Consider the following 144,179-nt stretch of genomic DNA (forward strand, 5'->3'; position numbering starts at 1 on the left):
CTCACCCCTGAATAGCAGAGGAATGATCAACCCACTAGAATTGTTCTTTCAACTTCAAAACCCATGGTTTTTCATGCCTTAGAACCAGTTTCTCATATTCAGTTCAACCATTCTACTTCTTTGCTATTGTTAGTTACCTCCATTAGGAGCAGGTGCATCATCTCAATTATTTGGATGATGTGCTGCTTTGAATCACAAATGAGGAAGAGGTTTCTAAAGGGTACATCAGAGATTATACTGAGATATAAGCCTTTTTACAATAGGATAAGCATGAGTTGTTTGATAACTGGACAAATACCTTCAACCTTAAATATCATTAGCTGGCACATAAATTCAGGTGTCTCAGTTCCCTCTTAATGTATTTATCTAATGGATTTCAAGGTCACCCAACTCCAAAAAGATTCTGGGCAACTCACTATTTTAAAAGCATACTTAATAAAGAAAAAGAAAAACACGAATTCCCACATGAATAAAAACTAAAAAATCACCAGGGCTTCATAAACACACTAGCTCTTCAGAGACTTATAGAACATTCAAAGGACAGGAACCATGTGCTTCCCCAGAGGGATGCTGTCCCAGAGGGCAAGTGTAATGATAGATTGTCTACTGCAATAGGAAAAGCAAACACAAACACAGAGAAAGAGATGAAGGAAAAGATAAGGGAGGAACATTTTAGGTTTTTTTGAGATGAGATTAATCTGAACAGCCTACCTCAGGTATTTAATGGATCCTATTGGGCTTCATATGGAGGTTGGAATTGTTCCCGGGGCTCTGTTATATGGTTCAACCAAAGCCTTACTCTCTCACTGCTTTGAATATGAGAACAATGACCTTAGACTGAATATGCAGAGTCCCTGTGTGTATGTGTGTATGTCCTAGATCAGGGGTCTCAAACTCACATCATCACATGATGTAGCGGGACTCCCCCACTTTGCTAAACCAGGGATGGATGTGGCCAGCGCATGACACATCTGGCCCATGGGTCGTGAGTTTGACACCCCTGTCCTAGAGGGTCCCCTACCTTTCAGAGGAATTCTGGATGCTGAAGCAGCATGACAGGTGCCTAGAGTAAAGGAAGGAGTGAATTCAGCTGAGTAGGAGTAACAGCCTTAAGGATTGTCTCATAACAATAAAGGTGGAAAAATGTTATTTTTTCATCTGTGTTATACCTGGGGACAGTTGGCTAGTGGCTTTAATTATAGTAATTTAGTCTTTCATATATAAAAGACACCAGGGAAGCACTTAGATGCCTATTTTAGGCATAAAGTTGTTTGAACTCACTGATTCAGATTGCCCAAGATATGACCTTACCTGGGAATCTGGGAGAAATTGGCCTTCTTAGCCTTGGTAGGGATTTAGGCCAAAGTCTCTGCTCCATGGGGGATGCTCCTGGGCTCTACCTTCTTCCCTGATCCTATTCACCATTTGTTAAGACACTGGGTGAGATAATCCATAGACATGGGTCATATCAATATGCTGATAATATCAGCTGCACATTTTTGCACTGGATTGACTAGGTGATGCTGTTGATGTTTTTTCCCAGTATCCAAAGCTTGTAGGGCATGATGATGACAAATTGCATTTTTTATACATGTAACCCAAGAAGATAAAGATACGTAATACTGCTGCCTTCTATCTTCTTCACAACAACAGCCCTGTGAAGTGGGTTGGATTGAAAAAAAATGACTGGTCCAAAGTCGCCCAGGTACTTTTCATGCTTAAGGATGCTCTAGGTCTCACAATCTTTGGGTTCCTAGGTCAGCACCTTATCACCCTGGTTCTAAATTTGTAGTTGGGGGAGAAGAGGTTCTTGTGCAATCACATTTTGCACTATGATGTCACATGGATTGGTTTTCATTTATTTGCCTATCCCATATGCCCAGATATCCAAGAAACTGTATGATGAACAGAATAAAACATAAACCATGACATTCCATTTAAAAAAAGAAACCAAATCATATCAATAATAATAATAATAATTATTATTATTATCATCATCATCACTGGCTGATTATTTAAATGAAAGTAAAGAACATCTATTAATAGAAGTAAAGAACAAAAAACTACTGAAGGCCCAACAGACGAAACAAGAATACAGAAAACATGTGATAAAATCAAGAATGGAGAGTTGGCAGAAGAAAGCACTGCATGACCAATTTCTGGAAAAAATAAAAGATAAAGTGGACAGTGAACAAACTTGGTTATGGTTAACAACAGGTACATTAAAGAAAGAAACAGAGTCACTAATCCTGGCTGCGCAAGAACAAGCTATCCGCACAAATGCCATTAAGGCCAAAATCGAAAAATCCTCTGATGATGCCAAATGCAGACTTTGCAAAGAAGCTGATGAAACTGTTGATCACATATTCAGCTGCTGTAAAAAAAATCATGCAGACTGATTATAAATTGCGGCACAATTCAGTAGCACAAATGATCCATTGGAATTTGTGCAAAAATTATAATATTAAAACAGCAACAAACTGGTGGGAACATCAGCCTGAAAAAGTCACCGAAAATCAGATGGTCAAGATCTTGTGGGATTTCCGTATACAAACGGACGAAATGCTGGCGCATAATACACGAGACATCACACTGGTTGAGAAAAATAAGGTCACAATCATAGACATCGCAATACCAGGTGATAGCAGGGTCGCCGAGAAGGAACATGAAAAAATCGCAAAATACCAGGACTTAAAAATCGAAATTCAGTGACTATGGCACAAACCAGCAGTGGTAATTCCAGTGGAAATTGGCACAGTAGGTGCTATTCCAAAGGCACTGGCATTACATTTAAAACAGTTAAAAATTGACAAAATCACCATCAGTCAAATGCAAAAAGCCGTGTTGCTTGGATCTGCACGCATATTATGAAAATACGTTATGACGTCCTAGGCCCCTGGGTGGGGCCCGACTAGTAACCAATGCCAAATCCGGCAAAACAACTGGCCGCTGTGATACAATTGTATAATAATAATAATAATGCAGCCATTTTCCACTTGCCCTATGTGCATATGCCTGTTTATTTTCCCCTTTTCTCTGTCAATAAACATAAGGGGCAATAGAAAAGTAGATAAAATAGAATAGAATAGCAGAGTTGGAAGGGACCTTGGGTGGTCTTCTAGTCCAAACCCCTGCTCAGGCAGGAAACCCTATACCATTTTAGACAAATGATTGTCTAATCTCCTCTTAAAAATTTCTAGTGTTGGAGCATTCACAATTTATGGAGGAAAGTTTTCACACTGATTAATTGTTCTAACTGTCAGGAAATGTCTTCTTAGTTCTAGGTTTTTCTCTCCTTGATTAGTTTCCATCCATTGCTTCTTGTCCTAACTTCGGATATTCCTCATCCTGTGATCCTGATAATATATCCCAAACTGTTGGAAACTCTCACCCAGCAGCTTCATGTAGATGTTAAACAGGAGCAGAGAAAGCACAGAGTCATGAGGCACCTCACAGTTTAGAGGTTGTGGGCTGGACTTCTTTCCTCTGAATACTGACTTAAATCACCCCCAGAAGGAAGAGGAAAATGGATACAATATAGTATTGCCCAACTCCAACTCAAACTGGTCTAGAAGAATAACAGGATCAATTCCGAGTAGAATTTGCACTATTTTGAATGATTCCAGAGAAGTTAAAGCAACATAAGAGTCCTCCTCTTGTAGTTCCCTGCCTTACTTCATTTGGCAGGTGCATCTAGAAAACAAAAAGTTCTGGGAACTCCATAAAGAAAGATGAATTCTTTGAGATACTCTTTTCTCATGTTTTTCAGGACTTCAGTTCAATAATGTAATATACTATAAAGCCACTGAGACTTGAAAAAGAGCCAGGATAGATACATAACCAATAACCCAACCTTAGGATTCATCATTCATTTTGATTGAAATACTTTTTGGGGAAAGCTTGCAACCTTTGCCTTATTAAGATGATTTATCCAAATTTGACATACATGTCTCCAAGACAGAATTTCAACCTTTGTTAAGTATTTAAAAACATTTGTAGAATTGTTCTTTATTTTTATTTGGAGCATAAATAGAGGTCTTCTGTTTTGTCTTTATTGGTCAGTGTTTATTGATTTAGCTATTTGTGAAAGAGATAATTTAATATACTGTAAGATTTGTGGACGCTGAATCTTCTCTATGCTGTATTTGTAATTTCTCATAATAGATTTCTTACCCTATAGTTAGATCACTTGCTATAAGCTACATGACCAAAACAAATAAAAGTGTAGGTTAAATCACAAGTGTTAACAGAAAAAAAAACCATTACAATGTCATTTAAATAAATAGCAGTTGTAGTAATAAATGGTAGCCAAGAAGACAATTTACCAAGTGTCTCTTTTTAATATTGTTGTGTAATTTCTGCTTTGCTTTAATTTGTGGGCTCTAGCATTAAGCAACTTTAGGAATAAAAGGGATAATTTATTTTAAATATCACACTTGCTTGGGAACAGTTCTCTCAATGAAGACTTTTAAAGTGTATCAGGTCTAACCAATATATTATATAATTCTAATGTGTTGTATGGATACGTAGCAGATATGGAAGGATAGGTGGCCAATTGTGTTGCACAACTGTTACTTATCCTAATTATGTCCACATCAGCTCATGAACCTTGTCTGTATGAAATACAGCTATTCTAGATACGGGTGGGGCTGATTCTGAGCATCAGCCACTCCGATAGATATAGTTCAAGGAGAATTAAATGTAAGTGATGTAGAAAGAGAGTTGCTTTTTGAAAAATTAAATAGCAATAACACTTGGACTTATATACCCTTTCACAGTACTTTACTGTCCTCTCTAAGCACTTTACAGAATCAACATATTGTCCCCAACAATTTGGGTCCTCATTTTACTCACCTCAGAAGGATAGAAGGATGAATCAACCTTGAGCCTGGTGAGATTTGAACTGCCAAATTGCAGGCAGACAGCAGACATAGTCTGCAGTACTGCATTCTAACCACTGTGCCATCGTGACTCATGCCATAGAACTATAACCATAAATGCCATATAACTCAGTAACTCAGACAGCAAAACTCTTTGCAATAAAAAGGCCAATGGAGCCAAAGAGTCTCCATTCTCACTGAGTAGAATTCGCACTATATTCAGAGATTCCAGAGAAGCTGGGGCTCCTCTTGTAGTTCCCTGCCTTACTTCATTTGGGAGGAGCATCCAGAAAACAGAAGGATCTGGGAACGCCATAAAGGAAGTGGAATTCTTTCAGATACTCTTTTCTCATGTTTTTCAGGGCTTCAGTACAATAATATAATTGTCTGCTTTCAAATCAGTCTTGACTTCTGGCAACAGTCCGGACAAGTCCTGCAGTTTCCTTCGAAGAATTTTTAAAATTGGTTTTCCCATTGCCTTTTTCTGAGGACTGAAGAGATGGTGAATGGCTCAAGGTCTCCCTCCAGGTGGCTTTGGGTCTAAGGAGGGATTAGAACTGAAGGGGCACTTCACTAATGCCTTCAGTGAAATGAAGCATCCTTTAGAAGATCTGGTGGCATCCATTTCTGGTATCTTGATTCTTAGCTGTTTGCTTTGTTTTCTGACCACATTAAGGAAACACTGAAAAAGGATACAGAAAATTTAATTATCAAGGAATATTAGTGCTGCTTTTGGAGCCCTTCCCCCATTAGCTTTCCTTCAAAGAGATACTATTAATTCAAAAGTAGTAATGAGCTTTTTCTGCTGCACAATTAATCCATTACAAAATCAGTCATTAATTTACATTTCTCTGGAAAGGAGACAAGCAAGTTGAAAAGGAAATCACATCACTACATTTTTTTCCTGAAACCTTCCAATGATTAAAAAAACACATTGTAAATGCAAATAAATATATAATGTACATTTGGCATTATCTTTATGCATTAATTGTTTTTAATTAAAATGATAAATAGCTATTTCATAAAATGGATTCTATCCAACAGAAAGTTCCTGAAAGTAATGAAAGCAGCATGCAGTTTAGGCTTCTGTGGGAAGTTATCACCCAGTCCTCTCCCAGAAAAATGAAATATCCTAGGAAATATTGAAAAGGCAGAATATTTCTCTGGATGTGAAAAGAAAGAAACATGTTTTAAGAGACAGAATAGTTGCCTGTAGCTTCCTGCCCATCCCCACTTTGTCAATAGGCCATTGAGAAGGCCAGGTTAGTCCCTTTTACATAATAAAGACTTCTCCACTTGCAGCCCCAGGGGGGATGGGAGCAAAGGCATGATAATGTTGGAATTTTACTCAACTGACCACATGGAATCTGAGAACTCATCCATACCTGGATTCAAAACATAGCCTAGAGAGTAGCCCCTGGATAGCCCCATGGGAGTCTGACAACCAATCAGAATACATTTCTTACACAGGAACAGGAAACAGAGAGGTGGGACTAAACAGGTTATAAAAAGCCTAGCAAGCCCCTCCTTCAGCCCTTTTCTTCTTCTCCACCAACATTGAAGCATGTGATCACCTTTTCTGTTCAGGGCTCAAGTCATATGGCCCTGTCCAACAATAACCCATCTTTCCAAGCAGCCTCCATGTCTCCAGTGTCTTTTCCCCCACTTGGAGCTGAACCCAGAGGACATTTCTTTCATCACTTCTGAATGATAAAATCTCCTTTGAATGGAGCCGAGTTCCTGCATGATTTTGGGGACAGGTTTTACTGAGATATAGATTCAGATGTAATATAGGAGATCTGTGTTTGGATTTCTCAGTGTTTTTTGCTTTCCTTCAAAGTAGGACAGGTGGCTGTTGATTTGACTATAGATATTCCATTATTATTGAGTGTGAAAATTTAGAGATGGAAGAAGAACCAAGCTCATATGTATAGGTTTAGGAATTCAAGGAGAGTCAGAGAATGCCAACAAGGAGAACAGCCAGTTAGGGAGGTCATAGAACTAGAATGTCCTTACTGGCCTCAACATCCTCCTTAGACTAACCAAAATTATCAAAGAAGAAAGTAAAAAACATTTGCAGAATATCAAAATGAAGTCTGGAGTGTTTGTCTCACAGTACAACAGATATTTTGAAACTTGCTTGTGAGAAGAAATAAGTTTGGAGCTTAAATCAAGAAAACAAGGTGGGATAGCAATCTTGTCTAGCTCGGAGCTTAGCTACAACTGGGAGAAGGAGCAATGGTGGGATTCAAAAAAAAATTACCAGTTCTGTGAGCGCTTTGTGGGCATGGCAGAGCAAGGATACTGTAGAATTCCCATTTCCACCCCACCCCAGGGCAAGGATACTGTAAAATCTCCATTCCCTCCCTACCCCACTAACCTGCTTTCCAGCTCTCAGGGCAACAGAAGAAAATCCAGCCAATCAGCTGAGACTCAGGAGGCAGCAAATAGATGGCGGGGGAGCAAGCCAGAGGTAGTATTTGCTGGTTCTCCAAACTACTCAAAATTTCCACTACCAGTTCGCCAGACCCGGTCAGAACTGGCTGAATACCACCTCTGGGAAGGAGGTTTCTATGTGACATAATGGAGAACTGCCAATTTACCAAAAGCTTTTCTTCATACACCAAATGGGTCAGTCAATTCCCCAACGGAACCGTTTCTAATATGGAAAAAAAACCCAACCCAGGCATTATACAGCATTCATTTTCTCCAATGGCCTTGTGAAACCTTGAGTGCAATTTATATTTAGGAAATTTCACTTAATTAACAAAGCAAATCTAGAAAGTGACTCCTCAGAGTCCAGCAAGACTAATATTATGCATGCAGAGGGTTGAAATAATAAGTTAGGACATGGTATGGTTCCAAACTAGGCATAGAATATGAAATAATTACACCTCAATTAATTGTTCTCATACTTTATCCATACCTTATGGGTAAGGAAGAGACACAAAGACATCATACTCCATCTGAAAATCTATGTCTAACCCACAATGTTTTTCCCCCCTTACTTTATTTGGAGAGAAATGGAAAAAATAGCACAATATATATGTGTATATGACCTTCGTTTTTTTTTTTTAATGATTCACATTTTATATGCACAGTGACTTTTATTAAAAATGAACTTCTTACATGCCCATAAATAAGAATATGTAGTTCAGGGTTGAAATGAAGGTTCCTTGCTGCTCCCTGAGGTTGGTTGTTATCCTGCAGATGTTTCATTACCCAATTATTATCATTATTAACTTTGAATGCATACAATTTTATAAATCTATTTTTAACTGATCTTTTATGAGTGCAAAATTATTTTGGCTAATATTAATATTAAAATTAATAGCATTTCCTTTATTACAAGGATCGCCTTCTTCTAATTAATTTGTAGTTATTTTTAGTAATTTGCTCCAGTCTATTTTACAGTAATTTGTTCTTTTTATGTTGTTTTTTGCGAGGCAACAAGAGCTGGTTGCTATCAGTGGTATTAAAATGAAATGAATTATTTTCTTTAAAAATAATAAATTATAAATCAATTAATTGAAAAACAAGTGTAAAAGGTGTTTTTCTGCCTGTGTATACATTTCTAATCCAAAACAAATATTAAATGGGGCAAACACAGACACAGACACAGACACAGACACACACACACACACACACACACACACACACACACACACACACCCTCTCCAGTAGTTGTGAATGCCCCAACACTGGAAGTCTTTAAGAAGATGTTGGATAGCCATTTGTATGAAACAGTATAGGGTTTCCTGCCTAGGCAGGGGGTTGGACTAGATGAACTCCAAGGTCCCTTCCAACTCTGCTATTGTATTATATATATGTAAACAAAGAACAAAGTGAGTCCATATGTTGCAATTCTAGTTATAGCAAATCAACCATATTTTATTGGTGCTAGGAACAATTTGCTTGGAAACACATTTAGTTGTACTGAATTTTTTGGTGTGGGGTCTCCTGCTTGAGCAGGGGGTTGGTCTAGATGACCTACAAGGTCCCTTCCAACTATTCTATTCTGTTCCATTCTGTTCCATTCCGATAACCATATGAGTCACATTTTTGGAGTAGCCAGCCATTCGCATTACAAAGGAAGCTATGATTCCTTTGTCATGGGGACTATCTTGATGTATCTTGTTCCTCTCATCAGCACTTCTGATCCCCATCCAATAGAAATGAGACCACAAGGAGGGTTAGCTACAAAGAAGATTCACCCCTGGGAACTATGACTATGACACTCCTTGGGATTTTATTGGGTGGCTAGTTTTCATTTGGAAAAAGCTGTCTCATATGTCAGATTCTGAGCCATATAGGTTTTACAGGCAACAATTAACATCTTGATTTATATCTGGAAGTCTACTGGCAATCAGCCATGCTGGGTGGACCAGTTGCTCTTTGGGCATCTGTATTTGGCATCATTTACTGCTTCTAAAATGAAAGGAGTTATGGAATCCAATCACAAAAGTAATGGCTTTTGTTATAGCGAAGCACATACAGTTTTAATAGAGCTGTGGTGGCGCAGTGCTTAGAATGCAGAATTATTGGAGTCCAGTTCTGCTCAGGGCCAGTAATCAACAGTTCAGCAGTTTGAATCTCACCGGCTCTAGATTGCTTATCCTTCTAAGGTGGGTAAAATGAGGACTCAGATTGTTGGGGGCAATATGCTGACTCTGTAAACCATTGAGAGAGTGTTGTAAAGCACTGTGAAGTGGTATCTAAGTGTAAGTGCTATTGCTATTGTTAATAATGGGAATTATAATTTCCTTTTATTGTATATTTTATGAGGTCATATATGTAATCCTTGAATTTTGCAAAAATTGAATTGTTATACAGAATGGCGAAAGAACCACTTCAGTATGATAAGCACCAGGCTAGAAACTGGGAGATCAGAACATAGTGTGCGGCCCTCAGTAGTGTTATGCTGGAACCAGCTCATATGGACTATCAATACATGGATTATGTTTTTTGCATTTTTCTTTTAGTTTATAGACCTTTCCATGTACATTTTATTACATCAATCTCCCTATTTAGATAATCATCAGATCTATTTAGCTCTGGCATAATCTTATTATGATAATGATTTTGTATTTAATAATATGATATTTTCCTGAAACCAGTTTCTGTAATTAGTTTCCTTTTTTGTTTTTTAAATTAAATATAGCCCGTTTTAATTAAATATAGCTCATTTCACAGTCTACCCAAATGAGTGTTTGCTATAAATCATTGATTTGTAATGTAGATTGCGCTCCTAGTTTATCTGGGATGGTACCCTCTAATCTAATCAGTAATTCCAGGTCTCCAAGTATGGACCAATGAGACTGCTCTTAGAAAGAATGACCCAGGGTCAGCTACTTCTTTCCAGGTGTTGTGAAAAAGAAACATTATTAAAGTTACTAAAAAGATTTTTTTAACTCTAATGTCAGCATTCCTACATTGGAAGTGGGGGGTGAAATGCATTAACTGTACTCACATTAACTCAATTATTAAAAACTAGTTTTCAGGGTTCCTACAAAGCACTGAATTATGCATGAACCAAACAGATTGGTTAGCAAAAAACAAAAAGAAAATGATAAAAAAATTCTAACCAAAGTTAAAACAAAATATGCTTAACATGTTGTACCAATGAAGTCACTAGCTCTTTCTCTGACCTGGTTAATCATCATTGTGATATCAAGCCTACTAAAGTGATGCCTCAAGAAAACCTATGGATTTATACAACAACATACTTCCTATTGACATATTCAAACCACCAACAAATCTACATCAACCTAGAGCTGATATGGATTCATTTTCTACCAGTGGGTGCAGTTAAAAAGGAAAGATCCGAACTGAGGAATAAATGAGTTAAAGAAAAACTGCTTCTAACCTACTTGTTTGGCCAAAAGGGCTTGAGATAATATTTATTTACCTTAGATTTCCATTTTCACCCATCACTCTTCTTCTTCTTCAGTATCTGTTCTGGTAGAATATAATGTGAGCATGATTTCCAACAATTTAAATGCAAGCATACATACCAGGGGTGGTTCCTGCCGGTTCTAACCGGTTCGGTAGAAGAGGTTCCACAAATCTACCATGCCGTTTAGAACCGGTTGGAACGCTTGGCTCATTCCCCCCGCCTGACGCAATCTCCTTTCATTCGCTGTCTGCCTCATTCACTCGTTCGGGCACTAGAGAACAAAGGAGATCGCATAGCCAAGGCAAAGGAGCCTGCAGCCTCCTTCATTCAAACATTCGGGCAGTGGGGGGGACGGGGACCTTTCTCGCACACCTTCTTTCTTTCTCCAAAGGCGTGCGAAAAAGTCCCGCCCCATTGCTCAAACGTGTCCTGGAACTGCACCGTGAGGTAAGGGAAGCAGGTCTTGGGAGAGACCTTCTGTCCCCCTCCATAAAGCCCATGCCAAAAGAGAGGAAGCGGGCTGGTTTGAATGCGGGCGAGCTGGCAGTTTAGCGGCCCACCTTCTTTCCTACTTCGGGCGGGTGGAGAAAGGAAGCATGCAATAGTCTAGGGCGAAGGGGCTCTCCTTCACCCTTGGTGGCAGGGGTGCTTTATCACAAGCCTCCTTTCTTTCTCTGCCTGCCCAAATTAGTGAAGGAGGTGCTGGCGCCAAACCACCCACTCGTCCGCATTCAAACCAGCCTGCCCCCTTTTGTATCCTGGCATGGGCTCTCTGGAGGGGGAGGTTCTTTCCAAAGACTGGCTTCTTTCTGGCATGACGGCGATGGCAAGAAGCGGCTGCCAGCGAAGGCAAGAGTCCTGCTGCCATGCCGGATTCAGCAAACCAGGTGGCTGTCAGAGAGAAGAGGACAGCACGTGCCCTTGGGCTTGTGCAGCAGCTGAATCCTCACCTCCTGTTTTTCGGCTACTGCACAAGCCCATGCGGTGTGCGCTGCCCTCTTCTCTCTTGACAGCCACCTGGTTAAAAAGAAGGACGAGGCTCCACTGGTCTGGAGCCCATACGCCAGGCAGGGGTCCCTCTCACATTCCTTGTCTTCTAGGATGGGTTCAGGAGTTACCGCCAGCCATGCAGCGCCTCGCTGTGGCTCCACGCCATAGAAAACATAGGCACGTGCACACACCCCGTAAATTACAGCCTCGGAGACTTCGTAATGGTGGGAAACAGTTGGGAGAGGGGTTTTGGTCCTGCTCCAGGCTATAATTGTGTTGGCCGTGCGCGCATCTATGTTTTCCATGGCGTGGAGCTGCAGCTGGAAAATGAGAAATGGGAAGGCGACCAGCGGGGACTCGCCTTCTGAAGAGGACCTGTCCCCGAAGAGAAAAATGCCACTGCCAGGTACTGGTAGGTACCTGTGATTGAAACACAAGGTGACCACAGTATGTCTGTCTGTCTGTGTGAGTGTGAGAGAGAAACAGACAGACAGAGAAAGACGGAGGGAGGGAGGGAGGGCGGGAGAGAGAGACAGACAGACAGACACACACTGAGTGAGACACACACAGAGTGAGTGATTGTGAGTGAGTGAGTGAGTGAGTGAGTGAGTGAGTGAGAGACAGACACACACATATACATAGAGTGACAGAGAGAGGAATGGAGGGGAGAGAGACAGAGACACAGAGAGAGATAGAGAGAGAGGGAGGATGGGAGACAGAGACAGAAAGACAGAAAGGCAGAGAGCGACACACACAACAGAGAGTGAGTGAGAGACAGACAGACACACACACACACACACAGAGTGACAGATGGGGGAGGAAGGAGAGAGAGACACAGACAGACAGACAGACAGATACACAGAGAGAATGACAGAAAGACACACAGAGAGAGAAACAGAGAGAGAAAGAGAAAGAGAGAGAAAGAGAAAGGAAGGAAGAAAGAAAGAACTTATGACTACAATTGAGCCCAAAAGTTTTGTTGCTAAGCAAGAGCGTTGTTAAGTGAGTTTCACCACATTTTCCAAGTTGGCCACCTGGTCACATGAGAACCAAGCCACTCCCACAAAACAGGCCACACCTACAGAATAGGTTCTAAAAAAATTTGAAACCCACCACTGATACATACTAAAAAAAAAATCAAATGTTATTAACCATTTCAAGCTGAGCTTCCTACAATTAGTGTGATTTAAGTGTGCTTAAAACTGCAATCTTAAATCAACTGCAATGAGTTGTGATTGTGTTTAATTTCTCTTTAAATCACTTGATTCATATAAAGAAGGGTATAGAAAGGTTTTTCTGAGTGGCACCACAATTAATTACAATTAATTGCATTAGTGAACATTTCATGTGCAATTGGACTTATGAAAACACAGCTGGTAGACTAGGAATCCTACAATAAGCCTTGCAGACAGGTAAAGGAGATTATACCTTGACAGTATTAACAGTTACAATAAATGCTCTGCAAATGCTGAAACTTGCCACTTGCTAGAGAAGAAAGAATAGGACAGCACAAATTTGATAAAATTGATGCACTGATTATGTACTACTCAGTTTCAAATGTTTAGTAATCACATAGACAGACTTTTTTGGAGATCATCTGGCCCTAGTCTGTCCCTTTAAGTTTTCCAATAATGTATTCAATGCCACTGTAATCAAGTCATCTACATTAATGCTAGTTATCTTTTTTCCCTTTCTTCCACTTTTCCCATTATTGACTTTTCAAGAGACCTATGTTTTTATAATATGCCCAAAATATAATTGGTGTTACCAATTACACGAAAGTCCAATCTTTACCTCAGATTTATCTGTGATTTAAGAAAATTCCCTGTGGAAGAAGTTATCTCTCCATTTGGTGTAACATAGAGTACTCTTGTTTTTATTAAAAATATATTTATTTAAATATAATGAAAACAGAAAAAAATTCTATATTTCTAACAAAATATTAACATTAGGTTTTTTCTCTTCACATTCTCATATGCTTTCAAATGGTCCTAGGTACGGTTTTAAGATGGATGTTGCTAGCACGTTATATTCACCTAAGATCACACTGCCATGGCTGAAGTGATATAAAGTCTGTCTGCACTATTGCCATTTTGGCACCACAATTGTCGGATAACTTTAGAAGACACTATAAATTGTTAGTGTAGGAATGGCCTAATTTTATGATAGTAATGTGCAGGGAATACAGCATTGGATTCAGAGTGCTTTGGAAAATATGCTGGTGCAATTTGAATAAATCATTTCAGTTTAGAGCAGGATTGATGGTCTTCATAGCTTGTTGCGGAAAAAAACATTTTTTTGCAGCTAAATGAGTTTAAGTTTGAGGAATAGTAGAAATTTCTAGGACTAATGTTATAGAATGAAAACTACCAGTTCCAGAGAAAATATTTTTTTTTTATTTTAGACAAAAATTCCTTCAGCTTTTCTTTTTGTTTCTTTCTTGGGGGCTAGAATTAAAGGATATTTGCTAAGAAGCATTACTTAGGCAAATAGTTAAGCAAAAAAATAATAATTTTAAAATGGCAAATGTTTCTTTTTGGGAAGTAAAGTGAAATCCCCAAACTCTTCCAATGATCTGCTTTGGCCATTTGAATGACCATTGGGAGAGTCTAAATATTATTTATATATTTGAGATCAAATCAGACACATCTGCATTATAAAATGTTAGAAGGAGAGGTATGTTATTTCGATGCTACCTGTAACCCTTTCCTTTATGTGTATGATAATACAATTCTGCTTTCATAATTTTGGGCCTTCCCTTGTCCATAGATGTCTTTGAATCATTTTTTTCATTATTTCCCTGAAACATGAATTATATAGGACTAAAAACTAGGAAATGTCTCAGAAGATGACATGGATCAGATGAAGAATGGGACATTTGAAAGGCCCTAAGTCATCTTTGTTCCCAAATAGTTAGAAGTTGAGACTTAAAATATCAAGTGGGCTTCATAATTTTTTGATATTTTCAAGGTTATGCACTGTTGTTGTGTCATAAGTAGCAAAGCATTTGTGTGAGAAACTAGATATCTGGAACTTGAGTCATGGCAACTAGCCTTCTTTTCTTTTGGGTTTGAAACATTTTGCTGCTTATTCAAGAATCGTCTTCAGTCCGAGCAAGTTGGTTAGGGGACTTCACATATGTCCTCCAGGGTGGTTTCATTTCTTACCTAATCTGAATAGGCTCTTTAGATGAGTAGGCAGAGAGTCATTAAGAGTCAGTATTCCTCAATCTTTTCTCCTACATGGGTAGTTAAGTGTTCTCCTAGGTGAAGCTGTGATTGATTTTCTTGGGGACTAATACAAGAGCAGCATGAAAAAATTGGGGACAAATTGTGTCTGAAGCCTCCATCTCGATTGAGGAAAGGATTTTCCACTTTGGCATAAATGGATTCCTTCACTAGAAACATACTTTGCAGTTTCAGTCTTTGTTGACTTGTCTATCTTTTTATGTGGTATGCTTTCTCAAGGTTTCAAAATGCCTGCCCAATAAAGTTTTGAACTAATCCAGCACCCAGACTTCAGAAGTAAACTGTAAATTGGAATGCAAAATGATTATACACTCTTGTAGTACTGGTATCAAAAATATGAGATGGTCATATTAATCATAATAATTGTTTACATATATATTGGATTGATGATATGAGAATTTGTGTAAATTATAAACGAGGACTATTGTGAGGAAGCACAAAACTTTGTAACCAATCGACATACTGTATGTAACTGGAGGATCATTTTTATGTATTGTGTTTGTCTATGTCTGTTTGTTTTATGTTTGTTTAAAAGTAAAAAATATAATAAAAAATATGAGATGGTCTGAAAGAGATTGTAAAACAATGAAATGTTCTCAAAGAAAATTTGGCATACCAATAAAATGAATTGTTATTGTTAGATCTCAACAACTTGTTGCTCTTTTAGAGATTAAAGATATCTGCTTCTTAACCATGTCACTGTCTAATGCAAGAGAAAGAAGTAAGAGTACCCAGTGTTGTGATAAGCAAAAGTCTTGGAAACACAACAGAAATAACTTTTTTTTACATGTAAAACGTTTTGTCATCAGAAAACTGTTTTGCTGGTATTAGAAATCAGTTGTGCTGAGGTCCTCCAAACATTTTATTATACATGACTTTGTACTTGCTAACCCAATTTCAGAGAATCAGGAGACTTTTATCAAGTGCTAATTCCTCTTCATTGCAAAAATCCAAATTAAAGTATCTGCAACTAAGATCTATCCAATCTGTTTAACACATATCCAGTCCACCACCTCTTTGCGTAGTTGATTCCACTCTTAAACTATATTATCAAGATTTTTTTTCTTGACATTTATCCAGAATCCAACTTCCCAAAGCTTAATATATTATCTTCCGCATTTTGGTAAATTAAAAACATGTAGCCAGACCTAATTACCTATCACTAAATTAATTTCTATCCTATTAGTTGCTATTTGAATATGAACGAAGATTTTTTTTTGTTCCACTGTTCTTATAAAGTATCTGTGTACAAATGCTATGAATAAGAAGTAAAAAAGACAATTTTGAGGTACTGGATGAAACTCCTATTACATATTTCATAAGAATATAGAGTGCATGTATTTAATATAATGTCTTACATGAAGTGTAATGGAAGCAAGAAAACAAAGACAACTTTGAGTTGAAAATCAATTTTGGTAATTCAGTGGCTACAGCCATGCAGTTTGCTTGGCAATAATAAAAATGGCCTGATGTTGTCTTTTTCTAGATTCCCCCCTTACCAATTTTCCAGTCAAAGACTGTAGTCCTGGGATTTCCTGGTAGTTCTCAGTCAAGTGCTACTATGAAGCTACTCCCAAACCCAGATAAGATAGGCCACCGGCTGCCACCTTCTGATACCTTCAAAGGGAAAATAAATGCAAAGAAAATAGTAGAATTGAAAGGATATGAAAACATTGTTTAACTATTTTTGCAACGCTTTTATTCTGCATCCCTGAAACCTTAGGAACAGATAAGTATGTGTAAGTAAGGACGAAGAAGAGATACAGTAGGCAAACTTAAAGATGTCTAGGCAAAATTCCAATGCATCCTGATTCAAAACTCTGACTCCTGCATGTTTTCCTTGCTGGTTGGTGGCCTACTAAACGGGAGCAACAGCAAACCCAGAGTTTATCTAGTTAATCACAAATCAGGTCAGTGTCAGGGTTCCAGTCAGCACAACTTGGCAGTGACTTGGGACAAATGTTGCAGAGGAAGGATAAGGTTGGCAATGGGTTACGCATAATTTTATTTTGCGCTAACACAACAAAGAGAGGATAGCACTTTAATTCAATAGTGAGGAATACTCTTTGAGACAAATTCTTAAACCTATGTTTTATGTATGTTTTATTGAGTTCATGTGATGGCTCACATTATTCTTCTTTCTGAAAATTCTACCTCCATGCCTATGTAAATTTATTGTGTAAACTTTCATAAATCTGAGATTGTTAGTTACTATGCCTTTCAGCTAACTTGATCAATCAATCAATCAATCAATCAATCAATCAATCAGAAGGGACCTCAGAAGTCCTCCAATCCACCTCTCTGTTTAAGCAGGAGATCCCACACCCAGAGAAGTGATTGTATTCCAGTCTCAAGCAATCTAGAATTAAGGAGAAACTCCTAAATTAAGGAACTTTTTTTCCACATAAAAGTAGAAGGAATTGTACATCAAGTAACTTTCTGTCCTTTGGGAGGAACAAATAGTGTTCCTGTTTATAGAGGACCATCGCTATCAAACAATTCAGGAAAAAAGAAGAATGGTATTTTATGCATGAAATTTTCCGGGCTCTGACGGAAAAGACTTAGGTCAAGTAAATATGTTGCTATGCCTTTTTTTAATCTAAAAGCTTTGTTTCAAAGTTTGTTTCAAGCTTTGCAGATGCTTTTAACCATCAGGAGAATTTCAGCCAAAGTGTACAGACAAAGTATGGCTGCTCTCCTAAAACAACTTTAGATTATTGGCACAAATGAAAATATTCTAAGGTCTAATGTCAAGAAAAGCATAGATATATTTATTTCATTTATGCATACTTTTCCATGAAGTGGACTCATGATGCTAAATCCATTGATTTCAGTTGCTCTGAGGACTGAAATTCAGTAAAAACTTCACTAACAACTGAGGACAGTTGTTACAACATAATTATTGTCAAATTATTAGAAGCTGGTTGAATGTGTTAAATGCTGACACCAGGACTTGTGTTTCTGATAAACCTAGATTATAGGAATATCTTTTGGCACATGTTCATCTAGTAACTTTATTTCATAGTATTAGTTTAGGACTTCAACATATTACTTCAAAGAATGATGGCTGCCTTAACAATCTAATTACTCGTTTAACCCATTAAGGTAATTAGTTAATAATGGCAAATACATAGTATAATATACTCATATAGCATTCTTAAGGTAGAAATAACTTGCCATTTCCTTTTTCTGGGATTTTTTATAATTTCCTGGTGGTTTCTTATCCACATACCGGTAATTAGTCTGACTTTGCTTAGGGATTTGGAAGAAATGGGGGAGAGTATCAGCCATGGTCAACTAGGTGCTGCCATTTGATACTAGATTTAGGCTGATTTTTTAAAAATAGCATTATCTGAGCTTTGGGATGTTCTCACACAGAAGAATTTTAAATATGTGAATATTTAGTTGTAATGTACTTTTTGAAGCATTTTTACATTGTTTGCTAAATTTCACTAGCATCATTAATATATGTCAATGTATGTTATCATATACAAATAAATCAGAAATAAATAGCATAAAGCATCATCCTCTACTACAGTGATGGTCAACCTTTTTGGTGCCGAGTGTGCAAAGCATGCACATGAATGCAATGTGAGTGCCCCCTGTGTATGCACCCCACCCCCACATGTGCATTCCCTGCGCACGCGTGCCCTCTTCCATACCTGCGCCCCAGCCCCCGTTTTGGCTTCCAGGTTGGTGCAGGAGGCTTTTCAAGCCCAAAATGGGGCATGGGGGGAGGGGCTCACAATCTCTGCAGTTTCTCTCCAGCGCTCCCAGGCTTCCTCTTCCATTCTTGCCACAGAGAGGCACCTGTGGAGGGTGGAACTTGTGGAGATTGGGGAAGACATGGGTGGCAGGAATGAAAGAGAAAGCCAGGCTGCACTGGGGGGAGGGGGAGAAAGTTGGGCATGCTGGGAGGAAACTGCAGAGATTGGGGAAGCCCCCCTCCTGCGCATGCACAGCAGAGACCCAAAGGCCAGCTGGCCAGCAGGGGGCATGCATGTGGAGCTGGGCTGGGGTGACAGCTGGTGTGCCTGCAGAGAGAGGGGGGGGGCATAGATTCGCCATCATGGCCCTACTATTATACTTTATAGACCTAACATTGTATAATCACTTGAACCATTTAAAACAACCTTTCTTTGGCAGCATGACTTAAATTAGGAGAAATATTATGTCTGCAGTGCAAGATAATGGGGGGGGGGATGGGGAAGGCAAACTACTGTGTAAGGAAAGCAGGTCTAAACTTAGCATCTTTCCTGATGTGCTACTTTTATATGTATATGCAAGTGTGACATTTACTTCAAATAAGAAACCATTTATATTTTAAGCAAAAGGTTATACATTCTAATGCAGTCTAAATCTACCACAGATGCATTGGATAATTTTATTCATTATATTGCTTAGTTCTTAACCATGTGGAAAAATAATACAATAGTTGAAACTAGACAATATCATATGCTCCCAAATTTACTTGGTACTGAAATAAAGAGATAACTAGGGTCAACCCCTAGTTACAGAAGACCACACATTTTCATTCATCTGTTAAGATAAATTAGCCAAATATTTTCTGTTTTGTACTTGCTGCCTTGATATCAGCTCTCCTTGGTAAAGCAGACAGGAAACACAACTGGATGAGCTAATTCTACTTTATTGTAAAGCTATATCTTGCAAGCCCAAAGGCAGAAACTTTCCACCATCACTTTCCATCACCCGAACAATCTTTATCTGATTGTTTCCTAGGCAGCATTTCCCCCCCTCCTCCCCACATCCCTCAAACACATTCTATTACCCTCCCAGGTTCAAAGGAACTAATCCAAATGTCACTTGTGGAAATGTTCCAGGTTCTTTCTCCAATTTTCAACTCATCGGTCTTTATTCATATTGTTGTAATTTTGTCTCACATTGGCATATATCTGATTCAAGCATTCAGCCTAGACAAGAGATTGTTTCAGGGTCAAGGTAATAAAAGGTGAAAAATGGCAATGCTAGTGTGTATATTTTCTTCCCTTTTCTACTTCCCTCTGGCTTTATCTTCATGTCCATAGTCAGTCATGATGATATCATCATGCAAATGACAATTACATATTTGCATGTGTTGCAAATAGCTAGGTCACTTCATTTTTGTGATGAAGTCAACGTATCTGTGTCCCTTTTGTCCTCCTCCACCGATATTCATGTCCCTCATCTGTTGGATGAACATGCTCCAGTCATCATTTTGTATATCTTGTCCTTATTGTATATCCTTTGCCTTTTAACTGTATCTCTAAAGTCATATTGAGTTACTCCAGTTCCAGTTTTCTCTCTTCTCGTAAGCACATTTGTCATGCATTTTTTGATGTTGCAGTAGATGAAGGTCCTATTGGCCAGTTTTAGGGCTTGGCAGGATGTCATCCCTCACCATGGTGACTAGAAATGTGACTGTAACTTCTTGGCTTGGGATGTAGGGAACACTGGAACCTGGAATTGTCCTCATCATTTGGCACATGTCATGTCTGATCAGTGCTTCCCAAAGAGTCCGATGGGACTCAAACAGATTCTTCTTTTGACAATGTGAAACCTATTTTTAAATGGTTTTATCTAGACAGGTGGTTGATTTAAACTGGGAACCAGTGCAAGTTTTGACAACTACGCTGCTGCTTCTGTCACCTTTGGATGTATAATTGGTTTATGTTGCTTCAGGCAACAGGGCCATTCTTGTGGCCACATTTTTTTAAACTCCAACATTATTGACGACTCTGCTTTCTTCCCATTGCACGCAAGCTGTAGCCTGTCAGTCGGCTTTTTACGGAGCAGATATAATGTTCTTTCTGTCAGTCAGGCAACTGACAGGTGCCATTCCAAGATCCATCCCCCCCCTCCATTTATTAAGAAGAGCAATCGCTTTTAGCGTAAAACAAAGGTGGGGGAAATCCATCCACGGCTCTCCATCAGTTGTCCCTCTTTAAAGCAGTAGCTGGCCGCATTCCTCATTCATTCTGTGGCAGAAGAGGGCTCGACCATCCGCGCAGCCATTGCTACGTAAGTACCCTTGTCTGCGAAGTCAAGATCGGGCGGATCACTTCATCGCGGGCCATTTGTCTGCGCCCTTTGCCTTTCCCCTCCCACAATTTGGAGTCTGCCGTCCTTTTCAGGCTCCAGGCGCTCCTCTGACTTCGCGGGTGAGTTCACGGGCTACTCAATCTTTAGCCACGTGGAAGCCGCCGACGCCGCCGTGGATAGTATTCGGGGATATGGGAGAAAGGCAGGCAGAGTTCAAGCGGGAATTGGATACAGGCGGCTCTCGAGCTTTTCGAAGAAGCCATTCCGCGTGGAAGGAAGGTCTGCAGACGGAGGTTGGCGGAACCTGCTCCGGCGCCCCCTATTATTCAGAAGGGGCAAACCGTGTCACGCACCGGCGAAGGGGGGGGGATGAAGAGGCACGACCAGCAGCCTCACGGTCACCTGCTCCAAGGAGCCGAGGGAGGCGGAGCCTGAGGGAGAAGCCCCCTTCCGTTTTACAAACCAAAACGCCGTGCCCGCCGGAGAGATCCCGCGCGCCTCGGAGAGAGAGAGCGAGAGCCACAGCGTGCCGACGGCCGAGCTCCGTCTCTCAGAGCGCGAGTCACCCACGGGGAGGGGAGAGGGAGGGGGGAAGAGAGAGAGAGAGACGCTTAAGAAAGCTCAGGGAGTGTCCGGGAGGAACCGAGGCGGAAGAAGAGCAGCGGTGCTGAGGGAGTTCCACACATACACACCTTGAGTGGTGCCCAGACACCGCACGAGACGCACGCACGAGACGACACACACACACACACGCACAAGCAGACACGCAGGCACACGCACGACTAGGCGAGCGCGGCGGCTCACACACCCCAGCGAGAGGGCGCGCGTGGAATCCGAGCTCTCAGCATCCAAGCTTTCCCTGCTTTGCCTCTCCCTCTCTCTCCCTCTCTCTCTCTCTGTGGTTCCCCTCCAGTCCCACGCGCTTTCTGGTCCTCTTGTCTCCCCTCCCCTTTCCTCCCCAGCCCTCCCACCCCCACCTCTTTGCTCTCAAACTCTGCCTCCCCGAGACCTGAAAAAATGCCTGCCCGTGAAGCGAGGAGAGGGCACCGGGTCTGTAAATAAGAAGTGAGTACTCGTACAATGGCGCGTCTCGCTGGCTCGGAAAAGGAAAAAAAATCCGGCTGCCTGGAAAAAAAAATGCTGCATGCTCCTTTGCTTTTGCCGATGCATCTTCGCTCTAGGGCAAAGGAAGCCCCCCCACCCCGGTCCTACCTTCCTCATTGCAGGCGAACCCGTTTTGCCCCTGCACCCCCCCTGCCTTTCTCTCCCTCCCCCACACCTCCCGCCTCGCCATCCCTATGGCACGGGCTCTTCCTGCTGCATGCAACACCTTGGCTCCAAAGCTCTGGGTTACACTTCATCTTTGTTCGAGGGGTGCTTAGCTTTGAGTGACGTGGCGGAAATGGGGGGGCAAGGAAGGGATGCTTCTATTTTGAAGGCTGAAGCAAAAAAAAATGATATTGTTATTAAAATAAGAAGAAGAAGAATAAAAAAGATGGGGCTTTTCCCAACTCGTTGCCTGCTATTCTTGTGCAGGTTGAAGAAAGATGTGCACTGGCGCTGTTGATTGATTTCACGAGCATCTCTTTTGGGGGGGGGGACCGGTTGCTTCTTGTTAAAAAAATAAATGAAGAAGGAAGAATGGGGATCTAATTTTCTTCCAGACATCCACAGGATTGGGAAGGCTTATTGTTGTGTGTGTGTGCTGCTTGTGTGTGAAATGGAACCTTGAATCTTGGGTGGGTGGGAAAGCTTCCTATGAGCTAAAGGAAACAGGGAAGAGTGTGTAGTAGCACCAATTAGAACAGTGCAAGAGGAAGACACTTTATGCTGCCATCCCATTCCCATTGTTAGCTTAGCTGCATGCAGCTTCCTTAAAGGGGAGTGGATGAAGGCAACTTGGGAACTGCACTTACCCGGGATGTCAAGGTTTCTTTGGGACTCTGGACGCACATTGCCTCTGAAACAAGAGGGGGGCGCTATTGTTATCGCTATGATAAATCACTGTTAAAAAAAGAACAGCAGGTGCAGGTGAATAGAGGAAGGTTTGTTGCACTAAACCTGGATTGCCTCCATTTTGGGGTGGGAAGATGGATGGAACAGGGTGACAACACACTCAGGGACAGGAGATCAAAATGGTAGTTGTTGTGTCAAATGATCATAAAATAACAGGATAGTTTTGAGTTTCTGCCCTTTGCTTGTTTTTCCTCCCATCACACAATTCTCAAGCTAAGCCACCATCCACTTAACATCTTTTTTATCCTTGCATTCCCAGGAAGTCCACAGGGCTTCACTCCTAGTGCTGCAATTTAATTATCTAGTATATTGCTTGGTTAAACTGCCAGACACTACCATTATCAGCCAAAAAGGATCTTACATGGAAGCCTCTAGGCAGCGTCATTTAGTTGTTGCCCTTAAATCAATGACTCTGGGATACTCCTCTGAAATCAGAGGAGTTACTACTTTCCTATCTCCTGCCATTGGAGATGGCTATAAGATTGCATTTCTGGGCTCAGAAGAAAGGGATTGTATCAGTTCCAGAGCTATTATAATATAGGAATTAGGTACCCGATAGAGACACGCATCCTAGGTTTGTAGAACTTGGGAAATATTAACTACTTGGTGTCATTGTTCAGTAAAGTCATAAAGAGTATTCATCTGCAGCTTCTTCCACTTTATGTCCTTCGCTGTGGAAGAGAAAGCTCAAATTATCTATGCTTATTACATATTATCTTCCAAGCTCATCTTTCTATACGTCTTTCAACATTTGAAGATGCTGCAAAGTTATACAGAACATATCCTGAAGAACATAGTTTGCGTATGGACCATAATGCATTATGGTCTTTAAAACTTACCTTCTATCAGAGTAGTGAGGATGGAAGAGGAGGGACAGAGATCTGTATCTATTTTTAGGTGTATGATTTACTTTGACTATGAGGTTCATTCAGATAAAAGTTAAATGATAAGGAAGGACTACATTGGATATTGCCAATATCTTAATGACTTGAAAGGTAATATAGAGCTTCACTGGACATATTGTTTTTGGCAATAATGATAAGGAATGTTTGGACAATGCATTATATCTATAACAGTGTCAACACATCAATAGGCAGCTGCAAATAAGAGGGGGGGGACTTTTATACGAGATAGCATCTTATGGACCAAATTATCTAAAAATGTAATTCTGGCATTGTTTGGTTTGTTGTTTATTCTCAGATATGGGCAGAAATTTTGCAGCCCAGTTTCTTTAAAGAGATTTCACTTAACAATACGAGTTGGTGATACTCTAATAAATAATAGTTTAAGGATTGTAAAAGGATTTCTGTGACAAAACTATAGAGTTGGATTGCTAACATATCATGTGTGAAGTTTCTGATATATGGTGCATGCATGCACAATGTGTATGCATATATACACAGTATCTGTTTTAATTAATATTCAGCATCATTGGCAATATTTAAAATAGATCAGGATTTGGAAAGCAATGTGATAATCTGATAAAATATTAATTGGAAATTATATCTTCAAATAATCAATATTACACCATTAGTTTTACAGCCAGTAATTAGCATCATATTTGGGCAATAGATCTAGTAATAAGGTTACATGAGAGAGTGAAATAGCAAATGTAATAATTTTATCACAACAGATTGCTGCAACCCTTGATCCATAATAAGTTCTTCAACAGGTAGACAAACTGAATTCATTTCTAGGGCTACCATCTCTGAACTTAAATTAGAACAATTAGTAGCTTATCTTTCTTCTCATCTAGCAAGGAAAATGCCAAGATAGGTGTGCCACTGACAAGTGTTTAAAAAATTAATGTTTTGTTTCTTTTCTATCCCTTTTTATTAGTGGCGGCACCTGACCTCTTGGACCCCAAATCTGCCACTCAGAACTCCAAGCCACGGCTGTCATTTTCTACCAAGCCCACTGTACTTGCTTCACGGGAGGAAAGTGATACAACTATTAATGTGATGAAATGGAAGACAGTATCAACCATTTTTCTAGTGGTGGTTTTGTATTTAATTATTGGAGCTACTGTATTCAAAGCCCTGGAGCAGCCACATGAAACCAGCCAGAGAACAACTATTGTGATCCAGAAGCAAATGTTTGTGTCACAGCATGCCTGTGTGAATGACACTGAACTTGAAGATCTAATTCAGGTAATTTCCTAAACTAAAATGTGTTCTCGCAACAGATTTAAATAAAACAGTGTTGATGTTCCTATTCCAGCTACAGTGTGGTAGAACTGATATTTGGCACAATAATTTGACTTATGTTGTAATGTGTAAAAAGCATTGCTAATCCCAATTTGGTTACTAGGCTTGCATTCAACATAATCTTTCCATTAAATGCTACTCTTGTGTTTCCTAAATCGCTATTCATTGGCAGATGTAATCCAGTGTACTTCTGTTATATTGGGTCAGTTGCAAACTGATTTACTTGGAAAACAAGACAGAAAATATTATTTCTGGGAAAAAGTAAGGGGATTTTGGTTTTAACATCTCACTCTCTACTTGGATATTTATATTCATTCTTTGCTTCTTCTCTGCTACTTAGACTACCACTATTACATGGAAAACAGTGCCAAATCATTATACTAAGAGTCCCATATATATTATTTTAAAATACTCTTGCAAAGTTTACATTATGTCCTCATGTTGTGATTGGATTCATCATAGAAACTTTACGTTTTTCTTATTTTTTTGGAAACTTTCTTGCTACTAACCTGTCATCTTTTATGATTATTCTGCTTGAAACTACTATGTTTAGGACAAAAGTTCAGTTGTTCATTCATAGCAATATCAGTTTTGCTTCAGTGATGGTGTTTCCTTGTATGATTGGACAAATAAACATTATTTCAGAACTTTATTTTCAGAAAGACTTCTTGTTCCTAGTACATTACTAATGCACTATTTAGAATAAAATGGAATACTTTATTGGCAAAGTGTGATTAGATACACAAGGAATTTATCTCTGGTGCAAAAGCTCTTTGTACATGCAAAGCAACAGAGTGATAACAATCATAATAATGATACCAGTAAGTGGGGGTAGTAAAGAAAATGAGAAGAAAAATAATAATAATACAACCATACAATGTTGGGTATGTAGATATTTTTTCAATCCTCCTGACATAAATTATAAAAATTGTCTTTAAAATAAATTTACTAATAAACAAATTATATAAATAATATTTATATCACTATAAAATTGCATAAATAAAGCATAATTTATGCATTATGCTTCAGGAAAATAGAAAATAGCTGATTAAAAATGGGGAATAATTGGCTGAAGCAATCATACAAGTTCAAAAAGTTGCTAAATTTTATTTATATATATTGTCAAGAGAAAATAGATTGGTTGAAACATCCATCTATGATGAATCCAGGCCCTTTCTCTTCCTGCTAGAAAACTTCTTTAAGCAAAAGATGTATCTAAACATTCTCAAGTTAAAACCCCATCACTCCACATTCCAGAATGATTTTTATAACTTCACCTTATATGGATAGCTGGTCATCCATGATCCTGATTGATCACTTTGAATTTTGCTGACACTGGTAAAACTACTCCCAAGATTAATTAAAAAAAGATTAAGTCAGCTGCATTCCAAATCAGTAAGCTTTATCTAGCAGAGAAATCCAAAGCTGTTAGCTACATTTTGAAATAAAATGAAATAAATGTTACCATATAACACTGACTGATATAGCTATTTAAATTTATCGTGAACCTTAACCTTTGATGGCACTTAAAAGGTAACTTCCTGAGGCTCTGTTCCTTATCAACCACTCAAAAGACAAAACAAAATCTTTAAATCAGGGTTGTCCAATCTTGAAACTTTAAGATCTGTGGACTTCAATTCACGGAATTCCCCAGCTAGCCCCCACCCATCAGTTGCCAATTCTCCTGGTTAAATAAGAGGATCAGATCCCTCAAAGTAACACCATCTCTATGCTGTGCTAACATTATTGTGCCGCCTAGAACGAGATTCCCCCCTGAGATGTGGATAGATCTGGTGACCCCACACTTCATTTGGTTTACTATCTTTGTCTTTTATTGATACTGGTTTCATTTATTTGGTTGTTGTGAGCCACCCACAGCTGTTCAGGGTTGGGCAGCACAGCAAGAAAGTTTAATAAATATTATGTACCCAACAATGTGAAATGCTGCGGTCTTTAGCCGTGTTGGTCTTTATAAGAATTGATTCTTCTCAAGAAGAAGAATGTAGTGGTAATGTAGCAGCATACTATATCCAAACAGTGTGGCCTTTTTTAATTGGCAGAAGAAAATTTTGTCCATGTGCAGATTTTCTAGGTTTTTTTAAATTGATATGGCACCTATTGTGTCACCACAAGACCCACCACAGGATCAACTGTTTAGTGTATTTGCCACAGTCTTTCAACTTTGATTTTCAAAGCTTGATACTTAGTAATCCTTTCCAATTCTTTGTCTTCTATTATATTATATCCTGGTATTACCACATCAATTATCCACACTCCACCCCCCCCCCCAACACAATTAAATTGGGTGTGAAGTGTGCCAAGACTTTATCAGTTTGTATCTGGAAAGTCTAAAATATTCTAATTTGCTATTTTTTAACCCCTGCTTCAACTATATGTTCCCACCATTTTTTGTTACTGGCACATGATGCTTTTTATAGATGTCCCAGTAAATAATTTTGGCAACTGTGGCATTATCATTAATATTATTATGGTTGATCACATAGTCAGCCAGATGTTTAGACTAGATTTGTCATTTGATCCACCTATCAAGTCCTCTCAAGATCATCAGATATTATTTGATGGTGTTAAAGATATCATTGCATAATATAATTTGTTCCAAGTAAAGCTGCATTTTGAAATTGAATGATAGAGATTCTGTCAGTGCTGATGGTATTTATATAGTGCTACAAATAATTTGGGATTGTACCCAAGACCCCTATTACTATCAGTACTATCTTTGCTTTCTTTTACCATTGTCAGTGTACTTCTATTTTTTCTCTTCTGTTCTGCTGTCCCAGGTACTTCCACATCGGTTATCCAGACTTTTTTTTTTTCTTCTCTTACTTTATTAGATTTGGAGTGTTATGAGGCAGCTGCTTGTCTGTTTGTATTCTAAGTTCCAGACTTAGCATCTTCATTTTCTATTAGTTTCGTTATTTTGTGGTCTCACCAGTTCTTGCTTGCAAATAACAGTATTTCTTGCAGATAAGAAAGAAATGCACCACTGTTGCTACTTTGTCAAGTCTTTGTGATCAGTCTGTGCTATCTTCTTGCAATGGCTAACTATGTGGTCCATTGTTTCTTCAGCTGTTTTTTTAGAGGTGGTATTTGCTGTCTGTTGCTGTGTTCTGATTTTGCATAGATGTGTTCTTAAGGCTTGGTCTTATGCAGCCAAGGTCTTAGCCCATCTTCAACTCTCCTGCTCTTAGCCATTGCCAGGTCTTGTTATCTGCTTTGTCCACTAGTTTTTTTAATGCACTGGCCATATAATACTGTGCCTTGCCATGTCTCTTTACTATTCTGCAGTTGGTCTTTCTTGTAGGCCAGTTTGGTCTCTCCAATACTCACTAATCCTTCATGGTATATTAGCTTCAATGCAACTTCTTTACTGTCCTTCAAATAGCCTCCCTATGCCCTTTTTTCTTGTTCAACTGTCTGGGTGTATTTGCATCATAACAACATTATTGCTATGTTATGGTTGATTGCATAGTCAGCCACATGTTTAGACTGGATTTGGCATTTTTATTCACTTATCAAACCCTTCCCAAGGATCTGGGATTATAATATAGTAGTAATAATACATTATGGTTTGTCAATTATTAATATAAACCCTGAGATTGTCATCTATAGGAGGTTGACATAATTACCCTCTCCTCTGAAATAAAACCCACCCAGATATTTTAAAGGTACTTTTGTGAATGTCTGTAAAGTTTGATTTTTCCATTAAGCTTTGGAGGCAGAGTTGTGGTGACTATTTTTCTACATAAGTTATTCTATGGTTCTGTATGGTTAGGTTTCTAGTGTGTGCATAGTTATATCGTAATCTACATTTTTTAGTTTTGATATTAATTATGTAAATATGATTACATTATATTTATCCTATCTATTTATTTTCCCAAGGTATGAAAGTTGGGGGAATTTACACTCCTCAGAGCTGATGTGGTTAGGATGCTTAAAAGTCCTGTAAAATAAATGGTCAAATGCATGGATGGGTGTATGTTATCCAGGAAGGCAGTGTCTACCTGTTTGATTCAAATAATGCTGTCCAGCTTAACTGCTCTGCTTCTTTTCATTGTAGGCAAATGACTCTATTCCATCTGATTATGGTACTCTCTGCAGGAATGCCTCTTCCCCCTCCAGTCACTTTCTTTCATGGAAGTCCAGGAGTTCAAGGTTATCATGCAGAAAAGCTTTCTGATGAAAGTCTGCAAAGTGGCTGAACTACTATTAAGAAACACACAATTAGGAATAGAAGAGTTATAAATGTGATTAAATAGATGTGCTTAGTCAAAGTTCTTAGATATGAACTTTCCAAGGCGCTATATCACCATTACCATTGGAAGGAAAGCTAATTATTAATTAGTATGTTGAGACTTCTCTCAGGCATTAGTATGTTGGAAGAATAAAGTGCCAGTCATGTCACAGAGACCATAAGTATCCAATTAATCTGCCTTGGAACGGGGGATGCTTCAAGCTTGGCTTCTATGTATATATGTATAAAGTATTTAAGACTCTGGGTGAAGGTTTAGAGAGAGGTCGGTTCTCTGAGCTTGCTGCTTGGCTCCCAAGACGTTTCACTACCAGAAGTTATATAAGAGGTTTAAAAAAGAATAATGGAATAGTTTGTATATGAATCTAGTATTAAAACTGAAATTACTGCTGACAGGTGAACATGGTAAATATGTTGAAGTTGACATTGAAATGCAAAGAATTCAATCTATAATTGTCAATCTCTATGTTCCAAATGAATATAAAACAAAGTTTTTAAAAATTATCTCATGAATTAATTATGTTTTTATATGAGAAGTGATGTATTGTGAGAGACTGGAGGACTGGAATGGGGTCAGTCTTCCACAACTTGAGAAAGCTTCATATAAAGAAATTAAATTTAACCAAGGCAAATTACCAAAATCTGTCCTGATGGACTCTTGGAGATAGAGATAATGACAGATGCAACTATTACATATCAGATTAAATTTCTACAACAACAATTATCTATGCTAACTGTGAGAGAAATAGAGACAAAATTGAAATATGTGAATGAGAAGAATTCTGAATTTGCAAATAAATCTGAGAAATTGTTGGCTGAGAAAGGAAAGAGAAAAGAAAATGATATTGAAAATAAGGTAAAGATAATGCAAATATATAGAAACTGACTTTGACTATTATTTTAATTTGTATAAAACACAAGCTGTTCCCTTAGGGAAAAAAATGAGACATATCTTAGAAAGAGAAAATTTACCAAAACTTTCAAAATCCCAGAGACAAATTATGAATAGTCCTGTATCTACAATGGATATTTTGGAAGCTATAAAATATTTTGCAGGTAACATCACTACTTTGTGAAACAAAGGGGTGCTTGTAAGAAATGGCCATCAGTTTAGATAATGAGACCAACAAATTGGCTCACATATAAATTTTGATAAGACCAATTTCATGGAAGTTGACAGTGCTCATAATAATACGGCTATAACAATCTGTGTCCAGGCTATAGAATAAATCCAAGAATTTACTTATCTTGATAGCTTTATATCTCTCGATGGAGGTACAGATAAGGATCAAATTGGAATGGTAGTGGCCGTGTTTCAACGCATGCACCAAATTTGATCTACACCAGTCATAAATATTACCACAAAGAAAAAACTCTTCAAGACTGTTGTACCAATGCAATATGTACTTGTGAAACATGGAAGAGTACAGCCAAGATGATTAAATGGTTAAATGTTTTCCAAACATGATTGCTTGAGAAGAATCCTTGTCTCATATCATAACCATGTCACTAACAAAGAGGTGCTACAAAGATCAGATTTAGAACACTTATCGAGAACACTGAATGAATGTCGAATGCAACTTGTTGGCCATATCTTACATACACCTAAAGCCTGGCATCCCAAAATTGCACTATGTTGGATACTTCATGGAGGAAAGAGGAAAAGAGGCTGTCCTCAGAAAACTTGGTGCCAAACACTTAAGGAAGATTTTAAGATTATGAATGTCCCTTGGGATGATGTTGAAGATGCTGCAAATGATTAAAACCATTGTAAAACACTTGCTGTCCAATGTGTTGTGCACAGAACATGATGATGATGATGATGATGATGATGATGATGATGATGATGATGATGATGATAACCACGACAAAAATATTAAAACAGGGAGGTCACCAGGTTTGGATGAACTGCCAGTTTTGAAGAACAACTTTTGCAACCACTTTAGAAATAATGAATTCTATTTTACAAGGAGATGCAATGCCAACTTCTTGGAAAAAAGTCAATATTGTGTTGTTACCAAACATAGGACAGGATTTAACTTCTAGTAAAAAATATATAGACCAATTTCTTTATTAAGAAGGATTACAAAGTTTTTTCATTAATTTTAAAAGGTAGACTAAAATTTTTTTTACAAGAGTTTATTCGGGAAGATCAATGTGGATTTTTGCCTAAAAGACAATTAAAAGACAATCTGAGAACTATACTGGATATAATAGAATATTTATAACAACATAATGAAAAACAAGCCTTATTAAAAGTTTTAGAAAGCTTTTAATAAGCTGAACTGCTCCTTCTTGTTTAAAGTTCTGGAAGACTTTGGTGAGAATCATCTTCATGGAATCAAGTTGATATATACATCTCAAAAGGCTTGAATTACAGTTAGTGGTAATTTGACTAAACCATGTGATATCCAGAAGGGCACAAGACAAGGTTATCCTCTTTCCCCTTTGTTGTTTGTTTTAATTCTCAAAGTTTTGAATGAGTACATTAGACAAGGTGCAAATACAATGGGTCTAAAAAATAAAAAATGAGACCTTTACATTGAAAGCTTTCGCTGATTATTTGGTTTTGATCATACTGGACAATCTGAAGGGGATTGAATGTTTAATGATGAAACTGATTTCATAATGATGAAATAATTGAAAGATATTGGCACATTTGCAAGTTTTAAGAGTAATAAATGGGAAAAAGGTTGTTGGTTGAAAGTATGACTACACAAAATTAAAATTTTCTGGTGAAGAAATCTATTTCAAAATTGAGGAAAAGATTAAATATTTCTTTTTTACTTTGTCTGATGTGACTTGTTCAAAGTTGTTGTTTCAAAATAACTATGTCAAAGTATAGAATGGAGCTAAAAAAGATATGCTGATACGGAAAGCATTGTCATTCCGAGAAGAATTTGTGTGATTAAAATAAATGTTTTACTTGTAATGCTATTTTTATTCTTGACTATACACATATTGATAACTGATCTACTATTTAAGCAATGGCAATAAAATGGTTGTTGAGCCAGCACAACTGGATAACGATGAAAGAAAAAGATAAATCCCAATTATAAATGTAGATAAAACCTGTGTATTGGAAATCTTTTATTCAAGCTGTTTTGGTTAGGAAAAGGGTATGTGACTGGTCTAAAACGTTGCTACTGTGGCAGTTTGGAATCCAAGCAGTGGTTCAATCAACATCAACTAACTATTGTATGAACTGAATCAGTGACAATGCTCATACCTACTAGGATAATGATCAGTTAAAAGAATTTTGGGGAAGTTAGATTTTCAAGCTCACCTTTTCTCTTAAGTAGCAATTATTCAGGAAGTAATACAAACAAGTTTCTGATTAATTTTGAGTGGTGGTGATGTTGGAACTCCCATAATTAAGTCTAAAGCCAGCAAATTCCAAAATATGCTGTATGTGTTCTTAGTTTAGATTCAAATAGGATGAAATATAAAATACTATTAAATTACAATGAATGTAATTATACTACAGCCTCTCTAAATGTCGTTGTCTATATTTCTGGACCATAGAAATTCCCAGAGCAGCATTGATGGAAGCTGTAATTCAAACTATCTTGAGAATTTCAAGTTAGGTTATTGTTACATGCTGGTTTGAATTATAGGTAGTTGTCGACTTGCAACCACAATTAAGCTCAACGTTTATATTGCTAAGTGAGAGAGTTGTTAAGTGACTTTTGCCCCATTTTTATGACTTTCCTTGCAATATTCGTTAAGTGAATCACTTCAGTTGTGAAGTTAATCACTCAGTTGTTAAGTGAATTTGGCTTATCCATTGACTTTGGTTATCAGTAGGTTGCAAAAGATGATCATAAATCCTAAATATGAGCCAGTTGCCAAACATCTGAATTTTGATCACATGACCAGTTATCTGATTTGAATTGACCATTGCCAGTCCAGTAAAACTCACTGATGCAAAGGATATCTCTATTCACTCTAATCCTTTCTCTTTTTGCAATTTAGAGTTTCCCAAGGGTGAAACTCTTTCATCATGGGCACCATCAATTGTTGGGCTTCCTGAAGACTTTCCTCTAACAATGTCATAAAGTTCCTGACTACTAAAAGCTAGCCTTTGCTCTTCTCCAGTAGCTTTCAGGCTAATGTCCAGCCTCGAGGGTCCAGTGTTGGTATCCATATCTGAATCATGTTGAGTTATTGCCATAAAGTATTCTTGTGAGATTTTTACAGGGTAGTTCACCATTGATTTCCCTAACTCTCCCCATTTATCCAGGCTTGGGAATGGCATATGGTTGATGAATCAACCATATGGCTGGGTTGAACAACTAATTAGAAATAATAATAACCCTTCCAGGTAGCAATTCTATCATATATAATACACAGCTGTTATTTGTGGTGAATTTGGATGCATTTCCTTGTGACAATGACATAACACATTTCTTCAGTAGTCAAGCACTGTTTATTTATTTCTGAACACTGTTTTCATTATGAACAATTATCCTAAATTTGAGTTAATTGTATGGGTTCGCTACCATTTCTATAGTGCAGAGCTACAGGATAAACAATGGATAATTAACTGATTTTAGACATTGGAATGGCACCCACCTTCAAGATAAAATCAAAATGTGCCAGCTAGGATTGTATTGAAATACTCCTACTTTTATGGAGGACAAGAAAGAAATAATGGTTAATTCTTATCCTTTAGGTACACTTCCCTATTCCACATGATTGGCATTTTAGTCTTACTTTCATCCTCTTAGATTTATCTTTCTGAAGGTGCAGTTCACTTGTAAAAAGCTTTTCTGCTTCTCTGTTTTTTTGTAGGTTCTGTCTGTCAATGCTTTAACCTTTACATATTTGAAGACACTAAAGGGGACTTTAGCTATTATTATTTTTTAACAATGTTCACTCCATGACGAAGACTTTGCATTTTTCATACTCATCCCCATACGTGCAACAATGAAGGTCAATTTCAGCAATGGAATTTTGTGTCTTACTTGGACCCTTTAGTAAACATAAACAGCAATCTTTTATAAATGTTATATTGCCCTTTTATGGGTTTCACTGAGTGATCAAAACTGGGGAAGTAGTGCCTAGGTGGAGTTCTCGCCTCACAATCAGGAGGCTGTGAGTTCGATTCTAGGTGGAGGCAGATATTTCTGTCTCAGGGCACAATGAGAATATATCTGCTGTGAACTCCGTATTGGCGACAGGAAGGGCATTCGGCCAGTAAACACTCAGCTCCATTCAGTTGCCTCGACTCCACCCCAATGGATGGGGTTACAGCATCATTAAAAGACAAAACATAAAATAAAATTGAGTGATCAAAATTGGAGAGTTATTTGTAAACACATCATGCCATTTTCTCTCTTCCTTTGGACTAAATATGTTCTTACTAAGCTAGTTATCAGCTTCTGGAAAGTTTACATTATTTAAAAAAATTGTTCATGAAAGTTTTGCCTATGTTTTCTTGCTAGTTGTATCTTTGTTTGTTTTGTCTCAAGGGGATAGACTCCTTTGCACAGTAGGCTAATAAAATGCATGGTGACAACAAGCCAATTCTGCTGGATCCACCAACTGAGTCTTGATTTAACACTAATGTAGTTTGTTACCACTGGAATTAGTTAGGCTAGAATATTGTTCTGAAATCAGAAATATGAAGAGCTTAAGGAGTTGACCATTTACGTGTGCAAGAAGTTTGACACCACAGTAGTTTACCAAGAAGTTTTATGTTAATAGGGCACTCAGTCATATTGCCACATATATCAGAAATTAAATAGTTTAACGGGTTATTAAATGTTATATGTCTCAGTGTCAAAATACCTTTGTAAAATCTTACATCGAAAGATGTGGTTGATGACCTGTAAGGTCTGGATAATACAGTACTACAGGCTCACAATAAAACACAAATTATTTTATAAAATGTTATTGGCATCTTATAAAAGTAGTATAACTTATAAAGTGGTATTGATCTAATGCATTATGATACTCATACTTCTAATCATTAGGAAGAATGTCATCATTTATGGTATTGGGATCAAAAATATTGGCAACAAAAAATGAAACATTTGATATGAAGTGTCAAGTTTGCTAAATGAAACACAAATCCATTTTCAATTGCTAAAGGACTGTGCACATTATTTTGTTACACAATTCGATTAATAAATCACTCTTTAGTTAATCCCTTGTTTCTTTTACAGTGATACTGAAATAATATTAAATACTTTGGATATAACATAACTTTATTTGAAATGAAATATTTTATAACACATACAAGTGATGTTTGGGAAGTTTGACTAGTCTATAACTGTTTATTTTCTGAATTAATTTGTGTACTAGATGTTATTCTAAAATAATTTAAAGTCATTAAACTTAAGTCATTAAGTAACTCTTAAATGACTCTTAATATGGGGGTACAATTCTACAGTGAAATATAAGCAAAACAGCATTGTTTAAGTCAAGATATTTATGTCAGGATACATTTTTAAAAAAATAAAGCCACTTTTAAAAATTTATTTATTTTCTTTACAATTTTTTCTCAAATGGTTTCACGGGTTTCAAAGGAAATCTTCCTCTGGAAAAAAAGTTACTAAATGTAGTAATGAATGCAATAGATTGATGGACTCATACAAAACAGAAGCAGATCTTGAATAAGGTGATCCATCTATCCTTACCAGATTCTTTCCCCAGCACAGTCCTTATTCTTCCTGTGGAGCTTCCCTTGCTTCTCATAGATGCGTGGTTATATGCCACAAAACTTCCCCATGCAAAAAATAACTCTCCACACAAAGGAAACATCCTGACAGATATACTCTAATCATGTGGTAATACAATCTAGCAAAAAAAGCAAATAAATATGAGTGGCTGATGAGACCTTACATTATGTTTAATTTAACAAAACAGTAAGACTTCAAGCATAGAAATATGTGATTGAATATACATTTGAGTAGATTACGAATGCATTGGATTGACTATTAAATAATATAATATTAGAAAGGAATATACATAATACATTCTCTTACATTTATCATTTTTGTGTTGTTCTGTATACAATATCTATAACATTTCCCAAGTTCTGAAAACAATTTTGAAATTAATTGCAGCCATACAGTGCAAAAAATATTAACATTAAAAATTGCAGCCTAAACCATTAGCATAAAGGAATGCTAGCATATTCTTTCATTTCTGCCTTTCTTGTTCTGGTGTCCCTGTTTAACATTATTCACTCCCTTCTGGGATGCTTAAAAGAATAATCTGTTACCTTATTTTGGTAATAAAGTCACTCAAAGTTGCTAAAATCTTGAATCACTATAAATGTTCTCAATAGCTATGTTCTGCATCCATTTCTGGGATTCATTCCAACGTGTGAACTTTAGGATGCGATGCCACCTAAAAGAAGATAATATGGCAATGGTAGTTCATGTCCTTACACACTATTGCCCTGTAATTTACCTGGCAATGCCTTAGGAGCAGCAACTGATACAGGCTTGTATGCTGATAAGTTGAGCACATCATAGTCAATTATTACCTTTACTACAGCCACTGGATTGGTTATCAGTAGGCTTCTACTTTGCCTTTTAAAGCCTTAAATATATCGGCTCCTAGCTTTTATGGAGAGCTGTGCTTTCCAAGTAGAAACTTTGTGTTTGGTATCCTTATCCTGAAAGAAAAAAAAGATTCTTATTGCAGAAGAGGTGAGGTTGGTGTGTTATGGAAGGATATTTTTGAGTGGTGATCTTGGATTATAAAATAGTCCTCATCTCAGAAATAATCTTGGTCCTCTTTGAAAAAGCAGTTATTCCACTGATCCTTTGGAAATTGATAGGCCCTGATTGCCTCATTATTGAAAGCAATTATGAGCTTTGAATTCAGGCAGTATATAAATATAGTAAATATATATAAACATCTTCAAGGCTGACTGAGAACAGGATAGATGATACATTCTACGTTGATTTCTACTTTAAGATCATTAAGGCAAATTGTTGCCATTGTATTTTCATATATCAATTGTAATAAGTTTATGTAAGCAGTGTCTACTCCTTGGTTGCACAATGCCTTAATTATTGCTTGCTGGAATACTGAGTCAAACGCCTTTTTATAGTCAATGAAAACCATGCACAGAGGCATGGTGTACTCATTGTGCCTTTCAATGACTGCTGGACAACCTGGATGTGATCCATTGACCAGTAGCCACTTCTGAACCTTGCCTGCTCCTTTGGCTGAGCATCATTTAATGTTCTCAATATTCTTGGCCCAAAAAGCCATGGAAAGGTACATGCTTGGCATTACAAGATACGATAGAAAGACATGCACATGGATTAGAGAATAACAAAGGTATATGATATCATCAAGATAATAAAAGAATTGAGATGGAAATTGACTGGTCACATACAAGAAGAAGTGATGGCAGGTGGACCAAGGCAGTCATAGAATGGATTCAACTTAATAAAAAATGTTCACAAAAGAGTCCTAAACAAGATGGATCAACAACATTAGCAAGTATTGTGGGCCCAATTGGCAAACGAAATCTCAGGACCATATTCGTTGGACATATAGGGAAGAGTCATTCATTCTGCAGTGGATTGTCAATGGCTAAAATGATTGTATATAAATATAAAGAAAGGCATATCTGGTTAATTATAATGTTGTTTTTCTAAAATGCCAGTTTCAAAAAGAAGATTAGTGGAAAAATATTTTTGTTTATTAAGAAGTTCCAATATATAAAAATTTGCTACAAATGACAGTAGGAGAAAAGAAGAGTGCAATGCACTGGCAGTATTCTTGCATAATTTCTTATTGTATTAAATTTTCTTAACATTATTTATTTATTGATTATTGATATTTTTCCCACCTCATTTCTTATAGTGTTATATATTTGGAAATATATTTTTTTTGTTAAAATGTATCCCACTTGTGATTTGGGCAAAGTAATCCGTTGCATCTTCTAGAAATTGAATCTAGCATTTAGCTTATTTCTGAGCAAGGCCCATCTTGTCTCTTGTAATCTCTTGTGTCTGCCAAGGGATTCATGGTGCCTTTTCTTTTAAGTGAGCTTTTCTTAACATTACATATCTATAGTACATGTTCCAATTTCAACCTTTTCCACTTCCAGAATCCCAATGTTGTTTGCATCCAATGTAATGTAAAGCTGATATATTTCAATTTGGGGAACAGTAAGAAAGATACATATTTCAATATACTCATATCTTATTTATGTAGGCTATTTTCCCAGGGAAGTTGGGACTCCAAAGATAAATGTTAGGTAAATGTAAATACATTAAATAAATCTGCTTGTATCATGCCAGAATGAATTGAATAGTTTTATAGCAATTGCTACCTATAATGCTCTATATGATATCACTGTGATATATTACTAATGCTGTAACATGTGTTTATATGGAAATATCAGTCAGTCATAAATGTGCCATCATATAAATGTAACAATCGATAAATTGCTCTCGTCTAATTGTACAATGATTATAAAAGGTAGGCAAATATGTATCAGTCAAAGTGATGGTGCGGTTAATACCACTGCATATCAGAAATAGAACTAGGGAATGAAAAAAGTAATAATTTTTTTTTCTAATATACAAAATATTAAAAAAGAATATAAAATTAGAAAAAAAACTTGCATAAAACACCCCTTTCCCAATATATAGAATAACACAGAAAGGGAACTTGGTTGTCTTCTAGTCAATTCCCTGTTCAGGCAGGAAACCCTATACCATTTCAGACAATTGGTTGTCCAATGTCTTCTTAAAACCATCCAGCGTTGCAGCATTCACAATTTCTGGAGGCAAGTTGTTCCATTGATTAATTGTCAAGAAATTTATTCTTAGTTCTAGGTTGCTTCCCTCCTTGATTATATAGTAGCATATAATAACACAAAATGCTTATTGAGGAAAACGCATTCCAGCACTGGTGATTCTTCCCTGATCCATCCTTAAGTCATTGCAGCTAGATTTTTTTTTCATGTTTGCACTAGGAGAGCTACTCTTTATTGGGGACAAGTGGCTCCAAAAGATGAAAGTCTTAAAAAACATTCCTTCCTGTCATATCAGTACTTGATTGTACAGCAAGAATCTAACTTCATATTTAAGATGATAGGCACAAATCTGAAAATTACTATAATCATTGTTGTCATCTCAAAAGTGCTTTTTTCAAAAGGCAACTAGACTGTTTTTTTTTCCTTGAGGAAGAAGAACAGTTGTTATGGTGGTGGTGGGAATAAAGAATAGGCACTAACCAGGGGTGGGTTCCAGCTGCTGCTACTGCCGGTTTGCTCAGGGACACGCTTTGTGCATGCACAGACTTGATGTGCACTATGGTCACATGCTCAGTACTAAAAAATGCTGCTGCACATGCACAGAGGCAAAAAACAAGATGCTGCTGCCAAGAGAACTGGTTCAGGGGTGTGGCAGGCTAAGTTACTACCTACTTGGCCGAACCGGTCCAAACTGGTAGGAACCCACCTCTGGTACTAACAGTTGAGATGGGGAGATGGAAGAATTGTATTTATTTGCAGTCATCTGGTCCATTAGCACTCTCTGTGAGAGCTCTTGTGGCCACTTGCAGGGTTTATCTTTGCCCTCAGGGTGCAATTGGGTATGGAATCTTATTGGCACTGTTGCAAGAGCTGTGTTGTAGACTGGAGATAGGTGTCTTATCCCTCTCCCTCTGTTGAGAGAGGGCTGCTCAATGTTAACACAAATGGCCTCTTTTACTCCTCTTTCAAACCAAAATGTGGACTTTGCTGACTTCAAAAGAGTGACCATTGTCTTGCAAATGCAGATGGACAGCTGAATCTTGTCCTGATGGCTTTGAACTCCTATGTTGTGCCCTACTCTTGTGAAATGGTTGTTTTGTTTCACCAATATACAGATCTGCACATGTCGCACTGCATTGTATTGCACATATGACATTGCTCAGTTTTTGTATGTATGTTTTATCCTTAGAGTGGAGAAGCTTATATCTTAGTGTATTCTTGGATTTAAAATATACATTTATGTTGTGTTGGTTGAAAATTCTCCTGAGCTTTTCAAATATTCCTGCAATGTTTGGAATGACAATGTTGTTTTTTTTCTATTTTATTTCTATTTTATTCTATTTTATTTATAGGCCGCCCTTTTCCCTGAGGGGACTCAGGGCGGCTTACAATCAAAAAAGGAAGGGGAGTGTGGGACAATACAAAAAAAAAGAAATGTGCACAAAGTAAATTAGACAATAAAACTCAACATTCACTCAGCATTCGGGAGGGGCGAAATAAAATTATCCCCAGGCCTGACGGGTTAGCCAGTTCTTGAGGGCTGTGCGGAAGGCCTGGACGGTGGTGAGGGTACGAATCTCCACGGAGAGATTGTTCCATAGTGTCGGAGCCGCAACAGAGAAGGCTCTCCTCCGAGTAGTCGCCAGTCGGCACTGACTGGCGGATGGAATACGGAGGAGGCCAACTCTATGCGATCTGATGGGACGCAGGGAGGTAATTGGCAGAAGGCGGTCTCTCAAATAGCCAGATCCACTACCATGGAGCGCTTTATAGGTGGTGAGTAGGACCTTGAAGTGCACCCGGAGACCAACAGGTAGCCAGTGCAGCTCACGGAGGATCGGTGTTATGTGGGCGAACCGTGGTGCGCCCACGATCACTCGCGCGGCCGCATTCTGGACTAGCTGTAGTCTTCGGATGCTCTTCAAGGGCAGCCCCATGTAGAGCACATTACAGTATTCCAGCCTAGAGATCACAAGGGCTCGAGTGACTGTTGTGAGGGCCTCCCGATTCAGGTAGGGCCGCAACTGGCGCACCAGGCGAACCTGGGCAAATGCCCCCCTGGTCACAGCTGAGAGATGGTGGTCAAAAGTTAGCTGTGAATCCAGGAGGACTCCCAAGTTGCGGGCCCTTTCTGAGGGGTTTAAATTTTGTCCCCCCAGCCTGAGTGATGGTATGGTGGTCAAATTTTTGGGAGGGAAACACAACAGCCACTCGGTCTTGTCTGGGTTGAGTATCAGCTTGTTTGCTCTCATCCAGTCTTTAACGGCTTCCAGTCCCCGGTTGTCACATTTCTTGTTCTCTTCTTTGTCTGTAATGGATGAATGCCTGCTGGATCTTTTTCTGGATTTGATGAGTGCCCTGAGGGATTCCTTGACATGTTTTAATTACTCCTCCCCACCTTATTTATTGGTAGGCAAACTTTCAGTCCAGTGGTGTAGGGTTCTGATCACTCCCATTTTGTGCTCTGGTAAGTGGTGAGAATCAAAATGTAACTACTGGTTTGTGTTTGAGAGTTTTCTGTAAACGTCAGTGTTAAGGCTTCTCTCTTCTTTAATGTGCACTGCACAGTCCAGAAAATCCATCTTTAACATCTTTATGTGTGAACTTTCCAGTTGATAAAGGAAGATGTATGGTTATCCTATACACAGATGACTGCAATGCCAAGACGGTCACTTTTCTGAAGGACACTACTATGTATGCTCCTGAATTTTAGAAATGTAATTTGGTCAGACCACAGAGCAGTGTTTCTCAACATCAGTAACTTGAAAATGTATTGAGTTTAACTCTTAGAATTCCCAGCCTGCATGAATTGAAGTCCACACATTTTCAAGCTGCCAAGGTTGAGAAATACTACTGAGGCTATACAAAAATTTGAGTACATATGGTATGTTCTCAGAAGTTAAGGATTTCAACTGAAATGAATAGATATTATAGCCAAACAGTGGCTTCTTTTCCAGTATATGATTCTTGTATTTTAGAATAAAAAATCATTAACACTCTCTCAGATTAAGCTTGACTCCAGGTGATGATATGAATATATTCATAGATTTATATTTGCAACAGTATAAAAGTTGTTTGTCATTGCCATCTTATAGAAGAAACACAAATACATGATTGTATTTTAGTGTGCACTTACTTTGAAATATGCTAAAACCAGATCAGTGGGATTTAAAAAAAGACCATTTACTAAGATGGAAATACCGATTCATTAAAATAACAGGTAAAACTTTTATATTACAAAATATCTGTTTACAAAGTAAAGATTTACGTCAGCTGAAAACACCAGTACTTATATGATAATAAAACAGTAAAAGGCATTGCTGTTTGTGTTCTCCTACCCTATCCTTTCACTGAAACAATATTATAAATGCTAACCCCAGAATTAATGTTTATTCTTTTAAGGAACTTTTTAGTAAATATGCTAAGGATTGCAGTTTTAATTATTTTAACACAGTGTTTTTCAACCTTAGCAACTTCAAAATATGTGGATTTTAGCCCCAGAATTCCCTAGCATGCTGACTGAAGAATTCTAGGAGTTGAAGTCCACACATCTTAAAGTCAACAAAGTTGAGAAACACTCTTTCGACAGTAGCAAAATAAATCCTCAAATATATATTTTAATTATTAGGGGCCAGTGTTATACTACTTTATTATCTATTATTCAGAATGTGTAGGTATTGACATGTATGTTACTAGGTCAGTCAAAGTTATTTTAAGAATATTTTTCAACTGCACTGGATGGAATGCTTATTAAAGCTTACTAAGTGGAATAAAGCATTTTATTGGGAATGAATGGAATGCTTATTAAATAAATAATTTTTATTGGGATAGAATCCTTCAGCATCTATGCTGATTGTTACAATTATTAACCCTTCTCTGAACATTCATAATTTGAGTAGGAGAAGTGATTTTCTGATACATAAAACAAGTTTCTGTTTCTTATTTACATTTCTTATTTACTTTTCTACAAGTTATATCATAGCCAATGTGTTATCTTATTCATGATTATTCATGAATTCAGTGCATGAATAAAATTTGGCGTATAGTTGCTTATTGATTTTATTGCCTATTTCAGGATTGAAACTCTTGATGTCAGGATTTTAATTTTTAATCCATGATTTCATGATCAGGTTAAGAGTTATTAATCCTAAAATGATTGCTGATTCAAAATATTGATATGCCTATGATCTTTATACTTTACTTATATATTTTTTCCAAAGCTTACACAATATTGAAAAGTCAGTGTACTAAATTGCTTAAAATAAAAGACCAATACTCAGGAAATTCAATTCAAGGCTACCCTTAGCCATGAACACTTGCTATCTCTCAGTGAGTTCAATAATTTTAACTTAATTATATTTCAGACTCAGATCACAAACTCTTGGAACTGAAGCAATTTCAATGTGCTGTAAGATGTTCCACCCTTCTTTTTGGCTATTTTTTTGACTAGACAGATAGATTACTTTCACAAGTATATGGAATAGTGTGTTCTGATATCCTTGTTTATATTTCATAAATACTGAGAAAATGTCTTTAAATTTTCAGCAAGTTGTGGCAGCAATAACTGCAGGAGTCAATCCTAAAGGAAATATGCCAAGTCAAGTCAGTCACTGGGATTTGGGAAGTTCCTTCTTCTTTGCGGGGACTGTTATTACCACCATAGGTAGGACACAATTTATTATTCTGTTTGAACATTGATGACCCAAATTAAATTTAGCTAAAGTATATGTTTATATATTCTTATTTGGGAACTTTGTCTCTTTTAAATGTCCTATTTTTTGGGAAATGTTGGTTAGATGTGTTTCATATTTACAAACTAAGTATAAATAATCAAAAACTTCAAGTGCAAGAGTTTAATTATTTTTAGTTTAGATTTTTCTTAATGGAATCCTTGGCTTTTACTTTGATTTGGTTTGTTTAGCAATGACTGCCTTAATTTCATACCTTATTGTCATATATTTTAATTGAGGACATTGCAAAGTTAATCTAGTTGGAAAAATTCTTTAAATGTTAAACATGTAAATGTAATGAGCCTCGATATAAATACAAATCAAGTGGTATTTTATTAGGTATTGGGTGATTTGCATAGTTTATGAACAGCATTCTTACTACTATATGGTACATATATTTTTAATACAAGAACTATATGGATAGCTGCACCATACTAAACTGAATTCTATAAATGCATTACATTGCTTAAATATGTTACTGTTTGACATCATCATTTACTTTTCTCTCAGGCATAAGCTTACTTAATGAGAGACAGGTGATATGGGGTGGTGGTGATACATCCCCATCCCATGTTTGTTGCTATGAGAGTGTGTTCCACACATCATCTTTAGTCAGAGTAGAAGGGCTAAGAAGATCCTCCTCCTCTTTCTCCAATCTAAGATTATCTGAGAAAGGAAATGTGAGATTGGACCAATCATACCTCCAATTCTCATCCCATTTTGCCTTCTAGAGATCTTTGGATTGAGCAGCAAAATAAGAGCTGCAGTGGATGTTATATATACATAAATTAGTGTCTATGTGACAAACTATCATATTGTGGAAGTATATGGAATAGTGGATAAAAAGAGGTATTATGTTAACTGTGTGAAAACGTGCAAATATACTGTTGAAATTTTATCATATTATCTTGTTGCTTAGGGAGATTTCAGCATGTTTTAATTGCTTTGTAATAAGCCTGTAAGACAGCCTTTCACAGCCTGTGCACCTCAGATATCTTGTGTTACAACTGCTACAATTGTGACAAAATTGAACGACATTAGTTTGAGAAAAGTGCCATAGACAGTTTAAATTTGATTGAGAAGTTCATAAGATTAAGAATGCCCTTCGTTATTTTCTTTTTTAAAAAAGTTTTTTTTTATTTTAATTGAACAAAAACACACAAAAAAAGAATTATCCTTCATTACATCTTGTAGAAAGCGTGTCGATTAGCTACAGGTAACTTTCGTGCATTTCTTCCACAGTCTTTATTTATGGTTCATATTAGATTATACACTTTAAATCAAAAATCTTTGTATATCTTACTATCAATGTACCACAATTTTCATTTGACTACAATTATTTGAACGTGCTTTTACCTCAAATCATTCATACTTAAAGACACAACCACATAATGGCATTCATTAGCTATTTCATAAAATCCTCCAATAACGTTACACCTTCATGACATCTTCTAGGTAAAAGTCAATTAATAAAGTTTCTGAATCTTCCCCCCCATTTTCCCCCACAACTCGCTGTTTAGGATTTGTATCCAAGTTGCTTTTCCCAATACCAGAGCATGTATGTATTATTAAACAATATCCATTTACATTTCCTTGTTGTTATTATAATTGGCTAAAAATCATTTACTATTTATATCCCATCTCCTCTCGTCAGATCCAGAAGAAAAAAAAAAGAACCTTACACCTTTATGATAAGATTTAAATAAAAATTTGTTAATAAAATTTATAGATTTTTCCCAGATCGCAATTTGTAATTTAAATCAAAATTTCTTTTACTAGTTTGTCATTACATGTATATATCATTAAGCTGTATCTATTATCATTTCATTATTGTTATTATAGTTAATTATTTGTTAATGGATATGCATTTAATAACTATCTAAAACAATCTAAGAATTACTAAATTCCTACTTATTGATCACCAAAACCAACTATTTTTTATTATTAACTTTCATTTTCAACCTGTATCTTTCCAGTAACAAAACAATCTTATCTCTCTTGCCAATTGTGGTGTCTGTCTTCTTTTTATCTCCTTTATAAGGATTTTATAAACTTATCTCTGCACTTTGTTGCTTGAAGGATCTCTCAGGCAATCTCTTTGCCCTCCAGCTGTTACTAAAATTAGTTTGTCTTTGGTTGTCAATCATGCTTCTGAAAGAATTTCTCTTCTTGAACCATCATCATTACCATTTCTTTTTCTTCTGTATCTTGGAATCTGGGGGGTAGGGCTCCAGTTCATAGAATTCCCCTTTCCATATTCCCTTCTTTCCACTTTCACCCACATTTGCTCCATTAATAAATTCATCTATTGTCTTGTCTTTATTTTCTATGTCTTCATTTTCCCCTTTAATTTTTTGGGGCTCCAGCCACTTCATCTTTTGCTGTGAGGAAGACTAGTCTTTCCAACTTCTTCTCAATTCTCCCATATCCTTCCAATAGATTTTGAATTCCAGCCAAGATATTTTGGAATTTTAATGTTTCCTCAGCTGAATATTGATCCATGTTTTCCAAAAAAGAAGGACAGAAAAAAAACTAATAGCCACTGCCACTCTAGCCTTCCAGGCCTCTTTTATTTTTTTTATTTTAAGTTGACTTGAACACAAGATCTTTTATGTTTTCCAAAGGAGAAGGGTTTTTTCCCCCTTTCTCTCCCCTGCCAAAAATGTTCTCAAAGGCACCTGTGAAAACAATTCATGCCCTTGGCTTTTTATCAGTTTCTGTAAACAAATTGCAAACCCTTCAGTTGCAAAGTCAGTGAGATCAAAGAAGGAAAGATAAGAGATACATTGTTTCAAAAACTCCAGCCTCTGACCTCCGAGTGGCAGTGTTGCTACTTTTCACTTTCTAATATTTATCTCTGGTTTATAGGAAACAAAGTTCTTTAAATTTCTTTAATGGAATTTAATAACAAGCAAAATGAAGAATTGTTAAAATAAAAAGGAAGGTTTTCATCCAAAAGTCAAAAAATAAAGCAACAAAAGGCAGAAGAAGAAAAATCAATCCATTCATTTTAAGAGAAGAGAGGATAAATGTTGTGAGCACTTCAATCCACAAAGTATAATTACAAAGAAAAAAACTTTTCCAAAGCAATCCGGTGTGATTTAAATTCGCCGCTTAATTCTTTTGCTTAAGTATCTAATTTGGCTTTAAAAAAAGTTTCTTTAGGCAGTCTTTCCCAAAATAGAAAAAATACCTCAGTAGATGGACTCACTTTCTCTTTTCACTTCCTTCCTTCTGGAGCCATCCTGACTTCATCAGCCTTGGGGTTGCCTGTTGGGTCTATCAGGGACTTTGCAATGTCCTTGAGACCAGCAAGGCTTTGTCTTCCTGATCACTGTCTCTGCGGGATGGTTTAGGTCACAATGGACCGTCCAGGGGCAAAAGTATCAACGGCATCTTGGAGTGTCGGGACCGCATGTTGTGACATTGTGACGTTGGCTCCTCCTTCCACCCTAATCTTCCTTTCTCCAAGAAAGGAATCTCAATTTCTTTAATAAACAAACATTTTTAACCAGCCCACCAAAAAAAGAAAAGAAATGTATGTAAGCCAACTATTGTAAAGATGAACTGGGAGAATTTTCATTATAAATAACACTGATTTTCCCCCTCTATACTAATTCATTTCTGAACTGGAATGAATATTTCCTTAACCAAAGCGATGTATCAAAATGATTTTAAAAACAACCATCCAACAAAACAAACAATATTTCATATTGTTTGAAATATGAAAACAAAGAGTTTAACTTAACTTGTCAGAGAATTTTAAAACTGTACATTGATGTTGTTTTAGAGTGCTACCATTGATGACTGGCATTTACTACTGGCATTTGATTTTGACTGTGCAGTTCTATGAATTCAGTCATTCTACTATTTTCTATAGAATTATTTTTGAAGGTTATATTTTCCTCAGCCTACAATATATACAGTATTATTAAATTATGTGGCCCATCTCATCACAAGGCAACTCTGGGCAGCTTACAACATTAAAAGAGATGCAATCATAGTCCTAGGACTACAAAATTATGATTTAAAGATGACAAAATTATGATTAAAATGGGAGGGAAGGAAGCAAGATGTGCAGGGGGTGAGGTGGGATCTATTAGTCCATCAACTATCTCCAAGAACATCCCCTCCGTGGCACCCCAGGCCAACTGGCAGAGGCTCTTGCGGAAGGTCAGAAGGGTGGGAGCCAATCCTACCTCAGTGGGCAAGATGTTCCAAAGGGCCTGGGTCAGGGCAGTATTGTATATATATAGAAGATTGCCCCCTTACATGTTTTTTTAACTGAATTGCAATTGCTATCGTCAGATGACTGCTTAAGGTCTCTGTATTTTTAATACTCTACACCAGTGTTTCTCAGCTTTAGCAATTTTAAGATCTGTGGCCTTGAACTCTCAAAATTCCCCAGCCAGGTGTCGAAGTTTACACACCTTAAAATTGCCAGGGTTAAGAATCACAGCTTTATATATGTCAAAAATGCAGATCAGTCTGACTAACATGGTAAAGATAGAAAATCTTTCTTTCGGAAACAATACGTTGCTATTTTATTTCCACATGATTTGTCCTATTCATTGTCTAATAAGTATTTTCTGTGAACAAAAGTAACATATAAGATGCGTACATGTCTGGTCATAGTATTTTTCAGATTGCTGTTCCATGTACCTGCAGCTATAGAAATTGCTGTATAAAAAAGAAATGTATATGTATATGGCAGGGTAATGGGGTGAGGGAGTCATATTGAATTCTAAGCTATAAGGGAGCAGAATGTCAGATAAAATGTCATGAGAAATGTTGTTATTTCACTTAAACAATATTGACAGTCATTTAAAAATAATTGTTGTATTATATTCCCCTTCATGGAATCCTCTATGTATAATTTACTCATTTCACAAGACCTTGTGGTTCTGCTGGGTGTGCATGATGGAGTTCCTGATTAAAAATTTCTGGAAGGTACAAGGTTATGGGAAAATGGTGTAACCTCCAATTTTATCCTTGAGTCATTTTTATATTCCACTGCCACTTATGGCGAGCCTCAGTTGCTTTGAATATGGCATGAATAGCCTTTGGTATTTTATGAAATAATAGTTGTTTAAGATTGTTCTTGCTTCTGTGCAAGGGGAGCAACTGACCTATACAAATATCAAAATCTCCTGCATTCTTTTGGTGTCATATTATAATGTCAAGCAAAACTGTTTTATTTAAATGAAAAGATTAGCAAGCAGCTACTGACATTCTGAAAATATCCCATATTTGATGGCAGGTTTGAGTTAGCACTTAGCAGACAAAAGTAAATCCTTATAGATTCACATTTGTGATTAAGGTCTTGGTCTCTGAGCTCGAACAAAATTTTTATTGTAAATAATGTTTCTTTCTCCAGTGTATGTCCCCTGCAGGCATAAGCCTTTTCTTCTGAAGTCGAAACATTTTCTATCTTGTTACTGTATGTAGTTTATTGATTCAGCCGAACAATGGGGAATTGTACTATTAACTCTGTTATTACTGACAGAATTTTATTATAATCAGAAAAGTCTGTGTTGAAATCCTTTTTTCAGCTAGACATTAACTACATAATACACAACCCCCATCTATTCCATGGCTGTGTAGGAATAAGAAAGTTTAACAATGCATCTTGCACGAAGAGAAAAAGTATGTCAAACCTTTCTAACACCCAGTGTAATACGATTATACAAAAGCACATTTACTAGATACATATTGTACAATTTTATTAGTTAAATTTTCTCTTTCAATGATATGCAATTGTTTTTTGTTATATTAATAGTTTCCCCTTTTTAAATCTGTTAACAAATCTTTAAAAAAAAATCTGTAGTTGTCATGACCAGGTTCAAACTATTTGTTCTGAAATGCTGTTTCTAATCGCTGAAAATATTTCATCTTATCAACAGTAATGACAAAATTGAGCTGGAAACAGGGCAGCCTTGGTCCTGATCTTGAGCCAGGGTGTCAGTTTTAGGCAGCAATTGATAAGCAAAATGCAAGAAATGGGAGGGGGGCAGCCATTTATCTGAAATTGCATAATGTGTCCTGCTTTAGTAGTGGGTTGGATTGGAACACCTCCACGGTCCCTTCCAATTATGTTATTCTGTATTCTAACTTTACTTATAAGAAAAGCCCATGGTGAAGTAATTCTGCATTTTCCAGACTCTTTCCTTCACAGAAGACTTATGAGTTGAATTTTATTTTTTTTAGAAGCAAACTTCTCCCATTTTTAGAATATTTGTCAAAAAGTGGATAATGTATTCTTGGCTCCTAACCTTAGTCTTTTGCAAGTAAGAGTATAAAATTATTTATATCTAGTACATCCAGAAGTTTGAAAATATAATAAATTTGCTATCAAAAAGTGCACTAATTTGAGGGCTCCAAAAGAAAATAAAGCAGAAATTTGTTGAATTTATACCTGAAAGATTAAAACAGGCTAAATTACAAAAAAGAGATACAATGTGTTTGAAAGAAGAAGTAGATTAGTACCGTGTTTTCCCAAAAATAAGACAGGATCTTATTTTCTTTTGACCCCCGAAATAAGCGCTTGGCCTTATTTTTGGAGAGTTTTATTATTTTTGAGGTGCAGCAGGTGGCTAGCATGGTCACCTCATGGCTGCTGCTGTGTTGCAATATTTTCGGGGAAGGGTTATTTTCAGGGGAGGGCTTATTTTAAGCATAAACCCTCAAAAGCCCGATTGGGCTTATTATCTGGGGACGTCTTATTTTTGGGGAAACGGTATTATTAAGGAGTGAATAACCAGGACTTGTCTTGATTTGCATTATTACAGAGTTGGGCAGGTCAAAATCTCATGTTTTGTGTTGCATTTCCCTGAATATATTTATCAGTTCTCAGCATCATATTTGTTCTGATGTTTAAGGTGAAAATAATATTATAATTCAGATAATAGATTTTAGAGGAAAAAATATCCTTCCTCAACCTGTGCGTCTCAGATAAGTTGTAGTACAGATGCCACAATTGTGACAAAACTGAAGGACATTAGGTTGAGAACAGTTGCTGTAGACAACTGAAACAGTGACGTGCGGTGAGGTTTATTGCTGGTGAGGCACTGACACAGTGGTGGGTTTCAAATTTTTTTAGACTTGTGGACTTCAACTCCCAGAATTCCACAGCCAGGCATGCTCAGTTCTGATTTAAAGCGACAGCATTTGTTTTTCTCCTTTGCGAAATAAGTTTCCTTTTTTCTTTTTCTTCTCCCTTCCCCTCCTTCCTCCCTCTCTACCTCCATCCCCCTCTCAAACACACACACACACACACACACTCTCACACACACAAAGTTGGATTGGAGGGAGTCAGGGAGACCACAGGAGGAGGCAGGAAGCCAGTCAAAGAGCCATACTGGAGCACACACACTTTCCCCCAGTCCTGGAAGGATCCAGCCCAGCTTCACTGATTTCAGGTTTGAAAAGACAACGTGGCTCTGCCTGCAATCAAACTACACTTGGGGAGGGAGAGCACTTCCCTCCAGCCTTTGCCCAAAGGCCTACACCAGGAAGATGGAGTTTGAATTCCTCCCCCTCCTTCTGACCCACACGTACCTTTTCCAGCTGTTTCAGAGAGGATTTCAACTCTGCTCTTCCCTGTCATCATGAAAAGAAAAAAAATGTAAAAGGAAAAAGGCAAGAGCTGAGGTCAGTTGCTACCAGAGTCACCGTGGATGACTCTGCTTAACTGTTTAAAAAAGCCTCTAAAAAAGCGCTCTCTATAGGAGGAGGCAGGAGAACGATGTGCCTCACCTACATGAGGAATTTTTCGGCTTTTAACCCTTGCTTAATTCTGCTCGAGTGATCATAAAATGCCTCAGGTCAGGCTAGATGAGGGACATCATTCTCCTGCCTCCTCCTATAGAGAGCGCTTTTTTAAACAGTTAAGCACTAAGCACTAAGCATCCACAGTGACTCTGCCTGACCTCAGCTCTTGCCTTTTTCCTTTTACATTTTTTTTCTTTTCATGATGACAGTGGTGAGGCTGTGCCTCCCCTGCCTTATCTGACTGCATGTCACTGAACTGAAACTTACCTTGATTTAGAAGTTCATAAACTCAAGAATGCCTGTCATTATTTTCAATAACTCTAATTTGCCTTTCCAAAAAAAGTATCTCAGTTTCTTTAATAAATAAGCATTTGTTACCACCCCATAAAAAAAGACATGTATAGATCTCATTAATAGCCTGCCTTTTTCAAATCCAAGCATTAATGGGAGTTTCTATTACAATATTTTGCAATAAAAGAATGAAATTATGGCCTTTGAACATTCTTGTCCTTAGCTGCTAAACTTTGATGTCACAGTAACTATAAAAAGCAAGAATGTTCAGTTGTAATTGGAAGATTGTAGATAAAACTGAGATCTGAAGCTAATGATACAGGTTTCCTTTGGGACTGATGTTTTACTTTGTAATACTGCTTTTTAAGCTCTACACAGACAAACTGGCAGATGATGGAAAAGAATAAACAAATTCAACAGAGACATTTTATATAAGAATCAAGGGGAAATATTTCATTCTCTAATTTTTTCACTTTAATTTTCAACTTTTAAAATAGCAGCGTGAAAATGCTGAGAGAAATTAAAGAGGAAGAAATTCTATACATTTGAATAAAGTCTAGATGAATATGCCCTGTCTTTCTACTTTTATTGGTTAACATATGAGTGTTAGATAAATATTATATAGGTAGACTGGACAGTCACTTGTCTGAAATGGTATAGGATCTCCTGCTTGACCAGGGGGCTGGACTAGAAAACCTCAAAGGTCCCTTCCAACTCTATTCTGATTCAGTAGTCCTCACTTGTACTGCAATTTCCATCACTAAGTGATGAAATTGTGAAGTGTGAACATCATGTGTCTTGCACCACTTAGGAACAGAAATTCTGACACTTCTCTTCCCTTTGTTAAGCAAATCACTGCAAGTCTATAAGCATTAATGTCACATAGTCACTATTTGGAACCTTCTGCTAGCTTTCCCACTGATTTTCTTTGTGAGAAGCCAGCAAAGAAGGTTGCAAATGGGATGCTACAAGCAGTGTAAGTATGAGCTTTCAAGAAATTATTGAATGAGTGGCTGTTGAGTGAGAACAAACTATAGTAACAATGGCTGTTATGAACAGCTTTACACTTACATTAGTTTCTTGGTTTATATTTTATTTTCCCTCTACATAACAGAATAAGAAGACCTGAAAACCTGCTGAATCAGGTTTATAGCTCATTTAATCCAGCACTCTCTGTCACAGAATGTTTAACAGGTACACTAGAAACCTTGCAAGCTTAGAAAAATAATCCCTTTCCTCTGTCATTCCCCCAATATTCAATATTGATACACAGCTTCAGATTCTTTTTTTTAAACCAAATGAATTGGTATTCAATATTCATATGTGTAGTCCATAAACTCCATAGATGAACTATGAACTGTGTAAAGATGTATTTCCTTCGATCAGTAATCTCCGAGCATTTTGTTTCAACAAATGAGTTGCAAAACTGAGACAAAAATCTAAGATTTTTCATCCCATTCATGCTTTTTTCTGCCATATTTTCTTGATTTTCTCTCTCTATTTCTTTCCTAGCTTTGCTCTAAGTGGAAACAAATTGTTGCCTTTATTTTTTGAGAAGCTGCTCCAGCCTTATATCTTATTTGTTGCTCTTTTCTACATCATTTTGAGTGCTACAGGGATGCCTTTTGTGGTGTTGTAATGTAGAACTCTACTTTTTCCAAATGTGATCGCTCTGTAGATTTATATAAGGCATGATCATTTTGGACAATTTATTTTTAATGATTATGATACCTAGTATGTAATTCTTATTCTATAACTTGGATACACAAAGAATTGTGGAAAGCCATTTCATAAATGAATTAGAATAATTTATTTATGCCAAGAAGGACTAGTAACAACTTCTGTGCTGGCTAGGGAATTTATAGAACAATTAATCAGTGGAACAACTTGCCTCCAGAAGCTGTGAATGCTCCAATGCTGGAAGTTTTTAAGAAGAGATTAGACAACCATTTGTCTGAAATGTTCTAGGCTTCCTGCCTAAGCATGGGGTTGGACTAGAAAACCCCAAGGTTGTTTTCAACTCAGTTATTCTATTATTCTGATAGCATCACTGACAAATTATGTACAAAATTCCTCAAGCACATTCAGGAAGCTATCTAGGTTTTTGAAGTAACTAGACCACACTATCAAAAGATTATATCAGCTGTCAATGTAAGAATTACCAGAATGATCTGTTCCTGCTAAGGAAATAACAGAGTGCCTCTATTTTCAAATCACTTTATCAAAGAGAACATAAAATCCAACATATGTGGGATCTAACACTAGCCGGGACATGAAAACCTTAGTGAGAGGAATAACAGTATTGCAAAAAGTTTGGGGTGTAGGATTCATTTAATATTCAGCAACTGTGATTTCTGGGAAATTATGAAATATTCAAAAGAATAATAAATAGCTTTTAAAAATAATACAGTATATTTACTGTATCGTATCCTTGACAGTGAAAGATGTGGTTGTTGCAAGAAGATCACAAACATTGATTATAAACAGTGGCATGACAAAGTAGCAACAATAGTGCATTGGAATATCTGTGAGAAATACCATTTCCATGCAAGCAAGATAGGACCATAAAATAGAAAAAGTAACAGAAAATGAAGAGACTAAAGTGCTCTAGGACTTTCAGAATTCACACATACAAAAATACCAGCCACATAACACTTCAGACAATTTATTGACAATTGTCAAAGTGACAAAAAAGGCTAGATAGTGGTTGTGGCTGTATCTGGATACAGAAGAATAAAAGAGAAAGAACTGGAGAAATCAGAAAATACAAAAACTTGCAAATAGAAATAGAATGACTGTGGCCAAAGAAAGTAAAGATAGTACCAGTAGTAATAGGTGCCTTGGGTGTAATCACCATTTGAATACCATCAGTCACCATTAGTCAATTGTAAAAGGTAGCTTTATTTAGTGTGGGTTACATTCCAGCCAACACCAACATCTATCTATCCCAGGTCTGTTGGACAGAATCGATAAATGGATAAAAATGCCACATCCAATCTAAACATCTGGTAGACTTGTATGACCTACCATAAGCACATTTAATGTTTTTAAAAGATTGTAATCTTATAAGAGTCATGCGAAGTTCATATACTTCTAATGGCCAGAGATCAAGTATAAAAGAAGCAGGCTTAGACAATGGTCTTCATGTACTATACAATGAAACAAAAGAGAAGAATCTGAAAAAAAAACATATAAGATTACATCTGTTAAAAATTTGGAATTTTTTCAAATGATTTTAATCCAAGGACATTTATAATAAGAAAGATGTGATCACATATGGTACATGTAGACTCAAGAAATAGACTAAATACATAGCAGGAGTTGCTTAATGACTCTGTTATAGTTAATATAACTGGGTATTTTGCTTTATGAAAAAAGATTCAAAAATATTAGGAGCAATATGGCAAAACATCCAGAAAATTCTAAAATAAAAATTAAAAACCCAAATATTTTATTGGGTATGATCCCAGACAATATAAATGAAGAAACACCATGATTTATTGGGATGTATGCTGATAGTAACAATAATAAATCTGGCATCACACTGAAAAACAGAAACTTTGTGATATAAATTGGCAAATACATGGGAAATGGAAAACTTGACTATACATATTTATAGCATATTAATTGAGTGATTTGACTATGTACCAAGAAGTCCTTTTCTATCTCTAGTGACCACATGACACTATTTCATACCTGAAATTAATATTTTTAGAACTCTGTAAATGTATGAGAACATAATTCAATTACCATCAAAGCAGTCTTACATTTGGAGAAAAAAATTAATTGGGAGTACGTCAGGACTTTTTAAAAACACTTCAGAATTTCTAAGGCTTTCCTGCTGTTCTCTCCCCCCTCTATCTATCTATCTATCTATCTATCTATCTATCTATCTATCTATCCATCCATCCATCCATCCATCCATCCATCCATCCATCCATCCATCCATCTACCCATCTACCCATCCACCCATCCATCATTTATCATTTATCTGTCTCCTATTTTTATTTTTTTATAACTAACCCAAAGCAGAAAATATACATAAAACTTCTTCCTTTCATTTTCCCATAACAATAACACTGGGAAGTGGGTTGAGTTGACTAGAGTTAACCCAGCCAGTTTTCATGCCTGAGGTAGCACTAGAATTCACTGTCTCCTGGTTTCAAGATTAACTACTTAATCAATCTAGCTTTGTCTTTTTTTCAGTTTGGGTTTTTTTTCCCCAGTCAATATACAATGTTGCAACTTAACTTTTAACAATTTTATTTGGAAAATGCAAAGAAGTTTGTGGATTGCAGATGTAGACTTTATGACATTGACATGAAGAGCTGACTAGCGAAATTTATCATCTTTTTAAGCTTTCTGCCTAACAACTCTTTTGAGGCAGTAAAGTTAATATTACATGAGACTTTTCTCAATTCTCAACATTTTTAACTTTGCTCTTTCTTGTGTTAATGGAGTATCATGCTTCCATGGTGGTTTTGTTAACACAACTGGGGCCTCAACTCAGTTCTCAGCTATTTTAATATGGGCCCAAAGTTTATGTGCCTTTAAAATAAATGAATGATCATCAGGCTAACACGAGCACTTTCCCAAACCTTTACTGCTCTAAATATAGCATCCAAGAATCAGTCATTTCCCCATCTCAATGATAGGATTTATATTGATTTCCAGGCAATTATTTAATTCTAAATGATATGAACAAAAAAAATAGCTGATCTGTGAGTGACAATATATTTTGGAGAATTCCCCCACAGTACAGTTAACCTTTGCTTACTAACCATTAGTTCAGTGACTTTTTGAAGTTATGACAAAACAAGGAAACTGTTTGAAGTTGTGGCCATCACAAAATATTTACATGACTTGGTGTTTGGCAACCAGTGTGCATTTATGATGATTGCAGCATCTCAGGGTATATCACGATTGCATGATCACCACTTGAACCTTCACAGTTGGATTCTGACAAGCAAAATCAATGAGGGGAGCCAGCAGTAAGTTTTAAGTTGCAACTACATGGTGTCATGCTTAACAACTGTTAGTGGTTCGCTTAACAACTGCAGCCAAAACTGACAAACCGATGTAAGTAGGGCACAGTGATATGACTTTTATAAGGTGCTGACAACCCAGCTTATAATAAAAACATTTAATAAGTAATGACAGCTGAAGTGCTGAAATCTTATGCCAATATGCTGCTTTCTATGCTAGTTGCAGAAGAGAGATCTCTCCTTGGCAGGCAGTATAAAAATGAGGTGCCTGGTTGCCTTTGTAGGCAGGAGCAGATGTGAGCAAACTGGAAAGAAAGCTGTTGGAAATGGCCTGGAGTGCCCACTCCAGATTTGTTCTATGTACAGAATCTCTTACCCATGCAAGTGGACTTCTCATAATAGTCCTGATTGAAATAGGAGTAATATTTTAGCTCTTTTAAAAATAATATATCTTTGAAGCCTTGTCTGAAGTTGTACTGGCATTTGATTGAAAGTTCAGGATCAATTCTTCAATTGAGTTTAGAACTTTTACTCAAACATTATTTTTGGAACGTTCTTTGGTGTATTTTAATTCCCTGAAAAAGAAAACTATTTAGCAAAACATAATCTAAGATATTATTTTTTTCCTCTGCCCCTCCTATTCATTTTCCATCGAATAATCCCAAAATTGGAATTCAAGGCTTTTAAATTGAAGGTAAATGGAAAAAAAGTGAAAAATAATAATTTTTCATTTTGTTGGGTCAAATAAGACTCATCAAGAATATTTACATTTAACTTATTCCCTGTATCATTAATTTTTCACTACATTTTCAAGGTCTTGAACTGTCAACAAATTATTGAAAGGTGCAAATTTAAGTACATTGTAAGTGTTTCAATAGTTGCAAAACCATTGCCTTAATTGAGGGAGGCTTTAAAAATAGTCTAGTGCTACATGAATAAGTTATTTGGCCCTGGGAGTAGTGGGCTTGCTCAGCACTTTGGATGACAATCCTCTTCTGAAGAGCTCAGTGGTGCTGGATCTCGTAGGGAGAAAGGGTAGTGCTGATAAGAATGGAATTGAATCTTGTAGATTTGATTCTTATGAAAACTATCTGCTAATGCTGAAGAAGGTTGAATGGAAGAGATATTTCCCACTTCAAGCAACTCAAAATAGCAGCAATATTTAGGAAGCAGCCACATTATTATAACTACACAGAAATAAGGACATTGCACACCATGCATTTAGATACCATCCTATAAAACACTGACACTGTGTTGTGTCATTTTCAAGGAAAAGACTAAAGATGTGCTGTTTAGGTATTGTACAGTTAATGTGATTTTCAATTTATTTCTATGAAGCAGCCAATAGTACAAGTGCTAATCATTATTTACAAAAGGGACTTGTGACAATATTCTAGCTAGCTTTCCCTTCAGTGAGGATATATTTCCAACTCCTGTATTATGTTTTTTTCGTCTTCTAAATGATACTCATTATTGGGGCATTGCTTTTTAAAAATGTCTTTGTACTTTTGCAAATTATAGAGATCTTTTGACTAGATGCATACCACCCTCTAATTTCTCAGCGGCCCTGTTTTGGCAATCATTTTAGTTCTGACTGCCTGGATAGGAGTAAAGAATCATTATTAGTAATTAGCAGGAAACTGACAAATATTTATTGAGTACAGAGTATCAGAGGTGGTATTCAGTATGTTCTGACTAGTTCTGGAGAACCGGTAGCAGAAATTTAGAGAAGTTCGGAAAACTGGTAAATACTACCTCTGACTGGCCCCACCTCCATCTATTATCTGCCTCCCGAGTCCCAGCTGATCAGGAGAGAATGGGGATTTTGCAGTAACCTTCCCCTGGAGTGGGGAGGGATTGGAGATTTTACAGTATCCTTCCCTTCCCATGCCCACCAAGCCATGCCCACAGAACCGGTAGTAAAAAAATATTTGAATCCCACCACTGCAGAGTATGTTTTATGACACATAGCTATGTGGTTAAGGAATTGACAAAGTGTATAGCATGCAAGTTCAGTATACAAATACTGCTTATTCAAACCAAATCAGTGATGTATATAAGCTCATTATTACAGAATCTGGTGAATTAATAACATATGGAATTTACAAGCTAAAATTATTAAAACAAAGACCAATAAATATATGACAGAAGTCATATATGTGTGTATGCATAATTTGGTTAAGGTCTTCTCCTGTAAACATTGGCTAAACAGTATGATCAAATCTTGTAATTCTCAGATAGTGGGATAAGGTTTTTTTTCCTGAACTGAACTGAAAATCTACATAGACTTCATACACAAATGATAAACACTCTTCATTCTTTTTTTAATGAAGAATGTATGTATTACTTTTCTGAGAAGCATAAATTTCCTTCTTGTCTAACAAGGACCTTGTACCAGCAATCTCTTTTTAGCACTGGAAAATTATTATCCCACTGTCATTTTGTTTGAAGTAAATGCAGTACCATCAGGTCATTTAACCTCATATAATAGATGCTTAGGATGTGTAATGAAGGAAACATGCCCCCCCTTGAAGCTCATATTCTTGCCACTCTTATTTTATACAGCTATTTGTAGTTCAACCATATGCTGTTGTGCTAGTGGTATCTAAGAGATGAGATTGTTTTGGAGAACATCTCTCTGATTTGCATCACAGTTAAAATATACTGTTGTTCTGTTTTCAACATGATAGGTTTTTTCTTAGAAGAAGTTCAGAATTATTCAAATTATTCAATTTATGTTAATATAGGTTAATATTACTCTGGTATCTACTGCTATTTTTTAATTCAAAAAACTATTCAAATGTGGATTGGAAAAATTCAGTGGATAAATTTCTGATGGATAAATCCCAATGATACAAAACTACTTCAAAGAGAACATTGTCCTACAGTGTAGGGTTCCTCGTCCATAGAGATTATATTGGTATTTTGAGGTCGGGTTAAGCATGACTGGAAACATGCATTGTGAATTATGAATGTAACAGGCAGCTGTAGAGCTCTCTTTTAAAAAATGATTATAGTTTTTGCTGTTTGAGTGTTAATTAATTTATCATTCTGCTACTTTCCCAAAGAGCTTAAGGGTGGTTTATGCACACTTCTGTGGAATTTAACAATTATTTGGTTTTAGCAGTAGATTATTGATTCCAAAGACTCTTGAAAAGTAAATTCCATTGTACCTAGTGAACATGTATTTGAAATAAACTGTCATAGATATTTTTACCCACATTTTTCAGTTTAGCTGGTGTGAACCTCCAAGAGAAGAATCTTGCAAGATTGTAAAAGTTTAATTCTCAGATATTATAGTTTTCTGCAGTTTGGATTCTGCATACACCATACAAGAATCTTAAATTAGTGCAAGACAGGAGAAAAATAAATAGTTCTGACTTCCTGTGGTATATCAAAAGTACTGTCAATCCACAGTGGGCAGTTTAATTGCACTTGAATAATCTTAGAAAAGTTGCTATATGCCAGCTATTTAAATAAGAGAGCTCTGTTCCTCACCTCTCAATCTCAAATACTTGATTCTTCTTTGAACCATGGTCGTCCTGGCCATTGAGAATATCAATGATACATTGACATTTCTACTCCGGGATGTTAGCTACTTTGGGATGTGACATCCTTGGGTGGCTTATTAGATTTATGATTGACCAAATATGGTTCATGTGAAGATGAATTGTTCTGCAAGTGTATTGTCAGATAACTATAAAAGCTTAGGCGGATAATATTCATAATCACAATAATACCAGTAAATACTTAGGAACGTTTAATTTCCACATCAACCTGCAAAGAAACAAGGAAAAAATAAAAACTTGAGCAAACAATTTTCAAGTAAGTGTCAGGCTTTATTTCATAGACAGGAACAAACCATTTAAACCAGTACATCTCAATTGCAGTAAGTTTTAAATGTATGGACTTCAGCTCTCAGAATTTCCCACCCAGCACGCTGGGAGTTGAAGTCCAAACATCTTAAACTTGCTGAGGTTGAGAAACACAGATCCACAAGAAATGCCAAAACTGTAGATCAGCCACAGAAGAGCAAATGCAACAATTACTATTATTCAAGAACAATCCCTATATAGAGAAACAGTGTTCACATTTTCTTGAATTTCATTTTTCTTCCCACCAGCTTTAATGGGTGATTTGACCCACATCTTTTTCAGGATTGAGTTGCAGGATGAAGCTGCTCTTAAGAAGTACAGAGAGCTTTTCTAGAATATTCTTATATTTCCCCATGTGCTCTTTTTGCCTTTACATCCAAAGTGCTTCCGAACCCTATTTTCTGCTATGTTTCTCTTTTATTGTTTGTGGGTGAACATATTCTTTTAAGTCTCATTGCATTGATAATTGGGATGATATTGCAAAATTGATTTGATGTGAGAATGATTTCAGCTTTCATGCTGTAGAACAGGGATGTCAAACGCTGGCCACGCCCACCCCAGGTTCAGTGAAGGGAAAAAAAGTTGCGATACATCATGTGATGACAATGTGTCATCGCGAGTTTGGTACCCCTGCTGTAGAATAAAAAGCATGTTAAAGTGACAGATTTCAACTTATTTTCTACTTGTTAAAGAATAAAACAGAGTTAGGGAGTTAAACAGAGTAATAAAATGCCACGTTCATAACTAAACTTCCTTTTAAGGATTGGCATCATGCCATGTAACATTTATTTTCTTGCCCTCTTCTTCTTTACACATTGATGCCATTTAAAAGTCATTAAAATTTACTATTACTGTCGTCCATTACTGTTGCTCTTTGTCTAATTTTCCTGTGCTTTAATGATTTACAGGAAGTATTAAGTCCCTGTTTCCTTAATGAAAAAATTGTCCTTGACTTTTGGACAAAGCTATGTTCTTCTTATAACCAGAAAAAAATCAGTTGTATTGCAGTATATAAAAAAATAAGATTTTGGTGGCAGAGCAGTTTGTTTCTGACAACCAAATATTTCTGATTATCATATGCTGCGATCCATATCCTTTAAATGTGATCATATGGCCAGCAGATTACTATATTTAAGAAATGTAAATTCTATATATTATATTTTTCTGTATCTGGATTGATTAAAGTAGATTATGATGGAAGTAAAGAAGAAGAAAATCTAGAGCTGGTCCTGACAAATCATAACACCCTTAAAATATCTAGTTTAAAAAAATATTATTGGAGCATAAATTAATATAAAGTTATATATTAGAAACAATACATGTTTTAAAAAATGTGATTTATTTTGCATTATCTGAAGGATACTTGCGTTTTAAATATATAACCATTTATTTCATCTCCTGAGATTTACAGAAATACAAAGATTTTGCTGTTTCTAAAGTTGAGTTAGTAGAACTTTTCACAAATAACCAGTTACCCACTCCCCCCCCCCAGAAATGTCATTCTACTCCAGCCATTAATAAATAGTGACTAAATTAGTAGATCAGCAAAATACTGTGGACATAATATACTTATAACATGCTGTAAATTATTACCAATAGTAAGTCCTCCTCTAGGGCTTTGTCAGAGATAGTAACAAAGATTGATAAGCTGTTGGACAGACAGGTTTTAGAGACATCTGGAGAAATTGTCAGTTCATTTATGCTCTGCTTCTATAACAAAAAATTCAAGCCCCATAGCAACTGGGATATCTTTAATTTCTATATTACGGAATTGAGACTATTTGTGCCAGAAAGTAAATCTTCCTTTGTCTGGAATAGCTGTTTTGAACGCAAAGGGGGGAAATGCATCTTGAGCCTTTGTCACATGGCCACCATGGCCACGCCCACACCGGCCATGCTCCATCGCCTCCTGGCCCTCTGAGATCAAACACAACCCTGATGCAGCCCTCAATGAAATCATGTTTGACACCCCTGCTCTAATGTTTGAGCTAGATAAATAAAGAGCCAGAATATAAAAATTTGAAATACTTAAAACATTTCATTTTGTTTAAAATAAAAAATAAGGTTAGATTTGATTGTATTCCTTTTCATTTAAGCACATTTTACATGTTATGCAACCAAAAAACAGTCCTTTGCTTGAAAAGACTGACAAAGGATCACTGCTGCTCACTTCAGGTTGCAATTCTAGGAAATAATGTTAATCCTGATTTCTAGGAAATCTATACTTTTGCTATATGAGAGCTGTTGACACCAGTTTCTGCCCCTCCCCTTGATATCAGACTAGGTCCAGTTGTGGAAAATTAAATAATATGTACATTGAAAATGAGCCAATTATATGCAATAAGGAAAATGAACAATTTCTGCAGATCAATTCCTGGATGTTCTTCCAAAACCCAGTGGCAAACGAATGCTGTTTATTAGAAATGTTCAATGCCCCCCCCCAAAAAAAAAAAAAAAAAGGTTTCCTGTGAGCTGATACATAGATTATTCTGAAACAGTACAAATCATAATGAAAGAAAACCTGTTGAATAACAAGTTGAATTAAAAGTAGATCATTATATGATAATATTCTCTGCCAAATAAAAATTGCCACGGAATATGCTATTTATTTATTTATTGAATTAATATACAAATGTGGCCATGAGTTTTAAGCTTTTTCATATTCATCAATGCTGGTTTCATGTTCATTAGTTATACTAGTTTTCTTAAATATTACCTTTTCAGTTTTTAACCTACTTCTTTATTTCATGGTTTCATAAAATAATAATACTATGGAGTTGAAAGTGGCCATTTAGGCTATTGAGTTAAATGTCCTTTTTAGTTCAAGGTCTAAAGAAAAGTGTCTCTTCCATAGGACCTTCTGGACTCATGATTCCTGCTCAAAGAGCAAGGGGCACTTGTGACTAGGAAGGATTTGGTGCAACTTTGTGATGTGCAGCAATTGTGCCCTTACCTGGATCCTGAGACCCAATGGATATTCACTCATGACCTAATCATTTCTTAGCTGGATTCCTGCAACACACTCTACATGAAGTTACCCTTGAAGAGTATTTGTAAGCTGCAGCTGGTGCAGAATGCAGCAGCATGCTCAGTCCTGGGAGTTCCTAGGATTACACATATAACACTATTACTGTGCAAGCTGCATTGTTTACCAGTTTGCTTTGGGATCCAATTCAAAGTCTTGATTGTTACCTTTAAAGCCCTACATGGCATGGATCCAGGGTGCTTGAGGTGCTGCCTCTCCACAATGGCACATTGGCACATTGGTATAAGCTTGCCCCATTTGTGCCAGCAGAAGAGACTTCCTACGTATGTCCTCTGCTAAGGAATTGAAGAAGGTGGGGTCAAGGAGAAGTGATGTGGCCCCATTCCCATGGAACATTCTATTACCAGAAAGTGAGAGCTTCCTTCTCTCCTTTGGTCCTCCAGATGGGTATAACATCTGGCTTTGCTGGTTGACCTGGGGTCCTGTGGAGGCCACTCATTGCTCAGTGACTGATGGGATAAGAAGACCTCATCCCTCTCCCGTCCATCTCTTAGCTCTCTTAGTTTCAGTTCTAGTAATACTATTTTAATCTGTGTAGTTTTTTAATATATTTTATTAAGATTTTATACAAATCTTATTAAAGTTGCAAAGTTAATATATTTTAATTTTTTTTAATTTAAAACAAATACAACATCCTTCTTACATGCTATAGAAAGTGTATCAGTTAGTTACAAAAACACTTTTGTGCATCTCTTCCACAGTCAACAAACATAATTCATATTAACTTAAGTATTTTAACTCAAATATTTATACATGTCACCATCATCCGTGACCCGACAAATGCACGATAGACATATGCGCACCGACAAAATAGCACTGATTAAAACACGATGTCAAAATCGTACCCACAAATTCGTGACGTCAAAATCGTGCCGACAAAAGCGTGATGACAAGCACAATAAAGGGTTAGGGTTAGGGTTGTTGATGACGTGATTTTGTCGGCGCGCATTTGTCGGTGCACTATTGTCAAAAATCAATTAGTGATTTTGACTGCGCTCATTTGTCCATTGCGGTTTTTTCAGCGCGCATATGTCTATCGCGCATTTGTCGGTAAAGCACCATCATCATATCTCCATTTTCATTTGACTATAATTGTTTAAGCATCCTTCATCATAAAATATACCAAAATTTAATATATAACCACATACTGGCCTTTCAATTACTATTTCTAGTAATACTATTTCTAAAATCCTCCACTAACACTAAATCCTTATGTCCTATTCTAGCTAAACATCCATAATATTTAATAACAAAGTTTTCTAATCCTCCTTTCCAAATCACTGTTTAAAGTTTACATCCAGTTTCCTTATGTTATACTCATATCTATATATATGTTGTTATTCTTATCCCTCTTTTATTTGACTATATCCTGTATCTTAACATTTTCCCCCTAATAATCAAAACTTTAACTGTATCTAACTTGGTTCTTTTTTTTATTAACCTTTATGTATAATCCAAAGGGATTACTAATCTTCCTTACATGGGTACCATTCAATATTCATATCCAATTATACTCATCATAACACTACACATTGTATACATTAGTAACATTATCAATTATTTATAAACTATATCTATTGTCAATAAATTTCACTAAGTTTAACTAGTTTTAAATTATATTCTTCCATCTATTAACCTGTATCTTTCCAATAGCAAAACAGTCTCATATCTTCTGCCATTTGTGGTGCTTGTCCTCTAATCATCTCCTTGATCAACTTTGTATGGACTCCTCTTAGCAACTCCTTGCTTATAAAATCTCTCATGTAATCTTGATGCCCTTTTTCTGTTTCCTGTTTCCTTAGTCGGATTATCTTTGATTGTCAGTAGTGTTATCAATGCTTTTCCTAATAAAATTTCTCTCTTTAAATCCATAGATTCTTTGGTTTTTTCTTCTTCTGTATCTTGTGTTTTGGGATAAAATTCTTCTCCATTTAATTCCTCTTTCAGTATTCCATTCTTTCCATTTTCAGAGACAAACCAATCACCATAAATATCAGCAGATTTAATCTCTTTATATTCATTTTCCACTTTGATTTTTTGAGTTTTAACCACCACATTTTGCATTTGATAAACATCCTCAACTTCTGCATCATATTTTGCTGTTCTATGCCAGCTTCTTCTCTATCCTCTCATATGTATTTGATAATTTCTGTATTTCTGAAAATATCTTTTACAAGCTTAAAATTTCTGTTTGCTTTTGAAATTGTGCAATTCTCTCCAGCTAACAAACACAGCTGCTTTAGCTTGGAAGGTTAATAAAATTAAACATAGATTCACAAAATGTTTGTTTTCACTTTTCTCTGGTTAAAGATATACTTCAAAGGGACATCTGTATGTTTCCCTTCTTATCACTCTCTATAACCAAGCAGTGAGACCTTGTAGTGCCAAGCCAAAACAATCAGTGAAGAAAAAAAGTGTTCCATTTCCAATACACAAACCTCCCAGCCTTCGAGTAGCTGTGTTATTGTTGCAAATTTCCTTATTTCTTTTGTATCTTTTTTGTATTTCAAGTTAGAAAAAGAGTCCAACTTTTAAATGGGTTAGAAGAACACCCACAGTAATGAAACAGAAAATTTTTAGACCATAGGTTACAGTGAATAATACAAGAAAAAATAGAAGAAGAAAACGTAATTCATTTGTTTTAAAACGCTTGCATAAATTCCATCCATGAAGATAGCATTTAAAAAGTAAGATAACCACTGTCCAAAACCATTCCAAATTTAATTCCGCTGCTTGATTCTTCTGTTCTCCAATTTAAATTAATTTTAAGTTTTTTATAGGCAGTCTCTTTTTAAAACAGTAAAAGTTCCTCACCAGCTGGAAACATTTTCTCTTTCCGTATCCTTCCATTTTGGAGCCACCCTGACTTCGTCAGCCTTGGCTGGATTTTTTTGTTACCGGCTTGAAGAACTTCTCTTGCATCGATCAGGGACTTTGCGATGTCCCTGAGGTCAGCAAGACATATTCTTCCTGTTCACCATCTGTTCGGGACGGTTTAGGTCCAGTTGGCCCACCCAGCAGCAAAAGTATTGGCTGCGGTCTTGGAGCATCGAGACCGCAAGTCTGTATCGTCGCAACATCCTCTCAGTTTTTACTTTTCAATATTTTAATTATTTTACCTGTTTTATAACTTGTAAATTGCTCAGAGTAACTTGTAGGGGAGATGAGCAGAATAAAAAATTAACAAACAAGCAAATAAAATCTCAGACAAGTGGCTGTCAAGCCTGAAGGAAAATCCATCACCTCTCAAGGTAACTGGTCCCACTTCCAACCTTTAGTTTATTTTAATGTTGCATCATATTGTTATTCTAATCATTTTCCTATTGCTGTTTTTAGCTTACTTATTAATGAAACCAGAAGGCAATGATCCCAATATCCCATTTAAAGCCCTATATCATAGATAAGACAATGGCTACATTCAGATGCAAATAGGCACTCCTTCATAGATTGTTACTTTGTGGTAGTCAAGGAGATTGGGCATCCCAGTTATGCCATCAGCTATTTTGTTAGGAAGATGCATTTCCAGCAGAGCCACCCATCCTAGCAGATAATAGAGAAGGAGCCAGACTAAATAGGATCCACTAAATAAAAAATAAATAAAAGTCCACTTCAGTATTCTGCCAAGAAAACTGAACCAGGGCAATGTCACCATAATATTAGAAGATATGCTCCCACGATCAGAAGGTCTTGAGTGAACTACTTTGGCCAGAGGCAAAAGGAAGGTTCAGTGTTGTCAAAATATACATACAGTTGGCATAAGGAATATCAGAATCATGAACCAAGATAAACCTGATGCTGTGAGAACAGCAGCAGTCAGAATAGAATGAAATGGTTGCTTCACATTGAAGCAGCATGAGATATATTGAGGACAAGAACATTAGAAAAGAAATGGAATAATCATCATTGTTAATTAAAAAAATAAACTCGGTGCTTGGATTCAACTAAAAATGATAGAAAAATTCAAGCTCATGTGACGCCAGTCTACAAATTGGTTTATGCTTCAATCTTAGATAAAGGGGAGGTGGAAGTTGAACAGTTTCATGGAAAGTTGTAGCACTGTATCATCATAAAAACAAAGAAAAACATCATATCAATTATAGGACATTGGAAGGCCATGTATGGTAATAAAATAGCATTTACAATAATGGGAAAAATTGGACTTGGTTTATGAGTTGAACCAGGAGACAAACTAATACACTTCTACAAAAATAATCCAATTTTTTTACAATAGATTCCATTTTCTAACAATTTAAAAGAATTTCAAACTTTATGAGATAGACCACACCAAATTAAGCAGACTACTGTATATACTGTGTAGCAAAAAAAATGGGATTGAACTTCATTTATCACCTATCCAGCATTTGCTGACTGAATAGGGCTAACTGCTCAGTCAGAAAATGCTGGATAGGTACTCACAGAAGTTCAAATCACAAAACCATGTTTGCAAAATTAAAGAAAGCATTTACCAAATTAGAGAAAGCAAAATAACAGTGCCAGATAACAACCTCTATATGATGATATAATGAAGGCAATTTAATTGATTTGATCAATATAGCAGCCGAAGCTAAACTAAAAGAAATGGATTATAGATTATTTCTATTCCTGATTTAAAAAGATAATGACGATATAAAAGTAAGCATAATACTAAGATCATATATGATAATTTTGTTCCAAAAGCTCTGTGATTGTCTAAAGTTTAGGGGACTGGGGGATGTTTGGAGTTTGAAGATATATTGTGAGCACTCTCACAAAATAGTTGCCAGATAAAAGACCTAGACCCAGAAGGCATACAAACCATTGGATGTAAGTTCCAATAATTTACTTTCTAAATATGCCTCTGAAATCTATCTGGAGGTGAGAAGTATTGTTGGAAATACAGGATATGTCTGAGACAGGCCTTTGCAACATGCTACTTTAATGTTCTTTTTAAAATTAAAATGCTTTATGAGTTAGGTAGAGTAGGAACCTTGTAGGATACCAAGAATATATGAAAAGTTACATTATTGACCTTGACATCTTGCTTGCATCTTAAGTCATAACATTTATATGCAATCATTTATACAACACTTTTGGGAAGGAAAATAGAATATAAGATTGAATCACCCAGTCTACATGAAGAGCCATGGTCGCACAGTGGTTAGGCTAATTCTTTTGACTGCCAGAGGTTTCGATCCTCACTGCCTCAAGGTTAACTCATCCTTCTGAGGCCAGATTGTTGGGAGCATTATGCTGACTCTGTAAATCACTTAGAGAGTGCTGTGAGGCCCGATGGGCCAGTATATAAGTCTAAGTGCTATTGGTATGTGCAATTAAAGTTGTAAGTTTTATAGTCAGTGACTATAAGTGGACAGTGGAAAAAGAGGATTTAAAATAGTGTGCTAGTGGTACCAGAACCTTTCATACAGTAGCTGCACATTATTTAATAACTCTCTCTGAGAACTTAGTATAATACTGAAAATTACTTATAAGAAAATTTTATCTTTGAAATGAATTAAATATATTTCTGAATAAATCTCTATAGAGATTGCATTTTGAAGAGAGTCTTTCCATTATTTGATTGAAGAATTCACAATGCAGTTCAATTTGAGATGAATTTAGCAATCCAATTAGTATAGAATCTCTGTATTAATCTTTTAATTAATGGGATCTGTATTCCTAAGGAACATTTTAAAAGTTTCCTTATCTGCAGTGCTAATTAGATGTGTAATTTAATGCCTTTAACTGATTTATCAACAGCTCAAGTTGTTTGTAATTTAGGATTTGGGAACATCTCACCACGTACAGAAGGTGGAAAAATATTCTGTATCATCTATGCCTTACTGGGAATCCCACTCTTTGGTTTTCTGTTGGCCGGAGTTGGAGATCAACTAGGGACCATATTTGGGAAAGGGATCGCCAGAGTAGAAGACACATTTGTTGTGAGTATGCTACATACATTGCAGATATGATATGATTGTTCCGCAAATATATTGTTCTGAAAGATGATTAATATTTTATAGATATTTGATTTTGATCATGCATTTGGGATTAAAAGTCTAGCATAAAGTAAACTTTATATAATGGTCTATTGATAAAAATTATTTCTTCCTATAAATACACCATAGAATGTTGAATTATCTTTAATTTTAAAATAAATTCAGTGTTGCATGCAAACACATGTTCTCTTTCTTATCCATCTTAGTCCTTGCCCACATTAATGCTAAAAACATTGATGAAAAAAGAGAAGAAGCATTTGATTGTTCACTTAACAACCTTTCACCTTCTTATTTAGGATTAGGAGTTGTGTGTTCATGGGTCCAAACAGACATTTAAGCCAACAAGGCCAACACTATGGGTTCATATCTGTACAAGTGATAATAATAGGAATAGAAAGATACGATTTAGACCAAAAGAAAAAAGAGAGACCTAGTATTCTCGTCAGTCTTGAATTTAATGGAGCTTTTCAACTACTTTTCAAACAAATTGAGGATCCCGAATTATATTCATTTGTCTAAACATCTAGTTTGACCTAAGTCGTCCCACTTTGGAAGCTAACCAGGGATGTATGGGAGACCCTTTCCATCATCCCTTCCTCCCAGATCCTATTCCCACCCCATCAGCCCTCATGTTAGCAAGGCTGGCATCGGTCATCATCAGGTTGGGCCAGTGTCTTGGGGCAGAGAACAGGTTCCAGGTCTCCCCAAGCAACTGAGGCACGCCCAGCACCAACAAGGGCTCAGAAAAGCTCCAGCAAGAGTGAGGCACTGGAGAATCAGCCTCAGTTGCTTCTCCATGCCATTGCCCTTACCTTCTCAGGCCAGGCAAGAAGTGACTGGAAGGGGAGGGTGAAAAGGGGGCTGCCACTGATGGGATCACCTGACAGGGAACCACAGCAGAGGTCCCACAGATCTGCATGCAGCTCTGAATCTGCAGGTTACCTATACCCGATCTAAGTTGTAGGCTAGATGGAAAAATCTGAAAACATATTCAAAAAGCAATGGGAAAATATTTCTATACTGTGCCAAGAAGATAGTAAATATATGGCTGAAGTCCAGGAGTCCTATATTCCGGAAGGCAAGCCACATTTGAAAGTGAGCTTGGAAACTGGCATGTATTTATGATGGGGTTATGTTATGGGATCCCTTTTTCTGACTGTCTGACAAGCAAAGTCAATGGGGAACCCAGACTCATTTAACAACCATGTTATTAATAGTTGCAATGATTCACTTAGCAACTATCACAAGAAAGGTGGTAAATGAGACAAAACTCATTTAACAACTGTCTTGCTTAGCAATGGCTCACTTGTGGTCATAAATCAAGTATTGTACAGGTAGTGTTGACTCCCAAGTTCTCTTCAGGCAAAATACAAACCAATGGATAGTTATTGAGCTTCCACATGACTTAGGTCCATTTGAGAGACACAGAGATTTTCATAGAGCAAACATATGATGATAAAGATCATGTGCACCACTTGGTTTTATGAGCTGTAAGGGCACAGTGGTTTGAATGCTGTATCGAAGGCTAACTCTACCCACAGCCAGGAGTTCGATCCTGATCAACTCAGCCTTCCATTCTTCGGAGGTTGGTAAAATGAGGACCCAGATTATTGGGGGCAATATGCAAATAATGCTTATATTGTAAACTGCTCAGAGAGTGCAGTAATACACTATAGAATGGTATATACCATATTTTTCAGAGTATAAGTCGCACCTTTTTCCCTCAAAAAACAGGCTGAAAATCTGAGTGCATCTTATACACTGAATGCAGCATTTTCTGCCTCCCGAAACCGCACCCCCTTCACCAAAATGGCCGTGCATAGTCTTTAGGAGTCTTGCAGAGTGCTCCTAGGGGCTGAGGAGGGCAGAAATGAGTGAAAAATTGGCCATTTTTCCCCCCAGCCCCAGGAGAACTCTATAAGCCTCCTAAAGGCTATGCATGCCTCTTTTTTTGCTCATTTCTTTGGGGGGGGTCCATCCCCAGGAGCACTCTACAAGCCTCCTAAAGGCTATTCATGCCCTCTTTTTTTGGAAAAAAAAAAACCGGACCCATTTTCATGAAAAACAGGCTGCTTTTGGGAGGTCTTCAGAGTGCAAAACCTTTTTTTTAAAAATTGCCTCTTCAAAATCTTGGTGAATCTTATACTCCAGTGAGTCTTATACTCTGAAAAATACGGTAAGTCTAAGTGCTATTATTATTGGTCCTATATCAACTATAATAATATTAAGAGATCCTAAGTATATTATGAAGGTAGCTTAAATCTATGAGACAGAATTTTGTACAGTGGGCACAATTTGATTCTCTTAATCAAGTAGAGAGTTAATGGGACTTCCCTCAAAATATTTTTTGGTAAATGTTTGCTGTATTTGAAAGAGTGTCCTGTTCCTATATTTTACAGGAACAGAACCCTTTTCCATGTCTTCCAATAGAGGCAGAAACCCCCTTCAGCTTTTTTATTTGTATTTAATATCCTATTTCAAATTTATGACATTTTCCTAAATAAACTATCAACAGTTCAATAAAACAAGTAATTGATGGACGCTTGTTAGAGATGCAGCCTAGAAGTAAGGAGAATTTTTTCTGACAGGGAGAACAGTTAATTAATGGAATAACGTGCCTCCTGGAGTTGTGGATGTTCCATCATGGGAGATTTTCAAAAACAGACTGGACAGCGATTTGACCAGGATAGTATAAGGTCATCTGCTTTGAGTAGGCGGTTGGACTAGTAGACCTCCAAGGTTCCTTCCTTACAGTACTTTATGTAACCAATACAACACTTGACATCATGAAAAAAGTATGAACATTTTGTATGACATATAATTTGGTATTTTTGTTATGATATCATTTTCTTCTTAAGAGAATTTCCTACTTTTTATTGGGAGAATCCTTCCTTTCTTGAATAACTTTATATAAAATTTGGTAATTATAACTGTGGTAGGTTAGCTTCATGCTGTGAATAGCTATTGCAGGTGGAACTATTGAAGAAAGGTAGATTATTCTTGCTATAAACAATTTGTAGTGAAATGCATCCAAATAAATATACATTTAAATGTTATTTACATCACCTATCCACCTTACACTGTTTTTCCCTTTCCCTTTCCCTTTCCTGCCTACTGCATTTGCAGAAGTTTGTTGACATGATAGATCCTGAAGTTTCTATACATGAAAAAGAATGAGAGTAAATTTGAAATTTAGCTACCCTCTGCTCCCATTTATTCACTACACATGGTTGTAATTTCATGGACAGTTATTTGGCATTGAATCCCATTGATAGCGATTACATTCTCCTAGATAAATATCCATGGGAGAAGACAAATTTCATGATAAATGCTTTATGAAGACCTACCCATTATAAACAATTCCATATATACTTGGTGGCTTTGATAGTGATTAAATATTCCTATAAACTGTATATCTGCTACAAATACTTTACAGAGAAATATTGAAAAACCTTTTTTAACCTTGTGATTTTGCAATGGCTTTAATCTATTCTGCCATCCTTTGATTATATTGTTAGAACTGTTTAGCCATCTATTTTGATTTAAAAATAGACGGGTTTAGTAGAAAGATTTATACATTTTTTAAATGCATATCTACATATACATAGGTGAAAAAATATTACTTTACTAATAATGGATTCTTTTTTCCCCTTTTTTCTTTCTCTTCTTCCATCCCCTGTGTTTATTCTTTTCTCCCATAACAGAAATGGAATGTGAGTCAGACAAAGATCCGCATAATATCAACAATAATATTCATACTGTTTGGCTGTGTTCTGTTTGTTGCTCTTCCGGCAGTCATTTTCAAGCACATAGAAGGCTGGAATACATTAGATGCAATTTATTTTGTAGTTATTACCTTAACAACAATTGGATTTGGTGATTATGTTGCAGGTAATATTTTACAAAGTTCTATATGGAAAAATAAATCATATACCTTTATTATGTACATAAATGCCTTCTCAATGTATATTGTTGCAAAAGACACTTTCTCTAAGCCCAGCCATCAATAATGATCTAGCAGTATTTTTTACAACATGCCACACTGGTGTTTCCTCTAGGTCTCCCTGTTGGAACTGAAGTAGAAACCTTTTGAATGCAACATATTTGTTCCATTCAAAGATTTATTTGTGTCCCAAACCATAAAAGTTGCTTCAAGTTTACTTCGTGTTTTATCAAACATTTCCCATGAAAAATTAGATTTCCCATTCAACCAACCAACCAACCAACCAACCAACCAACCAACCAACCAACCAACTAACTAACTAACTAACTTTAAAACGGTAAAATAAGGTACCATCAGGTTTTTAGGTGCTGTTGTATGAGATTGCCTGAATAATGATACAGGTCAATATCCAAACATTAAAAATGAGCAATGTCTTGAAAAATCCCTAAATCCTATGAGTTTTCATTGGTCTCATCCCCAAGATCTCCTAGGAGACATTGACATTCTGAAATTTCACAAAATATCATGAAACAACACTGAAATTTCATAGTAGTTTTTACATTCAATATGCAGATGTTATCTGGAAATTTCATGGGTGTTTGTGGGCCCTCTCTTGCAGCTGGAAACTAAGCTAAATGGCTTTACTTGATTCTGTTAAATATTCATGTGAGAAGAAATTAGGATCTCTATAAAATTTGTGTTTTATAAGAGTGTATCACATCTGCATGGTAGTGTAATACTTGTAAATACCACTCTGCTTAGATAGATCCATACTATGCATAGTATGGATCTATCTACATTGCTTCTTCAGTTTTCCTACTTACTGTATTCAATTGATGATTCTTACCTCCAGAAATTATCTTATTTATGCAGATTTATTTTCATGCTGCTACTACATATTATATAAGATGGCACATAATCAATCAATTTGCAAAAGAGAATGTTGTTGCACTATAAGCTAGTTACAGCAAAGAAAGAAAGGAGATAAGCTTGAGAATCAGGCTGATATTCATGCCTTATCATTAATATATATATGGAATATATCATAAAAGCCAATATTTGTATGTATGGATATAGTGTGCTGTTATATTTTATTCATATTTGGATATAATAGATGCTTAGTTTGTAAGATGAAAATGGCATCACTAACATATTTTTTTCTAGCCTAAATGTTTTACTTTTTCCTATGTATAAAGGTGTCAGATATACACTGGGTTCCATATCTATTTTTAAAAGTTCAGTGACTTATGAACTCATGCATTAATATGTATTATAGGGAAATGGACTTGCTTTAAAACGTGTCTTTTTCAGAGATAGAACGTTTTTGTCTTATTTTTATGCACTAAAATGTATATCCTGGTTATGTTTATGGTAAGAACAGTATGTACCAAAGGCCACTTAACTGAAACTGGAACACCAAGTACATTAGTAGTCTCTATCATTATACATTAATATAATGATTTGTCCTGTAGCTCTCACTGTTTTATAATTTTCGTTACTATAAAGAAAATCACAGTTATTAGTAGAGATTCTCTGCATCTGTGCTATTAAATGTTTTCTGTGCCTTGCCATCTTTTGAAATAGAAGGATGGATGGATGGATGGATGGATGGATGGGAGGGAAGAAGGAAAGAAGGAAGGAAATAGAATTCAAAAAGAATGTGTTCCTAAGTACAGAAGGTAGGACAGGCTAAATGGAAGAAGATGGGACTTGGAGTCCAACATGCTTAGAGATGGTTTCTCACAGGGAGGTTGCTCCTCTACTTGCTCATATCTCCAGGCAGGACAAACCTGTTCTTAATTTCTAGCCTAGGTTATTGACAGGGATCTTTCCTGCTGTCTCTTCACCCTTCTAAACCAACTAACAGGTTGCTTCCTGTTGCTCACCTTATCCAGAAAAGAAATGCTCTATCTTAGAAAAGATTAATTATCATGAACCTGACAGAATTATCTAGACAATACCACTGAGGTAAAAATAATAACTCACAAGTCTGTATTTCAAATTCCCTAGTGCTTTAAAAAGAGAAAGGAAGAAAATAGACAATATTTAGCCTTCAATCTTCTGTGTAATTAAAAACATCAGCAACATTTTAAGTACATTAGAGTGACAAAAGTCTCAGCAATTTTTAATGTGTGAGTGAGAGAAAAATAAATTATAACTTGGATTGCTGGTGTATATATCCTGTCTTTTCATGGAAGAAAGAAACATTCAATGCATGGATAAAGGGAGAAAGTGTCAGGCTGACCCAAGCTAGGTCCCTAGGAAAGAAAGTCCCTCGATTCCATTTGAAGTGATAAGCTCTTTTACTAAGGATTAGTGGTTGCAGAAGAAGCAGGCTAGAATTAATGTTCTCTCACAAAGAGTTACAGATTTTCCCTTTCTCCCAAGCCCTCCTCCCTTGACTGGTTTGTCTTCATCCAATGGTGTGCCTTATAGGTGTTTTGGGAACCGCTCAGATGTTTAGAGCCACTTGGTGCAGTTCACATTCCTTTTCCAGCCTCTGCGGCCTTGAAGAATAGAACAAGCTGGCTCTTACACCTCTGGTTTCTGTCAGCCCTGTCAGCCCTTCCCTGTGGTTCATTTCTACCCTCTACATGCCTCTTCCCCCCACCCCCCCAGCCACCTAGCAAGTTATGGCAGATGATAGAAAGTACAAGAAAATACGAATCTGAATTAACTCAAATAAAAAGTTTTATCTACCATATCTCTATGATAGGTTTCTGAATTTCAGTCTCTGTTCCCTAGATGAACAGAAGTGTGAAGTGGAAATCAATGTTTAATTTAACTGATCTTTGAATCTGGTGCCCGGCTGGAAAATAGTACAATCACCTCTAAATATAGGATCAGGTTGCCAAGCAGGCTTTGGCTACTGTTGGTAGCAGACTAAATGTTTTGTTTGCATTTCCAAGATCTTATTTGAAAGTCTGATGCATTCTGTTTATAATACTTCTGCCTTATTTATTTATTTATTGCAGCATTTATGCCCTGCCAGATTTAAATACACCAATAATTAGAGTCAGTAGGCTACTTCTTAGGTTTAATATGTTGGTGCTGATAATCGGATTGCCCACTGGCTGAGGACTAGAGCAGTGGCCTGGAATATTAAGAGGAAGTTTCACTAATTCACTGGAATGAATGAAATTGCTTAACTTGTAATTGAAAGTACTATTAAACATGCATGAAAGCTTTTATCTCATGTTGCCATGAAATGCCAAAGATACAGGTAGTCCTCGTCTTATGTCCTTAGGTGCTGGTCGCTACCTATAAAGCCCTACATGGCATCGGACCTGGGTACCTGAGAGACCGCCTTCGCCGATTACTTCCCATAGACCGATTAGATCTCACAGGTTAGGTCTCCTCCGGATTCCATCCGCCAGCTAATGTCGGCTGGCGACCCCCCGGGGGAGAGCCTTCTCTGTTGCAGCTCCAGCCCTCTGGAATGATCTCCCCATCGAGATCCGGACCCTTACTACCCTCCTGGCCTTCCGCAAAGCCACCAAGTCCTGGCTGCTCCAGCAGGCCGGGGGGCTTGTGAAACATCCAGCCCCACGGAAATTGTGAATGTTGCGGTTTTTGTTTTTAAAGTGTTGTCTTTGTCTAGTTTTCCCCTTCCCTTATCTATTGTGAGCTGCCCGGAGTCCTTCGAGAGTGGGCGGCATACAAGACAAATAAATACAAATACAAATACAAATTAGTGGAACCTGCCCATTATGATTGTCAGTCATGGTGATTGCAAAGTGGATCATCATGGGTCTTAAGACCGTTTTCTGCGGTGGTCATTAAGCAAACCTATAAGGAAAAATCCATAAGAACTTTGGAACTGGCTTAGAACTGTGAATACCTTTTAGTGGTCCATCTTAACTCTGAACAGTCACTAAGCAACCAGTCATAATTTGAGGAGTACCTGTATTTTGTGCTTCAATCATTGGACTCAGTGGCTTAATACTAGATGACATAGTAGGGATATGCAGAAACAGGCATCAATCATAAATTCAATGCAGAAAATAATCAATTTTATATTTTAGTAATAGTTTGCTAGTGTTACTTAGATAGCAAAAGTTTCAGGATGCAAGGAAAGAAAAAAGATAAACAAATTACAATAAATTTAAAACATAGTAGACTTGAGTACATTGTGAATTAAACACTAAATTTCTAAAATGCTTAGTGGGAAACTAGAATGCTAAAGAGCGAGAGTAAATGATTACTAAAGAGGGAGTCAACGTGGTCTCCAAATCATCTGAAGGTAGGACAAGAAACGGATGGAAACTAATCAAGGAGAGAAGCAATTTAGAATTAAGGAGAAACTTCCTGACAATTAGAACAATTAATCAGTGGAACGACTTGCTTCCAGAAGTTGTGAATGCTCCAACACTGGAAATTTTTAAGAAGATGTTGGATAATCCTTATCTGAAGTGGTATATGGTTTCCTGCCTGAGCAGGGGGTTGGACTAGAAGACCTCCAAGGTCCCTTCCAACTCTGTTATTCTGTTATTAAAGAAGAAACAGAAACCTTCCTTCTTTCAACCTTAATAATTTCAGAGAAAAAGACACTGAGCTGGAAGAATAAATGATTTATGTTCAATGCAGGAGCTGAGTTCTCTTGGCCCCTTCTTAGATGAGGCCTCTCAATGATAAGAGGGCTCAGATGTTAAGCTCCAACTCTATGCTGCAGAAATTGAGGAAAACCAGGAAAAAGGGATGACCACACAGTCCCTTCTTCTAGTAGCAAGCCTGAGTTACCAAGGGTACCAACCTCACCTCTTCAGGCAACTCACAGTACTCCCTTCCACACAGCATCATATTCCATTGCCTACCCCCAAAAAACTATCTTGTACAGATCACATTCGAGCTGTGTCACACCATGCATTTCAGCAGCTAGCTATTGTAGTCCTACAATACAATGCATGGTCAGAATTGTTGAATACTCTAAACAACAGGAAGCCTGTTGTGCTTGCAGGCCCAAAAATATTTATCTCCTGCCATCACCTTATTTATGCCATGGTCTGTAGTGCAGATGGGATTCTTATCTACTATATTTAAGGAAATTCTACCATAATTTATCACAGTAAGCAAGCAACTCAGTAGACAGAAGGGTTATACCTATTATAGGTTCCAAATATTGTGCCAAATATGATGATAGAAAGTTTAATCACAGTTGGAATGTAACTGGTTCCCGTGCTGTGGAAGGACAGTACTTTCTGAATTCTTTTCTGTGTCCTGAGCAGCATATAAAATAGCTTTCTGTTTATCTAAGGCAATGTTTCTCAACCTGAGCAATTTTAAAATGTGTGGCCTTTGACTTCAAATGCACTCATCTTAAAGTAAATGTAGAGAAACACTGATCCATGGAATGAAGATGATGGTCACAGGGAGTTGGAAGAAACCTTAGAAGTCTTTTCATCAATGCCCTATACCATTTCAGACAAATAGTTGTCCAGGCTCTTCTATAAAGCCTCCAGTGATGGAGCATCCACAACTTCTGGAGGTAAGTTGTTCACTGGTTAACTGTTCTCAGTGTTAGGAAATTTCTTCTTAGTTAGTTCTTTTCTTGATTAGTTTCCATCCATTGTTGTATTGCCTTCTGGTGCTTTGGGAAATAAGTAGACCCCATTTTCTTTGTGGCAACCTCTCAAATATTGGACCACTGCTTTCATATCGCCATTAGTCCTTCTTTTCACTGGACTAGCCATACCTAATTCCTGCAACCATTCATCATACGTTTTAGCCTCCAGGTCCCTAATCATCTTTGTTGCTCTCCTCTGCACTCTTTCCAGAGTCTCAATTATTCGTCTTCAGTAATTTTATACTTCTTCTTCAATATTTTATTAGTTTTCAATACAGTAAAATATTAAATATAAAAGAAAAAATTTGAAACAAAAAGATTAAAAATGAGAAAAAGGAAAGTAAAAAAGAAAGCACACCCAGAAATATGTCTTCCATCCTTCTTTCTATTGAGTAATTTCCATCTTAACACTTTTCCCTTCCTCTTTAACTCTCTTAATCCTCAAATCCATAAATCATAAAATTATGATGATGATACCATCCTTTTTCTTGCTTTTATCTCTTAATTGTATCTCTGTCCATTGATCATTTGATGATTCGTGGAATTTTATTCACTCTACTTTTAGTAGACTATATTTAATATTTAGATAGGAAAACTATCCACTGCATCCTTCCCTAACTACAGTATTCACATGCTCTTAGAGCTAAGAAAAAGCAATCAACATTTAATTGATACAGCTTTTAGTTTTCTCCCAAGAAATGTAGGCATTAAAATCAGTAAAAGCAACATAAAGTACAAGCAGTGGCTTGTATATGTCTAAAACTAATGGCTGAGTACAATCCTTTGGCATATTTTGTCTTTCCTCTCTAAAGCCCTTCTCTCATCAATGGGAATCATTTCCACAAGAAACAACTCTATCAACCTTTAGTTTGAAGGCCTATTGTAAATCTTACTATGTTAACCAGTTTGTTTTGCTAATAACTTTCTGGCAGCTCTTCCTTCCTTTCTTAAAATTTGGCAGAATTACTGTTAATTCCCAGTCTTTGAGGAGTTTGTCAATACAAGTACATAAGTAAAATAAAAATGGAAGGTTTGGAAAGAGGAAGGTTGCTGTGTTCCTATGTTGCTTCTAGAACTGGTAGTTGGAGCTGGCTGATTGGAGGGATTGGGAAAATCCACAGCTCTCCTTTTATCAGTGTCATTAGTTTTTGGCACTGCTGGTTTGCTAGGTGGTTGTGTGAATGAAGTTGATAGGGGAAAATGGGTAAAAACATGGACTGTTAATATGACTTAGGAGGTTGGTTTTCTGTGAACATTAAAAATAGGAGTTATGACCATGCTGTTGTAGAAGGAGAAGTAATTTGATCTGATTCTTCTGACTAAGACTTTACCAATTTAATGGAGAAAATGTTCAGTTTCAAAGCAGAAGCAGATACTTCTGAAAAGGAGAACACACATTCATGGTATACCAAATCACAGTTTAGTATTATGTTCAAAAACCTATTTGATTTAAGAACAAGTTATCTTTACCACTGAAATTGTATTAAAGTTCTAAACTGCTTGGAATATAATTTTATGTTAATTTAATATTGGGTTGACTTTAGTCTTACCTGTGTTGTTCTGTGAAGTTAATAACTTTTAATAAATAGTAAATAAGTATAAATAACAGGTAACAGGTATCCAATACAAATCTATATTTATTTGATTTCTTTTTAGGGGGATCAGATATTGAATATTTTGACTTTTACAAACCAGTTGTGTGGTTCTGGATTCTGGTGGGTCTTGCATATTTTGCTGCTGTCTTGAGCATGATTGGTGATTGGCTAAGAGTTATATCCAAAAAGACCAAGGAAGAGGTAAGGATCTCCCAAGGAATTTGCAAAGATGTTATTAATACTGTAACATTTTAATGACTTTTGCCCTTGCTATTCTCATAAATAGCCTAGATTGGATATTTATATTTCATCAGTATTATTTGTATCAGTATTTATTATTATTATTGATTCAGTTTTTTACCTCACTGCAATCCAACAAACAATGAGTAGCTTACCAGTAGAATAAACAAAAATACCAAAGTTTAAAAAAATGAAAATCCATAAAACCCAAACAAAGAGAATCATGACCCAAATGGCATTTGGAAAGGTTGGATGTTCAACTTCTTCTGAAAGGTGTCCAAGGTAAGTGTGGACCTAACCTCAACCAGAGATCATTCTGGCACTGCCACTGAAAAACAATATGCCCAATTGTCTGACCTCCCTCCAATCCTGCAAAAGTGAGGAACAATCATCTATTTCTTTTGCCACAATTGTAATTGACTTCTGTTCCATAGATATGGTCCTGAAGGTAACTGAGCCTCAAGCCATAAAAAGCTTTATGGATTAACACCAGCACTTTAAATATCACTTTGGCAGCATCCTCAGAGCAGTCTGGGTTCATGATGTATATCTGGGTATCATCTCAAATAGCTAAATGGCATCTCCCATTGGCTTTATATAGAGAGAGGGAGAAAATTGATTCCTGAAGTACAGTACAAAGGAAGAACCACTGTGTATTTCTCCTCCCCTATCACTACTAACTGGAACCATGGTGGTGCAGTGGTTAGAGTGCAGTACTGTAGGCTACTTCTGCTGCCTGCTGGCTGCCTGTAATGTGGCAGTTCAAATCCCACCAGGCTCAAGGTTGACTCAGCCATCCATTCTTCCAAGTTGGGTAAAATGAGAACCCAAATTGTTGTGGGCAATAAGCTACTCTGTAAAACTGCTTAGGGCTGTAAAGCATTGTAAAAAGGTATTTAAGTGCTATTGCTATCTACCAAGATAGGAGTAGAACTATTTCTACCATTGTCTAACTCTCCAGACAGTCAGGATGATACCAAGATTTATGAGAAGTTGTACAAGACTAGAATAGACATAACACCTCATCATGCCAAAAGTCATCAGTCAGAGCAACCGATGATGTCTAGTATGAGTCCAGATAATTCTTATGTCTAGAGTACTTTGTAGTTGATTGTGAACCATCTTCAGTTTTTAAAAAAAGACCAGATACTAAAGAAGACTGTGACCTCTTTTAAGGATATCAGTATCATCCCCTGGTCAAGGAACAATTAATAATCTCTTGGATCTAGGAAACAACTTCCCTCCAGCTATCCAAAGTTCCTGCCAGCAGGTAACTGAGGGTATCCTAGAGAGCACCATTTACTCAGAGTAACCAGCCAAAAATAACCCTAGGTTATATCCCAATCATCACACACTGCCCATGTGGAATCCAGATAGAAGTGAATCTGAGTGGCTGTACAGAAAAGAACATAAACTTTTTTTGGTCATTTTATACTCTGTAAAATAAACAAAACAAAATTATCCTCTAACATCAATAACCATTGGCAACCATTTGTGGGTGAACTATATAATATTACAAAATGTTGATATTTTTAGAGAAATAAATTTATTTTGGTTGCTTAACAGCAAATGTAAATAAAAGTTATCAGTGTGCCCCAGAAATTTAAATAAAAGAGGATAATCAATGTCCCAGTAGAGCTGACAAAAGAATACAAAAGAATATGGGCTGTGGTTTCTACAGCATCAAGTTACAGAGACAATTTATTTGTTTATTAAACTGATTTATTCAGCCACCCATCTCACAAACAAGTGACTCTAAATGGCATACAACAAATTTAACAAATTTGTTAGCAAATACATTAAAAAGTATAAAAATTAAACAAAAAAAAAAGAATAATAGATGAAGGAATGTTAAAAATAATAAAACCATCTCACTAATCAACTTGTCCCTGGTGAGGTTTCATGTGGGGTTTTCCTATATTTCCCTTCCAAAGCAGCTGTGGGGAGAGTATTAGTTCTGTTCTGTATAGAACATGTTACTTCAATACAGATGCATTATTTTAGTAGTTCATCAGACAAGTCGTGCACTGTTGGTGAAGGATGTAGTCTCACAATGATCTCCATTCATTTGTTCTTTTTTTTAAATCTTCCTTCCTGGTGTGGTCCCATAGTCTGGGAATTAAATTGTGCACTGTTTTTTTTTTTAAAAAAAACCCTATTTTCTATACTTTCTAATATGAAACTTTGGGCCCTACCAGGAACAGGGGTTTATTTTATTTATTTGTACCCCACCTTTAGTATTTTTATGAATAACTCAAGGCAGCGAACATGTTCAACATCTGTACCTCCTATTTTTTTGCACAACAACATTGTGAGGTGGTCTGGATTGAGACAGAATGACTGGCCCAAAATCAATCATCTGGCTTTCATCTGCTGCTTTCATCATGCTGAGAGAGGGGTCTAGCATCTTTTTCTGTAAAAGTATTTAAAAAAAATCTGTATAAATACCTTGATCACATTTGGAACTCTCTGGACTGATCAGTGAACTCTGCACCCTGCAATAATATTACATATTCAGAAACAGTTGTAAAGGTGAAGTCCTTGACCTGTGAAAATCAAAAACTTTAAAATTTGATCAAGACAATGGCTTGGCAAAATGTGTTATGAGTGGCAAAATCATTTTCTCTGTACCCTGAGCTCATACCTCCAGATCAGGGAGTTTCACATAGCAAATGAATTCCTCAAAATCTTTGGTTACCACTTACTTGGCATGTATTGAATAGGAAAATTATCAAAACTTATGATTTAGGGTGTGTTTAAATATCGGAAGCACTTGAATGTTTCATTACCTTGAAAACTAGTTTTGTTTGCAATCCATATACTTCATTCTGTAGTTCATTTTGTAATATTGTGAAGTAATTAGCCCAGGAATTGATCTATGGGTTCAACTGAAAGCCCGCCACTAGTTTTAATTCATGTAAATTATATATATTTTAAATACTAGCCTGGGTAGTATTTGAGTGAATCTTCTACAGTTCTAGATATAGAGAGCATGTGATAGACATCAGTATTGCGTTATAGTTAAATAGTATTAAATGTTTTTTGAATAAATAGCTAAAATATGTAATTGTACAGATGGAAATAAGTCATTTCAACAAGCATGCTATTTCTGTAAAGTGCACAGCTTGTTTTTGCTTTATTTATGGAAGAACACGTACATATATCAATTGTAAAATCACAGTTGCTATTAATCTAACTCACAAATCAGTATTTTGATTAATTATGAAAGAGATTTCCATTCCAGATAATAATTATAGAGTTAGTGGTTGACAGTAGTTTCTTCCTCCTCCTCTCTCTCATTCTCTCTCCCTCCCTCCTCCCTCCCTCCCTCTTCCTTCCTTCCCCGCACTTTCTCTCTCCCTCTCTCTCTCTTTCGGCAGGTAATTCTTAGACAATAATTGTACTATACTTGAACTGTATAAGAGAAATGCTCTCCCGAGGTACTATTTTGCCAACTGATATGTTTTGCAGGCTATTTTAAGAAAAACTAAAAGACATTTTCAATCTTATAATAAAAATACTGACACATACTCCATTTGGATTGCAGTATTGATTTATATGGATCTTTCAAAGTTGTTCAGAAATTTCAATGGGTCCAGAATGTCCTAGCCAAATTATTGACTGGTTCAGCAATTAAATGACTCCATTCATTGCCTATCTTCCTTTTGAAAAAATAAAAAATGCTATTATAATTTGTAAAGCATCTATATGCCTTAAAATAAAAATGTTATTCTTCCTTATCAGCCTGCTCAGACTTTAAGATGTTGAAAAGGTCTTTTTATTTTGATTATCACCACCATCAAAGATATATCCAGAGGCAATGCAAGACATTCTCAATTACTTTTTCTAGGCTTTGGAACTTTCTGTCAAGAGAGATCAAGCTTCTCTTTTGTCATCCTTCTATTAGGAAGGAGAAGTGGATTTTTTTAAATCTAGGGTAGTCTTTGGTGTAGAGGTTTTGGATTGGTGGCAAGAGGTTACCACTTGTTTTATTGATTGATTTTTTATTTTTTTAATGGTGTTTCATTATTTTGATATCTTTCATTTTTATTATCACAAGCAGTGCAGATATAAGTCACTATAATCAGTGAGAATTTTCCAGTTGATTTCATAGAGAGATAAATTTCACAAAAGGGTTGACTAATTCTATTGGGAGAGGAAAAGGAAGCCAAGAAATATCAAGTGCATCTTGTTATTAATATCACTTCTGGGCACCTATTTTACTACTAAATCCACCTTCACAGAGATTTGAAAAATAGAGTTACAAAAATATTTAAGGGATGTCAGACTAATCTCCAATGGCACCCCTGATATCCGATTTTGACAATGACTATTTTAATCTGATTCACGTAAAGGTTTCCTGGTTCACTCATTTCTGACTCTAGGGTGTGGTGCTCATCTCCATTTCTTATCCAAGGAAGTCATGTGGCCAACATGGCTATACACCAAAGATGCACAGAATGCTGTTACCTTTCCACCATAATGGTACCAATTTATCTATTCACATTTTCAAGCTTATGAACTGCTAAGTGGACAAGCAAGGAGCTGGGGCAAGTAATGTCAGTGTTGCCTGACACTTGAGTCTCAAACCCAGGCTGTCAGCTTTCCAGTTGATAAGCTCAGCATCAGAAAAATCAGCTAGGGTCAAATTCATGACTAAGGGGGAGATAGGTTGTATTTGAATACAAATTTTTCCAAAGCTAGTAACTACTGCAACTATACTATTAAAATGTGTTGTCTTGACCTTTAACTGGGCAAAATGGTGCATCATAAAACAATAATTTGGAACCAAGGTACCTCAAATAATCTAGCTTAATGAATTGCCCAGTATTTGGGACCAATGTCTCCCTAGGGCAGGAGTGTCAAACTCAATTTCATTGAGGGCTACATCAGGGGTTGTGTTTGACCTTGGGGGACCAGGGCATGGCCAGCTCGACGTCCCTCGTGTTGGGGACACACATGGGGGCCCGAATGCTCTGCCAGTGAAAACAGACTCCCAAGCTCCTTTTTTGACTGGGACAGCCTCCTGCAACCCTTTTCCAGTGAAAATGGAGCTTGGGAGTGCTGCCCATGGTTCTTGTGAGCTCCATTTTTGGCTACGACAGTCTCCTGAAACCCTCTGCCAGTGAAAGTGGAGCTCAGGAGGGTTACATGCAGTCCTCCCGAGCTCTGTTTTTGCTGGCAGAGGCACTGCAGGTTGATCATTTGCTGTTTCCAGGGTGGTCCCATGGGTCAGATCTAAGAACCTACGGGCCGGATCTGACCCGCAGGACTTGCGTTTGACACCCCTGCCCTAGGGAATGAAAGTTTAGAAAGTTGTAACTGATTGAGTGGTACTAGCTCTTGCTGGACTGCTGATCTGCTTTTTTGCCCACCTGTGGTAATAACACAACAAAGTACAGGTTATCTAGTTATCTGTTAAACCCTTGTGCTTGCTTGGAATGGGCTTGAAAGGAGAAAGACATTGTAAGATTTTTGCTGTGATATAAAAAAAAGGTAAAAGACAAAATAACTTTTTCATTGTGTTTAAATAGTCTATGAAACTTATTTAAAAGTTAAAAAAACAAGCAAACAAACCTCATTCTGACTATTTAAGAAGAATAGTTTGTTATAAAGTATATATGGTCTATAGATACACATTTTTCTTTTTTTACATGAACTTGTTATTATGGTTTTCTGATATTCTACATCAGACGAATACTGTTGTTTTACGAGAATAGGGATAGAATATAGGTATGTACATATTCTACCTGGAGTCATCCATGTGAGTTTGGCTTCAAAAGAATGATGAGCTTCAATAATTATAAAATTTCATACTCTTAGGTGGATTATAAACTATAGAGCTTCCTAAATTTGGTTCCTGGGGTCTTCGTCTCCAATTAAACGCATTGGGGACAGGGAAAAAATAAAGGCCAGAAATTTATTAAAGGCCACTAAGAATATTTTATTTTCAGCTTGAAGAAATTCCTCTAAAGGCAATCTGCAACATAAGAGTGGGACAACTTCGCTAGCCAAGTATGAAATTTGCACAAGAACACTGCTTTCTAGTTACTCCGTCTGAGTCATCTGCTTTTGAAATAGAAGCACACTCAGCAGTCCTCAAAAAAAGTTATTCTGGAAAGTAAAGACAGAACACACTCTATTCTATCTAGCCTTCTGCCTGACTAATGTGACAAAACTATACTTTCTAGTTAGCTTGATGTAGTCTCAGGAGGATAATGGGGAGTTTTACTTTAAAAAAACTGACAAAAATATCAAGAAAAAATTACAGAACTTCAGATAATGGATTGCTGATAACATTAAGACGTTACAGAAAAGAAAAGAAAATATATTGAAGTCTTCTCAAGCCTTTGATAATTCATCCTGGTATTGGAATACTGGAATGGCTTGAACCTACCTGTTTGTTATGGAAGTATGGTAGAAGAATATATAATTCTGTATAATGAACAACTAAATGAAAAATAATCTGCATCAATCCTGTGGACTCACATATACAATAAAATAACTTTACTTCAAGGGAATATTGGTTTTATACTAAATCTATTACTCATTCCTTTCTCTCTATAGAGCTATTAGACTTTGATGTGTCTGTTAATGCTTATTATTCAGCTCACATATTCATGAGGTTTAGTTTGTTATTTATTTATCTGTTTGTCAGTTTTGTTATAGCCACCCTACTTCAATGTATAGTATACAGAACACCCCAAATTAAAGATTCATAAAAAGAGATAAAATAGAAAAAACTCAGAGACAACCGCAAAAATGATCTTAAAATCAATGCAAATTAAATAAAACAGGACTCCAAAAATACAATAATATATTACCTCCAGGTCTGGGAACAAAGCTAAGTTTTAAGAATTTTTTGGAAGCCTGGGAGAGAGGGCACTGCCCTTATTTTTCATTAATTGTACAGGTAGTCCTGACCCCAATTAAGCCCAAAATTTCAGTTGTTAAGTGAAACATTTGTTAAGTGAATTTTGCCCCTTTGTACGACCTTTCCTGCCACAGTTGTCAAGTGAATCACTGCAGCTGTTAAGTTAGTAACACGGTTGGTCAGTGAAGCTGGATTCCCCATTGACTTGGCTTAGCAGAAGGTTACAAAAAGGGATGAGAGGACCCCTGAGATATTGGAACCATTGTAAATATGAACCAGATGTCAAGCATCAAATTTTGATCATGTGACCATGAGAATGCTGGAACGGTTGTAATTGTGAAAAATGGTCATGTCACTTTTTTCAGTGCTGTTGCAACTTTGAATGGTCACTAAATGAACTGTTGTAAGTCTAGGACTACCTGTATTGTCAGAGCAAGAGAATCATTTAAAAGATGATAGAGCATATGTTATATAGGTACACACGAGAAGACTATTTTATTAAGGTGCTGTAACAATAGGAAATTCCCACTCTCGAACAAAACTGAATCTCCAATAGTCAAAGTACTTGAAACAGTCATTATCTCTTACATTGAAACCAGCTCTCTGGACAATTAGCAGTTTGCAGATCGGTTCCTAGATGCTTTGGGATGGTTGTGTATTAAAATATATTTGAGCCATTTTTTTTCTGCACTTATACAGTAGCAAAAATGTGATTGACAGAATATGTTCACAAACGGGGAGATCCAGTTTATAATAATCAAAACCAGTTTATGCTGATGAATTGAATTGAGAGGAGGTAGTTTGCCCTCCCTCTGCAGCCCTCCACATACACTTTAAAAATTTGCTCCAGATGGTTCTCTAAACTGCCAGATCACTTTAAGAGTATAAAAACTACAAGAGGGAAAAGAAGAGAGAAGAGGAGCAGAAAGTTCCCTCTCATGCAATTCTAGAATGCATTCATTATTCAGAAATAATAAGGTGTATGTTAAGTGCAGGCACAAACAATATTATTCCTATTCAAAACACAACAAACAAAGAGAGCTTCTGAAGCACACTATTGGAGTTGCAATTTCAGTTACATAAAGGACGGGTATTTCAATCATGCAGCATCAGTTACTGAGTTACTGCCAGGCTACAAATTAAGATTAAAATTGAGTGTAGCTTGAGAAAATGTCATACCTCAAGGACAAAAGAAGGCTGAACAGGCACTAAAGATTTTATAATAGGAAGAAGAATTAAATTATAATAGTTTGTTGCTTATATGCTCTGGCAGTCTGAAAATTACATAGTTCTCCATTTGTAACCTTTTGAGCTTCTGTCTTTAGCAATCCATGAGAAAGCCAGCTCCATTATGAAAATGTAACATTTCCTTTTAGTGCATTTTAGGACACAGAAATATTGGGAGTCGAGAGAATCTATCTGGATTAGATAGAATGAATGATAGAAACTGTCTATATTATTATAATAAACTATGTTCTGATATAAGCAGAAAAGAATGATATTACTATATATAGGTCTATTCTCAATATGATACGTAATCATTCTTCCAAAAACAATCTTACTTTTTCTTGCATTAATTCTACATTACTTATATAGGGTTTATGAATTGTTTCTATTTAAATGTATCTAGGGTAATGTTAAAAGAGTTATGGAGAATTTCATTTCTAAATTAATATTACAGAGACTACAGAGACCCATTGTGATAAAACAATTTGTCATGATTAATTTGTCATAATTTGGGTGCTACTTTTGGAATAGTTTAGTCATTTATACATATCCAGAGAGCTAATTGGTCAGATGTAGGTGCCATCCCTGCAGGTTTTTAAGAAAATATTGGATATTGGTCATTTGTTTGGAATGGTGGAAAGATTTCCTGCTCATGTAGGAGGTTAGGAGGTAGGAAGCTAGACTAGAAGACTTCCAAGTTCCCTTCTAACTCTTATTCTGTATTCTGTAAATAGAAAAGCATTGCAAGTAGCTGAGGTGCCTAACATTGGAAAATCATACCAGTGGCAGGAAATGGCTGGGTTAAAAGACAGCCTTGAGACACAGATCATAGCAACACAAAAACAGGCACTATATACCAGATCCATTCTACTGGGGTCAATTGCACTAGACGGAATCCAAGGTGCAGACTATGCAGAGAGGCCTCAGAGACAGTCCAACATGTAGTGGTAGGATGTAATATGCAAGTAGGAGCAACATACATTGAAAGGCACAACCAGGTAGTTGGCATTGTGTACAGGAACATCTGCAGAGTTTACAAACTACACTTTCCAAGGTTCAGAGTGATGTCCACAAAAGGTTGTGGCAAATAAAAGGGCTAAGATCTTATGGGATTTCCAGACAGGAAAGTCAGATACTGGCCAATGAGGCAGACATCAGGTTGATGTCAAGGAGACAAGGATCAGAAGACAGCAGTGGTGGTAGATATAGAGCTGCCAAGTGGCAGCATCATCAGGAAGGAGTATAAAAAGCTGAAGAAGGAGGGACTAAAGAGCATCTGGAAAGTAAGGCCAAAATGATACCAGTAGTGGTAGGAGTATTTGGGATGATGACTCCTAATTTGGGCGAGACCTTTCAGCAGATTCCAGGAACAACTTCAGAGCTCTCTGTCCAGAAGACTTTAGTGCTAGGAACAGCTGAGATACTGCACAGATCCCTCAAACTGGCAGGCTCCAGTAGAGGACCCAAGAAATATGAATATGAAACTCTGGTAATTGAATAAAAACACCTCACTGAAGAAAATAGGTCTCCAGAATCTTGGATAATTTGTTTGTTTAATTTATATGGCTGTCCATTCATGACTCCAGTAACAGTTAACAGAATAACAGAGTTGGAAGGGACCTTGGAGATCTCCTAGTCCAGGGGTGACAAACTTGCATCATCACAGCAGCATCACATGACGTAGCAGGACTGTTTTCCCCTTTGATAAATTGGGCGGGAGTGGAACTGGCTGGATGCGTCATGTGCTGACTCCACTGCTGCCCGATTTAGCAAAGGGAAAAAAAGTCTTGATACGTCATGTGACGCTGTTGTAACTATGCGAGTTTGACACTCCTGTTCTAGTCCAACATCCTGATCACCAGAAAACCCTACAGCATTTTAGACAAATGGTTGTCCAATCGCTTCTTTAAAACTTCCAATGTTGGAGCACCCACAACTGCTGGAGGCATGTTGTTCCACTTATTAATTGTTCCAACTGTCAGGAAATTTCTCCTTAGTTCTATGTTGATTCTCTCCTTGATTAGTTTCCATCTGTTTCTTGTCCTGCCTTCAGGTGTTTTGGAGAACAGGTTGACCCCCCCTCTTTTTGTGGCAGCCCTTTAGATATTGGAACACTGTTATCATATCACTCCTAACCCTTCTTTTCATTAAACTGATTAATTATAACTCTGCAATGATAGATGAGCTTTGATTTGAGGACAAAAAAGATGAAAATATTGGAATGCATTGAGCTCTTGCTTGCTCTTTTTCCTACCAGGATGTTTGGGGAATTTGGGCTGTATGTATGTAGGTGTTAGGGGGACTCTGGCTCAGCAATTAAAGACACTGAATTTGTCAGCCAGAAAGTTCGAGACCCAAGCACTGTGCAATAGCGTGAGGTCTCATTACCTGCCCCAGATCCTGCCAACTGGAAAGTTTGAAAGCATGCAAATATAAATAGATAAATAGGTACCACTTCAGTGAACAAGGGGACAGTTCAGAGGTGGGTTCCTTCCGGTTCAGCTGAGTAGGTAGTAATTCAGCCTGCCACGCCCCCAAACCTGTTCTCTCAGTGATGCCATAGGTGCCACCATCTTGTTTTTTGTGCATACCCAGAAGCACTTTTTAGTACTGCGCATAGAGTGGATCAAGTGTGTGTGTGTGCATGAAGCTCACACAGTGCCTCACTGAGCAAGCCAGCAGTAGCAGCAGCCGGAATCCACCCCTGGAACAGTTCATGTACATAAAGGGGGATCTGTTTTATAAAAGGACTACCTTATTTTATAGGAAATTATTTTCAATGAATAGTTATTTTTGTGCTGGTTTTGGCATGCTTTAGCATGTAACTTTTGGATGCAGTGTGTGTATAGATATACATTTGCATGCTTGAATACAAGTAATCCTCATTTAATTACCACAGTTGGGATTGTCAACTTGGTAGCTAATCACATGGCTGCAAAAGGCTTCTGGTGTTATTTTCCTTTGGTCATTAAAGGAATCATTGCAGTCATTAAATAAGACATTGCATCACTGTGACTTACAATTTTATTTTTGCATACTCCATTAATTCTGCTTGTTGGAAGACAGTGGTAAAGTATGTGAGTGGCCATCATGTGATTGCAAGATGCTGTGACAATTCTAAATATGAGAGTTGGTCACCAAGCTGGTATTTTCATACCTTTGTAATGTTGCATGGTCGCTAAATGAGGTAGTCAATAAGCAAGGGCTACCTGTATGAACAAAAATACCCATGTGTGTTACACAAAATATTTATGCGGAGAGGGCTATCCAGGACTGGCTTGAGCTGATTAGACAATTCCATCTTGGCAAAATGGGGGAAACTGGGTGTTATCTAGGAGTTTGGGGTTTAGAAAGTTTCACAGTCAATTCTTCTTTAAGGGTGGAGAGTATTTTAGATTCTGCTGATTCTTCCTTTCAAGTTAATGTCATAATGAAAATCATCCCATAATGTCACTGAACTTAATTAGTTAAAGAAATATTTATCTCATATCATCATATCCATCCTCTGAGCCCTGTATGCATCAGATTGGAAAATGTTAATGTCAAGAAGCATCTCATTCTAATGTATTCTAAGTCTCACATTATAATACCGTATTATACTGCAGTGGAAGGAGAAGCTGGCAATTATTCTGCTGACTTGACTAAAACTGTCACTTGCATTAATCCTCAGTTGGAACTGGCCCTAAAAATAGAACTGCGACAGCTGACATTTTTCTTTTAAAAGCCTTCTCCATCTAAATATAGAAAGGCCTATGTTGCCTCTCACAGGAATTATTACATGCACAAGCCAGAGTATCCATAAATAACCATGGCATCTCCCCTGGTAACAACACATAACATGCACTTTGGATTGCTGGGAATTCATCTCTACTGTCCAGCTGGGATTGTCTCAGCTGTCAAGCCTTAATTTTTAAAAGCAATTTCACCTCAATGGCCTGTGCAACATTATAAAAAGAGATGTGAAATGCTTTAGAGGTAAAGATCTTAGATGCTGCATTGTGCATCCTTTTTATTAGATGAGCAAGGAGGCAGTTAAATCCTTGGACTGGAATAAAATAGAGATTAATTAAATAGCCAAGGAAATAGCTAAGGAACAGAAGATCTCTTAGAAAGGATGTCAGGTTTTGAACACATTTTTTTTCCTTTGCAACTGTATCCACATACACCATTTTTTAAAATAAAAAATGCAACACAACACTAACTCTCTCTCTTTCCTTCTTCCTACCTGATTCCTTAGGTGGGAGAGTTCAGAGCTCATGCAGCCGAGTGGACAGCCAATGTTACCGCAGAGTTCAAAGAAACCCGGAGGCGCCTGAGTGTTGAGATCTATGACAAATTCCAGCGGGCTACCTCCATCAAAAGAAAGCTCTCTGCAGAAATGGCAGTGAATCACAGCCAAGACCTGACTCCTTGCAAAAGAACCTTGTCTGTCAACCACCTCACCAGCGAGAAAGATATCTTGCCTGCCATCACAAAGACAGATAGCATTTATATGAATGGCTTGACTCCTCACTGTGCAGCGGAAGAAATTGCTGTGATTGAGAACATTAAGTAGCAGTGACTTTGAAGCCTGATCTTTTAATAAGAAGCCACCTATGGTTTAGACTTACCTTGTAGGTCCGATTATTTTCCCTCTGTCCATAACCGATGCCAATAGCATTTTTAAAAATTCATATGCATGAGTTCCAACAGAAATCTACCCACAATATGGAGTCATCCTTATATTTCTTGAAAGACACAAGGTGAATGGCACTTTGGTCATTGACAAATGCTGGACTAAGCAATGTTCAATGCCTTTTTAAAAAAAATAATATATATTGGTGCCCAGACTGGTTTTTGTTTTTGTTTTTCTTCATCTCTCCTGTTGCGCCATAAGGCGTTAAGAATGAATAATGCTGGTTTAGGTTAACAATGTAGCTTTGAGAGATCAGTCCTTAAACTTTTCAGGGTCTACCATGCCAAGCCTAAGAAAGGACCATACATGGACTACAATCTATATGTAAATGGCAAGAAAATCTTATGCAGCCTTTTACCTAAGAAATTTTTGTCAGTGCCTTATCTTTTAAAGAAACAGAATCTCTATATCTTTCATATGGGTTTTTGTTAGTTTGTTGGTTCTTGCATGAGTACAATATCTCATGTTTATATTTCCTCTTGCCCTCCCCCCCAACCATGTTTTAAGGATGTCTGAAGCCAAGGATACCAGCGTTAAGAAATATGCCAAATCAAGGACATCAAAACGCCACTTCTAATCTAGCTTTAAAGGCACTGCAATTATAAGGGTTGCAAAAGGTGTCCCCTATAATTTTTTTTAAAAAAAACTCAGGGGCAGATAATACATGTACACTCAATTGATATGTAGAATTTATGGATCCATGTCAGGTCTCATTATTTAAACTCTACTCAACCTTTCGTACCCATGCACCATGTACCAAAAATCTTCAGTTGTGTGTTATTAAATTATCTGACAAGAGATACATCTTGGTGCAATAGATTCTTTTACATATAAAGAATGCAGACCAATCCTGAATCAGCAGCAGGTCAGCTACTAGTAAATGCAGTGCTGCTGGCAGAAAAGCATTCATTCCCCACCCCCACCCCCTCTCCGTTTGTTTTATCTGTGTCATGTTAGAAGCTCACTTAGCACAGGGATCGTGCCTGCTGGATTGCTTTCCTTGAATGTTACATCCTACATTTTTGCCCACAGCAGCTGGGAATAAAAGTAGGAATGCAATTGAAACTGGCATCACTGTGACTTTCAACACCAAGAATATACAGTAGATGGTATCTGAAGACAAATGCAGACATGGAAATAGTTGATTAATAGCACAGAGTACAAGTAGATGGTTCTTGGTTGGTTATAATAGGCTGATTTTGCAGATCTGAAACCAATCCTTAGACTTTCTTTGATTGTTTTAAAAGAAAACAACTTAATTTTATAGCTTCTTGTGTCTTCTGTTAAGTGTGTATGAAATCCAGAAGGAATGCAGAATTTAAAATAATGGAATGGAATGCAATGGCTTGTCTTTTAAATTGTTTTCAACATTTTATTCTGTTGCAACCTGGCTGTATATAAATACCCCTTAAAAGATTAATAGGCAGCCTGATCCTCAAAGCATAACTAAGGTGCAGAGCTCCGCTGAAATCACAGGAGCTTACACTGACAGAGCTATTGGAGGCCTTCACTCTTGGCTCTGAGTATTTAATACAAAATGGGACTTCAATTGGAATAAATAACATATCCGTATCATTTGATTATTATTAATAGCAGTATAAACTATGAATGTTAAATTTATGAATGCTTCGTTTATTTCCTAACAAATCTAAGTTATAGGTGTAAATAGCAATCGGTGAAGAGTTAACAAGAGTGTACATCTCAGATCAGTAAAGTTCCATTAAATATATATCAGGCCAAGCTCTTCAAAGAAAAAGGCCCCATCACCACCATTGCCCCCCCAGCACAGTGTTCTGAATGTCAACATGGTAAGAAAAGTTGTCTTGCCATGTATAAACTGTGAATTGTAATGAAAATATAAAATAATAAAGTTTTTAATTTAAAAAAAATGTTTCATTGAATCTCCTACTTGTGGCTACTTTAATGCTGGGAAAACCTCTGTAAAATCAGGGTAGCAGAGTTCTCAAAATTTGATGATTTCTATACCCAATTGCAGCCTTCTTAATTTTATTAAAATTATTTTGGCTGATATGAACAATATGCCCCTCCAGAAACATTTTGTTTCTTCTCCATCTGTGGTTACTGCTTTATACTTGCATTTTGTCTTAAATATGTCGACCTTAATGCAACAAGCGCAAAGTGATACATACCATAGGGCATTCTTGTTTTTGTTCATAAAAGCTATCTTGTCTCTGAAATGCTACTGCAAGGCGCCCTTTTTATTTCTAAAACAGACACTTTCACACACATATTTAGACATAGCTTAAATGATAATATTTCTGTTGGGTCTAAAAAAAGCTTTTTTATGCAAAGTCCTTTTATAAATCCAGTTGCGTATGCAAATAATCTACTTACGTATCTCATGACTATAACATTAAAGGCTCTTCTTGCATAAACAAATCTGGCTGAGCTGAATTGTCTTATACAGATAGTCCTTGATTTACATTCGTTTAGTGATTGTTCAAAATTACAACAGCACTGAAAAAAGTGACTTATGATCACTTTTCACAGTTACAATCCTTGCAGGTTCCCATGATCACGATAAAAACGTGAATGCTTGGCAATTGACATGTATTTATGACAGTTGCAGTGCCTTGGGGTTACATGATCACCTTTTGTGACCCTTTGAGACAAGCAAATCAAGGAGGAAGCCCGATTCACTTAACAAACGTGTTACTAATTTAACTGCAACGATTTACTGAGGCAACTGTGGCTAGAAAAATTCCAAATGGGGCAAAACTCACTTAACAACTCTCTCCCTTAGCAACTGAAATTTTGGGTTCAATTGTGATCGTAATTCGAGGACCACCTGTACATAAAAAAAACTCTAATAGAAAAGCATCTTTACCAGGGTAGTATTGGACCCTTTATTCTCTGACCATGGATTATGACTTATTGTTTATTTTGTTATGAAACATCAATGTGATGTATAGCCTGAAACCAAACATCTGGAAATTCTTATAGACTTATTAGGCTATCATATCTGGATAACTGAGCATTAGAAGATCAGCAGTGATATATTAGAGAAGAGGATATTCAGGAATTAGGATAGCATTTACATAAAGCAGATGTTGATCTAATAGGTCTCTATATATGCAGAAGGATAGCTCTATGCTTTACCTGGTTGTTGTTCTTTTAGTGCCATCTCTTAACGGCAGGATGGTAACCATCAAACCTATGCATTATTTTGATGTTACTCTATTTGTTCACAGCCACGGATGATTTTCTGGGGAAATGTAAGGGCTACAGTGATTTTCCATTGACTTCTGCAACATTACATGGTTATTAAAAGAGTTCAATCCAATTTTGTATGTGATTATATTCTGAAAGATTATATAACTGCTACATATTATTATTAGGAATTCTTTTGAGGCACAGTCAGTCCAGCACAGCCTAACTGAACTCAGCCCACAGGATTAAGGCTGGAAAACTAATGAGAACTGGAAAAACAGGTCATTGGGTGAATCTCACTGGCTGCATTCAGGATGGAAGGCCAAAAGTGTTACCTTACATGATACAGAGAATAAATGTATTATTGCATTTAAAGAAGTATTTCAGAGTCAGTACTGTGGCTGTATCCTATGCGCTTTGTGCTTGATGATTTGCAGATTATGCTTATTGTTAAAATTGGTATTCCATTTTTTTCACTTTTTAAATATCCAAGATGATATCTAAACAATATTTTTGTTCTCTCAGGTTGAGTTTACTAGCAAAAGTAGCTGTTTCCTTGAAGAGGAAGAGTTCTCATAGGAAAGGACGTCTATAAGTTCTGAAGTCAGGTTTGACCTTCCTACAGCAAAACACACGTGTGCACATGCATGTGCATGCATGTGTGTATGCACATGTGCACGCACGCACACACACACACACACATTTGGAGATATGGTTTCTTTTGATTTTTCTGCTTCTGATTCTATATCATCAGTTTTCTTCTTCATCAGAATAAAACCTGGTTCATGATAGTTCCTTTACTAAACAAATTGGTACATATCCAAAATATGTGGATAATTGAGTTATCTGACTTACTTTAATAACCAGAAGTCATACATCTGTACTAGATTGAAATTATTTCTGCCCCATTCTTCTCATCAGCTTTATAATTCCTTCCTCTCTTATTTTGGTATTTGTGTATAACTTTATTTCCGTCCGTAGACTCAGAGATTATTTAGAAATCACCTGATATCTAAAAATGACACTATTTTCATTTTTTCCATTTGTAGAATAGTTGTTCAGATGTGAAAAAAGTATTTAATATATAACCTTGATATGCTGTATAATGTCAATGATGAAAGTATCCGGTAAGTAATCTATTTATTTATTAATCTTATAGATATACTAACATTTAAAAAGTAATCAAGCTACTGATATAACCAGGATTAATGACCAAGAATCAGGTTATCAAGAGTGCATTTTCTCAAAACAAGGACTAATTGTTGAAATCCATATAAACATGCTATAATAGCACTTAGAAACTATTAGCCACAGTACAGTGCTTCATGATGCAACCAGGCAAGATCAGGGGTTCTTGAAATGTGAAATGGTGTGCTTTATTACACCACAACAGTTAATTAATCTTGCACCTTCTCCTAATTCATTAGAAATAAGCCATAACTCTAATTCCTTACTGGTGGAATATACTCTTCTGGTGTATAGCAACCACTTCACTAGTATTCTTTGCTAACCAGCAATTAGCGAGTTGGTCAATAAGCATATTAAAAGTTTCTTGTAAAATAACAGCTATGTTCATGTACTGGTAACGCTCGACTTACAAAAATTCATTTAGTGACCATTCAAAGTTACAACGGCACTGAAAAAAAGTGACATGACCATTTTTCACACCTACAACCTATCTAGCATCCCCATGACCATGTGATCAAAATTGAGATGCTCGGCTACTGATTCATACTTACAACTGTTGTTGTTTACCAAGGTCATGTGATCACCTTTTGCAACCTTTTGACAAGCAAAATTGATGGGGAAATCAGATTCATTTAACAACACCCATGTTACCAACTTATCAACTACAATGATTTACTTAACAACTGTGGCAAGAAAGTTCATAAAATGAGGCAAAATTCACTTGACAAAAGTCTCACTTAACAACAGAAATGTTGGACCCAATTATGGTTGTAAGTCAAGGACTACCTGTATAAAGTTAGAGGAGTTCCTGTGGATTTTATTCCACTATTCATTGCCAACTATAGGGAGCATTTCTCATCACTGTTTCAAGGCTATTGAGCCAGCACTATCTGAAGAAATTTCAGTGGTCATGTGGCCAGCACGATGTCATGGAGCGCTGTTACCTTCCCGTCAAAGTGGTACCTATTTATCTACTCACATTTGCATGCTTTCAAATTGCTAGGTTGGCAGGAGCTGGCGCAAGGATGGGAGCTCACCCCATCATGTGGTGCTCAGGTCTCAAACCTGGGCTGCAAGCTTTCCAGCCGACAAGCCAGCATCTTAACCACTGAGTCACTGTCCTGAGCCATATTCATGTATATGCAAGCAGATTTCTCTTTTTAAAAGATGTTTAAAATCTCCTTTCTCTCCACCTTCCCAGCATAATAGACTTCTCAAGAGAGTTAGCTCTTCAACTAATGTGTCCAAAATATGATAATTTGAGCCTGGTAATTTGTGCCTCAAGTGAGAATTCTGAAGAGGGCTATACAGACAAGGATGGTGTGCTGAGTTTTCTGCTCTTTTCCTGATGCGGTTATTTCCTTTAACCAATCCCCCTTATTAAGTATCTTATTAAACAGTGTACTAAGTAAAGCAAGATGTTCATGAAAGAAACTCTGCAAAGAAAAGCAGATTAAATCTTATTTGGAAGATCCCAAGGAGGTTGAAGATGCTTCCCCTAATGAAGAAAAAGCAATAGAGGAAAACACTGCCCACAGCCAAGGACCAACATCTGATAAGGAGGTGATTGAACAATTAATAAAACAATTTTAAAAAGAATTAAAGGACAGAATGGGAGTAACATGCTGTGGGAATATCTAAAACTTGGCAGTTATGCCAGAGAAGATGAATAAACAATTTAAGAAAATGTCACAGCAAATAGCAGATATTGCTCAGACAGATAATGGCTACAAATAACACCCTTGAGATAGACAAGACTCAAAAGACTATTTCTGGAATAAAGACTGAGATGGAAGATTTACAGGATCATAGCAGATATGGCATAGCAGATATGATCACAGTAGTCTGTAATTTAAGGACTAAAGGAATGGCAGAGAAAAGTGAGAATTCTGAGTTGTTCTATGATCTATTTTTCTTTTCTTTTCTTGGCGCTCCATGGAATCTTCTCCAACATCAAAGTTCAATAGCATCAATATTCTCTCTGTTTTGCTCCTTCAAACTCCAGCTTTTATTTTCGTCATTGGGAAAATCATCGCCTACATGATTTTGATGTTTTAGGCATAGATACATCAAGGCATCTGAATATCTTTTTCATGTCCTTCATGGCTACCCCACCAAGTGTTAGTGTATGGCATACGTCTTAACTGTTTATTCCTTTATTGTTAATGGTTTTGGTCCTAGGGAAGCTGTCTGTAATGGAATGAGTGGATGGCCTTGGAGAACAAGAGGAATAGATGCTACCTATAAAATAGTCAGACAAGAGAGGCAGGAACCCCCAGTGGCTTAACAGTCAGAAAGGAAAGAAATTTAGGAAAGTCCTGCCCTAATTGTTTAAACATGACAGTCCACCACCAGACTTGCAAGAACCTGTTAATATACTTGTACAATAGAATTAGCTCATCTTATCACATTTCCCTGGGAGGATTGACACTGCCCACTGCTTCAATATCTTCATTGTCAGTTCTAAGGCTGGTTGCTGTTCCTGTTATTATTATTTTAATATGTTTACATTTAATCTTAGTTCCATTGTTTCACTGCTCTTTTTCAATTAAGAACCAGTGCTATTGACTAGTTCGATTTTTAAGGAAAAGGATGGAAAAAGATTTAATTTGTTGACTATACTCCCTCCATAATAACACTTAGGGGTGGCTTCTTTGACTTGAAAGCAGAAAAGACCATTTTCACAATCCCTGCAATTTATATCTAGCTAATTCTCAGCTGAACATGTTTTCCACCTCAGTGAAGGAAAATCACCCTTTCAGTCATTCTGGGATCCATGTGTCCTTGAAATGGTTAGCAGTCTAGCTTCCTCATTTTATATCAATTGCAAATTCCAGACACTGAATCACCATGTAAACTGTGCTATAATTTTGACCAGGATAATGATTATCAAAATGTGAATTACTGTTCAGAAACCAATATGGACAGATTTCAGAATTTCAAGACTTGTATCTATGTGTAATGCTTCCCCCCAAAAAATATCAGTAAAGGAAGGAAAGCAAACTTTTAAATATCCAGTTTCACATGGGGAAAAACTTTTCTTGTTACTTGGCTACTACCTCTTAATTTCTTGTTCCAGAGATCAACTGATTGAACTTTTGGAACTGCTTCCAATATTACATTTTCTCTTTGGTAATGACCGCCCAGCTTCTGCTTGAAATAAATGTTCAGAAAATAAAGTCACCAAATGAATTTCTATTTTTTTTTCCTGTTACCATGTCATCTTAACAAATTCTTATAAATTAAATAAGCAAGTTAGATATGTCCTGAAGTAAATTGTTGAGCAGGACATAGGCAGGTCTGCAACTGTTCATTAAGATCAGGTTTGACAGTTATTTATTAATTTTATAAATTATAGCAGCAAACTAAATATAGAATTTTATTAAATCTATACACTCAGGTGAATGCATCTTTATAAAGAAAGACATTTTACTCCATCACCATGTCACAACAGGCATATGTCAGAAATGAACAAAATCAAATTTTCTAGACAATGTGATGAATTATTTCTCCTTTCAACAGATGTTCATATCTTATTCATTGCTATTACATTCTGGTGTTTCTTTGGTAAAGAAAGTATTGTATAAACTCTACTAAAATTATACATAATATACAGTAATTATAATCCAGGTCCATAGGTAACACAATGTGTGGAATTCAATAGTTACTTTCCATTGATAAAAACTTCTTGCAGAAGCTCTCAGATTCATTTCTGAAGACCAAGAGACTCTCTAAACTAAATTTCATTGATTTGAGAAGAGGGAGGGAAAGTGGAAGGTTTATAGAAGAGGGACGGAAGGTGGAAACCAAATTACATCAATTGGTTTATCTATTTGGAAATATTCTACATACATCATGGATTGATTGTTCCTTTATTGCCCTTTACAATATGTTCTAAGGAACTAACTAAATTTTGTAGCCTTTTCCTTTCCTTAACTGCATCGTGATTGGTCTGATCAGCTTAGATAAGGAAATATCTCTGAAACAATGAGCCATGGTTTCTCTATTAACCATTTAAACCATCCAGGCCATGGGTTGTCTAGTAAAATAAAAAAGGAAAAAGAGCAGAAGATTTTTAAAAAACCCTTCTGGATTACTTTTCAGAAAATTAAATTTTTAATAACCTTCTGGGTTGGCTTCATCTCTGGAAAGATAACTCCGCAACACTGGTTGAAAAAATGTGCCTTACAGCCTCTATTCATTTCATCTCCTGGAAGCAATGCTGGCCCAAGGATATATAGCATCCCAGAGTCACAGTAATTGATGCCACTATCTCCTGCCAATGAAAATATTTGCATTTATTTGAATGACTTGGAAGTAGGGGCAGAGTTTCCCCAGGCTAAATCTAGCCCTCTGTCTAGAAGTGTGGGACCATGTAGTGTTTTCCCCCTCAATGCTTTAATAAGTTGGGCTGTAATAATCCTACAGGTATCCAGCTACCACGCTGCAAAGGACTTTCAAATATCACTTCATATTGTGCCCAGAGCTCCAGAGTGTAACTTAAATCTCTTGAAAATAAAAGCCAAGGGTTTTTCATCAATAGCCTGGATACCAGCTCCATCAACCTGGTGATCCCCCTGAGCAGCAGAACAGCTGGTATGGTAGCAGAATCCCAAACTTATCTCTACAGATTAAACTGATATATAGGCACACAAATCTCAGCTACTCAAAGACAGAGCGCAAATCATGGATAAGAGATTCACCCAACCTTGGTATCAAGATAGACAGATTTCAAGACCACATCACTGCTTTTCCTTAACCAGGTTTCAATATCGACCATGGTATCCTTCTGCGACGGTTACGGGAGGTGGGGGTGGGAGGCACCATTTTTCGGTGGTTCTCCTCCTACCTCTCGGACAGGTCACAGTCGGTGTGGGTCGGGGGGCAGAGGTCGACCCCTAGGCCCCTGAAATATGGGGTCCCACAGGGTTCGGTCCTGTCCCCCCTCCTATTTAACATCTACATGAAGCCGTTGTGTGAGATCATTTGGCGGCACGGGATAAAATACCATCAGTACGCGGACGATACCCAGTTGTATCTGTCCGCCCCGTGCCAACTCAGTGAAGTGGTTGACGTGATGTGCCAGTGCCTGGAGGCTGTCAGGGTCTGGATGGGGGTTAACAAGCTTGCGCTCAATCCAGACAAGACCGAGTGGCTGTTGTGTTTCCCTCCCAAAAATTTGGCTAGTACTCCATCACTCAGGCTGGGGGGTGAAATTTTACGCCCCTCAGACAGGGTTCGCAATTTGGGAGTCCTCTTGGACCCACAGCTGACCTTAGAACATCATTTGTCGGCTGTGACCAGGGGGGCATTTGCCCAGGTCCGCCTGGTGCACCAATTGCGTCCCTACCTGAACCGGGAGGCACTCGCAACAGTCACTCATGCCCTCGTGACCTCAAGTCTGGACTACTGCAATGCGCTCTACATGGGGCAGCCCTTGAAGAGCATTTGGAGACTTCAGCTCGTCCAGAATGCAGCCGCACGAGCAATTGTGGGTGCACCTCGGTACACCCACGTTACACCTATCCTCCGCGAACTGCACTGGTTACCGATTGGTCTCCAGATACGCTTCAAGGTGCTAGTCATCACTTATAAAGCCCTTCATGGTATTGGACCTGGGTACTTGAGAGACCGCCTGCTGCCAATTACCTCCCAAAGACCCATTAGATCTCACAGGGTGGGCCTCCTCCGGGTTCCGGATACCAGCCAATGTCATCTGGCTACTACCCGGGGGAGGGCCTTCTCTGTGGCAGCTCCGGCCCTTTGGAACGAACTCCCCGCAGAGATTCGGACCCTCACCTCTCTCCAGGCCTTCCGAAAAGCCGTTAAAACCTGGCTGTGTCGGCAGGCATGGGGTCGATGAGTTCCCTTCCCCTCTCGAATCGTGTGGCTGTTGGTTGTTTTTAAATGCCCTGTACTTTTGTAGTTTTTGTGTTTTTCCCTTCCCCACCTTGGGTTTGTGCGCCGCCCTGAGTCCCTCCGGGAATAGGGCAGCATATAAATAAAATGAAACTCAAACTCAATAATACTTACTATACCTGCTACCTCATGCACCAAGTTATGGCTAAAAGTGGTTTTGTTTATTAAGCGTTATATAGTAAATGTGGGAATGAAAACAGTTGAAAATGCTGGATACACATTCTCATTCACATATAGATAGCAATAGCGATAGCACTTAGACTTATATACTGCTTCATTTTACCCATGGATGGAAAGCTGAGTCAACCTTGAGCCTGGTAAGATTTGAACTGCCAAATTGCAGGCAGCCAGCAGTCAGCAGAAGTCACCTGCAGTACTGCACTCAACACTGTGTCACCACGGCTCTATTTTTTATATTTTCTATTACAAAACGTTTATGTGTGAATGTGAGAGATCACCACACGATAAGAAATGAAAATATTTCCCCAAACAGTTCTTTTTATGTGCTTCTGATATGCTGATAAATTGTCTTTTTATTATTATTATTAGGGCATCATTATGACTTAATGATTCTGAGATGAGACACCCACTGCTTTGGCTGTAATGTCCTGGTTGTTACATTTTTCAGAGAAACATCCTGGCACTCTAGAAGCAAATGGTTTGTATCAAGTTCTCTAAGTAGAAACATGCCTTAGGATTTGCTGCTTGCATGGAAGGCTCCCTGTTAATTCTTCCAAATAGAAATGGCTCCCTTTTACTGCACATCTTCCTTGGGCAGGACTTCAGAATGAACTTCTCTGCCACATGATGCTCTTTTCTTCACCGGGATACTGTTACTAATTCAGCCAAGTCATAAAGAATGTCAATGAGAATAAATCTCATCCAAATACTGGATGCCTAGAGATTTAAATAAGACTGTTCTAGAAGGATGGATATGGAAAGATAATAACCGCAACTAGTACAGAGTTTCTAATTGTATTGCATGTTTCCTTTGAATCTATCAAGCAGATGGATCTCAACCTCCTCTTTCATATGTGCTTGTTGATCTATGAATGTAAACTCATGTGCTGACATAGATATCCAAGAAACACAGAAATGAGACATCTTTAAAAGAGATAGTACACCAGAGCAGGGGTCTCAGAATAAATATGGAATGCTCTTCATTAATTTGAACTGGGCAAGTTCTGGACACCTTGAGACCCAGGTTAACCAAAATCCAAAGGACTTAGGAGACAAAGGCAAGGAGAGAAGGTAATCAAAGTGCTGGAATCACCTGGTCCAATATTTTGTGAAAAAAACAGAAATAAACATTTTGATTAAATTTAGCCTCTGGTAGCAATCAGATTGTCTTCTTTCTTTGCAAGGTGTGGGTCCCTGAGGAATGATGAAAGGTCATTCACCCTGATAGTATGGTACAATATCCAACATAGAAAGCCCTCAGATATTCTAGAAATATTGTTTAGATTTGTCATGTAATTAGATGATTGTCTAGAAATACCACGAAAGCAACAGAGTAATTTATAACAATGCACCAAACCTATACGGGAATAGAATAGAATACAGTAGAATAGAATAACAAAGTTGGAAGGGACCTTGGAGGTCTTCTAGTCCAACCCCCTGCTTAGAAAAGGCTTTGAACAATGGAAACAGCATTGTTACCCCATTTTTGATTATTTTATGTTTTTAAAAACATTTGACAACATTAAAGTGGAACAAAACTGTTCTCCAACATCATCTTTCTTTCTTTCCAGTAAAATCTCTTTTTTTAAGAGATGCCACTTTGTCTATTTCTTCACCAGCAGCAAGAGACCACAAGATGGAATCTCTATCAACCCAAGCCATCTCAATTTGTATGATATTGTGGCTCTTATGTAACTCAACCAGCTTCATGTTAATTATAAAGAAGAAACCAGAGACATGACACATAACACCATCCCTCTCTGAAACATGTTTCTATTCAGCAGAAAGATGTTTTCTTTTAAATGTCATGGGAGAGTTTTACATTAATTCTACATAGTTTATTCATAATCAGGCAATATATTATGTAAATATGGGTACTAAGCCAAATGTGTCTCTTTCAAACATTCTGGTTCTAATTTCCAGCCCACTGTGTAAAACATAATGAATGTATGTGTCCTTGTAACCTTGGAAGTGTTCAAGAAGTCCCGATCAGTCTTCAAACAATTTTAAATAACTATTTTGTCAAAAGGGAAAGACAGAGGAAGAAACAATGCTTGCAGGCTAGCCAGATGGCTTGGTAATAATTAGGATTTAGAAAGAAGGAGTTTACAAGCATATCTTCTGGTGAGTAATATGCATTTGAACCAATGAAGGCAACCAAATAAATGAAAGGCAGAAATTGAAGAAACAGAAAAACAGTAAGAATAGGACAGATTTTCAAGCTATAATTTCTGACTCAGAATAGAATAGAAGAGAAGAGAATTCTTTATTGGCCAAGTGTGATTGGACACACAAGGAATTTGTCCTTGGTGCATATGCTCTCAATGTCCATAAAAATACAAGATACATTTGTCAAGAATCATAAGGTACAACATTTAATGATAGTCATAGAGTAATTAGTGTTATCTTATTTTTTTCTATTTATTTTATTTTATAAAGAAGAGAAGAGTACTTTTTAAAATTTAAGCTATTCCTGTTTTTAGCAATGTCACCACAGTAGCAACCAGTGATTTTAGTAATTGGGGAAATGTTTTATCAAAATGTTATGCTGAAAATCCACAGTGATTTTACCAGACAAAATCTATTATGCATACTATCATGAAAAATTTAAACAACAGAGAAGGTGCTTTAGCCTTCAAATCCACAGTGAATTACAGTGTAAAGTAAATATCAATTTAGAACATGGTAAGTGAGCATCTGTCTACCCTAGATGAGTTCAAATCACTAGGATGGGATGGATTACACCCCAGGGTTCTGAAGGAACTGGCAGATGAGATCTCAGAACCACTGAAAAAGAGCTGATGTGGTTCCCATCTTCAAAAAAGGAAAAAATATATATCCAGAAAACTACAGACCTATCAGCCTGACCTCAATACCAGGAAAGATTCTGGAAAAGATAATCAAGCAGCTAATTAGCGAACACCTAGAAGTAAACAAAGTAATAGCCAAAAGCCAACATGGGTTTGTCAAAAACAGATCATGCCAGACTAATCTTATTGCATTCTTTGACAAAGTGACAAAATTAGTGGACCAGAGGAATGCCATAGATATAATTTACTTGGACTTCAGTAAAGCTTTTGATTAAGTAGATCATAACCTACTACTAGATAAAGTAGAAGAATGTTGGTTAGACAGCATCACCACCAGATGGATTCATAACTGTTTGACCCACCTCACTCAACGTGTAGTCCTCAATGGAATTGCATCTATATGGAGGGAAGTATGCAGTGAAGTACCCCAAGGCTCTTTTTTAGGCCCATTACTCTTAAACATCTTCATCAATGATTTGGACGAGGGAATAAATGGGGAACTCATCAAATTTGCATATGACACCAAGCTGGCAGGAATAGCCAACACTCCAGAAGTCAGGCTTAAGATACAGAAGGATCTTGACAAATTTGAACATTGGGCACTATCTAATAAAATGAAATTCAATGGTGAAAAGAGTAAGTTTCTACATTTAGGCAAGAAAAATGAAATGCACAGGTACAGTATAGGTGGTATCTTGCTCAATAGTAGTAACTGTGAGAGGGATCTTGGAGTCCTAGTGGACAACCATTTAAATATGAGCCAGCAGTGTGCAGCAGCTGCCAAAAATGTCAACACAATTCTAGGCTGCATAAATAGAGGGATAAAATCAAGATCACGTGAAGTGCTAATAACACTTTATAGTCCCTTGATAAGACCCCACTTGGAATACTGCATCCAGTTTTGGTCGCCACAATGTAAAAAAAATGTGGAGACTCTAGAAAGAGTGCAGAGAAGAGCAACAAAGATGATTAGGAGACTGGAGACTAAAACATATGAAGAACAGTTGTAGGATCTGGGTATGTCTAGTTTAATGAAAGAAGGATTAGGGGAGACATGATAGCAGTGTTCCAATATCTCGGGGTTGTCACAAAGAAGAGGGAATCAAACTATTCTCCAAGGCACCTGAGGGTAGAACAAGAATTAATGGGTGGAAACTAATCAAGGAGAGAAGCGACTTAGAGCTGAGGAGAAATTTCCTGACAGTTAGAACAATTAATCAGTGGAACAGCTTGCCTCCAGAACACTGGAAGTCTTTAAGCTTGCCTCCCAACACTGGAAGTCTTTAAGAAGATGTTGGATAGCCATTTGTCTGAAATGGTATAGGGTTTCCTGCCTAGGCGGGGGTTGGACTAGAAGACCTCCAAGGTCTCTTCCAACCCTGCTATTGTATTATTATTGTATTAACATCATTATGCAATGAAGTATTATAAATAACTAAGTTTGAGTATCAGCGTATTTACTGTAAATCCAGACTTACTGGGATAGCCAGTGTTACCCCGGTCTTCCTTCTCTCTAGGACTATAAAATATATTATCCTTCTTTTGCTCAAATACTTACTGTTTCAGGCAACCATGTTTAAATAGAGTGGATTTAGCTAAGTAGGCTACAAGTTGTGAAATGCCACACTTTGTGTGATATCACTAGCATCTAGTGTGGTGTGATAGGGGAAAAAAGCAATATGGGGTTTGTAACAACACTATTGAAGCCCTGCCTTTTTGTATATGCATTTCATTATCTGACATCTTGCCTTTCTTTGATATTCCTACAGAATTCTTCATGTCAATACTTTATGAAAACATATTATTTTTGGTTAGAAAATTCACACTGTCACAAGGTTGAGCTTATATCCCACATTTCAAGATATTGCAATCAATATCTTAATGTCATATATAAACTTAGCTGATAGTAGCTTATTGAATAAACCATGGGTAACCAATGCATGGTTTAGTACGTTACTCAAACAACCAAGGAATTGCTAATAAAACAACAAAGAATGTATATACCCATATAAATATTTCTCAGAGTAGTTTGGTATAGTGGTTAAGGTGCCATACTAGATATCAAGAGACAGTGAGTTCTACTTCCACTTTAGACATAAAGGCAACTGTGAATATGGAATATGTATTCTCTCTTTCCTCTTAACCTAAAGAAGCAAGCAATGGCAAAACACTTCTGAAAATTTTGCCAAGAAAACTCAAGGAACTCATCCAGGCAGTAGGCTAGAGTCAAGACTAGCTTGAAGAATACACATATACAAAATTACACATATCAAGGTCATTTTTTCTCATTTGCTTGATGGCCAGTTCACATATTCCCAATTCCCAATACTTTTAATGGCAGATTCCAAAAATAGGTATGGTGAAGGATTGAATAAGGGGCCATTTACACAAGTATACATTTGGTGCAGTGGCAGTTTTAAAATTAAGAATTTTGTATTTGTATTTGTATTTATTGGACATTTATAGGCCACCCTTTTCCCTGAGGGGACTCAGGGCGGCTTACAATCAAAAAGGAAAGGGAGTGTAGGACAATACAAAAGAAATGTGAACAAAAATAAATTAAACAGTAAAACTCAACATTCACTCAGCATTCGGGAGGGGCAAAAGTAGACTTATCCCCAGGCCTGACGGGCTAGCCAGTTCTTGACGGCTATGCGGAAGGCCTGGACGGTGGTGAGGGTACGAATCTCCACGGGGAGATTGTTCCATAGTGTCGGAGCCGCAACAGAGAAGGCTCTCCTCCGAGTAGTCGCCAGTCGGCACTGACTGGCGGATGGAATACGGAGGAGGCCAACTCTATGCGATCTGATGGGACGCAGGGAGGTAATTGGCAGAAGGCGGTCTCTCAAATAGCCAGATCCACTACCATGGAGCGCTTTATAGGTGGTGAGTAGGACCTTGAAGTGCACCCGGAGATTGACAGGTAGCCAGTGCAGCTCACGGAGGATCGGTGTTATGTGGGCGAACCGTGGTGCGCCCACGATCACTCGCGCGGCCGCATTCTGGACTAGCTGAAGTCTCCGGATGCTCTTCAAGGGCAGCCCCATGTAGAGCACATTACAGTATTCCAGCCTGGAGATCACAAGGGCTCGAGTGACTGTTGTGAGGGCCTCCCGATTCAGGTAGGGCCGCAACTGGCGCACCAGGCGAACCTGGGCAAATGCCCCCCTGGTCACAGCTGAGAGATGGTGGTCAAAAGTCAGCTGTGGGTCCAGGAGGACTCCCAAGTTGCAGGCCCTTTCTGAGGGGTGTAAGTTTTGTCCCCCCAGCCTGAGTGATGGTATGTTGGTCAAATTTTTGGGAGGAAAACACAACAGCCACTCGGTCTTGTCTGGGTTGAGTATCAGCTTGTTTGCTCTCATCCAGTCTTTAACAGCTTCTAGACCCCGGTTCATGAGCTTTTCAACACAAAATCCAATCCTAAACCAATGCAGTGATTTTGAAGGCATATCTGATTCAAAGGAATTGCTATTATCATTTAAAATATGCCATTTTTATTGTATGAGTCAATCTTAATGTGGCTCATAATAAAATAAAGTAAATCTTTGTCTAATAAAGGTCAGGTCAAACTATCAATGGGAGAAACTGCAGGAGCTAATACAGGGGATGACTAGAATGTTGACCGGAATTTATCTCAAGGTTAAACCAAAGTTTTGGAAAATATATGAGGAGGAGGAGGAGGAGACTCTGTGGGAGACATGAGATGTGCATTTCAGATGATTCTGAGCTGGGTAAAGAAGACCTACTTTGTTAGTTACCATTTAACTTTGAAAGGGCAATGAAATATTATGCAGAAATAGGATTATGTTAGCGACACCAGATTGGCAGTAGAAAGTTGAGTGTCCTCAGAGGTGATCCTGAAAATCATGAGTTGTAGAGAGAAAATAGCAAAGGGAACAGAACAAAAATCAGTCAAGCAGAAACGTTATCCCTACCAATAATTGAATTATATTTTAAAGTGTATGTATACTATGACTTCTAGTGACATACATCCTCTTGCTCACAATTTATTGCGGAAAGATAACTATTGTGATAGCTAATGGTTGGATGTTCTAAAAAGAAATCCCTGTCTAATCTGAGTAAGCCTTTCCTCAATCCATTTTGTTTGTGTTTTCACACTTCCACTCAGCAGTGAGACATCTTAGGAACCTAATGCCAATAGCAGATGTTTGGCTTTGCTGTAGAGAATCCCACATAGTCACCAAGCCCTTCTGCCTTGCCAAGTCAATGGAAATGGTACAGAACACATATGTCTCCATGTGGCTAGAAGTTCAGAATCTAAAAGCAGTTGAGCAATTAGCATTTAAAAATTGGCTTAGAATGGAGAAGAGTTTTATTCTTGGATGTTAGCTCTTAAAAATTGAAAGAACATAAGGCTAGGAAGGGGATAAAGAACCATCACAGATATAACTATGTATACATGCATGTCTACTCCATCCTTCTACTGGATTAAAAAAGAACAGTTCTCAAGGTGGTTTACAATTAGCTAATATAAAAACCCAAAGATTTTTTGAATGTTCTGGCTTACATTCAGTATTTGACCAAAATCATGTCCAGACAACATGTCACAAGAACTTCATGTCGAATATGTAGGTAGAAAATATAGAAGGAGAGCAGCTGAGAATGCTGTGGGCCATCCCAAAAGGGATGATTAGGAAGCAGGATTTCTTAATCTATTTTTCACTGTTTTGATGGAAGGAAGGAAGGAAGGGAGGAAGGAAGGAAGGAAAGGAAGGAAGGATAGATAGATAGATGATAGATAGATAGATAGATAGATAGATAGATAGATAGATAGATAGATAGAATTCTTTAATGACCAAGTGTGATTGGACACACAAGGAATTTGTCTTTGGTGCATGTGCTCTCAGTGTACATAAAAAGACAAGATGCATTCATCAAGAATCATAAGGTACAACACCTAATGGATAGTCATAGAGTACAAATAAGCAAGCAATCAGGAAGCAATCAGGATAAGAATACGAGCATCAAATTTACAGTCATGAAGTCATAAGTGGGAGGAGATGGGTGGTAAGAATGATGAGAAGACTAATACTACTAGGTAATGCAGCCTTAGTGAATAGTTTGACAGTGGTGAGGGAATTTGTTTAGCAGAGTGATGGCGTTCAGCAAAAAACTGTTCTTGTGTCTAGTTGTCTTGGTGTGCAATGCTCTATAGCGTCATTTTGAGGGTAGGAGTTGAAACAATTTATGTCCAGGATGTGAGGGGTCTGTAAATATTTTCACAGCACTCTTTTTGAGTTGTGCAATGTACAGGTCCTTGATGGAAGCCAGGTTGGTAGTAATTGTTTTTTCTTCAGCTCTAATTATCCTCTGAAGTCTGTGTCTGTCTTGTTATGTTTATTTATTTATTTACCATTTCAGCTGCCCAGAATTGCTTAAGGTGGAAGGCCATATCAAAATTTTAAATAACTAATACATGTAAATATAAGCCACATGAACTTTAAAAGAAGAGATGCAGTCTGCCCCAGAAGTTATTTATGGTAAATGGATATTGGCTTGTTTATGAAAATAGTTAGATGCTGTTTTGTGATTTCTGTTAGATGCTAAGAGAAATTGCCGTCTGATCACTGATCTGTGGAACATTCCATTTATTTATAAATACAGTTTTAATACAAATCTTATAAATTGTCTTGATTGCTAAGGCCCCTGTGAATGATATTCTTATGCAACAGCCATTTCAAAGTATTAGCAGTTCTACTTACAAATGAAAATGTATTGTAAAACTCAGACTGAAAAAGATTTAATTGCAGGAGCAAATGCTATTTTTACTTACTCAAGGAAAGATCTTCAATCTCTATTAATTTCTCAAATTTATTTCTGCTCTTGTAACATTTTGGAGTCTAGAAGATTGTTCAGTCCTAAAGAATATTTAAAGTAGAAGGTTGGAAATGAAAGTAGAAAATCCGAGTTGTGTAAAAACAAAAATTTAAAATCCAAACATTATGGAAAATAGATCAACATAGGTCCTTACTAATGAATAATAAAATAGCATTATAGGTATCTTCAAGAGGAAGTGTTCTGGTCAATGTGAGTGCAAATAAAGTTTTATTATTTGTTTATATTCTTCTTGGATGAATAAAAATATGTAGTATCTTTCCTCTTTCTCTCTGAAATTCAACTCTTAATACACAGGTGTCAAACTCAATCGTGTCAAATGACATGTCATGATGTATCACAATGTTTTTTTGCCTTTGCTGAGCTGTGGTGGATGTGGCCTGCACATGACACATCTGGCCCATGGGCTGCCAGTTTGACAGGCCTGTGTGATAGGATACTGCAATTGCTTTGCTAGCATCTTATTGTTGTGGCCCACCAGCAGCCAGCAGAACTGGCAGCATAGTCGGACAGTGAGGAGGTTGTGGAGGAGCATGGGACAGCCCTGGAGGCTGGGGAAGGCTTGGATGAGGGCTCTGCATCAGAGGCAGAGATGGGGCTGAGGCCGCCTGGCAGTGATCAAGTGCCTACAGAGCTAGACAGCAGTGAGGCAGAGGAACAGCTAGAGCCTGTTCCCAGTGTGTGCATGCGCAGAGTTGCCAGAAGAGAAGAACAACTCACAAATCAGGGTAGACTTGGGAATAAAGCCACAGGTGGAAGTTGATTGGCCCCTCCCATAGAAAATAAAAGATGAGTGAAAGGGGAGTGGGCTTTTGTAGGAAACAATTTGTTCGGTCATTAGATTCATTCCAGGAGTGTGAAGATCTGTCTGTGAATCTGAGACTCTGTGCCCAATATTTCCTTGCACAGCACCTTTGGAAAATATTTACATGGCAGCTTTCCAAGATAGATAAGGTCTGTAGTCATAAATATTCCTTTGAAAGACTGTTTGCTAGGCCTTGCTGAATGTGAATGAGAAGAATTCACATTCATTTAATAAAATGGGTTTTGTCAGGACCAGGACTCTGCCTCGTGCCTTTTGGGCAAGCCTAGGTCAAAACACTTACCCTCCCCACACCATGACTGACATATTGATTGCTCTGTGAAGAACTTAGCAGAAACAAGCTTAATACTTCAGTCTATGATTTGGCCACCATGTAAATAACACAAATAGTGATTATGATTTCTAAGCTTTAAGAGCTTGTACTGGGATTATAGTTTAGCAATGTTAGCAGGTTGTATATCTTGTTCGAGAAACAGTTTCTTCCCCTTTATTAAATTATTCTAATTACTTTTCTGTTGTGACTCAGCAGCAGCTTGCTGTGAGTTGCGTCGGGATGCAGGAATAATGAGCAGCTGTTGCTCATTAGGGTCGTCTTCTGCAGATAAAAGACGGATGGTGCCACGCCTTAGTTGCAGAAGTCAATGTTCGTGGTTCGTCGTTCGTCGTGTGTGGTTCATTGTTTCAAGATTCAAAGAGGCACTTGGGTAAGTGATTTGCTTTCTGTAAACCTGATTCCAAGAGGCACTTGGATAAGTGATTTGCTTTCTGTAAGAGCATTTTGTTTTTGCTTTTGCTGTGTAACTTTTTGCCAGAGACTTTATCTACATTTATTTTTGGGCTCGCAGCCAGCTTGAGCCAAGACTGATAAAGATATTTCCTTTGAAGTTCTGTCTGACTGTCATTTGTGAATGAACGAAGATGGGGGTCAGACCACTTTTCAATGGGTCAAAACTTTTCACAAGAGGATTCATATACTGTTGCTTAAAAGTGTAAGCTTCATATTACATAGTTAAAAGTGAGGTATTACAGTTGTAAGTGCATTTGGCTCACCAAATTTAAGCTTGCTTTAGTTCCTGTGATTCCAATGAGAGAGCACCACATATATGTTTTGTTTCCTATCAAAATTTATAATTTGTTTATTATATTAGTATTTTTTTAAACCTATACAACTTTAAGATATGTGGACTTCAACTCCCAGAATTTTGCAGTCAGCATGGGTTGAAGAATGCTGGGAGTTTGAAGCCCACACCTCTTAAAGTAGCTGAGATTGAGAAATCCTGTCAGAATTCACACACTGTTCAATGAGGCTTCCAGAAAGGATTCCATCAGATTGCAGCTGAAGAGTCTCCAGTTACTGATGCATGGCAAAATCAGGGGCTGGGAGAGAAAATTATTCCTGATTGCTTGGAGAGAAATGGGGGGAAAAATCTGGAGTGGTCATATTTAAAGGCAAGCAGTAGAGATTCTGGAAGGATTGGAGAATAGCAATAGCAATAGCAATAGCAATAGCAATAGCAGTTAGACTTATATACCGCTTCATAGAGCTTTCAGCCCTCTCTAAGCGGTTTACAGAGTCAGCATATTGCCCCCAACAACAATCCAGGTCCTCATTTTACCCACCTCGGAAGGATGGAAGGCTGAGTCAATCCTGAGCCGATGAGATTTGAACAGCCAAACTGCTGAACTGCAGTCAGCTGAAGTAGCCTGCAGTGCTACATTTAACCACTGCGCCACCTCGGCTCTATGCTACGGAAGAATGCTATGGAAGTTACCAAGAAGTCATGTTTAAGTAATATTTGTCTGTCAGTCAGTCTATCTATCTGTTTGTCTGTCTAACGAAAACTATCAGCTTTCTAAATTGCTAAATTGCTTTCTATATGCACATTCATATACATGACTCTGAGCAGCTAACAGTTAAAATCTTATATCTGTTTTCATTTTAGATTCAACAATAGAATTTTTTTAAAAAAACTAAAAGAATTGAAGAAGGATAAAAGCCTTACGCTAATGAACAGATTTTCATCAGGTTGCCGATGAGGAAAAAGTTTTCAGTCTCCTCACTAAGAACCACTTAATTAGGCTTTTTATATTTCCTACCTTTACTGCTGACAGCTTATCATTTACTTCTGTCTGTTTTGTAGGACCTGAAGTGATTTTCTCTGATCTCTATAATTAAGATAGATTACAGAAATGAAATCCTCACCACACAGTTCCTGCTAAGGTAAGTCTTACAAAAGATTCTAAGATAGTCTTAAAAAAAATGAAATTTTATCATAGTTTTGTAGAAACCACAGTTCTTCCTGGTTGTTTTCCAGCGACCTAGTGCCAGGATGGTAAACCTATGGCAGCAATGGTGAACCTTTTTTGGCTCCCGTGCCATAAGGGGGAAAGCAGAAAGGTCGTGCACTGGCGTGCCGCACCCATAATGCAATGCGTGACACACACACCCAAGTGCATGCGTGCATGAGAGGCACTTCCCCCCATTTTTTGCATTCTTTTTTCGCCCTCCCCAGGCTCCAGAGGCTTTATAGGAGCCCGGGAAAGGCAAAAATAGCCCCCCTGCCCTCCCCAGAGGCTTCAGGGACCTTCAGGAGGCTTCCCTGAAGCCTCCGGAGACTAAAAGCGACCCTACGAGCAAACTGGAAGTGATTTCTGGTTTGCCCATAGGGCCGTTTTTTGGCACTCCAGAGGCTCCTGAAGCCTCTGGGGGGGGCAGGGGGCTCTTTTCGTCCTCCCTAGGCTCCTATAAAGCCTCTGGCTTTTAAAAAGGCTGAACTCAGCTGGCCAGCGCACACATGCACGCTGGCCAGCTGACAGGGCAACAACTTACGTACCCTGACAAATGACTCAGCGTACCACCTGTGGCACACATGCCATAGGTTTGACATCCCGGACCTATGGCATGCGTGCCACATGTGGCATGTGGAGCCCTCTCTGCCAACCTGTGAGCAATCACCCCAGTTCATCTCTACCATGCATATGCACCCACCTTCTTCCTTCCACTGGCCAGCTTATTTTCAGGTCTCTGCTGTGCGTTCATGGTGGGTGGGGCACATGTGGAGATGTGTGCACATGCGCAGGGGGTTGTAGGGGAGTGTGGTATGCTATTTTTGGTCCCAGGAGGCTTCAGGTAGGCCTGCTAAGCCCAAAACTGGCTGTGGGAGGTCATACACATGTGCAGGGGGAGCACAGGAGGTCACACATACATGTGCAGAAGGCGGGTCACATTATGTGTGTGGGCATGCATGCTTTGGGCATGTGAGGACAAAAAGGTTAGCCATCACTGACCTAGTCTCTTACCTATTACCTATTCTCTCAAACAAACCCAAATATTTTTTATAGGAGTGTGCATTGACTATCCAACCTGGAGTCCTCAATATGTTCTCCTTCACCTTTACATTGTTCCAGGAGTAATCAAATGTGATTCAAGCCCTAAATCTGAAATGTGATTCAGCATAAAAGGGACCCCATTGCCTCATATTTTATGATACTACCTTTTTGTCAGCAGAATTTGATGTAGGCTATTCAGTTTGCTTAAGACATCAGGCTAGAAAGCATGAATGGGTCCTGCATTAGACTTCGAAGGCGCAATGGTTAGAATGCAGTACTTCTGCTGATCACTGCCAGTAGTTTGGCAGATCGAATTTCACCAGGTTCAAGGGTGACTCAGCCTTCCATCCTTCCAAATTTGGCAAAATGAGGACCCAGATTGTTGGGCGCAATGTGCTGACTCTATAAACCACTTAGAGAGGGCTCTAGAGCAATATGAAGTGGTATATAAGTCTGAGTGCTATTGCTATTTGGCAAAACCTTGGGTCACTGACTCAGTTTGTCATGGCAAACCATTCCTGAAATCTTGTTAGGAAAACTGCAGAGTCTTGTCCGGACAATCATCAGAAGTCAAGATTGATGGCTTCCAAAGGCACCCAAAAATAAAAGTGCCTTTAAAATGCCCATATGTTTATGTGCTATAATTTGATGAAATTGTTAGCAATAGTAGTCCACTCTTTAGTCCAATCTCCTTGCTAAATTTCAAACCGATATAGAGTGTATGCAATAGCCATAAGGTTAATAATGCCTCTTCCTGTGTGTGATGGAACTGAAGTAGTTGAAGCATAAATAATGATCTTGTTGATCTTTTCCCCTGAGTAAATAAATTCCTGACAGACTAGGTCCCCCAAGTAGTGCAGGTTAGATAAAAGACTAGAAGCAAAGGGTTGAATGAAAAGTACAATGAACAGTCTTCTCGTTAACAGTCTATTAACTAACATTCTTCCCACATGCCTCCCCCGCCCCAGTTTTTGGTTGGTAAACTAGTAATGGAATCACTATATATATGATTTCAATATTCTCCCTGCTTTCTATCCTTCTCCCAGGCATTTGATATAAAAGGCAAACATTAGGGTTTTTATTATTATTTTCAGTGCAGCTTTTCCTCATAACACAAAAAGAGCCCAATAGAAATATAGGTTCTACAGCTATTAACTAGAATGAGATGGTTGGAATAGGTGTACTACTATATCAGTGATGGGTTTTAAAAATTGTTTGAACCTACTCTGTGGGTGTGGCCTCCTTTGTGGGAGTGGCTTGCTGCCCATGTGACTGGATGGGGGTGGCTTGCCACCCATGTGATCAGATATGAAGATGCCGACGACACTTGTCAGAACCACCTTAAATTACCTCACACACAGCACTGACATGCATAAGAATATTGTTGTTTTTTTAAAGGCATCTTTGGTTTGCGTTAAAACAACTTCAACACACGCAATGTTCTGATTCCACCACAAACGCAGTAGTCATCCTTACCTTTCACAGAGGCACTGAGTTTTATAAATATGAGCATGATAGTGTAGAATAATCATATCCAAGGACCAGTGGTGGGTTTAAAAATTTTTTGGAACCTCTTCTGTAGGTGTGGCCTGCTTTCCGGGTCCACTGGTGGAACCTCTTCTAACCGGTTCGGTAGATTTGATGAACCGGTTCTACCAAATACGTGCAAACTGGTAGGAACCCACCTCTGTACTATATGTATCTAACAGGACCTTTCTCTCCTTCCTTTCTTTATATTTCAGACAGTTCCTCCCAGATAAATATATGAACTCCCAAGAAATGTGATCTGGAAAAATGTTTTCATTATATTGTCTTCATAAAACATTCTATTTTATACTATCCTATCCAAAGACCAAGAAAATTCTTCCTTTTGTTCTTGTGAATGCTAATGATAGCCAGAAATTGAAATATAATAATTGATAATAAATTATTCTTATAAAAATAAAGTCTTATTATTTCAAAGAACAGCTTTGAATACTATTGTCAGGTTCCAATTCTTGAGATTCTTTTCATGAGTTTAAAGCCTTAGAGAAAGGATCTGAGTATCCCCGCCCTCTCTGCTAATTTATATTTTAAAAGCTCCTGCTTGAGTAAGTAGTTTATTTCTAATTAGCAACAATTGCTCCTCAAATTAACTTCACTGGCTATGATACTGTCATTGTATAAAGCTTTTGACCTTTTCCAGATTTGAGCTTCATCCTCTTTTATTCCTATTTCTTAAGTGATTTATCTCAAAAACTATTATAGACACAGTTAGAATGAGACCTTCTGGCAAGAGCTTGGAATTAAACCAGAATTTAGCTCCAAATTAGAGGGTTTTTGCAGACACTGATTACCAGACTAACAGCTTTCTCTTAGCTGGCATGAGAAGAGCACCTATCTTCTAGGGAGAGATAATCAGGGATTCTGCAAAGAAAACACAAAGACATAGGTATTCAGCAACAATAAATTGTTACTGATTATAAGCAAATCACAACCATCACACTCAATCATCATACAAATCCTCCACTACTAGTTTAACCAAGCTCCAGGACAGGTCATTGGAGAAAAATGAATGAACAAGATAGAGATTCAGAGCAAGAGAATCTTCCAACAAGCTCAGACTTTTCATGAGCTTTATAATTTTCAATTGAACAGTTCCATACCTATTTGTGCATTCCTTGAAGCTAATGCAAAGTCCAGCAGGCATTACACTGTGTAACATTAAAGTGGTGGAAGTGTTCCCAGGTGGAAAATCATTTTTCATTTAATAGGTTATCTTCTCCCATACCACAACATCAAGTTTCCCCTTGTGGGTTTTGCACAATTGCTACCCTGCTAGCCTCTATTCAGGTAATATAGACTTATTGTGGCTTATTTTATAATACTTGATTCCTGTTTCAGTCAACATTCTGTTGTCTTTCAAACCTAAAAGACTGCAAAATATATGTCAAGGATTTGAGAAAGAAAACTTAAATTTGATCATTACTCCCTTGAAAAGTTGATTCTTTGGGATAATCAAAATTTGTAAATGATAGATAAACCTTTTTCTGGAGTTAACAATAGCAATCAGCTAATCTTAACCAATTATTTGAAAACTTTGTCATGCAGCAGGGAGAGTTTGAATTGTTTCAAACTGATGAATGGCAATATATTCAGTTAAAGTATGTTTTGGCTGCTCAATTTGATTCAGAAAAGTTATTGGAAGCTAAACAGTGATTGGTTTGCAGAGTGTACTGTTTGTGATTTGCTTGCAATCAATAATAATTTATCATTGTTGTTTTGCCTGAGTTTCTGTATTTCCTTTGCAAAAGTCCTGGTTACCTCTGTCTATAAATAGATGCTCTCCTCTTGCTAGCTGAACTATTTTTTAATGCAGAGTTAAAAAGTAAATTTAAGAATTATGCTCAGTGTTTGGAATTAGAATGTCCTATAAACAAAATTATGGACTATTTCAAAGGGATAGGTGGCAACTTCATTGTGATGAAAAAGTGTATTAATGAAAGACATTAACATATGAAGTTTGGCTTTTTCTATAATGTTCCTGTTTGAGTTAATATTATTAACTTGGTAGTTATGATGCTGGGAAGAGAAAGGTTTACACCTTCACACTTGAAGAATGGTGTTAAATTATATATGGAATCTATCTGTGAAGAACTCTGGATTTATCAAACATGAAATAAAATAAGGGATTATTTTATTACAAAAGAAAAACTATTAAAGTGATTCAAAATGAAGGCAGTGGTGTCTTGCACAAGAAATAAGGACTTCCTGAGTCCTGCCAGGTTCTTTTATTATAGCATGTTAAGTTCTGATTTTGTCCTACTCCTGAATGGGACAGAACAAGTGCTATGATGGCCAATTGCTACTTTCATCAATTTTACTAAGGCTTTTGCTCCTTTGAACATGTTTATTTCCAAGGAGAAGGCTTTCAAATATACTTAATGTATTTAGCAGCTCTGGAAGTGAACAGAAATATATAAATGTGTTCATGTCAGCAGTCTTGTAACAAATTCTAAAGGTACAAAGCTGCATCAAAGGTGAAAGAAATGTACTTTTATGGCATAAACAAAAATATAGTTGTGTGTTCCAGAAGTTTATAACCAACTTATACAGAGATGTCATACAAAGCCTCCTTCTTCCTGTGCAATGATCCAATCTTTCCATATTAAGAATCCTCTATGGATATTAATTAGACAAGTTATTTGTCATCTTATCTAGCTGAAGCAAATGTTATCCAATTTGTTTGAGAAATCTAATTATGTCTAATAAATTCCTTGAATCAGCTAGGATGAATGTTGTTGTGTTTGTACTTCTCTTTTTGTAAACCTTGTAGTCTCAATCAAGGTATAATTAGCAGGCTCTATAATCTCTATAAATAATGTAAAGTTCCTGAATCATAATTACTTTTTAAAGGCATACAAATCATAACCATCGGTATGAAAAAAATAGCTGCATAACTTGCATTGATAATTAAAGAAAATAATTAGCTCCTTACAGATATTAATAGAGTGGAATGCTTACTAAATGAGTGTTCCTATTAAGTTGCAATCTATTCTGACATCACTGAAATGACATCACTATCCCTGCAGTATTTAGACATTAGGCTTGAATGTCTACTAGGATAAAACTTAATCCACCTAACCATATGTGCACCAGTATCTTCCTAAGCTAGAACCATGTCTTACCAGTATAAGATAATATCTCTTCTCTCCTTTTCTCATTGCACTTTCTGTACAGAATGCCTAAAGGTCAGTGTTACCTGCAGGATATGAGAACGCTGGATTCCAACCCCTGAATACAACAGATTCAAAAGTTAACAGCTCAATTTATCTATCATTTAAAATGGAAGTCTAGGCTTTGAAAAAAAAGCTAATAAGTCAAGGATTTTCCTTCCACTGCATTTCCTTTTGCATTTTTTGTTCCAAATTGTATCTCCCCATGTGTGTGTGAGAGAGAGAGGGAGGGGGGGAGGGAGAGGGGGGAGAGGGAGAGAGGGAGAGAGGAAGAGGGAGGGAGGGAGGGAGGGAGGGAGGGAGGGAGGGAGGGAGGGAGAGAGAGAGAGAGAGAGAGAGAGAGAGAGAGAGAGAGAGAGAGAGAGAGAGAGAGAGAGAGAGAGAGAGAGAGAGAGAGAGAGAGAGAGAGAGAGAGAATATACGCACTCTAATGGCTCTAATCAGAAGGGGTAGATTTCCCCAAATCTAACAATACTAAAATGCTGTTCCTCAAAGCAAAACCTTCACCTCCTTATATAACTTACCAGGCAGGATTATTTTTTTGTTTCATCATAATTTCATAATTGAAGTAGATCAACAGCTGCAACAAGAAAATGTGTCTGACAGGTGCAGAAACAACGAAATAGGTTCAGTACCTTGGACAGCACTAATGCAGAGATTCAGTACTATGGCTAGCAATATTTCAAAGTTAGAGCTGAATGCTAATGGAAGAAAAATTATAATGTTTTTCCCATTCAGTCAAGTATTGTATCAGACTCCCCCCCTTCTTTCCTTTATCTTTTTAAAGGTCCTATCAAATATTTTATGGATTCAAACACACATACATAAAAATACAAATAAACAAAAACAAAAACAAAAGGAAACAACTTTATGCAAGAAAATCCAAACAAACAAAAAACTGGTAATTTTATTTTATATCCCAAGTTGTAATTTTAATTCTGTAAGTCTTTAAAAAGATAAAGTAAATCTTCAAGATTAACCATTCATATTCCAAAAATTTCTCAAAGAGAGAAATATAATAATCCAGTCCTTTATATCTGGAATTAGAGTATTTTTTCATCTCTTTAGGATTATTATTTTTGCTATTGCTACAGCATGAAAAACTTGCCCTTCTTCTACTCATTCATAGTTATTGATATAAAGTATACCATAATTCCATACAACATGCATGTTTTTAAAAACCAGAGTTTTATCAGTTCTCAAGCATATTGTATAATGTTCTTATTTAGAGAAGCATGTAAGGAACATCATGATCATAATATATGGGTGAAAGTGCTGTCAAATTCCTTACAATAATTATTAGTCCATCCTTTATAAACATTCTAAATGTTGTCCATTAGATAGAAAAGAACCCCACAATCATTGGGAGATTAATTTCAATTTTAAAACACTATAAACAAAATATTCTTTAAATATGGTTAAAAAGAACTGGAGTTTTCAGTTCTTGATTCTTATTTTGTTGCAGACACTTTAAACTGTTCCTTTAGTTTTTGACAGAAAAAAAATGATTGTGAGATTTGGAGATTGTTCCAGTGCAGTATATATATATTAATTGGGATAAAAGTTGAAATATCTCTTGAAATATAAATCCATAAATATTTAATACAATTAATACAGCCCATAAATCCCATCTGTGCAGACCATTCTGGTGCAACATCCAACTAAATGAAAATAAACTAGATTTATTCCAGTTAATGTTAAAGCCCCTAAACCTTTGTCTACAGATTTTTTTTAAATTATTTTTTTCTGGGTGGTTAATCTAAGAAATGTAATAATTTATTTATTTTTATTCAAACCTGAGATCAAGTGGCTTCATTTCCAAATCCTGAAAAAGGATGAGGAAAAACAATGAAAATGCACTATTTAACACAACCTTTACTTATAAGGTTCAGGTACATAAACAAAGTTTATGGAGCAGGGTTGAAGATTTGTGATGGTAATTTTTAGCGCTTAGATCAGGGGTGTCAAACTTAAGGTCTGTGGGCTGGATCTGGGCTTCAGGGTGCTTAGATCTGGCCCATGAGGCCACCCTGGTAACTGTGAAGGACTGGCTTGTGGTGACTCTACCAACAAAAACAGAGCTCTGTTTTTGGTCATGATGGCCTACTGCAGCCCTCTGCCAGCGAAATCAGAGCCCAGGAGAGCCATCCTCCTGGGCTCCTTTTTCCCTGGCAGAGGGCTGCAGGATGTTGAACAGGCCATGCCTACCCAGGCCATGCCCACTTGGCCCCCGAGGTCAAAAACAACCCTGATGTGGCCCTTAATGAAATTGAGTTTGATACCCCTGACTTAGGTCATAACAATAGCATTTAGACTTATATACAGCTCCATGGTGCTTTACAGCCCTCTCTAAGTGGTTTACAGAGTCAGCATATTGTCCCCAACAAGCTGGGTCCTCATTAGAGCCAAGGTGGCGCAGTGGTTAAATGCAGCACTGCAGGCTACTGCTAGATCAGCAGGTCAGCGGTTCAAATCTCACCGGCTCAGGGTTGACTCAGCCTTCCATCCTTCCGAGGTGGGTAAAATGAGGACCCAGATTGTTGGGGGCAATATGCTGACTCTCTGTAAACCGCTTAGAGAGGCCTGAAAGGCCTATGAAGCGGTATATAAGTCTACTGCTATTGCTATTGCTATTTTACCCACCTCAGAAGGATGGAAAGCTGAATCAACCTTGAGCCACTCAAGATCAAACCCCTGGTGGTGGGCAGAATTAGCCTGCAATATACTGCATTCTAATTACCGTGCCACCATGGCTCTTTTAGCAAGTGAGACTGCACAGTTTGCAGTTTCTTTGGAATAAACACTGCCATTTTCTAGATAAGTGACATTTCAGACATTTAAGCTTGCACAAGCAGAAGCTGCATTTGCTAAGACTTATAGGAAGATGATCTCTGAGTTTCTTTGTTTTCTTTCATTAAATTAGGTAATATAATCAGTGAGGGGTCCTTGGTGCTCTCTGAGCTTGCTTGTTTTCTTGCAGACATTTCATTACCCGAACTAGGTAACATCATTAGTGCTTGTCCAGGCAGCATTAGCACTGATGATGTTACCTAGTTTGGGTAATGAAACATCTGCAAGAAAACAAGCAAGCTCAGGAAGCACCAAGGACTCCTCATATCAACCCTGAGCTACAAATATTATCCTTTATTAGTAACATCATCAGTGCAGCCAAGCTCAGAGAGCACCAAGTATTCCTCACTTCACTCCTGAGTTACAAACATTCTCCTCTATAGGAAGATGGTTTAAAATTAAACCATAGAAGTCATGATTGGAAGATAAAATATAAAAGATATTTTTTCACTATCTGGATTAATTATTTAAATAATTCAGGAGCTGTCAACTCCTGTTGTCTCTTGCAATACTGAATTGTCCAGGAGCTAAAATCATTGTTAAAGATTTTCATGAAATGTAAATAATAATGCAGAAGAGGGTCTTCTCGGTTATGAGAATTATTTTTTCAAGGAGGTTTATCTATTATTTAATCCAGATATTTTCATAGGTTTTTAAATAAGAGACATGATATATAAGTGATGTATTTTTAAATTTTTATTTAATGGATTTCATAGGCTACCCAATTAAATAGACCCTCAGCAAGCTACAATTTCAATGTATAAGTGCAACCATTAATTAAATCAAATAGGAATAACATCTGTTCTTTCTTTTTTTAAAAAAACAGAAGTGAGTTAAATTAGTATCCTTACTTTAGCACCTATAGGCTGCAAAAATATATTAATATAGTCTTTAGATTGATTGATACATTTGTAGTTAGATGTTTCATTTGGAATATGATTTATTAAATATGATTTATTAAGCAATATTTGATTACACTATTAAAAATGAAAGTGATGCAAATGCTACTGTGTTCAAATAGATTATGAAGTCTTTGACATTTTTATTTAACTCCAGAATTCAGATATAACTTTTATGCCTAATAAATGAAATCTCATCTGATTATTTACAGTGTCTTAATTGGAAACATATTGAAATATATTTCTTTTTGGGTTACTGCTGATAATGTTCCATCTCATATTTTTAAGCATCTCATTTCTTTGAGCAGAATTTCCTGAATTCTTAAAACATCCTCTATTAAGGAAACTCTGAAATTCATTTTTGGATTTTTTTTTTAAAAAACCCAATAAGTGAAAATTTAGAGTCCCTATCCTCTAGCATCTGCTCATGTGTAGTGTCTTCTGACTTTTTGAGAGGCAGTAAAATAATTAGCAACCAACTATTGCATATCTCTAAGATTTTATTTCCCCCTCTAAATACTTCCAGACTCAAAACTAGTTAGTCTGTTCACTCTTTAAAAAAAAAAAGAATGTTTTATGTTACTGGGTTTTGGGATCATCTGTTTCATAATTTTCTATTTTTATGAAGTAGCTTTGCTAAATCAAATAGTTTCACCTCATTCCCAACTATAATGGAATCTATATGCATAGAAACATATTTGTTCACATTTCACATAGTCATATCCTCCTTGCCTTATTGCTGTTTATATGCTTCAGAGCTAACTTTAAATTTCTTGGGACAAAGAGTGGCATTTTACATATGTTTGTGTATTTATTTATGACATTTATTGGCCACCCATCTTTCCACATGGTAACTGGGTGGCTTACAATATTAAAAAAGTAAAACTATATAAATAGTATACTACAAAAATACAGACGTACAAATACAATACACAGCCTTAGCTAAAAGATGGGGAGGGAAGAAGTAGGATGAGCAAGGGGGAAGGTGGGATCTGTTATTAATCTATCAACCACCTCCAATGTGAAGCCCCTCCCTTGGAGCCTCAAATCAATTGGCAGAATCTTTAAGCTCATGTGGAAGACCAGGAGGGTTCAAGTCAACCTCACTCTGGAGGCAAGAAGTTCCAAAGGGCAGGAGAAAATATGTTATTTGCTTTATAAAATTCGATATGTGATGATGAAAAATTAGGAGAAGTATTCAACTTGACATCTGAATTTCTTGTTCCACTTCTTTTCATCAAGAAGGTGAGTTTCATTATCACAACTGTACTGTATTGTACTCTGTACTTCCAATAAATTTTCAGTCAACATGATATGCCTGGTGGACTCATGATTCTATGCCCCCAAATAAATAATGTATTCTCAAATATAAGCGATCACCACAGTGCTATTTTCTTGGGAGCCACTTTCAGAATTAAATTAATTAGTGGCTGCCGTATTTACAAATCAAGAGAAAAAAATCAAGAATTCTCATAGTCTGTATAACTAATCTAATCTATGTGACAATTTTGATGAATTTTGACAATTTTGACACCACCCCCAATTAAATAAAATTAATTGAAAATATGAAAAAGTTCCAAATCCTCCAGCATCACATCTTTGCTGAAGAAAATGCGTAGGCTTTTTAAAATTTCCCCACTCCATCTTAACAGATAACTGGTAACAAGAGCAATGATATAACCTAATGACCATCCAACAGAAAAATGAATAATTCTTTAATGGAATTATTCTTGCTTTGTTGTATTCTCTGTAATGCATTTGATTGCATTTATTCCTTTCTATTACCCACATACTACATTTTCATCTTTGCTACAGTATTTATTCCTGCTTATGTATGACATGTTTGATTTTTCTTTTTGGCTAATTTTATTCCAGATGTTTTATAATACAGTTGCAAGTAAGCCCTCGGGCCATTTTAGGAATAACATTTATTCTGTGATAAGGTAAAATAAAGGCACTATGGTACATCTTAGAGGAGATATGAGAAAGGCTTCCTACTTGGTCCCAGATAAAGTGAAAGGTAAGTGAGAAGCTCAAAGTAATTATCACATTCTTTTCATCCTGAGCAAAGGGACAATATGGAGAAGTAACTTCTCCGCTTTCTCCTACATGCTGTCTGCCCACGCAATCAAAAGAATGAGTGGGGGGGGGGAATATTACAGGAAATGGGTTGACCTGAGATTGCACAGTGTAATCTTATGCACAGAGAAACTAATTTCCTAATAATCTTGAATTTGCAGCCTATTTAGTAGCTTGATGTACCAGATTCATTTTTATTTAAAAGAAACAGAACCCAGCATACTGCACAGAATGACTTTAAGTGTATTATTCTTAGAGAAAACTCTGTAGTTTGAGTAGTTACTAGCATCAATAATGAAATATAATGCCTTTTCCTTAAACCCGATGGAGTCTTTACACAGTAGAATTCTTTTTCTATGTTGTGTTCAACTCTTAACATAATGATTAAAAAAACCTTTAAACAAAAATGCTCTTTTATCTCTCCTTGCTGAACTTGCATATTTGACATGCTGATTGAATTTTTTTTAATGACCAATGCATTTTTAAAAGAAAATAAAAGCAGTGATTAATCCAGTGGTTGTTATTTTTAAATGTAGTAAAAGAAGGTGAGAAATTACTATTTCATTGTTTGAACATCTTAAAATGGGAAGAGCTTATGCCTGCAAATGGATCATTACAAAATGTCATGATGAATTATGGCAATTTGAAGAACAAACTTTTGAAGAAAAAAGTCACATATAATGAAAAGGGTAAGCAGACATGCAACATTTGAGAGAACAAAACATTGTAAGATAATTAGGAATTTTAAAAGAATGCTGGTTTTATATCTCAATTCAAGCAGAAAATTACTACTATTGTTTAATAATGTTACAATTATTAACATTTATATTTCTTTTGTTTTCTTCCTCCTCTTTATTCTGCATTTCTTTTGACCCTTGTGCATTGAAAAAATTGAATCAATGTACAGCATCCAACTATCAGTTAATGAGAATAAATGATGCTCTCAGGGGTATCTGTAGGAGATACAGATTTTAAAAATCAAAATGGTGGCTATGATCACACAATTGAAGCTCCACCCCTTTCAAATGTGTATATTGCCCTGAATGCGCTCGATGTGTCTTGATTCTCTTTTATATCAATTTTGGGGTGAGGAGAGTTAGATTCAGTCCTCCAATAATGGTATTTTTAAAACCTCCTGCTATTTGAATCTCAGAGGGAACTACAAGTAATGTCCATATATTTGCACTAGAAAAATTAATATTCTCCTAGACGTACCTATTTAGTTTAGGAGGAGGAAAATAGAAGGAAAACTACATTGTCTGAATAAGTGGTGCTGAAGATAATATTTTCAGCAAAACTATAACAAGAATGAATTGCAAGTGTATCATTCTGGATTATTAAAAACACAGCCCACTGCATAGAGAATTTAATAAATGCATCTCCCTATTCAGATTGGAAAAAATGGTTTCATTTTACAGAAATGGCTTACTCCCTATAAAAAGCCCTTTTGCTAGATCTCAGAGGCAAAATTCATCCATGTTTATTGGCAGGAAGTGTTTGTTCCATACCTGAGACTGAAAATGTGTTCCAAGTAACACCCCCAACACAAGAAGACTCCAAGACTAGAAGTTCTTCAACGTTTCATTTTATTAAAGATGTCATATTGGCACATCTGGGGAAGCCCAAATATGAAAGCTTCCAGGTTTTCTTCACCCAAAAGAAAGCGCTCTTCCCCTGCACCCACATGTCCATCACATGGTCCAATCAATGTACCATCCCAACTGGAGATGCCTCCCAGTCACGCCACTCCAGGTGCAGGCCAAATATCCTTGGCTCTCAAAAAAGGAATGTTATTATGGACATATAACCCTGGAATATCCCTTCCCAGTTTCCCACAGCACTACGTGTGGCAGCCCTGAAGATCCAAAGAAAAAGATGGCCTCAAGGGCTGACAAAGGGACATTTTATTCCCCCAGCCAGAACAGATGGCGATTCAGGAAAAGGACTTCCTTGGAAGTCACTGGTTTTGGTCTCCTGTTATTTGCTTTACATTCATTTAACCCTCGTGATTTCTCCATATGTTTTATGTTTTCTTTGCTCCCAACACAAAATGTAATGAAATGCAAACATCAAGGTGACTAAATGTTATGTACATTTATCAGCGCATGAACTAAACACAATCATCTTTAAGGTAACACATGTCCAGGACATGAGTAACTTATGCCCTATGTCTAATCTCTAAAGAGTTGAAATGCAAGTCTCTTGACAAGTCACCCTACAGCACTATATTGTTGTTATCCAAATTTTAAACAGATCTTCTTTACTGACTGGAGTGATAACCTAAGTACATTGGTGTCTCCTATATCAACAGTTCAGCCTCTAGGTTGATGCTCCCAAGCAGAAATCAATCCTTACATAAGGCAGTTCCCACAATGCTGTCAATGTTTCTGATTATGAAATAGTAGAGGGTCTTAATTTTGGTGAGCTCCTGATGATAGATAGATAGATAGATAGATAGATAGATAGATAGATAGATAGATAGATAGATAGATAGATAGATAGATAGATAGATAGATAGACAGATGATAGATGAGAGAGAGAGAGATGCAGAGAGAGAAATGCAGAGAGAGGGGGGAGAGGGAGAGAGAGAGAGAGATGCTTGCTTGCTTGACAAATAAGGAAACAAATTCATTGCATCAAATATATAGTGTCAAAGTGATGCTTCCTCAAAGTAAAAATATGATTTAGAGAATGTTTTCTATCTCAGATAGAATTTAAACATAACTTGGGCTAGTAAATCTCCAGATGAAAATGGCAAAGTAGGATTATAATTAGGATTTTTCTGGATCAGGATTATTTGTATCAATGTGTTAATTATGAGATTGCCTGGAACAAAAAAAAAGCATTCCAGGGTAAAAAATCAGTCAAATTCTCTCATTGCTCAGTGCATTGTATGTGCATGTGTGATAATTATAAAGAAACCTAAAATTGGCTAATGATTAAGTGTGGGGAATATTGTCAAAGTTGATTTGAAAAATGGAATAGAAATAATATTGATCCATTACAACTTTAGTGTTGGGGAAGATCCTGGATGGACTGCAGACATCCAAGAAAGCAAAGTAATGGATCATAAAACTAATTAAACCAGATTTCTCACTTGAAGCACAAATGACCAGGCTCAAATTATCATATTTTGGACACATTATGTGAAGACTCAGCTCCCTTGAGAAATTAAGTTTGCTGGGAAAGGTGAAAGAAAGGTGAATAATAGCAATAGCAATAGCAGTTATATACCGCTTCATAGGGCTTTCAGCCCTCTCTAAGCGGTTTACAGAGTCAGCATATTGCCCCCACAGTCTGGGTCCTCATTTCACCTACCTCAGAAGGATGGAAGGCTGAGTTAACCTTGAGCCGGTGAGATTAGAACCGCTGAACTGCAGATAACCGTCAGCTGTAGTGGCCTTCAGTACTGCACCCTAACCACTGCACCACCTCGGCTTAACTAGTAACAAGGTAGAAGAATTTAATTATATTTGCAATGGTGCACTATTGGAAGAAGGGAGACAGATTATACTGGGGAAGATTTATCTATGGGGTTGCTAAAAGCACATACTCTTCAAAAATATTACTAAAGAAACACTCAAAAGATGCATGGATTATCACTAATATATCCTTTATGGTCAGCATATTGCCAGGACAAATGTAGATAGCCAAATATCTGTTTACTCAGTAACTGCCATAATGGTATGGAATGATATGGAATCAATAAAGTATTGATCAATCAATTAATGCAATGGCTAACATGTCAGATAGATGAAATTTGAATTAATCTATGCCTTTATGTCTTCTGATTGGCTACTACTACTATAATATAATGTTCAGTTTTGGAAACAGAAATTGTTAAATTATTAGGTATCCAGGCAGAGATGAGACTTAGCACATAGTTAAATTTAGACAAATGTATTTAAAATATAATGGATTATTATGGTATCATTTCATAGGATTACATAATAAAATGCCAAATTTCTGAGCTTTTAATATTCCTGTGTCTTGAAGAAAACTTTCTTCTGTGAAAGTGGCTGATGAGGGTTTGATTGAACCGCAAGAACCTTTACATCATTATGCCTTAACAGTTTCATTTCCCCAGAAGACATGGCTGGTAACTGACAATTCACTGTCTATTTTCAGAGGATGCACAGTAACTCAGAATTTTTAGCACTTTTCAAGGCGGAAGATACACAACATTGAAGGTTACACATTCCGCTGCAAGCTACCAACCAGATACAGAAGATAAATTAGATTTCAGAGATGATTAAAAAGGTAAAAAAAAAACTCCACATAGCAGCAACATATTCCCCCAGTAGCCATTGCCTAATTCTATTCTATCATTCTTCAGAATGCACATGCAGATGGTAAATACAGGCATGTAATGTTGTTGTTAGTTGCAAAGTCATGTCTGACCCATCGCAATCCCATGGACAACGTTCCTCCAGGCCTTGTCTTCTACCATTCTCTGGAGTCCATTTAAGCTCACGCCTACTGCTTCGGTGACTCCATCCACCCACCTCATTCTCTGCCGTCCCCTTCTTCTTTTGTCCTCAATCATTCACAGCTCTACTCCAGTGAGTCCTTCCTTCTCATTAGGTGGCTGAAGTATTTGAGTTTTTGAGTTTCATCTTCAGGATCTGGCCTTCTAAAGAGCAGTCAGGGTTTATCTCCTCTTTGTTTGATCCCCTTGCAGTCCAAGGAACTCACAGAAATCTTCTCCAGAACCATAGTTCAAAGGCCTCAATTCTTTGCTGCTCATCCTTTCTTATGGTCCAACCATCACAGCCATACATTGCTACTGGAAAAACCATAACCTTGACTATACACACTTTTTTTGGCAGATTGATGTCTCTTCTGTCTATGCTGTACCATGTTTCCTCCCCAGGAACAAGTGCCTTTTAATTTCTTGGCTGTAGTCCCCATCTGCTGTGATCTTGGAGCCCAGGAAAATAAAATCTATCACTACCTCCAATTCTTCCCCATCTATTTGCCAGGAATTGAGAGGGTCGGATGCAATGATCTTAGCTTTCTTAATGTTGAGTTTCAAGCCAATTTTTGCACTTTCCTCCTTTACCCGCATCAAGAGGCTTTTCAGTTCGTCTTTACTTTCTCCCATTAGAGTGGTATCATCTGCATATCCGAGGTTGTTGATATTTCTTCCGGCAAGCTTAATTCCAATTTGTGATTCATCTAGCCCCACCTTTCTCATGATGTGCTCTGCATATAAGTTAAATAGGCAGGGTGACAGTATACAGCCTTGCCAAGCTCCTTTCTCAATTTTGACAACCAGTAGTTCCATGTCCAATTCTCACTGTTGCTTCTTGACCCGCATATAAGTCTCTCAAGAGACAAATAAGATGATCTGGTATTCCCATCTCTTTAAGAACTTGCCACAATTTGTTGTGATCTACACAATCAAAGGCTTTAGCATATTCAATGAAGCAGAAGTAGATGTTTTCCTGGAACTCCCTAGCTTTCTCCATGATCCAGCGTATGTAGGCATGTAATAAATGCATATAAAAATCACCTTCTCTGCCTGAAGTACAATCACCACCATCATCAATGTGATCAGGTCAAACTACTGTTCATGCAAAATTCTTCTAGCATTGCAATATATTTTCTTTGTTAAGGCAAGATGACAATGATTAACAAATGCAGAAGAACTTTTTAGTTTGGAAAAGTATTTAATAGTGAATGTGGTAATAACAGAGGTTCATTTTTACTGATCACCCCGCTATTGTTTAGACCCACTTCTTTGTTGTCCACATGTTGCCTTCTTGGCTGTCTGGTCATTAGATATAGTAAAGCCCTCGATATGCTTGGTTGGAATTTGAATGAGGTCTTTGTTAATTTTTTTTTCCAGGAGATAAAAATAGCAACTAGGCCATCAGTGTAAGAATTCTCCTGTGGCTGCTGCTGTTGTTTTCAGAACTAAAAAAGAGGATGGGAGGCATTGCTTGATCTTTTTTTTTTTCCTGAGGAAAAAACCTGCTGCCTATGGCAGAATGAAAATATTTGAAAAGTAATTTTGCAAGATCTTTAGTATATTCTGCAGGCAAGACGAGCAAGCTTTGTTGAGTTCGGGGTTTAATCCACTTTCTGGTACTGAGTTCAAGGAAATGAATCCCCAAAGGGTATACCCTAATCTAACCCTAACCCTTGTCTGATTCATTTTAAACAGCCTGCTACTAAGTCCCCAGAGACACAAGGGTGAATTCTATGGGGTAATTTCTCTCCCTTCCCAGGCATTTGATAATGACAGAGGAAAAAAGAAATGAAAGATAGATGGATAGATTAAAATTCGTACCCACACTCACACTCATACTCTCTCACCTCCCCCCCCCCATAAATAGGACTGGAAGGTGTGAGGCTAGGAAGGGCTAGTTTAGGACCTCTCTTTTGAGACTGTCTATTACTCTACAGGTTAGAAGGGAATGAAACAGTAGACCTCAGCATTTAACACTTTAACTCAATGATGTTACTATAAAATTGTAGTGGGAGTTTATTTGATTGGAGATTCCTTCCCCATGAACTTTTCTAGCTGGTGTTCTTGTGTTCAATCTTTCTGTTCTCTCTCAAATCATGAATGAAACAAAACAAACCCCTTTTTTCACTCCTCATTGTCTTCAGGCCTAGAAACACTGTACTTTAGATGTTTTGCAAAACCAACCAACAAAACAAAACCCATCCAGTCTAGAAGTCCAATCCAGATAATATTGCATAAATTTATTTAGGGAGGCAATATCTCATAATTACTTGAAGACATGTTTCATATAAAAGCCATTAGACTAGAAAGACTCCATCTGGGGAAAAAAGTGCTATTGGCAGCATGTAGCTTTTGTATAAAAATGTGTTTGATGATATAATGTTACCAGCAATTTATTTATTTATTAAACAAATTTATATGGCTGTTCAACTCACACACAATGACTTTGAGTGGCTTACCAAATTAAAAAGTTTACATTGCAATAATGCATAGACCACTCATCCCAATTGCTGCAGTAATGGATCAGAAAAATTAATAGATACTGAATTGGTGCTCTGAACATCTTCATTCCCATGTTGGATTGCCTTCTTTGACAAGCTCAAGTTATCTGAGATATTTCTATCATAAATATGTGATATGCTAGCACAAAACCTGGGGTTAACAATGATGGGAGAAAATTCAGTCTGGCACTTTTATAGACCTCATTAGTCTAGGCTTCTAATTAGAATCCAGGCTTCTAATTAGATTAGGAAGTATTTTTTTGCATATAAAATAGAATTATGAGGCTCATTATGGCAAAATCTTGCACAGAATTAAGCAAGTATCACCATGCCTAATCTGCACTACCGATCACTATGTGATCTCCAAAGGATAGCACCTCTTATTTTAAAGATATTTTCTGTGCACCTTTATAAACAAAGTTCTATATATAAACATTTATGAAATGGTGGGAGCCTGAGTGGTTTTGTAGATTCAGTATCTTAGGGGAATATTACTTTTGAAAAGAGGAAATTTTAGATTGTTACAGGAGGGCAATTTATGCATTGTTTGTCCAATAAACATACAGTTTTGAATTTGAAATCATAATTGTACCCCAACTATGATGGTATACAACTGATCACCAAATCAATTGGTCAAAAGATGATATTGGGTCTAGGCCAACTCTATGTATCATTTCTGGCTAAAGAAGTATAAACATTAGCTTGTCCTTTTTTATTGTAGTGTGTTGATATCTACTTATATTTGTTGGAGAATCTACCTTGATGTTTACTGCTTCTCTCTCACCCTATATTTTTAAAGTGCAGAATTAGGTTTTATAGAACAACACAAGGTCGAGTAGTGTGAATTTTCTGAACTGTCAGATGTTCTCCTGCATTTTCTGCCCTTAAGGAATTCAGTTCTCAAGTTTTTCAAAAATATAGGTTGCACAGAATACCAGAAGTTATTTCTTAATACACCCACCTATATCTATGTAGAAGAAATCTAACCAAGCAGTTCCCAAGTGTATAATTTCTTAGATGCAGGACTTCAGATTTCTGCATTTTTGTTTAGAATAAGAAATTTCAACGTGTAACTGACACTATAGGTATATCTACTGAACTTTTATCTGCTGGAGACTTGTTCTTCTTGTTATTTTGTTGCTTACATGTCCTCCAGACAAAAGCATAATATTCCAGCACACAAAGTATATGGATAAAAAGTACAGGGATAAGGAGAAAGTATTAGTCAAAATTAAGGTTTTTCTCCTAGTCTCCCATCTAAAATTATATTATTCAAAAAGTAGCCATATTTTGTTTTGGAATTCTTCTAGCTGTTTGGCTTTTCCTGCAGTAATATATTATTAAAAAGCAACCCTGTAACCACAGATACCAAACAAGATGATAAATAGCATATTTAGAGATGTGCAGCATACAGATCTGCAATCAGATCTGTATGCTGCACATCTCTGAATAGCACAGAACTACATGGAGAACATAGCCCTGCAGGTACTTAGTAGCCAAGTCAAAGTCATGACCGAAAGATGCATATTATTTGTCTTCAACTCCTCCGTTCTGCGTTCTGCATCAACTGTAGTTTCTGAATACTCTTCAAAGGTAGCTCCAGGTAGAGTGCATGCAGTGATCTATTATGGTGGTGATAAGGGCGTGAGTTACTGTTACCAAGTGGCCTCTTCCCAGGAAGGCCAGAACTGTCATACTAGTTGAAACTTGGAAAAGGCCTCTCTAGCCATGGCCTCAACTGCCTATTTTGCAATAGTTGGAAACCCACGAAGTTGATAGCAAACCCTGATAAAAAGGTCAAGTGAGATCAGGAAGGCTACATTCTCCAACCAGGTTCTAATAAAAGTCACCCCCTCAACTGACCAGTGATATTCCGTTCCATACGTATATAGAAATATGGCGGTAGCCAAGCTGATTGATCCATTGTTTTTATCTTCAGTGGCAAACATTAAGTAATAAAATTAATAGAAAATAAAATAGTTAATTTATTTCATTCACACTGTGAAAGCACAAATAAAAAGTATTGAGAATAGAAGCTTCCATTTTACCTTATTCAGGTCTAGCTGAATTTAAACACTCTTTTTCATTTATAAGCAGGTTTTTGTTTGTTTGGTTTTGTTTATCTTATAAGTTCTTGAAAACGTCTCTCTCTTCCATCTCTGGAACACAAATGAGAAGAACTGTGTTAAGTAAAGTTTTGAGTAAACAGTAAAGTTGCAATTGTTATAATTTTCATTGTTGTTTTTCCACAAAATTTGCATAACTCCACTCAATCTTTCTTTTTTTGGGGGGGGGTATTCTTTCTTCCTTCTGGGAATTTTTGTTTTGGTGGAACATAAACTTGTTTGTTTCTTTAAAACATTTGTATAGCCACACATCTTAAAACTAACCTCTCTGTGGTTAGTTGGTTTATAACTCAAGGGTCAGCGTTCTGAGTAATGCATCCAAAGAAATCAGAACTCCAAGGCAGGAACATTCCTCAAAGAACATGTTTATTGGACACATCTTATTGGTACAGCCAGTGAAAACCAACTCTAAAAGTTTTCTGTGGTTACTATGTAATTTAAAGAGCAAAAGTTTTCATTCCCGGGTGTCATAGGTCACATTGTCTAATCCAATGGCGGGTTCCCTCAATCACTTCTGCTCCTCCTCCTACTGCCACCTGTTGGGATGACCTTGGTTCCCACAGGAGAGCTCTTTATTTTGTCTAGAGAAAGTCTAGCTATTTCCATCTCATTCCCCCTACCCCCAATAGTTCGTGGCAACTGTGTAGTGGCACAAGATGACTTCAATCAGGTTCAATTCAGAGTTGACACTGAGAATAAAACAGTGTATTCAACAATAAAAGCTAAGAAACAATATCTAATTTCTTTTTCCCTTTATTTTATTTTTGAATTTAGTTTAAATTATGTTTTATTTTTATTTTAGCTTCTACAAGGATTGATTTTCAGTTGGATTCTGCTATATTCAATTTTTTTTTAAAGTAAAACTACTGTTTTGGAATAAACTTGTTTTTCTCTGTTTGGAACAGGTCTTTGTCCTTCAGCTTAAGTTGAAATTGTTGTATAACTGTGAAGGTGCTAAGCTTCCTCTAGAAGGCTGCTAGAAAATTGAGAATAAATGTAGATCTTGTTTAATGTACAATTTGCATGCTGCAATAAATTTCTCTTCATAATTAATGTGTGGAACAGAACATTAATCTGTTATTGGGAACAGAATAGCTCTCTTCCAGCAAGCCAGCTTCCACAGGCAGAAGAATTTCTAATCTAAACATCCAATCATGCAAAATAAAGCTTTACGGTCCATAAAATTATACTGAAGAGGGAAAGTTGGAGATCCAGGTTCTTTACATCCTGCTGTAAGGTGGTAGGGGAAGAAAATGCTGGTGTATTATACCTTTTATCTGTCATCCTTGGATACAGCAGGCAATTTGCTTTATGATGTTACTGTTATTTGACTCATCCATTAATATCTCAACCATGTGATCAATGAAGCCCTTGGCTATTACAGTACCAGCCAATCTAACAAATATATTTCTAAAATATTGTGAAATAATCTGTCCTGGCCTCAGGGATTGGTACTGTCCTGTTCTGAGGTTGGGTGAGGTCTTAAGATAACCTATTGGCATCATTGCTACTATGCCTCTTAGTTTCCTTTGTATCATGATTCCGAACATTTTTTATTCCCAGAAATGGAACTTCATGTAAACTTGAAAAATGTATGATACTTCTGTGCATTCTCTTATTATATGTATGAATTATGTTTTCCAGTTATAAGGAAAAGGCTAGCTTTGCAAAAACAGTTTTAATGAACAAATGAGGGATGAATATAAATTTCTGAAATAGTCACAGAGAAGCTGCGAAAATGGTAGAAGTAGATTACTCAAAATACAAAAGCAAGCCCAATGAAAGAAGAGAGATGAATGTCAAGCACAATGAAAAAAGAAAGGGGAATGTAAAGTACTTAGGAAATATCAGGATAATACAGTGTAAGGCATATAACACAATTATGCTTCTAAACTACCTTCTGGAAAAGAAAGAGAATTAATCAGAAGTACAAAACTGTGCATGGATATAGTGACATACCTGTCAGCATATTGTATATGGACACAAGAAAATGGCAAATATAGTAACTGGCTAGAAGTGAAAAAAGAACAATCTTGCAATGCTGGAGTTTAAGGGGAGAGACAATAAATACAATGAGCTGGTAAACTGTGCAGACATTTTGTTCAGGACTTCTGAACAATCAACATGACAAGAGAAGAGATGAAACACTGTAATACTTGGTCCTCTTGTCTTCCTGGATGAAACATGTTAGTAAGAGATCCCTATTGTAATAAGTATGAAGAGGGAAAATCAAAACTGTTTATGTTATGAAATCTTTGATATGAAATCGCATTCTATCCATCCTACAAACATATTTATTTATTTGATCTGATTTACATTGCTGCCCATTTCACCACTGTGGTAATCATGGAATTTATCTGGCAGCAACTGTTCTTCTGTGCTGGTTTTCTCTTCCTGCAAATAATTCTGCAGTTTGAAGAATCAGTAGTAAGACCATAGAAGGTTTTTGACATATTTATCTACAATTCTTGTTTTCATTATCATTAGCTGGTTGAAATGATGAATCACAGAGCAACCATTTTTGAACTGAGATGCCTTCAATGGGCTAATGAATAGAATGAGGAAGGAAGTATGGAAGTATGGAAGGAAGGAAGGAAGGAAGGAAGGAAGGAAATTTTCCCTGCCAACTTCCCACAAGGAGACTAAATGGGGAAATCAGTAGGAAGCTGGAAGTCACAACCATGCCCATTGCTTTTTTGCCCATCTGTTATCTTTCTGCTTATTTAGGTAAAGAATTATTTCTGAAACTATGACACAATAGTGCATAGGCTGGTTAGTGGTTACTAGATTTATATTCCGGAACTCAAAGTATCATAAAGAGAACTCACTCTTAATTTGCTATTCAATCATAATTTCCAACCACCTAGTACCCCAAGGCTCTGCTTTAGGTCCAGTACTCTTCAACATCTTCATTAATGATTTGGATAAGGGGATCAAATTTGCAGACAACACCAAGTTGGCAGGAATAGCCAACACTCCAGAAGATATAGATATAAGATATAGAATGATCTTGACAGACTTGAACATTGGGCACTATCTAACAAAATGAAATTCAATGGTGAAAAAGTAAAGTTCTACACTTAGGCATGAAAAACCAAATGCACAGGTACAGCATAGGTGATATCTGGATCAATAGTAGTAACTGCAAGAGAAATCTTGGAGTCCTAGTAGACAATCACTTAAATATGAGCCAGCAATGTGTGGTAGCAGCCAAAAAAGCCAACACAGATCTAGGCTGCATTAACAGAAAGATAGAATCAAGATCACATGAAGTATTAGTATCATTTTAGAATTCCTTGGTAAGACCACACTTGAAATACTGCATCCAGTTTTGGTCACCACAATGTAAAAAAGATATTGAGATTCTAGAAAAAGTGCAGAGAACAGTGACAAAGTTGATTAGGGGACTGGAGGCTAAAACATATAAAGAATGATTTCTGGAATCAGATATGTCTAGTTTAATGAAAAGAAGAACTAGGGGTGACATGCTAGCAATGTTCCAATATCTTAGGGGTTGCCACAAAGAAGAGGAAATCAAGCTATTTGCCAAAGCACCTGAGGGAAGGGCAAGAAGCAATGGTTGGAAACAAATCAAAGAGAGAAGCAACCTAGAGCTAAGGAGAAATTTCCTCACAGATAGAACAATTAATCAGTAGAACAACTTGCCTCCAGAAGTTGTGAATGCTCCAACACTGGAAGTTTTAAAGAAAAGATTGGACAACGATTTGTCTGAAATGGTATAGGTCTTCTTGTCTGAGCTCCAAAGTCCCTTCCAACTCTGTTATTCTGTTTTGTTCTGTTTAAACACCATGTACATGAGATAGATGAGGATGCTTTTAAAATGGAACAGGTTTCTTTCACCATTTTCATTTCTATGAAAAGTATTTCCTGCTGAAGGAATTTTGGTAGAAGTCATTAAAGTGATTTTTAAAAAATGAGATCTCTTCCTTTGGAGGTAACTGCATTTTCATTGCAGAACATCAGTGGTGGCATGTATTCAGTTTCCTTTGGAAGACAAGGAAATGTCCCTGCTGCCAAGGCAAACATGTTGTATCACTTTAGTCTCATCTTCTTTATTTTGGCAAGGATGAAGTTTCTTCCTCTTTTTGCATCAACGGAGGTTGAGAACAAAGCACTGCCTTGGCTTTGCTTTATTGTCTGCATCCGATAGGCTGAGTGGTTTATAATGTTATTATGTCCTTTAAAAAAAATCAGCAATTTTTTTGAGCAATCTCAAAGATGAGCAAATCCAGGAACAATAAAAGACAGAAGCAACAATGGAAGGAGAAACAAAAAAAATTGAAACATAACAGCAGTGACTTTACTGGTAGTTCTTGACTTACATCACTTCATTTAGTGACAGTTTGAAGTTACAACAGCACTGAAAAACTGACCTATGACCGTTTTTACACTTATAATGATGGCAACTTCCTGATAGTCATGTAGAATATAGAATAACAAAGTTGGACGAGTCTTCTAGTACAACCCCTTGCTTAGGTAGGAAACCCTCACCACTTCAGACAAATGGATGCCCAACATCTTCTTTAAAATGTCCAGCATTGGATCATTCACAACTTCTGGAGGCAAGTTGTTCCACTGATAAATTGTTCTAACTGTCAGGAAATTTATTCTTAGTTCTAAGTTGCTTCTCCCCTTGATTTGTTTCCATCCATTGCTTCTTATCCTTCCCTCAAGCTTTGGACAATAGCTTGACTCCCTCTTCTTTGTGGCAGTCCCTGAGATATTGGAACACTGCTATCATGTCACCCCTAGCTGGGTTTATTTTCTATGCTTTGTTCCATTGCTTTCCTTGTTTTAATGGTTTTTATATTGTTCCTTATTTTAAAATGTTTTTTAACCATTTGTAAACCACCCAGATTCACTGGCAGTCGAGCAGCATATACTCTACTTTTAATTATTATTATAAATATTTATATTAAGGAGTGAAGCCACTGATGAAGCCTATTAGAGGAAATGTATAGCTATATATTTATGTTCTGAAAGCTGTAGTGAATCAAAAACTGACCTCAAGAGTCTGGAGACCTCTCAGCTACCTCTTCTTTTATAAGCTAAACTAAACCTATCATTTCTTTCTCATTTCATTCTTTATATTGAAAAATTAAATCCTATTGAGTGTTCATTTATGCAATATCTGGTCTGATTCAAAATGTGACCAATTATGCCTCATTGACTGTTCAACTTTTCAAGCCACATTCATAAAACTTTCAAAAACTGAAGTTAAATATCTTATTTAATTTCAGTAACTTAGTAGGTTAGGGACGCAGTGGCTCAGTGGCTAAGACGCTGAGCTTGTCAATCAGAAAGATTGGCAGTTCTGTGATTTCAATCCCTAGCACTGCATAACAGAGTGAGCTCCCGTTATTTGTCCCAGATTCTGGCAACCTAGAAGTTCGAAAGCATGAAAAAAATGCAAGTAGAAAAATAGGAACCACCTTTGGTGGGAAGGTAACAGTATTCCATGTGCCTTCGGCGTTTAGTCATGCTAGCCACCTGACCATAGAGATGTCTTCGGACAGCATTGGCTCTTTGGCTTTGAGACGAGCACTGCCCCTAGAATCGGGAACGGCTAGCACATATGTGTGAGGGGAAACCTTTACCTTAACCTAGTAGGTTGGCAATTTTTCAGTGAGTGGGATCTACAAATGATCATTTATTAAAAAATTCAAAATCACTTTGTATACATTCTGGACCCAAACTGATATTTTGTGCATTTTTAAAAAAAATTCTTATATAAAAAAATAAAAAAGTGTTGACGATGTGTTGTGCATTGATAATTCAGAGCCAGAAAAATTGATTTTTGACATATTCTACCTTGCTCTTGGGAGACACACACACACACACAATATTTTACAGTAAGAAGAAAACTGTGGATAAGGAAGGGAAAACTTTTTTATAGAATTGTATCAATGGAACTGTAATTTGGTTAAACATCCATCAATTATAATAGAATTAGCATGACCATCACCAAATCAATCTTATAGTTCCCTGGGGAACACCTAACTGGCTTTCTCTTTCACAGTCCTTTCTTCAAGCATGAAATGCACATATCCCAAGTATGTTTTTAAATGCAACATAATTTTTTATAATTGTTTTGTGATTCAACTCAGCATAGAGTTGATAAAATATGAGATGTTCAGACTTTGAGAAATAAGGGAGGCAATTTTACATTTCATCACCTTCCACCAACTATGGAAGACGAACTTATTAAACCTTTCTTATCATGAGCAAGAATTTAACATTACATAATTTATTTTAAAAAAAACTACCAGGGGGGTTAATTAAACCCATCCACATACAAGCAATCAAACCCGTATATTCAAGGCTAGCAGGTAGAAAGAGAAAAACAACAACAACAACTGAGCAGGCACATTATCCAACTTGTCTCAAAGAGATATATTTTTAAATGTATTGTAATGCTGGCTTGGGAATTCTGGGAGTTAAAGGCCATACATTTTAAAGTTGTTGAAGTTGAGAAACATTGATCTGTTGTACCAAAGTACACACAATTGTCTTTGTGCCTTTGGGTCAGTCTTGACTCCTGGCAACTGCCTGAAGTTATTCCTGCAATTTTCTTGGGAAGATTTCAAAAGTGTTTGTTATTGCCTCTTTCCTAAAGCTGAGAGAGAGAGAGTGACTGACCCAGCGTGCTTTGTGTCTAAGGCAAGACTAGAACTCATGGTTTCCCAGTTTCTTGCTTGATATTTTAACTATTACACCAAAGATAACAAAACACAATACTGAATTACCTCTATTTTTGGCCCTTAAGCAAAGTTTTTGGCTTTTTATCCTCTTCGTGATCTTAACATGAATACATTAAAAGGAATAAGTTCCTTTTAAAGACATATCTTGCATTTACATTCAGTTCACAATGGAACCTTTGGTGGCCAAATTAGCCTAATGTGGTTTTATGTTAATCTGTGGATTAGTTTAATCAATTCATTTGGTCTGACCTCCATAAGAACAAATGCTGCTTCCATGAACATATTGTTTGTTTTTTTAAATATGCCCTTCTCTTCCTAACTAGACTTGTTCCTTGATATGATATATATTTTGATTATTGTCATACAGAAATGAGATAGAACCTTTACTTGACTTTGGTCCTGTTGGTACATGGGGGACAACTAGACAACCTGGGAAAGTTAGATGAGATGAAAAAATAATATCCC

At 37.1% G+C, this 144,179-nt stretch overlaps 1 protein-coding gene across 1 annotated transcript; it reads left to right on the forward strand.

Annotated features, from left to right (window-relative positions):
* Positions 1-24,913: 24,913 nt before the first annotated feature.
* On the forward strand, positions 24,914-95,943 carry KCNK2 (potassium two pore domain channel subfamily K member 2). The gene is made up of 6 exons (XM_087717792.1): positions 24,914-25,219; positions 43,828-43,945; positions 69,737-69,897; positions 73,659-73,845; positions 81,117-81,256; positions 93,634-95,943. Exons 1-6 carry the CDS (start codon positions 25,031-25,033, stop codon positions 93,949-93,951), a joined length of 1,113 nt encoding a protein of 370 aa, XP_087573918.1. The 5' UTR covers positions 24,914-25,030; the 3' UTR covers positions 93,952-95,943.
* Positions 95,944-144,179: the final 48,236 nt, after the last annotated feature.

This window comes from Thamnophis sirtalis, unplaced genomic scaffold (assembly GCF_051295495.1).
Source record: "Thamnophis sirtalis isolate CommonGarterSnake01/CBP01778 unplaced genomic scaffold, rThaSir2_p1.2 scaffold_6, whole genome shotgun sequence".
Classification (NCBI taxonomy): Eukaryota; Metazoa; Chordata; class Lepidosauria; order Squamata; family Natricidae; genus Thamnophis; species Thamnophis sirtalis.

What these genes read in the sequence shown, in the direction of transcription:
- KCNK2 (XM_087717792.1), top strand. Translation starts at nt 25,031, where the DNA reads ATGAAATGGAAGACAGTATCAACCATTTTTCTAGTGGTGGTTTTGTAT. An exon ending in GACTGTTATTACCACCATAG is followed by an intron (nt 43,946 to 69,736) that starts GTAGGACACAAT and finishes TTTGTAATTTAG; the next exon opens with GATTTGGGAACATCTCACCA. An exon ending in ATTTGGTGATTATGTTGCAG is followed by an intron (nt 73,846 to 81,116) that starts GTAATATTTTAC and finishes ATTTCTTTTTAG; the next exon opens with GGGGATCAGATATTGAATAT.